The sequence below is a fragment of the Phoxinus phoxinus genome, assembly GCF_949152265.1.
Source record: "Phoxinus phoxinus genome assembly, chromosome: 10".
NCBI lineage: Eukaryota > Metazoa > Chordata > Actinopteri > Cypriniformes > Leuciscidae > Phoxinus > Phoxinus phoxinus.
Window position 1 is genome coordinate 26,921,899 of NC_136885.1, and position 144,179 is coordinate 27,066,077.

General features: G+C 38.2%; 7 protein-coding genes and 1 long non-coding RNA gene across 15 annotated transcripts in view; 4 read left to right on the forward strand and 4 right to left on the reverse strand.

Annotated features, from left to right (window-relative positions):
* The first annotated feature begins 9,465 nt into the window (after positions 1–9,465).
* col6a4a (collagen, type VI, alpha 4a) lies at positions 9,466–42,461 on the forward strand. 3 transcript variants are annotated; one of them, XM_079624648.1, is made up of 42 exons: positions 9,466–9,528; positions 13,559–13,659; positions 14,392–14,982; positions 20,973–21,527; positions 22,672–23,289; positions 23,860–24,417; positions 25,475–26,032; positions 26,633–27,208; positions 27,317–27,895; positions 28,289–28,638; positions 28,871–28,949; positions 29,121–29,266; positions 29,570–29,662; positions 29,756–29,809; positions 30,512–30,583; positions 30,689–30,715; positions 31,037–31,081; positions 31,284–31,337; positions 31,456–31,518; positions 31,910–31,975; positions 32,214–32,267; positions 32,358–32,393; positions 32,469–32,531; positions 32,649–32,711; positions 32,823–32,885; positions 34,628–34,690; positions 34,878–34,928; positions 35,138–35,173; positions 35,290–35,352; positions 35,435–35,497; positions 35,571–35,606; positions 36,072–36,108; positions 36,211–36,222; positions 36,335–36,828; positions 37,129–37,225; positions 38,142–38,810; positions 39,204–39,312; positions 39,899–40,044; positions 40,206–40,376; positions 41,096–41,127; positions 41,677–41,724; positions 41,850–42,306. In XM_079624648.1, the coding sequence occupies exons 2-41, from the start codon at positions 13,581–13,583 to the stop codon at positions 41,686–41,688; spliced, it is 7,533 nt and encodes a 2,510-aa protein (XP_079480774.1). In that variant the 5' UTR covers positions 9,466–9,528; positions 13,559–13,580; the 3' UTR covers positions 41,689–41,724; positions 41,850–42,306. The 3 variants fall into 3 exon arrangements, with proteins under 3 accessions (XP_079480774.1, XP_079480772.1, XP_079480773.1); XM_079624646.1 differs by lacking the exon at positions 41,096–41,127 and having other exon boundaries at positions 41,850–42,461; XM_079624647.1 differs by lacking the exons at positions 36,211–36,222; positions 41,096–41,127 and having other exon boundaries at positions 41,850–42,461.
* On the reverse strand, positions 42,457–54,655 carry pik3r4 (phosphoinositide-3-kinase, regulatory subunit 4). Its single transcript, XM_079624649.1, has 21 exons — positions 54,436–54,655; positions 53,252–54,012; positions 53,020–53,153; positions 51,797–52,406; positions 50,997–51,131; positions 50,601–50,823; positions 50,352–50,524; positions 50,113–50,258; positions 49,571–49,774; positions 49,107–49,308; positions 48,966–48,986; positions 47,467–47,687; positions 46,934–47,156; positions 45,606–45,771; positions 45,345–45,509; positions 44,978–45,189; positions 44,610–44,741; positions 43,995–44,095; positions 43,812–43,900; positions 43,246–43,366; positions 42,457–43,158 (listed from the first exon to the last, which is right to left on the reverse strand). Exons 2-21 carry the CDS (start codon positions 53,967–53,969, stop codon positions 42,988–42,990), a joined length of 4,167 nt encoding a protein of 1,388 aa, XP_079480775.1. The 5' UTR covers positions 53,970–54,012; positions 54,436–54,655; the 3' UTR covers positions 42,457–42,987.
* An 82-nt stretch (positions 54,656–54,737) lies between these two features.
* decr1 (2,4-dienoyl CoA reductase 1, mitochondrial) lies at positions 54,738–61,983 on the forward strand. The gene is made up of 10 exons (XM_079624650.1): positions 54,738–54,983; positions 55,389–55,585; positions 55,977–56,034; positions 56,129–56,215; positions 56,299–56,446; positions 58,827–58,926; positions 60,453–60,525; positions 60,746–60,892; positions 61,201–61,263; positions 61,361–61,983. Exons 1-10 carry the CDS (start codon positions 54,912–54,914, stop codon positions 61,418–61,420), a joined length of 1,005 nt encoding a protein of 334 aa, XP_079480776.1. The 5' UTR covers positions 54,738–54,911; the 3' UTR covers positions 61,421–61,983.
* A 1,114-nt stretch (positions 61,984–63,097) lies between these two features.
* Positions 63,098–82,596, reverse strand: calb1 (calbindin 1). Of its 4 annotated transcripts, none has more exons than XM_079626267.1 (12): positions 82,442–82,596; positions 81,816–82,063; positions 81,461–81,537; positions 73,540–73,614; positions 72,885–72,965; positions 72,231–72,287; positions 67,265–67,342; positions 67,126–67,181; positions 66,978–67,017; positions 66,842–66,895; positions 65,573–65,644; positions 63,098–64,208 (listed from the first exon to the last, which is right to left on the reverse strand). In XM_079626267.1, the coding sequence occupies exons 2-12, from the start codon at positions 81,892–81,894 to the stop codon at positions 64,095–64,097; spliced, it is 783 nt and encodes a 260-aa protein (XP_079482393.1). In that variant the 5' UTR covers positions 81,895–82,063; positions 82,442–82,596; the 3' UTR covers positions 63,098–64,094. The 4 variants fall into 4 exon arrangements, with proteins under 4 accessions (XP_079482393.1, XP_079482394.1, XP_079482395.1 ...); XM_079626268.1 differs by having other exon boundaries at positions 81,816–82,142; positions 82,442–82,556; XM_079626269.1 differs by lacking the exon at positions 81,816–82,063 and adding an exon at positions 73,776–73,915 and having other exon boundaries at positions 63,448–64,208; positions 82,442–82,574.
* A 19,397-nt stretch (positions 82,597–101,993) lies between these two features.
* pnp4b (purine nucleoside phosphorylase 4b) lies at positions 101,994–119,029 on the reverse strand. The gene is made up of 8 exons (XM_079626492.1): positions 118,983–119,029; positions 117,398–117,477; positions 114,239–114,297; positions 113,264–113,436; positions 109,777–109,880; positions 104,233–104,408; positions 103,921–104,111; positions 101,994–102,750 (listed from the first exon to the last, which is right to left on the reverse strand). The coding sequence occupies exons 3-8, from the start codon at positions 114,259–114,261 to the stop codon at positions 102,503–102,505; spliced, it is 915 nt and encodes a 304-aa protein (XP_079482618.1). The 5' UTR covers positions 114,262–114,297; positions 117,398–117,477; positions 118,983–119,029; the 3' UTR covers positions 101,994–102,502.
* LOC307005947 lies at positions 118,820–130,918 on the forward strand. Its single transcript, XR_013799365.1, has 4 exons — positions 118,820–119,039; positions 119,970–120,116; positions 129,781–129,887; positions 130,057–130,918. It is a non-coding gene; the product is annotated as an uncharacterized lncRNA (long non-coding RNA).
* A 4,135-nt stretch (positions 130,919–135,053) lies between these two features.
* Positions 135,054–139,630, reverse strand: tdp2a (tyrosyl-DNA phosphodiesterase 2a). 3 transcript variants are annotated; one of them, XM_079626258.1, is made up of 8 exons: positions 139,512–139,630; positions 139,324–139,434; positions 138,793–138,885; positions 137,875–138,528; positions 136,520–136,611; positions 136,330–136,448; positions 135,986–136,156; positions 135,054–135,885 (listed from the first exon to the last, which is right to left on the reverse strand). In XM_079626258.1, the coding sequence occupies exons 3-8, from the start codon at positions 138,816–138,818 to the stop codon at positions 135,595–135,597; spliced, it is 1,353 nt and encodes a 450-aa protein (XP_079482384.1). In that variant the 5' UTR covers positions 138,819–138,885; positions 139,324–139,434; positions 139,512–139,630; the 3' UTR covers positions 135,054–135,594. The 3 variants fall into 3 exon arrangements, with proteins under 3 accessions (XP_079482384.1, XP_079482385.1, XP_079482383.1); XM_079626259.1 differs by having other exon boundaries at positions 138,793–138,914; positions 139,512–139,609; XM_079626257.1 differs by having other exon boundaries at positions 138,793–138,944; positions 139,512–139,604.
* A 3,330-nt stretch (positions 139,631–142,960) lies between these two features.
* kiaa0319 (KIAA0319) overlaps positions 142,961–144,179 on the forward strand; it is a 12,086-nt gene continuing 10,867 nt past the window's right edge. The window contains exons 1-3 of the mRNA XM_079626068.1: positions 142,961–143,210; positions 143,559–143,660; positions 144,106–144,179. The exon at positions 144,106–144,179 is cut by the window's right edge and continues 636 nt beyond it. Of these exons, the coding sequence (XP_079482194.1) occupies positions 143,612–143,660; positions 144,106–144,179 (123 nt within the window). The 5' untranslated portion in view covers positions 142,961–143,210; positions 143,559–143,611. The remainder of the gene's footprint in view (positions 143,211–143,558; positions 143,661–144,105) is intronic.

Consider the following 144,179-nt stretch of genomic DNA (forward strand, 5'->3'; position numbering starts at 1 on the left):
TATAACATAAATATATTACTATTGCACAGAGTGTACTTCAAGTAGGCCTAATAATAATACTAATTTATTAAAATGGTGTCAATGTCTACAACCCACCAAAATAAAAGTTAGGTCTAACTCAAAGACATTCTGAAAGAAATTGCACAGTAAAATGTACTGTAAAATAATAATAATAATGAAATCTATTAAAACTTATTTTAAAAAGGAATATCACACAAATTTTCATACATGTTTTAATTTAAACCGTAAACTTGCCAAAACAATAACACCATTTTCATTTAAAAACACCATTTCTAAAAGTAAATTTGTATTTGTGCCTATAATGTTTTTATTATTATTATTATTGACAGCTGATAAAAACCTGTGCTTTAGGGACCATATTCATATAACATCTAAGGCTAAATTAACTGTTAAGTTAAATGGTGATTAACACTAAACAGTAGAAAATCAGTCTCCTCAGCTGTAAATGTCATTAGCTGTTAAAGTCTTGTGTTGCTTATAATAAATTGACATGTTGATAACACTTAGTCTCATAATGCTCTCAATTACATGTCGTTGCATAGGCTACTGTATGCATTAGTGAGTGTGGTGGTGCTTATGGGGTGATGAGACGGGTTAGTATGAGGCGGGTTAGGCGGGGAGTCACAGTATACTCACTACAAAAAACTAGACTACACCACTGCGCCTCGGTGTCTCCCCCGGAACGAAGATCTACAGGAAGTGTCTAGGGACAGGGAAGTCTGGGCATCTCTGCTTAGACTGCTGCCCCCGCGACCCGGCCCTGGATAAGTGGAAGAAGATGGATGAATGAATGATGCCTCCAGCTCCAAACAAAATGTAATCTGGACGAAAATGTTTTTGAACAAAAATGCCATGCTTTATGGTAGCGTTAGGCCTACACTATCGTTATCCATAGGCTATATTATTTTTAAGTTTACAAAATAATATTGTGTTATAACTCTCCAAATAAGTCTGCAATGATGTGAGATTTAGACCCAGTTTACACCTGGTTTTACTGTGTTCACCTGTGAGCACATCCTCTAACATAAACAAACTCATCAGACGCTGTGTACTTTTAACCTAAGCTTGAAGGTGCAGTTGGCCATAAAATGTAATGGACTTGTAAACCCTGACCCCTAGTGTTACAAAAATGTTAATTAACTCTGTCTGGACTTGATACTCCTCCCTCCATGAGCCTTTCATGATTTTATGAGAAAGAAGAAAAAAAAACAAGGAAAAGACTGTTTGACTTTATTGCTTTGGGCCAAAAAAAAAAAAAAAAGGAAACTATTAACATAACCAAAATACTTTGCCAGATTGCCTAACACTAACACGTAAAAATGAATATCTTTTGATTTTCGAATAGCCAATTGCTGATTGAAGTGAAGTGTCGGATATTTTTTGTTCCGTTTTGTTTTTCTTTTGAAGGGCACAGTATAACATCCACTGCAGATGGACTCACTTATCACCTGATGTCCATTTCAGATAAGACATAAGTTGACCATTAGAGCTGGACATTAAAGTCTATGTGCAGACAGTAAAAAAGTGTCTGTCCTAAGCTAAGACTGTAAACATCTCACTGAGAAAAATGGTTTGCATAAATGTTTCCTCTGACTTAGACATAACAATGATTTGACATGTTTTAAATGTCAAAACATTCAGATTTTTTTTTGAAGAAAAAAAAAAAGTTGCTCGCTTTACATAAAGATGAAATTGAATTGCTTTTCACAATCCATTGTGCATTTGGTACAAATATGCTGTTTTGGTCTGTGTATCATTAAAAATGGCCGCAATACAAAAAGCTATATTTAACTGTGTGAGAAACATCAAGTTGCCGGAATTTGTTTGCACCACATAAATCACAGCTTCAAATCACTTTGGCAACCCGCTGGGTGACTTTCTCAGTAAAAACAGAAAGATAGGAATGAGTGACTGAGACAGGGAGGATTATCTCCAGTCAGTGTTTCCCCTAATCTAACAGTTTACAGCACCATATGGTCGACATCTTGGATCATTTCTGGGTGGCCTTTAAGTATGTTAGAAATACACATCATTCATTTAACAAGAGTGAAAATCAGTTAAAAAAAGTGGACACCTAAGAGGCCCAATGAAAAAAAAGTAATTTATTTCTGATTAAAAAAAAAGAATCCTGAAAGAAATCAGTACTTTTTTTTAGTAAGGATGCATTAAATTGATCAAAAGGGACAGAAATTACTTTTACATTGTTGAAAAAAAAAAAAAAAAAAAAAAAAAAATATATATATATATATATATATATATATATACTTATATATATACTTATACAGTATATTATACATATTTAAAATTACATAAACATAATTCATCTAATTTTAAAATATATTATTTAAAAAAAAAAGTATCATGGCTTCCACAAAAATAATAAACAGCACAACTCTTTTCAACATTGATAATTATAAGAAGTGCTGAGCACCAAATCAGCATTATCTTGATTTTTGCTTAAAATTCAGCTGGTAATGCACGATAAATTACATTTTAACTTACATTTTTGGCCTTATCCCTTCTTTCATCTGTACTTTTTATACTTTTTCTGTTGTTTTTGGCCAGATTGTAAATATGTTCTGTGGTACCTATTAATCTGTTTGTTCTAAACCTATTTGTCTGACCCTTTTTTGGAATAATGATTTTGATTTCAGTTTTGTTGCTTAGTTTGGACCAAGTTTATATTGTGGTTATAAGGTTATATTTAACTTTATAACCAAATAATTATTCTTTAAATGAGAAGAATAAAGGCATAAAACATTATAAACAACATAAAAACCATTCCATGTAGAAACACTTTGTTTTTTAAAATAAAAAGCCTGTTCATTTCCCTTTTGATAGAGGTCCATGTCAAGACAGAGCACAGAAAACATCCAACCCTCTGTAGACTATGAGGAATACAAAAATAAATAATGTAAACATGTTTTCTTATGTCACAACTCTGGCTCACTAAACTGTGAAAGCAACAAGAAACCACAAGTTCAGGTTAAAAACTCTAAACACAACACAACATTTCATCGGACTAACTGATGTCCCAAAACAAAAGCCAAGATCAACAGTTGCTGAGAACATTCAATGCTAAAAGAATAGCTCCTTTTAAAGAAGTACCGTCTTTATGACTTTGAATGAGATTAACTGTCTAAGTTGAGTTTCAAGACTTGAGTATTTTTAGAAAGAGAGGAAGGTTTCGAGATTCTGATGTTCTGACTTCAGACTGAAAACATTTAAGTCTTTAGTCTATTCGCTGTAAACTGGAAATGTAAATGAAGAGACGTTTCATGCCTTTTTCAGTGTTTATCCCATGGGCTGTAAACAAAGGAAACGCATTTCCACATACCGGTAATTGATGTAATTAAGCAAACCGTATCAAAGGATCTTTGGGTATTATCATCTTGTCATCAAAGCAATGTTCTCGTTTAGCTTTAGCCAAGGGTTTTGTTTCAGAAACATATCAAGGAAATATCCCTTAAAGGATTAGTTCACTTTTAAAGTGAAAATTCTGTCATCATATACTCACCCTTAAGTTGTTTCAAACCTGTATGAATTTCTTTCCTCTGCTGAACACAAAGGAAGATATTTAGAAGAATGTCAGTAACCAAACAGTTTTTGGTTCCCATTGACTTCCATAGTAGGAAAAAAATATACTATGGAAGTCAATGGGAACCAAAAACTGTCTGGTTACTGACATTCTTCTAAATATCTTCCTTTGTGTTCAGCAGAGGAAAGAAATTCATACAGGTTTGAAACAACTTAAGGGTGAGTATATGATGACAGAATTTTCATTTTAAAAGTGAACTAATCCTTTAAAGTAATATTTTATTTTATTTAGACTAAAAAGATAAGCCACCTGTTAAAGCAACACACAGTCTTAATTAATGCATGTGTACAGAGAATATGGAATATTATGTTGACTTTTTAAAATTTGTTAAAAGGATAGTTCATCCAGAAATGTAAGTTCATGTCATTCCTCACGTCATTTCAAATCTATCCTCTGTGGAGCATTAAATTACATATTTCAAGAAATGATTTTGAGTGCAAAACAAAACTCAAATGGTGAGGGTGAGGGCCAGATGGTGCATTAACAAAATTCTGAAGAATCACAGCTAGACGCTGGCGCAGTGATCCATCCCTCACTGTATTTTTTGGCTATGCAGGGATGTTATTATACAAAGGAGTCACAGTTTCATTGTGAGAAAAGTCAATAAATGAAACAAGACTCAGTTGGCATCCGAAGAGCCCAAGAGTGATGGAACATAGTTACAGTAACCAGCAACAAGTTTCAACTGAAGAGGCATTCATTTCAATATCTCCCTTGCCTCCTGGGGGGTGTTCCAGAAACCATACAATATAAAATTGTGCGAAAAGTAATTCTAAGTACTGTAAACTAACCATGGAACCGGAGCAGGTTATGTTCAGAGAATAAGTTGGGAAAAATATACTAAAATTGATTTGAAATACATTTATTTTACACTAAATTTAATTACTGTTCATTCAGTTCACTGGTTCACTTGCTACTGGCCTCACGTGTAGACCTAAATTTAAGTCCCAGACATCTTATATCCAGACAAACATTACTTGGATATAAGAGATTATAATGACTTACCCCGGTATCAACTCCGAAACTTCCAAATTCTGGATCTCTGGCCAGAAATCGTATTTTCGCAGAGAAATCCACATGGCAAAAGCAGACAACATCTGTGATTTCCAAATAAATCGCTCAGCTGGGCCGTATTTGTCACAAGTTTACATTGTTAAAACATGACCAGCTTTGAAGAAGAAAGCCCTCTGTAGTATCTTATGCTAAGGAACAGTGCGGAAATGGTTATTGCTAATGTACTATCCACCGTGCTGTAACAGTACAGTAAATAACAGCACAATCTAGGCCAAGGATGTTGGAAAGGAGTGTTATCCTTCAGCTACCAAGTAACTTTTGGCAACAGACTCTATAAGGGGAGAAGTGCACATGCCAGACTTTGAATGATTAACGTTCTGGTTCTCCAATAAGACCCATGTGGAGTATTAAGTCATTCAGTTGGCTTGAAGATAATAAATGGTGGGCTAAAGCCAAAAGGACAAACAAGAAATTCAATGTACTGAGACCAACTTTGTGTGGGTTAAGGACTTTGCAATTTGATAAGGGAGTTCAAGAGTAAATTTCCAGGAACTGCAGCAAGAAGTGGTTGTGAAAGAAAGCAGACCATTAATAACAATGAACAATGAACAATGCAGAGCACTGCATTGCTTTTCATCCCAGAGGAAAATTTTACTGCTCAAAGCTTGATTTTCTATAGCTCAGGAGACAAATTTGAGATTCTCATCTAAGCCTTATTTTAATCTCTATTTTGTCTAAAATGTTTCTCATATGTTTCTCCTAAAATTCACTAGGAGCAATAGGTGAGACAGAGGAAAATTTTACTTGCCAGAGCTTGCTTTTAGGAGACAAATTTGAGATTCTCATCTAAGCCTCACTTTAATCTCTATTTTGTCTAAAATGTTTTTGGCAGTTAAACTTTGATACATCTGAAATGTTGAAATTGTAATTTCTTTGCTCTCAAGTTACCAATAAATTACTGTTTTTATTTTACAATGTGTTTTGTGTGGTTAATAAAATAATTTTACTGAATTATATGCAGTGAAATATTTCAAATCATTTATAGAAAATAATATAAAAGAAGAGGGTCTTTGCAGCCTAAAATAAAATATTTACAATTAATTTATTCATACAGTAATACATTATATTTAAAAAATCATGTGGATTAATCATATGATATGAAACAACCAAGACAGTGATCCAAGTCTGAGAATTCAATGAGCACTTGTGGAAATCTCTTCCTTTGCTCTATCTGAGTTTAGCATGAGATGCATGAATTGAAGCTGGGATGAGAGTATATTGAGTTCATGGAGAGAGCTCTCTGATTTCTCTGTCTGAGATCACAAAGAGACACAGAAGTTGAGAAACTCTGAGCATTATATTAGAGCTTGTTGAGATCTCTTCTGAAACTTAAAAGGAGACTAAATTGAGATTTAGTGCATCTTATTGCTCCAGAGAAAAGCCTGAGACACAGGAGAAATAAACCTTTGTCTCAGTTTGGTGTCATATGGATCTCAAAGTTGTCTAGGAGCAATAAATGAAACATTTTGGAGATCTCTTTTCAAATTTTCTTTTCCTCTGGGATAATATTTCATTATCATGACATCTTATTAATTCTGGCCCTTTACAGCCTTGTAAGGCATCATGCCAGATAGAGAAACTCCTCTCTGGAAGACACAAGTAATTAAATTTGAGTGATGTGTTTATGAGATGTATGGCAGGGAACTGGTAAAGCGTGATATTAAACACTTGTCGAGCAAATCATTATTTTTGATGGCAGTAACTAAAGTGACATTTACTGCTAAATCAGAAACATACTTCTAGGATCTTGTTCCTTCCACCTCTGTGTGAGAGCTACAGTACAATTCCCATTTTATGAAACTAGAGGAAATCCGCTGACAGACATTTGGATCTATTTTAAAACTGCTACAGCCATAAAGTAATAAATTATAAAGTCTTCACAATGGTTAAGATCTGGCATAAAGGAAACCAGAGCTGTACCTCAAAAACAATCCAGTCAGACAGTCTTTTTTGTCAATGAGATCATGTCTGTTTTGAACTGTTGAATGAACTGTTCTGTATTCTGATGAGGTGCATCTTGCACTGTTTTTGTGTCTGTCCCTTTTAAATGCAAATGAGCTGGAACAGCAATACAGATTACAGACAGGTGATTTGGGGCAATAATTCAAATCAAGACTGCACCAGAAAGCTGCATGGTAAGTAGCCTGCCAAATCTAACTAAACTATTATAAGGATGATACATCTATAAAAAAAACTAACATGCACATAAAAATATGCATAATATCTGTCTTGATGGCATCAATCAGAAATAATGTTGTTAGTTTGGTATAATATGAACATATTTTTTGAAAATGTTATGTTTTTCTTGGCGGCCCAATCTACCTTAACCCACTGAGGTAAAATGGGCTACATGGTTTCAGCTAAAATGGGCCATCATCTGTGTCGATCACAAACACACGTGTGTGTGTGTGTGTGTGTGTGTGTGTGTGTGTGTGTGTGCGCGCGCGCGCGTGTGTGCGTGTGTGTGTGTGTGTGTGTGTCTCACCATGACCCCACACACAATGACCCCCTCAACAGTAATAATGGTAGTAGATATTTTATTTACAGTGAGTGAGTATGGCAAACAAGAAGGAAGCGAGAGGAGAGGAGAGAGGGAGAAGGAAAGAGAGAGTAAGTGAGAGGAGGAGGAATGAGAGAGGAGACAAGCAGAGGAGAAAGGAAGTGTGGTGAAGAGAACGGTATCTGTGACGATGGTTTAATTTGCAAAGACTGTGTTTGAAAAATGTTTTCATCACACACACACACACACACACACACACACACACACACACACACACACACACACACACACACACACACACACACACACACGTTATCAATTTTGAATGTGAATTTTTTGTAATTTGCACATTTCGTTCTAAATGAACACACACACACACACACACACACACACACACACACACACACACACACACACACACACACACACACACACACACACACACACACTGATGCTGTTCCAAAAACTTTTTTAATTGCACATTTTAATATGTGGGTTTGCACCCAAAATGTGTGTTTTTTTAATGGCACATGAATATGTTTGTTTAATGCACTTTAAATGTTATGTGGCTGTATAAGCAATTGTGTTTTAAAATTAAAATTGATGATAAATTACTATTTCCCTTTGGAGTTTGACTGGCCCATTTTACCTGAAACTGCTCATGCAAAAAAAGTTGGCACAGCTGATGTTTCAAGAACTGTAGGGCCTAAATAATTATATTTTATTAAATAATTTCAACACAAAATGATAAAAAACAGTCATTATTAATCATAAAAATGCATTGAAAGGGCATATATGGTATTGTATTATTGTCCCAAACGATTTACCGAAAAGTGGCCCAATTTAACTGATATCACCCTACCAATCAGCAGATGTAACAATTAGCTGCATTTGTCTACAAAACTTGCTCCCATGAAGATACAGCTAAAGCAGATCACATTCTATACTTTCATTATGACAGAAGAAAAATCCAAGAATTTGGCAGAGGCAACATGAGCAAAATTTCAACAGGAACCCTGCAAGTTTTAAAGAATTTCACAAGAACTTACATGAATATAGAGCATGTGAGAAATCACTGCTTGTTCTGCTAATGTTTAATCCAAAAAAGTTTCCAAAATCGGCTGTCTGAAACAGTATGCTGGTATGGTATGTTAATAAGATGTCTGTTCTTCAGGATGTCTGAGTTAAGGCGGGTATGCAATTTCTTTCTTTTTTTTCTTTCTTTTTTTTTGCGTTTTGGGTTTTTAGCTTATTTAACTTCAACTGCTCATGCAGTCAAATTCAGATGTGCCCAAAATTGTCAATGATGGCTATAAAAAGGTAGCTTTTACACAATATTTACAATTCTATAAGTTTTAACATTATGAGTAGGCCATAGGCGCTGACCCTCTCTGACTTCTTTCAGGGGGATCCAAGAACCATTTTTTTTTTTTTTTTATCCAGTCACACAAGTCTTTGACTCTCCAAGATAACTTCCAGAGCTGGGTTTGGGAGTTGATTAAAGACATGGTGAAGGTCCATGTGTGGCTGTCTGTGATTATTCCCGAGATATATGGCTTAAGTTGGGGAGTGTGAGAGATGAAGACTGTGTGCTCATGTAACTAAAATGTGGTCCCTAGTGACAAGTCCATTCATTATTGTGTCACCAGATATTATTATTTATTCCATCCTCCTTATACATCTGTGTGATTTACATTGTGGTAGCATGTTACATGCAAGACAAGATTTCAAGATGCCACAGGAGCATTATACAAACAATGATCGTAAGTATTCTTAATAGGTCGCTGTTAAAGTTTCCCATTGCAAACTCAAATGCAGCTGGATCGGAGCAATGGCACAGTACAGAATGGTAAAACTTCTCTAATACATGGATTACAAGGTAGCCTACTCCAATTCTGATGTCATGGGGTCTATAATGAATGTTGATGGGCTAATTCAATATAATCTTACATCATTAAATAATATTGTTTGTAAGGTAAAATTACAAATGTATTTTAATATTTATTTTATTGTTTGGTCAGTTGGATTTTCACAGCTCATAAAATGAAATGTAAACATTAAAAGGTGTTAACTGTTGTAATGTTCTGCTCTGAGCCCTATAGAAACGAATTAAAAACGTTGATGCATGGGATATTTGAAAGTTTGTATTTGAAGTTTGAAAATATTATTACACTTGAAACATGTTTTAGAACTTCAACTCAGTGTAGAAATGAACTAATGCATGAAAAAATGAAGATATGGCGGGGGGAAGGCGGTTCACTGAGGAGTGGTCGCACACATAAATGTACAGATGTGCTCGTGCAGGATTGTTGTCTCGTGCTCCGACAGATGCACAGTGAGTACACGCGATTTATTCTTGTATGTAGAGGCATTAAGCTAGCTTACATCATTGTGTTGTTTAAAAACAGTTTTTAATAAGAGTTGCGGTGTTGTGTGGTGTGTGGAGAAGGCTAAGAAATGCGAGAGTTTAAGGAAACTCGTTGGAAACGTGTTCAGGTTATATCAGTGTGAAGCTCTCTCTGTTGGCATTTGTTTTTATTTAAAATTATGTTTAAATATGTGGCAATGTTTCTTTTTCGGGAGTTAGGGTTATATAGCTACTCGTATAATAAAAATTGCAATCTTTTCGGCAGTTAGGCTAAATACTTCTTTGTAAAGGTTATGACCCATAACCAGTTTTTATAACCCTTGTCCGTTTTTTGAGGGGTCTTCAAATATGATTTATGACGTGAAAGGCAGCAGACAAGGAAAAATAGTTTTTAAAAAATGGGAAATGGTAGAAATATAGCTACTATAGCCTAATGTAGGCTAATGAAACATTTGCGTTCAATTAACGTCTACGGCGCTAACTAATAAAACTAACAAATGTTGTGATGAATTGGGGAAAATACTACTGGAAACGGTTTAGCTCTGTTGAATGTGGTTAATAAAATTTAAATCACACACACACACACACACACACACACACACACACACACACACACACACACACACACACACACACACACACACACATTATATGTAACATATTGTTCTGTAAGTCCTCAATGTCCTCATCTTTTTCTCCATGAATATAATGTATTTGCTTGTTCAGGAATGCTCTAAGATATTCCATTAGGAATTTCCTTCAGTCTTGAAAGATTGCAGTGCCGCCAATCAGATAGGGGCCTGGTCTGATTTGGAAATGAGGGGGAAATGAAATGTTGTTGCAACAGTTACTGAGGCAAACGACCGAAGCTCCTCGCATATGAAATATATTCTTCATTTGTTAGGCTTGTTATTCTGAGTGGTGACTAGAATGATCCTAATGAGTGTTCAGAGGGCCTTCTAAGGTGTCTGTTAGTTAGTTAGGCCTATTTAATTTGGTGTATGTAGGCCAAAAAAAATTACCTATTTTAGAACTCAACAGAATTGCACATCTGCATATTTAGTTAGAGATGATCATATCCATATGCTCTATTCTGTCATCATGCTTGATCATAAAAAACACACAAAAAACACAGCACCATGGATTGTTTATATGTAACATATGTGGCTGTTACATGCACATGGGTCATTAGTAATTTGAAGAGAGCATCAAAGCCATATGTTTACTATATAAGATGTGTTGTGCATTGCCACATGTCTGTCAGTAATTGAACGTTTGCCTTTGGGGAATACAATCCTGGCCGATGTCCAGATTGCACCATTACCAAGGTTGAATCAGAGTCAGATGTGCATGGAGTTGGCAAGTTTGGTTTTGACATACATTTTTCTTTGTATTCTCGTGTGCCTTCATCCATATTGTTTATATTATACAGCTGTAGCGTATTGGCATAATATTCCTGTCTCTCCCTTACTTGTGTGCCTGCCAATGTTTATTTTCCTTGTTCCAGTGGTGGCATGCATAGTGGTTTTTGATGTCTGATCTAGTGGCATCTCCAAAATCAATTTAGGACTTAAAATCAATCAATAAATAATACATAATAACATCATGATGAGGGACTTTCTATAAACAGTCCTTTCCAAAAAAAATAAAAAATTATAATCTCAAAAAGCCATCTATGGTTTCAGTTGCTCAGATTAGTGAAATATTGTAATGGGATGATCAACAGAGTATTTTATCCATTTGAATTGTTGTCTTTAGAATATTTGTGTCGAACATGCCATGACTTCTGAGATCACACGGCAGGAAACAAGCTTGAAATAAACGTGCACTCAAAGATTTGCCTCAATGAAGGGACCTACATGGCCTTTGGCTTTGGTTTTCTCAATTTGTCAACTCTCTCTTCACAGTTTAATTACTTCCATGTGAACATAATTTGATCCCCCTTTCCTGTTAAAACATATGGGCCTCACAAAAGGTTTTTCACTCAATATATTGCTTAAGGGTTTAAAACTCCATATTGAAACTTAAGTTTGGATAATATTTGTTTTTATTTCCAAATCTTCTTATCAAAACTGTTGACTTGGTATAAAACACCCATAAAAAAATTACATTTTATTTTGATCACTGTGCCGTACTCCGTCATGAGCTAGGGTGTGGGTTAGTGTGGTTACAACAGTTTGTAGTGAATTCCAGCAACTCAAAGTCAAAATGATAAAAGAAGAATTTGGAATCTGAACATGCTGCAGACCTTATTTTGCAGATTTTATTACAATAAAAGTAAAATAAGTATGTTTGTATCTAAGTTAAGTAAGTTATTAAAATAATTAAGATAAAATTGCTTTGTGACAAAAAAAACCTTTTTGCTTTTATAAAAAAAAAAAAAAAAAAAAAAAAAAAAAAAAACGAAATCTGTCGGAAGTGTTCTTAAATCTTCCTCTTCTTTGGAGCTAAGTCTTTCAAGAACAGCAGACCACATAAAAGCAACTGCACCATAAATGAATTAAACAGGCAGTGTGATGCTGAAAGATTACTGAAAGAAGTTGTTTGGCAGGCAAACAAACAAACAACCAAACAACTAAATAAAAAACATATAGTACCTCCAGTTTCACCGACAAGGCTTAAGCCTAGTCCCAATGCATGTTTTATCTGAAAGCAACTTGCACTTACAGATCTTAAAATATGTCAGTGCCTGCCATTGTTTTGACATTCAAAACAATGGACAAGATCCACGCCACCACCCACCAGTAATGTTTTTATATAGACACATTTATAAAAGCTACTTAAATGTCCTAACTAAACTAAAGCCTAATCCTGGCTTAATCTAAGCCCTGTCTGTGAAACCAGGCCCTTAATACATAAAATTTTAATCTTTCTTAATCTTAATGCTCCACGTGCCCCTGTTGTCTACTCCTGGTATAGGAAGTAATAACGTTGGAAAACACAAGATATGAAAAATAGTCAAGGGCTGTATTTGGAAATACTGGAGGAAATTCTTAATGAAAGAGTTCTGTTAAAGAATTTAGTAATAAAGCAAGTTGCCTTTGTTAGAGTGACTGGAACTGATATGGGCACCATGTGTCTCTCATGTGTGTGTTGGAGAAAAGAAGCAGAATACAGATTAGATGTGATTTTTTTGCTTAACACAATAAGACAAAATCTTAGCTATTGAAATCGTTACATTCCCCGGCTATGGGAAGTCTGACATTTATGTGGTTGTTGGGTCTTTATAGGTTTGAGGTTGTGTTCTTCATGCCATGAAATTATTGGTATTCCTTTCTTCTTACCACATGAAAGAGATTGGCTCTTGGGCTATGAGAGCTTGATGGTCTAGACAGGCCCTTAGTTGACCTTAAATTTCACAGCTGGTTATTGTGTGGAACATGCTCTATGCTGTCAGTCCAACACAAACATTTCTTAACAGGAAGAAAGAAACACATTTGTTTACCTATAGATCATTTATATTTTGACGTTGTTATGTTTTCCATTCCTTTGGGTAGCAGACAAACTGACAGACATTTTATTTCAGCAAAATGGTTATGCTTTTCTTCATTTTGACATTTTTATCTGAATATCTCCATTTGTGCCATTTATTCAATCAGAAGAATTAGTGAGTAGTGGATCTAATTTTTTGACACTGTAGTGATCTGGGAACTTATTATCTCATAGAATTTATTATTTGATTTCTTTAATGATTCCATTAATAAAATGACATTTTGAAGATTTCTAATCTATAATTGAATATCATTATTTACTGTAATAATACATAGCCTACTGTTGCTATTGCTCCTTGTTTTAAAGTATGTATTTTAAGGAATAGTTTTATCTTTCTGCTGTATTTCTCTGACTGATTCTGTGTTTCTTCAATTAGATTCACATTTGTTTTGTTCATTTGTTTCTTCAGGGGACTCCTTGCACAAGTTAGGGGTCATCAGGTATTACTGAATTTACTGGAATTATCATGCTAAATTTATATCTTTTTTTTCCTTTTTCTGTTAAGGCTTTCGGGACGCGCTTAGACAATGGGGAAGACATTGACATTTCTTTCTGTTTTGTTCATTACATCATGTATCCTACACAATAGCACTGCACAGGAAACAGGTAAACACTTTCCACAAAAATGCATGCTATGATTTACAGAACTATATGAGGCAAACTATGTTGTTATAATTAAAATATATAACAAAAAGGCTTGTTTATGGCTATTATTGTTCTTTAAAAAAGGAATAATTTTTCTAAGACTTCTTAAGGAGTACAAAATAATTTTAGTCACTTTTTGGATAGACTGTTATGGCCAAAAGCCCACATGCTAGATACTAATTCTGCATGTTTTGTGCTTTAGTGTTTTTTACCCGTTAGAGAATCATTTATGTAATCATTTGTGATTATTTTTATCATATTTATTCTACAGTTCAAGTTCGGGGTCAGTAATATTTTTCTTTTTGGATGAAACTAATTATTTTATTCAGCAAGGCTGCAATTTCATGGCAATTAATTTATTAAAAGTGACAGTAAATTATTTCAACAGTTTTACGAAACAAATTCTATTCGGAATAAATGCTGTTCTTTGCTGATCAAAAAATGGTTCCCATATATTAAGCAGCACAACTGTTTTTAACATTGATAATATATAATATTTAAATGGCAATAATAGAATAACATAATATTACTGTATTTACAGCATTCTTGATCAAATAAATGCAGTCTTGGTGAGCATAAACTTCTTTCAAAAGCATTAAAATCTTCCTGACCCCCAGAATTACATTTTTGTCGTTTATGACCATTATATATGTCTAGATTGTCATGTGTTGTCTATTGTACTCTCATTGATAGGATGCCTGGATGACAAACCGGCTTATGACATTGTATTCCTCGTGGATAGTTCTAGCAGCATCGCTACTCGAGACTTCCGGGAGATTAAGACGTTCATGCACACTTTTGTGGATGGTTTGGATATTGACACTAAAAATGTACAAGTTGGCCTTGTTCAATTCAACACCGATCCCCACAAAGAGTTTCTGCTGGGGGACTATGCAAACAAAGCAGAGCTGATTAAGAAAATAGATAACATTCCATACCGAACAGGAGGCACGTTTATGGGAAAAGCCATGAATTTCCTTAAGGACAGTTATTTCACGAGTGCAGGTGGAAGCCGTATCAATGAAAAAGTGCCTCAGATTGTTGTGGTGATCACAGATGGAGACTCAGCCGATGATATAAATGTACCTGCCGGAGATCTGCGACAGAAGGGTATTATCATCTTTGCTATTGCTGTTGGTGCCACCAATACGACTGAATTGAAGGCAATCGCCAACAGCCCACCTGAGCGTTTTGTGGTTAATATCGACAATTACCGAGCACTGCAAGGACTGACGACCACCATGAAAGAGACGGTCTGTATCTTGATGAGGGATCAGGGGAAAGGTAAGTCAAGTTTTGAAGCTCTGTTCGTAAAAGTCAACAAGCCTGTTTACACCTGATATCTAAATTTGTCTGGTGGTGGTGGAGTCATGTAAAATCCTTGTATCAATTATATCATATTATAGTATTTATTAATATTTAAAATTTCAGTCATTTTGTTTATAAATGTTTTATTCGTTTTTTTTTATATTCCTAAATAGCTTTAAATTTAAATTTTGGTTTTAGTAACTTCAGTATTTCAAACCTAATATGCCTCTTTTTACAAGATGTAATCTTAGGTGTCCCTTGGGTGCGGCACCATTCGGGACCATTCACCTGTTTTTTAAAATTTGAACTTCCTTTAACTTCAGCGCTACATTTTTAGAACGCCGTTTCCTGCATTAAATGCTGTAAAACATGCGAGACGCAAGCGCAAACACGTTCATCTAGCGCGTTTCCATAAAAAAGCAATAAAAAAGTAGTGCAGTGAAATGGAATGATTCTGTGATCGTCAATACAGCCATTCACGTAGCTTAGACATTCCTAATATTATGACGATGCATCATTTTGCATCTAAGTTTACATCAAGCATGCCGATGAACCATGCTCAGTACTTAAAGAGGCCAAAAATAAACTTAGATTTAAAAAAATAATAATAACGGTAGATGATTGATAGGTGAGTGGCTTTTCCATGTTTTATGCACTAGACTAGACAGACTTGTTTGACTTTGTGCTCACGTCCCATGTCTGCAGCATCTTGTGCTCAGCTACTGTTCGGACGCTCTTGCTTACTGCTCCGCGCTTTGCTCTATCGCTTTTATATTTTTTTATATTTTATCTTCTTTTATCAACTAATTTTAACCTCAGCAAATCAGCACAGTGCTCAAACGCTTGGATTACTACAAAAAAGCTGAATTATTTTATTCGACCAGCCTCCCACTGAAAGCTTACATTCCGGGGAAGAGAAAACACAACTGCATAAGGATAAGAGAAAATGCCTCTTCTGGAATCTACTTGCTGCACTAACTGCCACAGACTTTTGCAAAGGATTGCAGTTCTTGAAACAAAGTTATTTGCGGGACCACCAAACCAGACGGAACACACAACAGAGCTCCGTCATGGACGCCCTCAGCATACAGCAGGTGAGCCCCATGAATCTACTGCTCCTCAACAGGCTATACTGAGTGTAGAGAAACAAGCCGATCGACTTACAAATCGATGGCACACACAGGGAGCGAGACCCAAAGGCACCCGAGACATCAGATTGTCACGAGTATCACATATTGCCGCAATAGCATCCTCTACCCCAGATACGGCTCTGACAAGGATTGCAAACACTGGTCTCCTACCACCGCCTATACATCTTGAGAACAGATTTGAAGTATTAATGAATGTAAATGAGGAATCTCCAAACGTGATCGAACACAGACTGGATAAGCCAGTAGCTAACACTGATGCTAACTTGCGCTCAAGGTCGAGCAGACAGCGGCACAGAGCTCAGAGCGCAGCCGAGCACACGACTCTGATAGTGGGTGATTCAATTATCCGACACACTAGTAGCAGAGATACAACTACGTGCTGCCTTCCACAAGCAACAACTTCTGATGTAAACAGGGAACTTGAGAACATTCTGATGAAACATAAGACTGCAAATCGACTCATCATTCATGTGGGGAAAAATGATATTCATAAAGAGCAGTCAGAACTCCTTAAGAAGGATTTCAATGAACTTCTTGAAACACTTAAAAGACTGAAAGTACAAACATTCATCAGTGGACCACTCCCAGCAAGAGGAACAAACAGGTTTTCACGGTTGCTTGGGCTTAATACATGGCTCCAAAAAACCTGCAATATAAAAGGAGTGAACTTCATTGACAACTTCAATCTTTTCTGGAGTCAGAGGCAACTGTTCCAACAGGACGGCCTCCACCCAAACAAACTTGGTTCAAGAGTGCTAAAGGACAATATCTACTTCTCCCTCAATCATCCTTCTGCAGTGTGTGCCAATCCACTCAACCTGAATGGCACACACACACCTGGACACAGTATGAATGACCACAGGACTTCACTCCAGCACCTGAATGGACATGCGGTTGACACGTCACACAAGGACAATGATAACACCACTCAGCCACAACAACTTCTGCTCACGGACACAATCTCAGCTGAGCCCTGCCCACAGACAGACTGTGACATACTAGAACTGCTCCAAGATTCAACACCCAAGGACGACTTCCTGGAAAACAGCCAGGGAAACCAGGACAGCATATTACAGCCTCCGATAACACCAGAACAACAACAGCCCCTCTCACCAGACACGCTATCTCTATCTCCAGCATCTCCACTTCTGGGCTTCTCAGAGAAAATGGAAAAACTGGTCTTTGCTGGAACCAAACTATCACACTCTTTTGCGAGCCCCCAGATATCAACCAAAAAACGGCAGGCCCCAAAACCACCAAAGCCAGCTGGCCCCGCTCGCCCTCCCCCCCCTCCTGCAAGAGTTCTTCGGGCTCTGCCACAACGACAGGGCTCACACCCTCCTCCTTCTGCTCGAGGTGAACTAAAAACAACTGATACCAGCTCTCATTGATATGTGTCGGGTCCCCGCTATGATAACAGTAACTTTCTCAAATGTTTACAGAACAAGCGGGAACCCTGTGTGCCTGTATCTTTCTCTATTGCTGTTCGATTACATGATAGAAAGTCTAAGGCCTTCAAAAGCCGTACAGCAAACCCATCTAATCTGGTGCCTATTACACGCCAAACTAAGACTGCTGTGCGGACAAAAAGTAAGACTGTTAAGTTAGCACTCTTAAACATCTGCTCACTTAAAAATAAATCACTTCTAGTCAATGACTTAATAACCACATACAACCTGGATTTTATGTTTCTAAATGAAACTTGGCTAGAAGACAACTGCAGTGCAACTGTCCTCAATGAAACATCCCCTCCTAACTTTACTTTTATGAGTGTCTGCAGAGCGGGTAGGAGAGGTGGGGGAGTAGCTGCTCTTTTTAAAGATGTCTATCCATGTAAGCAAATATCATTTGGTAATTACCCGTCTTTTGAATATCTGGGTATTGTGTTAAAAGGTGCTCCACGCATTTTACTTATAATTGTTTACAGGCCTCCAAAATACTCTTCAGCCTTTGCTGAGGATTTTACAGAACTGTTATCAACCATTTCCTCAGAGTTTGACTGTTTTGCTATTGCCGGAGATTTCAACATCCACATAGACAATGCAGAAAACAATATGGCAAAATAAATCAAAACTGTTTTAAAAACTTTTGATCTGACTCAGCATGTACATGGACCGACACACAATCGTGGACACACTCTAGATTTACTTATCAGTAAGGGTCTAAACATTTCATCGATTGTTATTAAGGATGTAGCACTGTCTGATCATTTCTGTATTTTCTTTGATATATTGATCTCTCCTGCCATTGAAGCTAGATCTGTGTCTGTCAAGAAGAGATGCTTAAATGAGAACACTAGTGTACTATTTATGAAGGCTATATCTTTAACACCAAGCATATCTGCTGACTCTGTTGATTTTCTCCTTGATTCTTTTAACTCAAAAGTTAAAAGTGTAATTGATGATATTGCTCCTGTGAAGGTCAGGAAGAGTGGTAGACAAAAGGCACCCTGGAGAAACTCAACAGCAGTGCAAAATATGAAAAGACAATGCAGAAAAGCAGAGCGCATGTGGCGGAAGACAAAACTTGTAGTCCATTATAACATCTACAAAGACACCATCCATGCTTTCAATATGGAACTAGGCAAAGCTAGACAGACTTTCTTCTCAAATATTATTAACAGCAACTTAAACAACACACGCACTCTTTTTGCTACTGTAGAGAGATTAACAAACCCCCCGAGCCAGATTCCCAGTGAAATGCTCTCAGACAGCAAGTGCAGTGAGTTTGCTTCTTTCTTCTCTGAGAAAATCAATAATATCAGAAAGGTGATCAGCACATCCTTGAGTTGCACTGGGGTCAGACAGATCAGACCACAACCTGAGAAAGTAGTTACTATGTCTGATTTCAAAGAAATTGATGGCAAAATTTTGGAAGAAACCGTACAGCACCTTAAAACATCAACCTGCGCCCTTGACGCTCTTCCCACATCTTTCTTCAAAAGTGTGTTAAACAGCTTAGAAGCAGATCTCCTAGAAGTGGTAAATGCCTCACTTCTCTCTGGAAGTTTTCCAAACTCCCTGAAAACTGCAGTTGTCAAACCCCTCCTAAAAAAGAGTAATCTTGATAAGACTATATTAAGCAATTATAGACCGATCTCAAATCTTCCTTTCATTGGCAAGATCATTGAAAAAGTTGTTTTCAATCAGCTGAACAAATTCTTAAGCTCAAATGGATACTTTGACAATTTTCAATCTGGTTTCCGATCGCATCACAGCACAGAGACAGCGCTCATAAAGATAATTAACGATATTCGCTTAAATACTGATACAGGCAAAATATCAGTGCTGGTACTACTCGACCTCAGTGCTGCATTTGACACTGTTGATCACAACATACTTCTTGACAGGCTGGAAAACTGGGTGGGTCTTTCTGGGATAGTCCTAAAATGGTTCAGGTCATACTTAGAAGCGAGAGGTTATTATGTGAGTATAGGAGACCATAAGTCTGAGTGGACATCCATGACATGCGGAGTTCCTCAAGGCTCAATTCTTGCGCCACTCCTATTCAACCTGTACATGCTTCCAATGAGCCAAATAATGAGAAAGAACCAAATCTCTTACCACAGCTATGCAGACGACACACAGATCTACTTAGCCCTATCGCCTAACGATTACAGCCCCATTGACTCCCTGTTCCAATGCATTGATGAAGTCAACAGCTGGATGTGCCAAAACTTTCTTCAGTTAAACAAAGACAAAACTGAAGTCATTGCGTTTGGAAACAAAGATGAAGTTCTCAAGGTGAATGCATACCTCCACTCTAGAGGTCAAACAACTAAAAATCAAGTCAGGAATCTTGGTGTGTCTCTAGAGTCAGACCTTAGCTTCAGTAGTCATGTCAAAGCAATAACTAAATCAGCATACTATCATCTAAAAAATATTGCAAGAATTAGATGCTTTGTTTCCAGTCAAGACTTAGAGAAAATTGTGCATGCTTTCATCACCAGCAGGGTGGATTATTGTAATGGACTCCTCACTGGCCTTCCCAAAAAGACCATAAGACAGTTGCAGCTCGTACAGAACGCTGCCGCCAGGATCCTGAGCAGAACCAGAAAATATGAACATATCACACCAGTCCTCAGGTCTTTACACTGGCTTCCAGTCACATTTAGGATTGATTTTAAAGTATTATTACTGGTATATAAATCATTTAATGGCCTAGGACCTCAATACATTGCAGATATGCTCACTGAATATAAACCCAACAGATCACTGAGATCATTAGGATCACATCAACTAGAAATACCAAGGGTTCACTCAAAGCAAGGAGAGTCCGCTTTTAGCTATTATGCCAGCCGCAGCTGGAACCAGCTTCCAGAAGAGATCAGGTGTGCTCCTGCAGTAGTCACATTCAAATCCAGACTCAAAACACATCTGTTTAGCTTTGCATTTACTGAATGAGCACTGTGCCGCTGTTCGTCCGACTGTTTGCACTGTATTTTATTTTATTTTATTTTTTACTCTAAACTGTTTTAATTATTCTTATTTCTTTTGATTATTTTAATTTCTTCTATGTAAAGCACTTTGAATTACCATTGTGTATGAAATGTGCTATATAAATAAACTTGCCTTGCCTTGCCTTGCCTTGTGCATGACACAAAGTTGTGTCACACAAATGTGTCTCGTGTTTTAAAAAGCATTCTGTGTGAATGGCCCCTTATTGACTTTTATCTTATCCCTTAGGAAATGATCACTGCTGATGATGGTTGATTTGTAATAATTTACTGTGTAATATATTTAATATTCAGGTATTTACTGTATATGTGCAAATACATAAAATAATTGTCAATTCATCATTGTGTGTCTGTTTCAGCTCTTGCCCCAAAGTTTGCTGATGTGTTTGTTCTGGTGGATAGTTCGGCCCAGGCGAAGACACAGGAGATAAGAGAACTTCTAACCCAACTGGCTGTGCAGCTCAATGTGGGCGATGCATCTTATAAGATCGCTCTGGCTCAGTTTGGCGAGAACGTTGTCAAAGAGTTTCTGTTCAATGACTACCAAGCCAGGAAAGAAGCCATAGAGTACATAAATAAATTTGAGCCCAGGCCTAACGGAGAGCGAAAAATAGGAAAAGCCATAGATTATGTTCACACTCACTTTCTTAACACTGCGTCCGGCAGCAGAATTGCTAAAGGCAACAAGCAGTATCTGCTGGTGCTGAGAACAGGGAACTCAAACGACTCCGCTGTGAGGGCCATACAAACCATGAAGAATGGGGATGTGACCGTTATTGATATCAGATTGAAAGCAAATTTACACTACCTGTCACCTGCTCTACCGACTTTCCAGATTGACCAGAATATTCTTGCTGTTGCTTCAGACATCACAAAAAGGATTCAGGAAAAAGAAACGTTCAATGTTACAGGAGGTTAGTTTGCCTTTATTTGAACTATATGTATTATAGGTTCTTAAAGGTGCATTAAGTAAGTTTGTCATAAGAAATATTGACACATAAGAATATATATATATTTTTTGTATTATCAGTGACATAGAAGCTGTTTTAGTCTACATAAGGTGGGTCCCCTCATGTTAAGATCATGACAAGCCATGTTTTGCAGTTCAATCCGATAATAAACACACATCAAACTTCTGTATTTTCCAGAAAACGTTAAAGGGATAGTTCACCCAAAAATGAAAATTATGTCATCATTTACTCTCCCTCTTGTTCCAAACCTGTATGAATATCTTTCTTCTGCTGAACACAAAATATATTTAGAAAAATATGGATAAAAAAAACAGTTGAGGGGCCCCATTGACTTCCATAGTACGGAGGGAAAAATAGGCCCATCAACTGTTTGGTTATTGACATTCTTCAAAATATATTATTTTGTGTTCAGCAGAAGACAGAAACTCATACAGGTTTGGAACAACGTGAGGGTGAGTACAAAGTTATAATTGTTGGGTAAACTATTCCTTTAACTTATGTTGCATATACCTGTCAATCTGTGGTAACACTCCAGAGCTGATGGCTGCATCCACAGTCGCATACTTCCCTACTATGTAGTAGGTGAAAAACAGTACTGTATGTGACAAGAGAATGTCCAAATTCACAGTATTCATAAAAGAGTTGGCAAAAAGTACCCGGATGACTTACTGCTTCCAGCGAGATTCTGAAATGTGCATATGATGGACACTTTACTATCCCACGAGGCCACGGAAGAGTATTTGTGAATGGCAGTGAAGTTACGTAACTGACGCTGGGAGGTCACATGATAATGACAACATGGCGGATGTAGTACAGATTTTAAGTACCTACTCGAGAGTATGCGATTTTGGACGCAGCCAGAGAAAAGTAATTGAAATCCAATAGTAGCTTATTTTCTTAAACTGAAAACCTTGTTTACCGAAAACAGTGCAGTGTACACAGAATTACACAGCATTATTAAGAATACTATGGTATTCTCAACATAGCCTTAAAACGTCTCTGACATTTTTTCATTACTGTTAAATTTTACCACAATATTTTTCCACCATTTCACATATATTAATGCATTGTTATTGTCTTCGAACAGACTGCAGATCAGCCCAAGTGGCGGATATTGTGTTTATTGTGGATGAATCGGGTAGTATCAAAAGAAGCAACTTTGAACTGATGAAACGCTTCCTCCACCGCACAATTAGCGGTCTAGAGATGAACCCTGACAGTGTGAGGGTGGGATTGATACTTTACAACGACAGACCCAGTGCTGAATTCTACTTGGACACATTTGTAAACAAGAATGATGTTCTGAACTATATTAAAATCATACCATACAGAGGTGGAGGAACCGCGACTGGTGCGGCCCTGAAGTTTGCCAAGGACAATCTGTTCACTAAGAACAGGGGCAGCAGGAAAGCTCTTGGTGTGAAGCAGATTGCTGTCGTCGTCACTGATGGCGAGTCACAAGACGATGTCACCGCCACAGCTGTTGAGCTGAGGCGCTCAGGAGTCACTGTTTATGCCCTCGGGGTGAAGAATGCTAGTGTGGACGAGCTCAAAAAAATCGCCTCCTACCCTGAAAGGCAGTTTGTGTTCAATGTGGAAAGTTTTCAGATGCTTAGTTCGCTGGAGAAAAGCCTCAGAAAGAGCCTTTGTAAGGTTGTGGTCAATCGAGGTTTTGACAAGAACAATAGATTCCTCCTAAAACAAGGTAAACATACGTAAGTAAGTGTGTGATAATGAGTTAAATGTGTAATGAGTTAAAAGTTCTTCATGCATGTTACTCTTTAACTTCATACATTGCTGAAGCATGACATACCAATGTGTTTGTTTGATGTAAGTGGTTGATGAATTAGTTAAGATGATTAGTTAAGGTCAGCATGAAATGAAAATTCACACTATGCAATATCATTTTCCAAATCTGTGTTATCCGTCTTATTTTGAATGATTCATCCATGCATATATTAAAAACGAGTATTTACCTCATATTTTTTAATAAAAATGTCATAACTTGATTTTCCAATGAAGCGCCAGACTTCTCTCTGGTAATGTATGCCAGACTTCTTTAAATTTTGTGTATTTTGCAACCGTTTTATGGAATGATTAGGGGAGACTATATTGTTTGTAAGATTGTATTATTATTTTTAATATTACAATACACTTAACTTTATAGAACTTGTGCTGAATGTTATGCTTTAGTTTAAAAATTAATTTTGTATGCTGCAAAAGCCTTTTGCTTTCACCTACTTATAATTCCATGTAATTTAATCCTCACTTTTAGGATGTGTGAACACAGAGGAAGCAGACATTTATTTCTTGTTGGACAACTCTGGCAGCACTCGTGCCGACTTCGAAGATGTGAAGAAATTTATCCTAGGCTCTCTGCAATTATTCAACATTGGACCAAATCGAGTTCGCGTGGGAGTTGCTAAAGTCGACCGTGATCCGACTCTACAATTCAGCCTGACAGAGCACAAAAACAGAGCCTCTTTAGAAGCAGCTGTGATGAACATCATTCGACCCAATGGAGGCGCAGAGACAGGCAAAGCACTAACTTTTGTAGCCGATCTCTTTAATCAGGCTAAAGAGTCCCGTCCGGCTAAGGTGCAGGAGATTCTCATTGTCATAACTGATAAGGAATCCCAAGATGACGTGAGTGAACCAGCGGCAGAGCTGAGGACTCAAGGTGTTTCAGTTTATGCCATTGGAGTTAAGGATGCCAACCAGGATGAGCTCTTGAAGATGACGACTGATGAAACTAAGAAGTTCTATGTGAGCAACTATGATGCCCTGAATGCCCTCAAGGGCGAACTTGTCACAGATATTTGCTCACAAGAGGGTAAGACTAACCAGTCATAGATATACTGCAAATGTATCTATTTGTGACTGGTTTAAAACAAGCTAAATTTTGACAAACATTAAAAGATTAATTAAAGATACACTACCTTTCAAAAGTTTGAGGTCTTTTTAAAAAGAAATAAATTATTTTATTCAACAAGGATGCATTAAATTGATTAAAAGTGACAGTAAAGATATTTGCAAATGTTACAACTCAACCCGAGCTGTTGAGTCCGTAGCCATTTTCAAGAAAATGCTGAAGATGCATATTTTTCAACACTTGATCCATTTATACTAACACTTTCTTTTCACTTCTCTTCTATTCTATATCTTTTATATATATATATATATACTGCGTTAGACTAAACTGGGAAGGGTCATATCACTTGCATATTGTTGTCCTATTGTTAGTTGTACTGCTTCTATTGTCTCCCCTTCTCCTCATTTGTAAGTCCCTTTGGATAAAAGCACCTGCTAAATGATTAAATGTAAATGTACAAAAGATTTTTTACAAAATTTCTATTTCAAATAATGCTGTTCTTTTTTTGAACAGAAGAATTCAGAGGAAAAAGTCGTAATTAAATGGTTTCGGTATAAACAATAATAAGTTCCATGATTATAATGATTTCTGAAGGACCATGTGACAGTGACACTAAATACTAAAATAGAGTAATGATGCTGAAAATTAAGCTTTTAATTTGCCATCACAGGGATAAATTACATTTTAAAATATATTAAAATAAAATTAGAAATTAGTTTTAAATTAGAAAATGTATTTTAAATTGCAATTATATTTCAGAATGATATTATTTTCGCAGTATTTTTTATCAAATAAATGCAGCCAATTACTGTAAAAACATTTTTAAATCCTACCGACCTCAACATTTTGAATAGTAGCGTATATTCTTTGACAACCAGTCTTATCTCATACAATTTCTATTCTCAATTATTATTATTATTATTCTAAGTATGTTATACGGTATATATTTACTGGGAAGTAAGATGAAAAAACTGGTGAAGTAAATAATTTTTTCTTTTTTCTTTTCTATTTTCTTTAGCCTGCAAGAACAAGGTGGCCGATATCATGTTTTTGATTGATGGTTCTACTAGCATTCACCGCCAAGATTTTACATCAATGAAGACTTTTATTACCAAAGTTGTAAATGGTACTGTCATCGGAGAAGATAATGTGCACATTGGTGTGGTCCAGTTTAGCAGTAAACCACAGGACCAATTTGCCCTGAATAGGTTCTATAACAACGATGAAGTAGAGGAAGCGATTAACAACATTACACAGTTAGAAGGGAACACATACACAGGAGAAGCACTCAAGTTTATTTCAAAGTATTTTGATGCACCCAATGGCGGTCGGCCTGATGTCCCACAGTTCCTCATAGTTATCACAGATGGGGCCGCTCATGATGCTGTCGCCTTACCTGCCAAGGCCATCAGAGATAAGGGTGTCACCATCTTCTCAATAGGTGTGGGCAGCATAAACGCCACACAGTTGTGGGAAATCAGTGGAACTCAAGATAAAGTGTACGTGGAGAGGGATTTTGATGCACTTCAGTCCATTGAGAAAAACCTCCAATTCAAGCTCTGCAGCCCTGACACAGGTGAATCATAAAATGTTACTGTATGCCACATTTACCGCACATCCCTGTTGAAAAAAAAGTTTTGTATGCTGTTTATTCAGGGTTTGGTCAAATTTAGAATTGCTCTCTCTCATTACATGAGTTGGAATGTGCATTCCACAGGAAGTTGAATTAGAATTAGAATTTGAATGGAATTGAGAGGAAGTGGAAATTGCTGATTTAAATTACAAGAAATGCAACAGGTAATATAATTTTGGGAAATTAAGGGTTTTCACATTGTTGAATTGAAAGTTTATCAAACGTACATGTTTGTATATAAATTAAGTTTTAAACTTTCATACAAGATTTTGCCAATCCAATATTCAAAGTTTATCTTGATGAACCTTCCTTTTCTAGTTGAAAATTATATATTTATTTTAATTATATGAATTCTACTTCCTTAAATTCATATTTGAATTGCAGTTCTTCATCGCATTAGTTACCCGTTTTCACTCAAATTTAACCAATTTGGTTGACTAAAACATTTTGCTGTTGAACAACAAAGCTATGACCAGCATCAAGCAAGCACTAGAATAAACCAACTTGGACCAGATTACATGATTTTTTCCCTAATTTTTCCAGTAGGTTGTCAGAGCGCACAGTTGGCAGATGTGATCTTCTTGGTGCAGTGCACCAGACGGATTCGTTTTCAAGATTTTGAAAACATTAAAAACTTTTTAATTTCCGTGGTGAACAGCACACAGATTGGGGACAGTCTAGTTCGCATTGGCGTTATTGTCTACTCCGACACTCCTAATCAATTCTCTTTAAACCAGCACATGAGTAAACGTCAGGTACTGGAAGCTATAACATCCATTCAGTCCCCACCTGGAAACGGATACACAGCAAAAGCTCTTGGATACTCGCTCGCTTACTTCAATGAAGCAAATGGTGGGCGCCAGAAACGAGGCATCCCTCAGATGCTATTCGTGATCACGGACGGTGATGCTAGAGACCGGGAAGACCTACGTGCACGGGCTGATGAGTTAACAGCCAAACATATAAATGTGTATGGAATTGGAGTGGCCAGAGCTCAAGATAGTGAGCTGGAGATGATTACCAAGAACAAAAACAACGTTTTCCGTGTTAATAATTACCTGGCCCTTCAAGATCTGCAGAAGAACATCTCAGGTGTCATCTGCAATGCAACCAAACCAGGTGAAAGCTTTTTCTTCAGACCTTAAGAACGTGAATGACTTGGTCAGATCTCAGATTTATCTACATGATCAGTATTGGCTCATCTCATTTGATTGTTCTGTCTTGCAGAATGCCAGAACGTGGTCGCTGACCTGGTGTTTCTGATTGATGGATCTGAAAGCATCAATGAGGAGTCATGGGTGACTATGATTGGTTTCTTGCTAAATGTTGTGGACAAGCTCCGTATTACTCCAGAACTTTTCAGAATCGGTGTAGCCCAGTTCAGCAACTTATATCAGAAAGAGTTCTACTTGAATGAGTATAAAGATGCAGATGAGCTGAAATCAGCAATTCGACAAATCACGCAAATTAAAGAAGGGACATGCATTGGAAAAGCTCTGGGTAACGTTGTGGAATTCTTCGAGGAAAGCAAAGGAAGTCGCATACAGAATGGCGTTCCACAGAATCTCGTACTCATCACTGATGGCGTTTCATCAGACAGAGTGAACGAAGCAGCCGATAATCTCCGACGCCTGCGCATTAATGTTTTTGTGATTGGAATTGGGGCTGTCTCAATGCAACAGCTCAGTTATATTGCCGGGTCACCGGATAGGTTATTCAAAGTGCAGAACTTCAACTACCTTAATCTGACAACAGCAACATTTGTTGATACCCTTTGTATTCCTGGACCTGTACCCCAACAAGCAAGTGAGTAGAGGTCCCAGTGTTTCTATGTGTGATATTAAATTGATAATCTGGAATATACCTTGAAGAGAAATACCTAACTAGGAATGCACAGTATATTTGTCCCATACTGGTTATATGTTATGCAGGTTATATGTTATGCATGTTTGTGTGTTCAATTTTTACTTTTAGATTACCTTTGCTATTATCTTTGCTATTTGCTATATACTTGTAGCATTTAGAATGATTGATTCAAGTTTTTTAGGTTTTATTTATGATTAAAGTAGACAAAACAGGATACAACTTTATTATCAGCCATTTATAAGCCATGGCATGAAAATTATTATTGGTTTATGAACTTTTGATTAGCATTCAACTTATCCTTATCACACATGAATTCCATTTCTCTTTGTTTAGGTTGTACTGTTGACATTGGCATCGGATTTGATAACTCCCGCACCGGTTCAAGTTCTCCCTCAATCTTTAGAGACCAGAAAAAGCTGCAGGCCTACCTGCCTGAGATCATCCGTTACATTTCAGTTGTGCACAACTTGTGCTGTATCACCCAACCAACCCTCAATAACAACGTAGGCTTCCGATTGGTTGATGCTGGTGGAAAGAAGCTGGATGATTTTTCTTTCGAAGAGTACAATGAAGCTGTGGTACAAAAAGTGATGACACTGCAGACTTCCCAATCTCTCAAATTTAACACCCAGCTTCTACGCTCTTTTGAGGAGAAGTTCAGAGCTTCCAATTCTTATGTAAAGGTGAGAACAGCAGTAACCAAACCAACTATATCTAATTGAACAGGTTGTAATAATTACATAAGGATATATCGGGAATTGAAAGTGTTACGCCGTTGATTGACATTATGATAGATAGATAGATGGACAGACAGACAGACCACTATAAACCAGCTTGAACCAACAAGGATATTCATATTCAAAAAGTTGGAATTTTCTTCAAGGAAGAAAGTTTTTCTTTGATTTCTCTTCTTAGGTGCTGATCATCTTTACAGATGGGTTGGATGAGTCTGCTGAGGATCTTCTGCTTGCCGTCAAGAACCTCAAGACAAGCGGTACAGTGACTAAACAACCTTTGATTTCTTTGGAAACTCTTTGCACAATAACTTTTCAACAAAAACAAATTCATACTGTGCAGTTACAGTTTGTTAAACTTTTCCAGAAGAGCCTGGTTCAAATCAAAGGCTAATTATGTATGCTGAAAATTCCCTTTGTTACATACACAGGTGTAAAAGCACTGCTGACTGTGGCGCTGGATGGATTTAAAAACACTGTTGACCTGCAGAGACTGGAGTTTGGTCGAGGAATGCGCTACAAGCAGCTTCTCTCTATTGGCATGCAGAATGTGGCCAATGTCATGCAGAAGGAAATTGTAAGTCAATTTAAATGCCATATTTTTACTGCTATGGGAAATTCTTTGGCCTTATTTGTTACATGAAATATACAGTATTGAAGGACATTAGCTGCCTTATGGTTTGCCTTAGAGATCAAAACAATGGTTTGACTGCTGAGTAAATAAATGGCTTCCTGTGGGTGGGAGTGTGAGGCTCTTTAAGAAGAAAGGGAAACAGCTGTGAGTTTTAGAAGAGTGCTGAAGAAAGATGTCAGGATGTCAAGTGCCTTCTTTAACATGTCAACAGTCACAGTTTCTCTCTTACTTTCTTACAATTCGCAGGACACAGTTGTCTCAAGGGAGTGCTGCAACGTGTTGTGTAAATGCACTGGTCACGAGGGACCACGTGGAAATCAGGGCCGTCCAGGGTTGAAGGTGATTAGCTGAAGATCTATTACTGAAGATTTACTGAACAATATTTGAAAATGGAGATAAGTGTTTAATTTGTCTTACTGTACTGCTGATCAGGGGTCACGTGGACCGAATGGGCTTCCTGGTTACCCTGGAGAAGAAGGAGGGCCTGTAAGTTCTTCAATTTTTTATTGACTTTCATGAGACAAAGAAAGATACTTTCCAATGCCCTTTGAACTGTTGCTGGTGTTTGTGTCTATAAAGTGGTGTTACACTCACTGTATAAAAAAAGTTGCTGCCTTGAATTTTTAAATAAAATCAGCTTGGATGTTTATGTCATTTCAACTTAAATTACAATAAACTGACTTGATAAAAAAAAAATGAGTTGAATCTTGTATAACTTATAAAAAAGTTAAATTGCCCTATTTATTTTGATGAGTTAAAGCAATTTAAAACATATGTTGTCATAACATACTGATGTTATAAGTTTCAAATAAATGCTGTTCTTTTGAACTTTCTATTCATCGAAGAATCATATATATATATATATATATATTTTTTTTTTAACTCATTGTTTCCACAAAAATATTAACTGTTTGATTGATTATAAGAAATGTTTCTTGAGCACCAATCAGCATATTATAATTATTTCTGAAGGATCATGTAACACTGAAGACTGGAGTAATGATCCAGAAAATTCAGCTTTGTCACAGAAATAAATGACATTTTAAAATATATTCAAATGTAGTGTATTTGTGAGAAGTTCTATACATTTAGTGCAAACTTATTTTTTAAAGACAAAATAACTTAGTGCACCTAAACAAAAAAAACGGATATCCTATGACTTTCATGTGCAATGTATATGTGTTTCAGGGTGAAAGAGGAATTCATGGTTTGAATGGAACTCGAGGACATCAGGGATGCATTGGAAGAAGAGGCGTAAAGGTAACAATGCAATGTGTTCTCTTATTGAGACCTTTTTTTATTGTAAATGTGACTTTTTTTTGCTGAAACAATGCAACATTTATCTTTTGCTGTTAATTTCTTCAGGGTGGCAGAGGCTACAGAGGCGACAATGTGAGTACTTTCATAAGGCTATGGACACTGAGGTTTGCATAAACATTTAACCGTTAAGGGGGAGAGCGAGATAACTTGAAGATAGCTATAGACATCATTAAGTGTCTACCTAATTATTACCAGATAGCAGTTATTACCCAGCATCTGTGTTTTTATTACTGTCTTTGATTGTCATCTGGAAAAGGTTTGTTTTAGCCTGTGGTTTTTTTGAGGTTGTGTTCCGGTCTCCTTTCTTATTTGCATCCATCGTCTTGTTAATGTAAGTTATGTAACCGCTGTTTTCTTAATAATGACTTGAGTTTCTTTAATCTTCTTACTCAGGGAGATGAGGGAGAAGATGGTTTAAATGGCGTAGATGGTGAACAGGTAAGAAAGTTATGGTGCACTTCTAACATCCAGTGAGTAATCGAAGGTCAATACATATATATAATGCGAACTAAAATAAAAATAAGTATTGTGGCGGCAAGCACATCTCACATTTTGTTTGGAAAGTGTTGATATCTACTTTTGCCGTTATTTTTACAATGTGGAAGTGATGCACTTTTGTCTCATTGTTTGTATTTCTCAGGGTGTAACTGGAGCAGCGGGAAGCGCAGGAGAGCGAGGAGATTCAGGAAACCCAGTAAAATCTGTTACACATATTCTTCTCTAAATGTCTCAACCATGATCCAGTCTCTCTCAAGTGCTCGAATTTCATTGATTCATTCATATGTATTATCTTCATTGTGCGCAAACCACAGGGTCCAAGAGGTATCAGAGGAAGCCCTGGAACCCCAGGACAACGAGGCCTGAGAGGAGATCCGGTTAGTAGGCTTTACCTGCACATACAAATCTTAATAGATTACTCATTCAGGTGACAATACACTGTTCATACTGTCTGTAAAGAATTCATTAAAATGCTGATTTTTCATTTTTATTGATTTCAAATGCAAATCATTCAGTTCAGGTCAGATTGTTCAAATCTGTTTCAAGTATGCATAATTCAGAATCGTTTGCAGCTAACATTCTTTTTTGTTACCAAATTTGACAAAGAATGTCTTTAGTGTCTTAAAGCAAAATAGTGAATCGTGGGACATTGTTGATGGGAAATAACAGCCAGGTGTAAGATCAGCCACTGATTAATTTTATACAGCAGATGTTCCAGTAGAGTTTGGCTGAATTTTGACCCCTGTTAATCCATTTTATTATAATCAGGGAAGTTCAGGATTGGACAACAACGTCCGTGGTCCTAAAGGTGACATCGGTGGTCCTGGCATACAGGTATGGGATATTATTTACTTTCAGTACAAACTGACACTTAACAGTAACATCTTCAGATTTTTAAGTTTACATGTCTAGGAGTATTAATAGCTGCAACCTGATAAACAGGCATCACTGAACAAAGACCTGACTAATTCAGTGAAGTTGAAGTTGTATTTTACTGTATCCCTGTTGACTATTTTTGTTATCAATTATATCTATTCCATTGTTCTGGTTAATGGAACAACTCTTTTAACAGGGTGAAGCAGGTCCAGATGGTCTTCCAGGCCAAATTGGTGATAATGGCAGACCAGTAAGTTAATATGTTATTATGATACATAAGACAGAAGCATTAACTTAAGAATCCTGTTTTCTATGTTGATATTTGTATCTTTATTTTCAGGGTCCTGGTAGCAGAAGAGGCTCAGCGGGTGTTCCGGTACAGTACTGTAAAAATAACAATTAAACAACTTCAGAAGTGATACCAATTGACTTGGTGTGCTTGTGCGTTTAGGGGCTCAGAGGGCCTCCAGGAGAAGCAGGACAACAAGGACTCCCTGGGGCCTCAGGTCCACTGGTAATGTACTAATTATCCTATTTTTAAATCTATCAATAACTACTGTACCATTTATTTCCTCAGCTATCTTTTTTAGCTTGTGCCACCTATAATTTGAGTCTTTCTGTCTCTGTTCAGGGTGCTTTCGGTCCACCTGGTCCGGTAGGGCAGAAAGGTTTTTTAGGTCTACCTGGACCTCAGGTACATGTTGAAATAGAATGAATTGACCACTTTGTTTGGTTATTATTGGCATTAATATCTAATAAACCACATCTGGCCATCAATGGTATGTTGTTGGTTTCTTTTACACAGGGATCTCCTGGCTCTCCAGGAAGGCCAGGAATTAAAGGAAGCATTGGCTCCAGGGGACAGAAGGTGAGTGACCTCTTTTAAAACCTCTTCATTTTTCAAGTTAACAATTCAGTCGGCCCCCAGTGACTTCTCTAAGGTTTAGGCTGCATATCCCTTCTGGGTGGGCACCTAGTCTTTTATGCAGCTTTTTACTAATGTACTTTTATATATCGGACCAACTATTTATTTTTCTTACTTTTTATATATATATATATATATATATATATATATATATATATATATATATATAAAATAAGAAAAATAAATAGTTGGTAATAATTTTTTTTCTTTTTTTTTCTCTTGTGTGTGTAGTCCGAGCCAGTGTTTTTTCTGTGTTTTAACTTGAAAAATAATTTACAATAAAGTATATATATATATATTATATATATATATATATATATATATATATACAAAAAATCTTCATTTATAAATCTCTGCTTTTTTAAAGGGATAATTCAGCCAAAAAAACTAAAATTCTCTCATCATTTATCACCCTTATGCCATCCCTGTTGTGACTTTCTTCTTCAGATAAACACAAACGAAGATTTTTATGAAATTAATCCTTGTCTTGAGTCCATATAATGCCATTGAATGCGTGCCATTCGGCCTGAAAAATTCCTGATCGCTGTGTAGGATTTTTCAGGCATCAACCTAGTGGCATCCATTCACTTGAATTATATGGACTCACAGAGATGGATTATTTTCTTTGAAATCTTTATCTAAACAAAGAATATCATAAGGACAATTCCCATCGCACAGCCACAGACAAATGGCAACAAACAAGTTGGCCGTTGGATGTAGAATTTAATGAAAAATAACTGTCATGTTCATACTGCCCCAACAGACACCAACAAACACTGATTGAACATGTTCACTCGGTTGAAAACAAGCCCGACCAACGCTGACAGGGGTAACACACTGATCCTACAAAACAGGGCAGGGGTGAGCTGGGAGTCGCCAGTCAATGGCGTCATATCCGCTTTACCCTCAGTTTCCGCTCGTACTGCGCAGAGTCCTGGACAAATGCGGAAGTTGTAGTTGTAGCGTCTATCAAGCAACAAACGTTAGCTTGTTTCGTGCAGTCGTTATGGAACACAATTATTCTTTACCGATTGTAGCTGGTTCTTGTCGACAAAGACAAGTCCCATAAACGTAAACGTCAACGTACGTGATATATTCCAAATGTAGCATTTGGTAATAGTTATGTTTATGTAAGTAAAGTATTATTGCTTTAGGTTTGTGTTTAGTTTATTAACATTGTTTATCACGTCTGGTGTTTATGGCCATGTAAATAAATATAGCATGTGTTATACATAAAGATGAATCAGTCTTTTGGCAAATGATGTGTATGTTCGAATGTACTTTTACAACAATTGTTTAGAACACGTAAAACTGCGCAGGGTTATCACAACAATGAATTCGACATATACAGTAACATCTATGATAACCAATTTAGTATTAAACCTTACTTTTCCCTTCGGTTAATTCATTTTAATGAAATAAAAGCATGTCATTAAACGCAACATTTATAAAAATAGAACTTTACTTCATCCATGAACATGTTTTTTCACGTGGAGTTGAAAACGACAGTTCCCATCATTCCACGCTCCTTCACATCGTCATCAAGCTACACTGTTGTTGTTGTTGTTTGGAATGTAGCGCCCTCTAGCCGCAGAAAATTGTGCACGTTGTACCTTTAAGAGATTTTTATTTTTGAGTAAATTTACTTTAATGCTAAACCTGCGCATCATGCTTTTGCCTCACAGGGCCAGCCAGGTGATCCTGGAAATAAGGGATCTTTCGGACCTCCAGGCCCCAGAGGACTTCCGGTTACTTTTTTTTCTTACTTTTTTAAAAAGCTACAAAAATTCTGCAATGTCAGGCCTGATCCATCATCATTCAATAAAGCCATTTTGTTCTTAAATTTAACAATTCAACAGTTTGTCTAATAGTCTGTTTTTTTGCCGTTAGACACAAATGAACCAACTGATCGCGGCTTTTATTTATTACCAACAGGGAAAAGATGGTGCAGATGGCTATGGATTCCCCGGACTCAAAGGACAGAAGGTTTATATAGAATTATACTGCAATAATTTGCTCTCAAAAAGCACATTTGGGCTATGTATAATCATAATCATATAAAAAACATATAATCTTTGAGTTTTTAGACATAGCCCTTTTGAAACTTATTTAGCCATTTATCGGGTGAAGAAAGCTGCATAAAGTGCACATGTATTTATGTTTTTTTATTTATTTATTTGTTACTTTTCTTTTAGGGAGATTCTGGTTTCCCGGGTTATCCTGGACTTCAGGTGACTTCACATCCATAACTTGCCAGTGGAGTAACTATAATGCGGTTGGTTCATAAATGAATGTCTAAATTTTGTAACTATTAGTGAGTGAACAATGTTTCTTCTTTGAAAATCAGGGCGAACGGGGCTTTAATGGAGTAAATGGAGGTGGTGGTCCTAAAGGCAACAGGGGAAGAGGGGTATGTAATAACATTTTACAAGCTTTATTTTCTTACTCATTCTGTGAACCTTAAGCAGACTTAATTGGATGTCTGATAACAGGGCAATGCTGGCAGGGCAGGAACACCTGGAGATCCTGGCAGCGAGGGGGTGACTGGACACAGGGTATGGAAATATTATTTGCATCATATGATCATGGGAATTTGAAGTGATACACAATGTCTTCTTCTTCACATAGGGCCCAAAAGGACCACAAGGAGCCAGACAGATGTCTGTAAGTTTCTGGTTTTCTCTACTACTGCTGTATTTAACATGTACAATAATTTATATATACTTGAACCTGGAAAGAAATTGTAGGATTTTGAAAATAACACTTTAGTTCACACAATGTGCCAAAAATCCAAACATTTAAACGATTATAAAACATACAAAATATAATAATATAATTTAAAATATTAATTTAAAGTAACTGTTTTCTATTTTAATATATATAGATGTGATGTCAAAGTTGAATTTTTGGACTCTTAAGTAACATATATTATTATTATTATCAGTGTTGAGAAGAGTTGTGCTGCTTAATAAAAAAAATCTTTGATGAATAGAATTCTGTTCCTTTTGACGAATTAATTTTTTTTATTCTTTAAAAAAAACGGTAGTATTTTTGAACGGTGATATTTTTATTTGTTGTCTAAATGCAAAGCATGTTTTTAAATATTTATAAATAAAATATCTTTTGTAGGACTGTCAACTGATCTCATATGTTCGAGACAACTGTTGTAAGAAATATTTACGATTCATTTTTCTTTTCTTAAAATAGATAATAAGAGCATTATGATGATGATAATGACATTTTTATGTTTTTTTATTTTATTTTACAGTGTGCTGCAAAAGTAGGTAACATTTTATGTCATAAAGGACACTGAAATGAGAAGCAAAACATTTTTTTTTACTTTATTTAATGTCCATTATTAAAAATGACTTTTCTCTCCCATATGTCTCTAGATAACATAAAATGCCCTGCCTACCCCACCGATCTTGTGATTGGCATTGACATGTCTGACGATGTGACTCCTCAAGGCTTTGAACGCATGCGTTCTGTAGTCCTGAGACTCTTGGACAAAATCAATGTTGCAGAGAGCAGCTGCCCGACGGGGGCTCGGGTGGCTGTGGTCTCTTACAGTTCCTACACCAAATACATGATCCGCTTCAACGACTATCACCGCAAGAAGCAGCTTATTGATGCAGTGAATAACATCGCCCTGGAACGCACTTCAAACCGGCGTAACATAGGCGCTGCCATGCGGTTTGTGGGGAGGAACGTCCTGAAGCGTGTGCGAAAGGGTGTCCTGATGAGGAAAGTAGCAATCTTCCTCTCCGCCGGAGAATCTCAGGATTCAACCTCCCTCACCACGGCCATTCTAGAGTACAAAGCCCTGAACATTAAGCTCGGGGTCATCGGACTGAGGAATGTCCCTTCTATTAGAAAAGCTTTTCAGGTAAAGTTACATACACTTTACGTTTTAATCATTTGAAGGCATAGTTAATGCAAAACAATACATTCTGTGATCATTTACTCCCCCTCATGTCTTTACAAACCCTTTTACCTGCTTTCTTCTGTGGTACAAAATGAAATTTTAAAGTCACTCCTTTCTCTTACTTACTTACCACAGCAGAAGTTAAGTTGTTCACTTAAATATACTTTCAAAGTAAAAACTTTTGAGTGAACTGTCCTGAACTGAACTGTGAACTGGTCTTGTGTAGACCAACTCATTTGTGGGATGTTTTGTTGTATGCAGGCAGATGAAACCCAGAGTTTTATCTTCACTGTGCTGGGTAGATTGCAAGAACAGGACACTACTCTCAGTAAGATCCAGAGTTGTGTTATCTGCTTTGGTAAGCACCAGTTATTTCTCTCCATCCGACATATTCTAATATGCTAATTTGTTTTGCAATCCAATGTTCAAATCTAATCAATTCGAATCTATGTGTAGTCTGCATTATGACTGATTTTTAGTTGAAAAAATGTAAGAAGAAATTAATATTGTCCCCGTTATATGCACCCCAACACCCCCCCCCCCCCCCCAATTCATTTTAATGGAAATTTGAAGTGTGTGTGTGTGTGTGTGTGTGTGTGTGTGTGTGTGTGTGTGTGTGTGTGTGTTCCGCATTGTGGATGTTTTATAGTCTCATGCCTTCATTTGTGCATGTGTGTGTTCTGGATTGTGATGGACTTATATTATTTTTGTTGATGAATAAAAAATAATTCCTAATTTTTCCCCCTTTCCCATTCACTCATTATGGGGGTCAAATTGACCCGCGAGGGAAAGATACTATTTTTATTACAACCAGAAAAACCGAAACCAGTAATTTTTTGTGCATTCCAATTTCAAGTGTGAACGTTTTCAGCAAGCTCTTACACAACTCTTTTGTAAAAAAATGTTTTACAGTAAACTCATTTCAGGTCAAAATGACCTGAGGAGATGAGTTGGGTTAAATTAAACGGAGTGCAAATTGAAACTTAAGTCTCAGATGTATCTCCTGAGTGTACAATGTATGAACTGTGTTCAGATTTGCAAAGATTTCAACATTTCTCATCAAATTAATGTGTGAATAAAGTTATGAGTACTGCTCTCTTAAAGGTAGGTGAAAGCATTAAATGAATCAAAAATATTTAATGAATGAAAGTTCAAGGAATGAAGTGTGTAGAACTTTATGAATGATGGGTGTGTTTAAATTCTGCAGAACATCCTATGGAGGTCTATGGCCGCAGTTTCTTTGTGGTCATATCTACACTCTTTTCTCTTCTAAGATCCCTGCAGACCAGCTAGAGAATGTGATGGCACCAACCTGGCTTCTGCTCCTCAGGAGTTGGACATGGACTTGGCGGTGATTGTGGACGGCTCTCGTAGCATCCTGGCCGACGAGTACGAGGGTGTGAAGGAGGTGCTCGGCGGGGTGCTGGATCAGATTGTTGTGAGCAGTCGACCCAACGGGGTTGACACTCATGCAAGAGTGGCCGTCTACCAGCAGAGCTCCACGTACAGTGAAGCCGAGTCTGCTGTGAAAGTCATATTTGGCTTCCAACAGTTCTCTGATCGTGATATAATGAAGAGAAGCATCTACCAGGAACTAAAGCAAACCGGAGGCTCTTCCAGACTCGCCCTCGCGATGGAATACGCCGTAACGCAGGGCATCCTCGCGGCTCCAAAGGGTCGCAAGAACAAGATGGTGCTGGCCATCATAGGGGAAGAGATGGCATCTCAGGACAGAGCAAAGCTGGACTTAATCTCCAGGGTGGCGAAGTGCGAGGGTGTTGTTCTCTTCACCTTGACGGTGGGTGACCACATCAGCAGTACTCAGGGGGAAGAGCTTGCCAGCTATCCCTTAGAGCAGCACATCATTCACCTGGGCCACTTGAAACACGGAGAGCAGGAGTACACACAGCGCTTCATGAGGACGTTCTTCCACATTCTGAGCAGTAAGTGTTTAACATCATTCAATACAGATTTGAGGGCCTAAGCTTTGCAATAGTTCACCCAATCAAAACTGCTCACCCTCATGTCGCTCAGAAATCACAAAAAAACACCATAAAAGCCATTGAGACTGTGCACTATATTCCACCTCTTCTGAAGCCGTTAAATAGATTTATGTGAGAAACAAATTATATGATATACATATAATACTTTTTGTCCTTTTTTGAGGCTTGACATTCCATTTGGAGCTTTTTCTGTTCCAAAACATGACATCATACATTTTTGAGCAACAGGAGGGAGTACACGATGACAACATTCTTGCTTTTGGGTGAACTGTCCCTTTAAGGATGACTATGCATACACTTGTGTGTGTTAATATAGTTTCTTTGTGAATGCAGAGAATGTGAACTCCTACCCTCATCCATCACTGCAGAGTCAGTGTAGTAGTTTTCAACAAGGTTCTGGTCAGCGTTTGGACTACGAGGCTGCAGAGAGACCTGTATATAGGTATCACATGACAAACCCTGCTCTATCATCATCTAATGTGAAACATCTGTTTGTTTGAAATCATGGCAGTAACATTGAGCACTAACCTCTGTATTTATTTATTTACATATAAAAGAGGCTGGTGCTGGTGCAGGTTAATAAAATAATAAATACTTTATTTATTTATTTACAATTTATTTATATTATGTAATTTACACAAGATTTTAATAAGATGTGGCTTAATAATTAAACCTGCAATACATGTATCTATATATTTATTCATGTAAATTCTAATATATATTATTTACACAAATAAATAATAAATAAATGTATTTATTTCACATTTATTTTATTAACATGGATCTTAATATATATATATATATTAAGATCCATGTTAATAAAATACATGTGAAATAAATAAATATATTTATTACTTATTATTTATTTATAATGATAATAGAAAGATTATTACATGCTGTAGAAAAAAGGCAGGTGCCTGTTCAATAAGATAAAGATTTTTGTGTTAAAATATTTTGTGCAAAAATTGGCTCAACTGTTTGTGAATATCCATTATGTGCTCAGTGTCAAAACAAAAGCTATTTCCTAGGATTCCTTTGCCATCCGCTGTATACCCAAATGTGGTGGTGGAAGAGGAAAGGGAGGAAGAAGACACTGCACAGAAGGAGACTGAGGACCAGCATACATCAGGCCGTGGAGACTCATTAGTCGAGTCTCCGATTGACCGCACAGACAGTATGTTCTTACTGTACAAATCTCTGCTCACATCACCGTGCCTCTAGTGCTTAAACCAACTTTACTGCAAACTTAGGCAGTTTTATTTAAAAGCTACTTATTTAAATGATTTTCCAGCATCATTGTCATGGCTTACTAGTAAATAAGCGTTTTGCTTTCAGGTCTCTGTCACCTGAACAGTGACAGAGGAACCGTCTGTGGGGAATATATGCAGCAGTGGTATTATAAAGAAGCAGTTGATGCATGTTTACCCTTCTGGTACGGGGGCTGTGACGGTAACCGTAACCGTTTTAGTTCAGAAAAGGAATGCCTGCAGACCTGCGGCAAACAAAGTAAGTAACTGCACTGACAGTGTTGGGGAAAGCTAACTTGAAAAGGAATGCGTAGGCTTCCTAAAAAAGTAACTAATTACATTGACTCTTATTGAAAAGTAATGTGTTACATTACTTTTGCGTTAATTGTTTCTCACCTGAGCTGGGCTTGCTTGCTTGTTTAGTTTTTTTCAATAACAAAAAAACAAAAGTTATATTTCTGGCAAATGTAAAGGCCCTTTCTTTCACACCAAAAGTGAAATGCTAATTCACGCTTGTACAGTAGAGGGCGCAGCTCAATCAAACCTTTCAGTTGCGCTGCCATTCTGGATTCCAGAAGACGCAGTTGAAGAAAGTTGAACACTCTTATTTACTGTAGGCTACTTCAGCAATAAAAAATAAAATGAAACAGAAATGTGATGTTTAACTAAAGTAATTTTGCTTATTAGATGGTTTAATTGGATCATCGAAGGTCTGCAGCAAAGACATTGGTTAATAAAGTGAGATTAAATACATAAAGTAGGCTATATTTGTATTATTTAACATTTAATTATTGCAGGTTTGCGTAATATTCAGCGTTTGCATTTCATTTCGAGGAGTACCGAATCTGTTTTTTGTGCATGTGGTACGAGTAAATACCTGCTCACATTTAGTTTAGAACTATAATAACCATCATGTTCACTCTGCGCACACAATGCTTGCACTTTACTCCTGATTTTTCTCAACATGACTCTCATGAGGTGTCAGTCAACAAATGCGAAAACAAACATGGGTAACTTGCATTATTTACTTGAAAAAGTTGCTCAGATATTTTGTTGTAAATTTTAAAGAAATGCATTACTTTACTAGTTACTTGAATCTGATTAGATTACTTGCATTTCTTGTAATGCATTACACTGTGCACTGGTTCATAAATCTTTGTAAACTGTCAATCATTTTTAGTTTAAGCTGGTCTGCCAGCCTAGCCAAACTGTCCTTTAGCTATTATAGTCGTGCTTCTCTTTCAGCCTAAATAGCTGAAAAGTTGCCCCAAACCTCTCTAAAACTAGCCAACATAGCAGTCTGATGAGTCTGAGAAACCAACTAAGACCAGCAAACCAGTTTAGGGTAGTACATTTCAGAAGGGTAGTCCAACCCAAGTCAAACTCCATTACCGGTAGTTGCTTTTGTATAACAAGACGTGTAAACAGATTCCATTTTGTGTCACTATAGTGACACTGAAATTACAAACTGAACATTTAAGAAATTACCGATCATACGAGGTACTTCATCAATATAAAACAAATGCTGAAACATTTGAATTTATTTATTCCATCTCCAGATCCTGGACTAATCCTGCAGGCAAAAGAGGAAACCGCATTATTTGATGGTGAGAAATGAGCAACCTCTGTAATTGCTTGTCTGTCTTTTGCTGATTCTTTAAAAAAATATATATATCTGTAAAGCCAGTAAAAGGATTCTGCATCAACTCTTTCCTGATGTTTCCACTCACAGATGCGTGCCTCATGAAACAGGATGTGGGGCCCTGCAGTGACTATGCTTTAAGCTGGTACTATGACATCCAGCAGAATGAATGTATACACTTCTGGTTTGGAGGATGTGGAGGAAACAAAAACAACTTTGAAACGCAGAAGGAGTGTGAAGCCCTTTGTCTAAGGGACATTTAACCTGGATGACTTTCCAAATGACACTTTACATTTGAACAAATGTTCACCATCGCATTTAGCTTCTTCTTTTTTTTAAAGCTAAACATTTTTTTTATTTTTTATATATACAATATTTTTACTACAAAAAAAGCAAAAAATTACCTACCGGCATCCAACACAAAAGCAAATTAGCACTTTTTTTTCCATCATACTTTTATAAAGTTATACATTATCAGCTAAGTCTGGATATCAATGTACATGAAGGTTGTTAGTGAAGAAGTTCTGTGACACCACCAGTAATGTGGAATAAAAAAAAATTATACTAAATAAAACACAAATTTGTTGAAGTGCATTTTTTTATCTTTAAAAATTATGAAAAACTGCTCGCAACCCATTTTACATCTGTACCTTTTCGTATGTTTGAGTGAAACCAGGTTTTCCAAAATAAAAAAAGTAGGGTTGGATTTGATTTTATTCAGTGGGAATCCATGAGTCAACTTCGATTTTTCATGTTCACTTTAAACAAGGCTAAATATGCCATGCTACAAAGTTTTTCAGCAAAAACACCAAGCAAATACACATTTCTCGTCACATTTATTCAGTAATATTACACAGTGATTACAATGGAAGTTTCATTCCATGTCTTGCATTCAGGCCTTGAAAGAAAACTAGGTGTTTACATAGCTGTGTAACTATTGTGTGAAATACTGCAAATACTTTTTAGCTATACCATGTCCTGTTTTCTACAGTGTGGCCTTATTGTATGGCCTTGATATCAGCATGAAGCAGTTGCACAAAAGAATAAAACACAAAGAAAACTGTTCACACACAAACTGCAGGCGTACACTGTTTTATATAGTTAATATTAAAGTGGATTTGATCCTAAATGACTGAATTATATTAATTGGCATTATATTTAAATTTACATTGCACTTGATTGGACGTCCATACAAACAATGTTGTCCCATCTTGGCACAGTGTGTCTCTCACTTCCAGACTTTGACAATGCCATCTCTAGAGGAGGTGACTATAAAGCCCTGGGTGGTCTGGAACGTCGCAATATCAGTAATGATGTCGTGGTGGCCCACGGGTAGGGATTCTGGGCCACGGCGAGGCGTGTCCTCGGTGGATCCGCTCTTCTGCTTACTGTGGATCTCCTGGTGAGGTTGAAGGGAGGCAGAAGTGAAGATCAGATAAATAGAAGCATGCAGAAACCAAAAATCTGATGGAAATGAGCTTCAGACCTGTACTACTTCTGTTCCTTCTATGATCTTGCGATTGTAGAACACAGAAGGGCAGTGAAGAGAGTCATTAGCACCGCCAGCGACGATGTATGACCTCTCAGGGTAGGCCAAATCCCAAAACCTGTAGATGTCATTTAGAACACACTCAAATTCATATATTTTGACATGAAACTTTTTCAATATTTACAAATTCAATATTTGTCCATATGCCTGCAGAACTTTGGGATGTCAAACATTTAACTGTATCCGAAAGGCAGCTGTTTATGTATGAAGATACCATTGGAAACAAATTTAACTGAGATTTTGGAAATATTTAATGACAATATGGAGGAAGTAATGTCTGGAGTTGAAATTGAAAGAAATTGCCAGTTTTTAATTGATTTTCTTTACTTTTATCAATCATAGATGGCCAAAAATACATAAAAACCAGCATTTTACACCCTTGAAGGGCACTTCAAGAACGGGATGCCATTTGTAGGGACGTTCCAAAGGAAAGTCTTCTGAATCCCTTTTTCCAATATCTTTTAAACAAATCAACAGTGATTAGCTTAACTAATTAGGCACACCTGATTCTCATGTCCGATCCAGCTGTAAGTAGGAGAGGGTTGCCATCGGCAGGGCTGCAGTATATCCCATGTACACTGTGAGGAGAGGGCTGTGGAGGACAACAGAATGATAACAGCTGTTAACTTGGATGAATTTACTCATTATTTTTGTTTGGTGATGGAGAAGTGACAACATGCAACAACCTGCATCTCTGAAAGTGGAGGTGCAGAGCTCGCCCACAGGGTAAACTTCCTGTCTCCAGTCTCCATATCCCACATGGACACCTCATTGTTACCTTGGACAGCTGAAGAGAATGAGGAAAATCTTTATGAACATACTATATTATATATTTATAATCTATATAGATACAGTACATACTGCATACACACACATGCTACCATTTAAAAAGTTTGGGATAAGATATATATATATTTAGTTAAATAAAGTTTAGTTAGTTTGTTATTTTAGTTAAAAAAAAAGATTAAAAAAATGTCTTTCTTTTGAACCTTCCATTTGTCAAAGAATCTTGAATAAAAAAAATCAGTTTTCACAAACATATTAAGCAGCACAACTGTTTTCAACATTGATCATAATAATAAGAAAAAATGTTTCTTGAGCAATAAAAAAAAAGCAGCATATTAGGATTTTTTTCTGAAGGATCACTGAAGTAATCGCTGCTGAAAATTCAGCTTTGCCATCACAGGAATAAATTAAGTTTTAAAATGTATAAAAAAAGAAAACTGGTATTTTAAATTGTAATAATATTTCAGAATATTACAGTTTTTACTGTATTTTCAATTATCAAGTAAACTTTTCACCTGCAATGACAGAGGACTGGTAGAGTGGATGCATCAACAGGCGTCTGATTCGAGCTCGGGCTGGGTGGGAGTGGCTGGAAATCGGTAACTGAAACCGCATATCCCAGCATGCCATTGTGCCATTACTTGTGCCTATGTAAGTAGGACATAAAATAAATCCAAGCTTGACCGAGCAAACCTAGTTTATCCAATGCTTTCATAGTCTAGGAATTTCCTGAATTGGGATTACGTTCTTCTGTAATTGGGGTTTTTATCAGTGTACAATGTATTGTATAAAGTGCTATATAAATAAAAGTGACTTGACTTAATGATGTTTCTGTACAAGCATCACTAAACATCATCTACTGTAAGCTATGCAGCTATCTTACCCACACACAGCCAACACTGGTGCATGTCCACAGCAAAGGAAGTGATGAGACCCAGGCGCAGGTCATGGCGGAGAGTCCAAGCGTTGCTGTTGCTGCGGAGGTCCCATCCCACCAAAAAGCCGTTCACAGTGGCGTAGGCCAGAACCGTCTGCGCCCCCGAGTTAAAGTGATGTACGTCCACCACACAGCCCTCATCCTTTGGATCCAGGAACCTGAAAGAGACTCAGCGGCTCACTGATCTGACTGCATGAGTGACACTGACCAGAGTGTGATGGTCTTGATTTACTTGTATGTGGCAGCACACAAAGTCAGAAAGTGGAATGGGAGTAAATAGAGTGGAGTAAGTATTTATATGACCTGCACACACCTGGTCTGACAGGGCTGGACTTTGGGTGATTTGGGTGGCTTGTTTGCCTCAACTGCAAGAAGCTGGATGGAACCATTATCTGATGCGACAGCAAGGTAATGCGACCCCTGACAAAAGGTCAGTGTTTTTACATGTCCTCCAATCCGAGAATATGTCAGCACAGACCTGAAACAATCACATTTTCAGGTTACAGTAAAACAACCACCTTGAAAATGCATAGATCCAAAAGAGTCAAAATACTGACATTAAGATATTATATACCTTGTGGTGGTCGTCTTGCCCTCCATTTTCTGGCTGTCCCAGATCTTTACAGTTCCATCATTGGAGCATGTCGCAAAGATGGAGTGCTCGTCGGACACTCGGATTCGGTTCACAGCAGATTTGTGCTCGTGAAGATGGGCCACTAGAAGACCTTTTGGATGCCACCCTGCAATGCAACAGCTACAGTTACCAAAGTGGAAAAAGTCGAAAAACTTCAACTTCATGTGTGTGTGGCCTGGTAAACCCCACATTATGGGGACAAAATGTCCCCACAAAGATTTTTTTTTTTCTAAAATGAAATTACTTAACTTAAGGAGCTTTGCATTTTAAATATAAACAAAAAATAAGAAGAGGTCTACAAAAAGGTCAGCTGCAGCTACTAGGGGTGTAACGGTACATGTATTCGTACCGGACCGTTTCGGTACAGGACTTTCGGTACGGTTCACATGTGCACCGAATGCAATCTTTCACGGAAATTAGGCTAGTTTTGTGTGCGGAACATGCGTCAATTCCGAGTTTCCACACAAACATATTAAGTGTCGGAAGTCTCCGCGTTGCACTGATTAAATCTGATTAATCGTTTTTGTGATTCAAATACATGTAAAATATTACCATAACATCTGTCTTCCTGTGTGCGGAAATTTGTTTATGTTGCTGTGACAACGAAACGCGTGCATGCGCGCCTGTGTTAAGAGCGCTTGCTGCTCCATGCGCGCTGATGTGCTCATCTGTTGACATTTCCAAATGCCTTTCAGTTGCTTAAAAAAGCGGGCTTTCCACACAAACAAACGTACATGTGTCATTAGTATGAGAGAGAAAAAATGGGATTTTAACTCTCGGGTCGGGCTCGGACATAAATATCTTTATGCCTGTCGGGCTTGGGTCGGGTTCGGTTACTGCTGTCTAAAATCTACTGCCTAAAATTCGGCCCGATCACCATAGCTAGCGTCATGGCCAATATTGGTTTAAGAGTATTTTATTTAGTGGAGAAGTTTGCAGCAGTATTTGCTGACTGATTTTATTTCTTATTCTTTTTTTATTTTATATATTTTTTATTAATTATATTTTATTAAAAAGTGTTTAAAAAAAGTGTAAACAAATTGTTAAAAAAAGTTTATAGTAAACAACCAGCAGTTTAATGTTTTGCATTTCTTTCCCTTACTGTACCGAAAATGAACCGAACCGTGACTTTAAAACCGAGGTACGTACCGAACCGTGATTTTTGCGTACCGTTACACCCCTAGCAGCTACTGATTTCAGTACGAGATCTAGCAAGCCAAGGCTAGACAGCTGCATGATAAAGTAGGGTGGAGATGAGACTGCTTTACCTGGCAGCGGAGGCCTGCTCTCCCACTCCGCGCTCTCCATCATCTGTTTGGCCATGCGCTCTGCGTTGCATTGCTCTCTTTTCTGCTGCACCAGCTGTTGCAGCTCAGCCTTGCACGTAGTGATGCGCCGCTGGTACGTAGACACTCCGGTTACGGACTGTACCACTTGAATGCTAGGAAGCACTGTGGTTTTCCTGGGCTGCACAGATCCGGCCTCAGGCACCTACGGTTGAAGAGCAATGGGGAGAGGTTTAAGATAAAGATTTTTGCTCTTTATCACCACTATTAAGGAACAACATGCTAGTGTATTTATTCTAGAAAAAATCCAGGACATTCCTGCATGTTTGAGTAAACATGATGGAAAATATCAGGTGACTGATATGATTGAAAGGCTTTACAGACTATAGAGTTGGAACACGGACAAATGCACACTAAGATAGGTGTTGATGAAGAAAGGATGATAGAAAAGGGAGAGAGGGCAGAGAAAGAGAAGAGGGGAGGGACGATAGCACACTGTCGGCTCAGCGGTCGACCTGGGCTGAGGATGGAACATGAGGGAGGTTAAGAGTCTGTGAGGAACTCTCAGATCGCAGGCGCTCTCCGGCAAGAGTTCCACTGGGTTCCCCACCACCGCTCGGAACTAGAACATTAGGTACCGTCGAGGGAGTCGCCGTGGAGCTGGGAGGGTCCAGAGAACCAAACATGCTCTTCCACTCTTCGTTCAAGTTGGAGTCCTGTTTCGTATGCTTGCGCGCTGTCACGAGAGAAACAAAATTAACCTGTTTTAAATGTGGTTCTGATTAATTATGCATTTCTGGTTTCTAAAACACACTGTGCTGCTCAGTTACCGTTAACATGCATACTGACACGTGAAAAAGAAATCAGGCAATGGATTTAGTGAGCGCAAAGACGCAGTACTTAACAATAAAGTAATTTAATATTAGTTCAAGAAGTGAATATTATCATAGAACAGAAGCAAACAATCAAATTTTACTTCCCAAATACACTTGAACTGAAGGGGACTACACGGTATGTTGAGATCATTAACTCGCAGCAAATAAATCAGCAATATTTCAAACCACATATAACTTCTCTTATAGCTGCAGTTTTACAAACCCAGCTTCAGTCAATTTGTTTTCTTCGCACTAGATAAAAAAATCTCAATATAATATTTCTCAACTTTGAAAGCCCAAGTTTGATTTTTTTATTAAACTAAGCATAAATAGGTATTTATCCAAAAATATAGAACTGTTTTATAATATAGAACCCTCGCAAAAGCGATCATCATATTTGGGGGTCATCGGCATCAAAAAAAAATCTGCAATAATATTCCACAGCTAATAGGGAATCTATGAGAATAAATATTTACATACACTATCATTCAAAAGTTTAGTCAAAAAGTTTTTTAAAAGTCTCTTATGCTCACCAAAGCTGCATTTATTTGATCAAAAATACAGTAAAACATGTAATATTGTGAAATATGCTTATTTAAAATAACAATTTTCTTTTTTTAAATATATTTTAAAATGTAATTTATTCCTGTAATGACAAATATTAATGATCAGTAGCTATTAATCCAGTCTTTAGTGCCAAATGATCCTTCAGAAATCATTCTAATATGCTGATTTGGTGCTCAGTAAACATTTATGACATAATAAATGTCTTTACTGTTACTTTTGATTAATGCATTCTTGCTGAATAAAATAATAGATTTCTTTAGAAAAACCTAAAGTTTTAAATGGTAGTGTATACTGGGAAATCTGTGACTATTTATGATTAAATTAATTCAGTCACCAGCAGCCATACACTTTGACAGTACACTCCCATGGGGTTGTAACAAACTGACTGCAACAAAAAGCATCATTAGCCCAAATGTGCTAGAGTGCACAACAAAGTGTATCTATCCACATCATATCTGCAAGTTATCAAGAATTCTCTGATCTAGCCACACAAAGCCTAGTCAAAGTGTTAGTCAAAGTGAGTGATTATAACTTCAAACAGAGATTAGCTGTTTGAGACCTAAACAATATACCAGAGGCAGAAGGGATGAAGTCTGTAAACAAACGAAAAAATATAATGCATTAATTTTTAATGGAGAACTAACGACATGAGAAGCGTATATATCTTCAATTGAAGTAGCAGTAAAAATGACCGCAGAAAGTGTGTCACCCACCTCTCTTGTCTTCAGATTCTTGCTTTGGCTTGATCAGGTCCACCTGTCGGCCAGTGATGCCCAGTGTACGGAGATCAATGACTCCACTGAGGGCTCCATCACTCAGGTGGCTCTGGTCTATGATGTTGGCTTTGGCCTTGTTGGACTTGAGCATGAAGTCTTTCAGAGCCAAGAGCTTGTCCTCCTCAGCCTCCGTCATTCCCTGAAAGAAATCACATAATAACTGCTCAACTTGATTTATACAAGTGTAACATGGGGAAGACTTATTGTTCCTAAAACGTCATTACTCAGAGATAGTGTTAGGGTCAGGGATATGGTTATTTCATAGAAATGTAGTTCTAACTATTATTTATTCATTAAAAAACAAATCACAAATAAATCCTAACTACAGTAGCAACCTTATACATTTATGTAAATAAATAAATAATTAAAAACTAGAATAGAACCTAATTTCTTTTCCTAACCTGTGAGAGCAGTTTCTTAAGGAGCTGTGCAATTGCAGGATCCTCAGGAATGGGGCATTCTGGGATGAAGCCATTGCGCTTTTTTTGGCGGAGTAACAGGTGTCTGAAGAGGCTTCCGATGTCTTTGGAACGCAGTGCGTAGTCAAAGATGGAGCGACTTACAGGCTCTTTCAGCACACTGAGCAACACAATCTCTTTATCAATCTGTCCAAAAGGCAGAAAAATTGTTTAACCAAAATTTAAATTCTGTCATTTACTCACCCTCATCCAAATCTGTATGACCTCATTTCTTCCGTGAAACAAAAAAGGTGAATTGTTTAAGAATCTTCAGGCCATAACAACTTACATTTTGGTCTGTTTGTCCGTCATATTAACTATTTTTATGATAGTCCTCAATTACTTCTATCACTGTATATTAAAAGAATGGTCATCAGATTAATTTAAAACTCACCTTTTGTGTTTAGCGTAAAAAAGAAGTGTAGCAAATAAGTCACAACTAATACGATACACTAGATCCGAAGCCCGCACTAATGTAACCTCACCTGTATAATCGGCTGAGTGATAAAGGGGTTGAGATGGGGCATAAGTTTGCAGTAGACATCAGCAATGTTTAAGTGCTGAGCGACAACAGTGATGAAACCCACGGCTCCATAGCGGATCCACAGATTGGGATGACACAAGAAAGGAGCTGTGGGATAGTAATATTTCAAATAATAAATTATATACAATAATTACGAAGCACATTATACAATGGACTATGAATTAAGAGAGTTTTTCTGACCAATATCACTGACGAACTCGTAGATGTGAGGTTTCTGCAGTAGCCCCAGCTGACACATGCAAGTGAGAGCGTTGAGGGCTTTATAAATGACGAACTCCTCAGCGTCACTCAGGCCTTGCTGCAGAAGAGGTTTCAGGATGGAGGAACTCTGCCAGCCCACATATGCTGCTACACCTGCAGAGAGGAGGAGATTTGGTTACCATGTTGCGAGAGACTGCCTTCATATGAAGCAACTGTGGCGGCAACTTTCCTACTATGCTGTCAAAGAAAGCTCCACGGAGGTGCCAGTCATTCTTGTCGTTGAGGAAGGTGATCATGTGGGAGAGGAGGACATCGTTGGCTTTCTGTCTGCCGAAGAACACGCAGAGGCGCGTGATGCCGTTCTCCATCAACGTCTGTTTGACGATGTTCTCAGGGTCGCTCAGTAAAGTCACCACCTTCTGCTGAACCATCTCATGCAAGGCCTGCAGCTCTTTGGACAATAGATGGATCATATCCACAGCGTTTTAATGATAGCATAAAAATCTTTTCATGCAAACTGTTTATTAATTGAGTCCATAAAGTGCGATCTATATAGACAATATCAATTAACGTTGTTTCAAAACTACCATAAAAGTGAGCTTTAAATGAAGGACAAACATTTACCTGAATCATAGTTTTCATTGGGGTGAAGAGTTTCTTCTGTGTCCTCTCCATTGGGGTCTTGTTCAGAACTCAAATTATTCTCCTGCACCAGCTCCAGAAAACGCAGTGCTGTCTCAGCCAAATGTGCTATGTTCTCTAGAAATATAATATAATAATATAACATACACTACTGTTCAATAGTTTAGAAAGAAGTCTCTTATGCTCACCAAGGCTGCATTTATTTGATCAAAAACACAGTAAAACATTAATATTGTGAAATATAAATTCATATTTCTATTTTACTATATATTTTTTCTATTTTCATATATTTTGAAATGTAATTTATTCCTGAGATGGCTAAACTAAATTTGCAGCAGCCATTACTCCAGCCTTTAGTGTCACATGATCCTTCAGACATCATTATAATAGTACATTGTGTTTCAGAATTCTTTGATGAATAGAAAGTTAAAAAGAAAAGCATTTATTTGAAATATAATTTTTTGTAACATTGTAAGTCTTTTACTGTTACTTTTGTTAAATTTAATGCATCCTTGCAGAATAAAAGTGTCAATTTCTTAAAAAAATAAACCCCAAACTTTTGAACATTAATATAATGTAATACAATATTTAAGTCAATATGAAACCTCTTTCATAATCCACTGCACTTCCGTAACCTTAAGTATTTCCAATTTAAATGTTTGGGGTTTTTTCTCCATTTAAAACCCAGAAACTAAATGGATTGTGAAAACTATTTACAGTTACACATTTAAAAGGCAGACAATTTAGACAATTTTCTCCAGAGATTTCTAGCACTTGAGTACCTGCATAAGCAAGTCTGACAATCGTTGCTTCATCTTGGGCCAAGTGGGCAATCCCAGGTAAAATGTATTCTGGGTAGATATTAACATCATTGCGAGGAACCTCCTTGACCAGCGCCAGCACTTTAGTCAGAGTGCGAACGGCCTCAGCCCTGACGCGCGGCATCGAGTCATTGCAGAAATGCAGCAAGTATGGTGTGATCCTGTCCAGCAGAATCTCCACATTTAGCCGGCCAGCCAGATGAAGGATCAGTTCCAGGGCTGCCAGTTTGGAGTCGCAAAAGCGCAGCGTCTGCAGACAGGATGTGATCACTGACACCAGCACCACCAGCCCTTGCTCCTTGGATGAACTAAGCTCCTGAGATGCCTTCTCCTGCTTTTCAGCCTTCCCAGTCTGCCCGCCACTGCACAGGTTATTGAGGATGTTCTCCAGGTTCTTACGGATCACCAACACCCTTTCGTCGGCAGACTGGAAGGTCTCCTTGGCAAACTGGGCCATGTAGGGCTGAAGGAAGGTGTAGAAGATTTCTGGGAAAGCTTTGCCTCGCTGCAGCTTCAGGTATTCTTCAGCCGTCAGGCGCTTCTCCGGTTCTCGCTGCACCATTTGTGCCACCTGCATAAAGTGGATGAAATTATTTAGAGTACGTAATATCAAATTAAGAGTACTGACTAGTATCATATTATTTATGAATTATTGTAGAGTCAGTAAGATTTTGTTTGATAAAAATAACACTTTATTCAGAAAGATTGCATTAAATTAATCAAAAGTGACAGTAAAGACTATTTCAAATAAATTCTGTCCATCAAAGAATCCTGGGGGGGGAAAAATGATCATGGTTTCCACAAAAATATTAAACATTGATAATAATAAGAAATGTTCTTAAGCACCAAATCAGAATATTAGATTGATTTCTGAAGGATCTTGTGACACTGATGACTGGAGTAATAATGCTGAAAATTCAGCTTAACCATCACAGGAATAAATTGCATTTTAGAATAAATTTAAATAGAAAACAGTAATTTTAAGTTGCAATAATGTTTCACAGTATTACTCTTTTACTGTACTTTTGATCAAATAAATGCAGCCTTGGTGAGCATAAATGCCGTATTTCAAAAACGTTTAAAAATAGCAGCTCCAAAATGGTAGTGTATAAGATTGTAGAACCTAAAGGGAAAATGTGAAACAACACACAGTATCTAAAATCTCAAATGAATAGAAATGTTACCAGTTCTCTAATACTGTGATCCTCAATTTTCATCAGCACTTGTTCAGTCTGGAAATGTCCTTTACGGTAAGCCAGCAGTTGTGAGAGGTCGAAGAGCGGGACGCCCTCTGTAAACAATTCTGCAATCACACAACCTAACAAAAGAAAAGGAAACAAGAAAGGTCTTTGAAAAATATTTCATATATTATACTGCACCTGCTTTAAGCAAACAGAAAAAATATATAATGGATACCAGCTGAGAAGATGTCCATGGGTTGCTTGAGTTCTCCCCTGGTCCGTTGGCTATTGCTGGAGAGATCCACAAGCGGTGTTGTCTGGTCACTTTCGGTGGCAAACATACTGCCATCCACGAATCTCTCCGGCGCAATGTAGCACGTTCTCCTCCTGGACGTGTCGAAGAAGTAGTTGAAATCTGCAGGGTTGTCTTCAGGCAAGTATGTGGGTTTAAAACTAGCAAAGTCTGTGAGAAGCACCCAGTTCCAGCTTGTCACCATAACATTCTCTGTTTTAATGTCACCATGACGTACACCAGATTTATGGGCCTGGTCCACGGCATTGAGGAGCTGGAAGGCAATCCACTTCTTCTCCACGTTGTTGAGAAACGGCCGTGTACTGATACGGTCATACAAGTTATCCCGAACATACTGGCGAAATAGTATGGCTGCTTTCTCAGTAAGTGTGGCTTTTTGAAAAGGCAGACAGTTCTGACAGGAGTGCAGTCTGATTTTCAGCTCCTCCAGTTCTTGCTTGTAGCTGGTCAGGGGCAGAGAGGGGTCCTGGATTGCAAAGACCTTAACCACAACCAATCCTTCTCTATGTTTCGCCCGGGCCACTTTGAAAAAACGCGTACTGCCCAGACTTTTGTCATATTCATAATCATGGATATCAGAGAAATAACTGTCCACTGAAAGTATCTGCGATGGTGCAATTCCAGCCAGCTGGTTCCCCATCTCACTGGATCAGAGATGGTTGGCCCAAAAGACAAATCTATACCTATTATAGATAGATAAGTTAGATAGATAGATAGATAGATAGATAGATAGATAGATAGATAGATAGATAGATAGATACTGTAGATAGATAGATAGTTCTGCAGTTTATTACAAAAATCTACTTTCTCTTAAAATGATTACTAATAAATATCTGTAACTAGAGTAAATAAATACATGAAAAGTTTTGTCATAAATTCAGTATAATCTTCAAATCCAGTATACAGTCTTTTCACATCATAGTGTCATGGGATATGAAATGCTGCATCATATCTGTTAGCAATACTAGCTAGAAAAATAACTCGAATATTTACATTATTGTCATTTTCTATCCATATAAACTACCAGTTATAACGTAATATGTCACATGCGTGTGCGCATATAGTGTTTGTTTACAGCACTGATGTAAAAATAAACGGTTGTTTACCTGATTGTTTGAGCCCCTGCGCGCTGTCAACTAACCGACTGGTTAACTAGAGTTATTTTCTTCCACCTTACACAAAATGACATTCTACATTTTAAAAAGCTAAAAAGAACAATACTAACAGAAATGTCAAATAATACAAACGATACTTTATGCAGATATTTACAAAAAAGAGCCGCTTCGTTTGTTATGTCTCAGGAGTGAACTAGAGGTGTGCGTCTCCAATGGCTGATCTGAGATCTGATCGTCAGCTCATTAGCGACACGCTATTGGATGAAAAGACTGTCTCGACTGATCTCAGATCTGCCGGCAAACCGGAAACCGGAAGATATCATTCAGGATTCTCGGACTTTAGTTGTGGAGTCATTTCAATGCGTCAGAGGCATTAATGAGTCTGACTTCACTAGTTTATTTGTATGCTTTTGACTTTGTTGCAACACGTATTCTCCCTCTAAAAAATTGTTTTTCCTTTTGACGTTATGGCGCTGCTCAGAGGACTGGCCTTGTCAAATAGAGTTTTAACTCCAAACAAGTGTTTCACACCAGCACGAGTAAGAATTTTATTTAGTTGTGCATGCAATAAAGTGTAATTTAGTTTAAAAATCTCATAAGCTGCAGCCAAGACAAAGTCATTTTTATCTGGAACTTTTAGTTTTATAAAATCTAAGTTTTTAAATTGCATTTTAGGGAATTCTATTTTAAATAGCTTGAGCAGTAAAATTAACTCGTTTAATTGTTATAATGTACACTGAATGTAAAAATCATGCCTTTCATGATTAAGGCTACATGACGTTGCATGAATTATAATGTATATTTCCTTAAATGCATAGCTTAAGCAGTAAGTACTTTATACTTTCATTGTCCTTATGACCTTTCACCCAGTTTTTATATATATGTATAGTAGCTGCTATTCATGTCTGAATAAATAAAATGACCATCTTTGCATCCTTTAACAGTTGTTTGGAAATGGGACAAACACTTTATACCAGAGCGGTCCTCAAGCTAGATTCTTCCCACCTTCTGAAGGTGTTATGCTTCTCCCAGGAACTTTCAAAAACAAAGTGGCCTTTATCACTGGAGGAGGAACGGGACTTGGAAAAGCCATGACCACTGCTCTGTCTTCACTAGGAGCAGAATGCGTGATAGCCAGCAGGTTAGTTATCCCTCTCACAAGATCATCAAAAAAGTATTAAGCAGCACAACTGTTTCCAACATTGATAATAGTAAGAAATGTTTCTTGAGCAGCACATTAGAATGATTTCTGAAGGATCATGTGACAATGCAGACTGGAGTAATGCCTGCTGAACAATCAGCTTTGCCATTACATGAATAAATTACATCTTAAAATATATTACAACAGAAACCAGTTATTTTAAATTGTAATAATATTTCTCACGATCACTGTTTTTACTGTCATTTTGTCTTCTAGTTCCTAAATAATTGTTGACACACCCTGCAAGCAAAGCCAAAAGCTTAAATCATGTTGAATTTGAGTGATTATTCATGTTAAAATAGTCGTGTTAAGTCTCCTGTTGTCACTCCAGAAATCTTGATGTTTTGAAGAAAACAGCAGAGGAAATCTCACAACAGACAAAAAACAAGGTACCTCTCTCACATTTAAGCAAACATTGCCATGTTTTTGGTGAGGAACTTGTTTTCATCCTCCTAGAATTGGATAAATGTGTTTATGTTTCAGGTCCATGCCGTCCAGTGTAATGTTAGAGACCCTGCTTCAGTGGAGGCTGCTGTTGACCAGCTTGTCAATGATGTCGGCCTGCCTGATGTAGGTTTAGGTCTCCATCTTAACTGCGGTGATACAATAGATTCCACACAAAACTCCTGATGCGTTGGGATTCTGTTTGCCAGGTGGTGATAAACAATGCAGCTGGAAACTTCATCTCTCCTTCAGAGAAGCTGTCTCCCAATGCCTGGAGAACCATCACTGACATAGTGTTGAACGGCACTGCCTATGTCACGCTAGACATCGGGAAACGCCTCATCAAAGCTGAGAAAGGTGATTATTATTTTTATAGAGATGTAGCAAAAAGTAGTTGTAGGGTAATTCAACTCTTAATCATGATAAAAAGATCTGCTTATATTTAGTATGCCAGTGGTTCCCAACCCTGGTCCTGTAGTACACCAAGCACCGCACATTTTTGATATATCTCTTATCTGATACATCTAAGGTTCACATCTAAATCTTCACTGACGAGGTTTTGATTAGGGTCCGTTTGTTTAAGGGGCCGTTTACACATCAATGTGGAAAATGTTTCAATTCAATTAACCGTACCCTAGAATGAGTAGTTCTGGGGGAACTCCAGTGCTGTGTTTGAAATTGCTCCCTATACCCTCATTCACTATTCCCTACATTTGTCCACTAATATAGTCCACTTGAAGGAGTGAATGAAAACGAGTGAGTGAATTCGGACACTGAGTGTGTCGGAATGGATGCTGCTTTTGTATATTTTGTGCTTGCTGTTTAATAATCATTGGAAACTTGGGAAATTGGCAGCTCCATTAGTAATGAAAAGATTTATCTTGAACTCTGTAATGTAAACTAGCATGTTTAAACCTTTATTAAACCATTTCATAATTAAAAAGGAATTTATACCTGTACACACATTGTACCAGTGGTTTGGGAAAATGAATGTACCGGTATAGATGATTCATCTGCGGGCGCCATCTTCTGGCGAGGCGTGGGAATTTATTCTGAACGAGCCTCACAGTGCATTATGGGTGTTCTCAGCCATTGAGTGTCAGTTGTACACTCGTTATTGCGGTGCATTATGTGATTGAATGAGTGCACTCGATAATGTCCACTATGGTTTCAGACACCACTACAAATGGCTGTTCCCTCAAATAGTGTCCTATTTAAGGGTATAGGGGGCGATTTCGGACATAGCCCATGACCAGGGTTGGGAACCACTGTATGCAATGGTGTTTCAAACAGTAGAGTGGTGCTTGATTCCCAGGGAGTGAGTGAACTGATTAAAATGTGTACCTGAAATCTCTTTGGATAAATGCTTCTGCCAAATGTATAAATGTTACTGTGTTACTGGCTAGCTAGCTGGAGGTGGTTGATTTGGAGTGCATAACCACTAGAGGGCAGTAACTGCAAATAAATCCTACATATTGCTCAAATCACTGATAATCTGTACTATTTATTATCATGTGATAATTGACAGCATGTCACAGATTATGTCAATAGAAATAAATAGAGAACCCAGAACATTTGTTCATTAAAGTAAAGACATTTATAACATTTAAAAATATTTATATTTCAAATTTAATGTTTTTTTTTTTTTAATAAGGATCAAATGACACTTGTGTAATAGCTGCTGAAAATTCAGTTTTGCCATCACGGGGATAAACTGCATTTTAAAATATAAAACAGTTATTTTTATTTTGTAATATATTGTAATATTTCACAATATAGCTATTGTATTGAACGCTGCACTGTATTTGTTACTGTCATTTTTATTATGCAGCCTTGGTAAGCATAAGACACTTCTTTTAAAAGTATTACAAAATCTTACCGAACACAAACCTTTTATTGTTCTGTAAGTTACATTGTGGCCAATTCTTTTATAGTGTGAGGAATTGAATTGTGGAAAACTTTACAGCATAAAAAACGTTGTTTGTGTTTGTGACTAACTAAGTTGTCCAGATGATCCACGTTTGTCTTCTGCCCGTTGTCTTGATGTTTCTGCAGTAATGAGGTTGCCTGTGGCTTCTTCGCACGTCCCGTGAACAATGCTTTTTGGAACGTGGCATAACAAAAAGTTGTCCAAATGTGGGATTTGTTTTGCTAATCAAGCTTGTTTTTGTAATGGGCTAATTTATGTGCATTCATGCCGTTTTCTGCTCTCTTTGTTTTCCGTGAAGATAACAGCTTCTGGCTGTGACCAGTAAGCTGCAGCATAATTACTCATGTGTAAATTAAGACATCATTAGTCTTTATGTAGCGCATTTACTATATTTTGCAATGATAAGACCCAAGTGTGTGTGTGTGTGGGTAAGATGACAACTAGCAAGATAATATATAATTGCCTCAGTCATATTTGTATTTGTTGAATGAGCTGCTCAGATTCAGATATCCAGCCTCTCACCTGATTATTTTGACACCTTTCTGCTTCCTCGAACATGGTGATTACAGACTGTTCAATTACTCCATTAACTCCAAGTGCAAAGATATTATGTTGCTGATAACAAGTCTGACCTTCAAGACTCAGTGCGTTGTATTTTCATGTTGATTTGAAACAAAGATTAGATTCCTGATGCACATTGAACTATTTATAAACTGTTAATACTTTATTATCATCAGGTGATCTGCAGCCTATATATTGATCTCATTTAAAGCACCAGAAACTGATCATCTTGTTTAATTTCTAAAGGTGCTGCTTTTCTGGCCATCACCACAGTCTACGCTGAGAGTGGCTCAGGATTTGTTGTGCCAAGTGCTGCGGCTAAAGCTGGAGTGGAGAAGCTGTGCACGTATGTACTCCGTTACACTACAGACACGGTTTTTGGTCCTTCACCTCCTGGCAGGCCTTTGAGAATCAGGTCCTCCTGTCAAATACCTTTTTAATATATTCCTGAAAGGCTGCATATGTTATCATAATGAAGGTGCAGTGGCTGTGTTTCATTTACATTTTAATTGTAAGATGGGGATCTTGATTATATCCCCTTAAGGAGTGTTAAATATGCTGGAAATACAGTAGAGAGAGGGGAACAGCACACTATCTATCTGATGATTTAGACCAGTAGCTTATTAATAATATCATCTCTGCTTAAATATTTAGTTCAATGACAGGATTTACTTTATATAAAACCTTTTTTTTTTTACTTTTTTTGAAGAGTGGAATTAGGAGCTCAATTAAAACAAGCTTATCTTATTATCAGGATGATGCTCCAAACAGTATAAGCACCATGACATTTATTTATATATCATGCTTTTATAAATTGGTTTATATCATGAGTGATGAATAGAGATAATCTTGATTCCATAAGAATTTTGTATGAATCAATTGCCTTGCTTTTAATAAAATAACAAAAATCAGTACAAGTGATCAGAACAACGACGAGTGAAAGAAAAATAATTACGATTCTTTAAAAAAAATTACGATTTATTTCTTTGCATTTGGTATGATTAGTGAGTATATACTATTACACTCTTAATATAATCTTATATATATATTTACAAAAATTATATATTTCTTAAATATTGTATTATTATTGTTATTAATTTTAGGTCTTATTCAATATTTCTAAGATTGAGAAATTCTGAAAATAAAATAATGAATGTGTAGTGGTTTCAGACACTACAGTCATTGTATACATGATTTAGACCTCACAAATATATCTGTTGCTTAATATGGAAAGTGGACACAGTTACTGATTGAAATTTTGATTGATTTTGTGTTGTATACATTCTTTACATGAGATCACCAGAGCCGTAACAGCCCTTTGATTGCATTTTCCTTGGCTTGACTGAGCCACCATGTTTGCTAGTGCTTACACTAGTGCTGTGTGATAAACCTAATGGAAAAAGGTCAGTCTCCGGGAGATAATTACACTAGAAGCACTAGTGGCCAATGCCATGTCTGATAGATGTCCAGATATCCCCAAAAAGTGGGAAAAATCTCAAATAAATCAGATAAGTATGCACAATAAATCAGCCACCATATCGGTATTGGCCGATATATGTTCATTTTTTTATGTTATTGTTAAAGGCCCTTTAAGAACATTTGGGCGATATATTAAAGACAAGAAATATTGAAATCACTGCAAAAAAAGAAAATACAGTTCAGTGCAACATGTGCAGCGCAAATCTGTAATATAAGCTACATAAAATTATAATGAGAACATTATTTCGGATCTATTCGGATTTAGATTTATTGTCCAATATATCGGTTATCGCCTTCCACATATAAAGAATTATCGGTGTCGGACAAAATTTTCATATCGGTGCATCCCTAAAATCAGAGCATATGTAAAAGGCTGATTGTCTCTACCGACAGGTCTCTGGCTGCTGAGTGGGGCAGATACGGCATGAGATTCAACGTTATTCAACCAGGACCAATCAAAACCAAGGTAGTGTGCATGTTTTTAATTGGTTCTTCTCTGAAAATGTTGTCTTCCATCCCTTGGTGTGTTCAGAGAAGTAGCAATGTCCATTTGTGAATGAATCATGCTTTCTAGTCAGATCTTTTTAAAGAAAACCAGTCTGAATGATTTGTTCACAAATCAGACTGAGTCAGTAAAGCTTTAGTTTTCCAAATATTATAATAACTCTCCCAGTATCTTTCTGAAGGGTGCATTTAGCAGACTGGATCCCACCGGCCAGTTTGAGAAGTCGTTGATCGAGAAGATACCCGTGGGTCGTCTGGGCACTCCTGGAGAGATCGCCAACCTTGCCACCTACCTCTGCAGCGACTACGCCAGCTGGGTATCAGGAGCGGTGAGTTCGATGACCTTGCGTGAAAAGTGCTTCGCCTCTCTGGGCAAGAGCTCACCTAGAGTCTTCCCCACAGGGCGTCTCCATTTACAGCCAAACGGAGACAAGGACACAACCTACACCTCTCTTTCCCTCTGTGATGAGTAGCAGAGGGAAATTTGTAAAGAATTAGGGGGGGTGGAGTAGTGCTCCAGAGATCAATATGAAATTATATAGTCTACTTATAAAGTTGAGGAGCCCTGACAGGAAAGCTAATATGTTTTTCACAGTGAAAGACAAATGTCCAGCTTTAACAGCGCCTCTGTCCTTAGATCATTCGAATGGATGGTGGTGAATATGTCTCCATGGCTGGCGAGTTCAATAGTCTGAAGGAGGTGATTGTTTTTTTTTTAACTCAATCAATCAGATATTTACAATGTGGAGTTTTCATTACTTTATTTATTATGTGTTTACCTTGATTTTATTTGCCAGGTCACAAAGGAGCAATGGGCCATGATGGAATCAATGATCAGAAGCACAAAGGGATCGTAAACCTCTAAAACCACAGTAATTCAGCACTAATGACAGTCCTAATCTCAATCTCCCATTGTAACACAGAGGATCAATTGAAATATGGGTTTTAGACTGTATACATTTAGACTTAAGTTGTCTTGGCACATACAAATATCCATTCTGTGACACATTTATCACCTTGAGGGCTGTAAGGAATTGTTGTTTGGAGTATTAGAGCCATATTGAATTAAAAATATGTGCACGTTTTGACATTTAAGTTTGGCCTGTCTGCCATTTCTGCCTTAAAAATCCATTGTAACAATGGCATTTACGTTCTGTTGGCTGTTAACATGTAGGTTACATATTTAGCCTGCATGCTGCCCCAGTGCCCTTGGATAGGCTCCAGCATCCCTGCGACTTATACAGAATATTAGCGGTTTGAAGAATAGAAGTGTGGATGGATGGATAAAGCCCACAAAGATTCCTACAAATATCATGTTTAAAAGAATGCATAAAGTTAACAAAAGTTTTAAAATCTTACAACAACTTTCAACTGCCTTATGATGTATGACTAAGTACAAATTAAAGTTTGGTGTACATTACCTTGTTTCATGCATTGGAATTATTTTAGTCAAAAATAGAATGAATTCTGCATTCTGCACAAACTGATACTTTTTTGTCAGTATTTATTGAATAGAAAGTTAAAAAAGATCATTTAAAATATAAATATTTTGAAACAATGTAATTGCATTTACTGTCTCTTTAATGCATCCTTGCTAAATTAAAATGAATAATTTCTTTAAAGAAATTTTTAAAAGGTTTATTTAATAAATTATGTAATATATGTATTTTATAAATATTATTATACATTTTAATACATAAATGTTTATTGTGTAATTTAATATATTTGGATTTAATTAATTTATATTTAAATTTTAGTCCTCAATCCCCAGGGCTTAGATTAAGCTAGGATTAAGCCTTAGTTCAATTAGGGCATTTAAGTAGCTTTTATAAACATGCCTTAGAAAAAAAAAACATTATTGCATCTCGAGACAAAACAATGGAACTGACCTATTTTAACATATGTCAATGAAAGTTGCTTTCAGTAAAAACAGCTCAAACATGCAGTTTAGTCTAAGACTAGCTTAAACCTTGTCTGTGAAACCGGGGGTATATGTCCTCGAAGTCGTCAGTGCTAAATATCAGTTAGCCTCAATGTGGCACTTTCAGGGCAGCCTAAATCACTACTGGCAGGGTGATAGTATAGCTCATAAATTGGCTTTTTAAATTCTGGTATCAAAAAAATGTTCCGGCTACAGCGCTGGAAAGAGAAAGGCATTTCTCCCGAATGCGATTCATCCTTGGTGTTCCAGTCCAAAGGTGTTTAATCGAAAATTCCAAGCATCTTGAGATAGATATGAGAAAATATGTAAATCCAATGTTTTCAATATGCGGCTATCCTAGATGATTTAGTTCAGTCAAAGTTCCAACTAAACAAAGGTTTAGATTCTGAGTGTTTCTGTTTGTTCACAATGACAGAAGTTTTATGTCTTGCAGTGTCCGCTTTGGGAAGGTCAACTATTCAATTATAAGATAAGATCATGATCTGTTTAAACTATAAATGGAGAGGGGAACTCTACTGAGAATTGTTTTGTGCTTTTGCCAGAACTCCCCAACGCCAGCTTTATTTTCATGTACTGTTTCAAACCAGGCATTAAATTTTAGTATGATTTTATTTACTGAAAAAACTAACATTTGCATGTTATGAATAGTTAGGACCAAACCACACAATGAGCTTCTTGAGATCTTTTTACTCATATTGATCCAAACCTAACTTCCTTTCTACTGCGGGACACAAAAGAAAATATATAGAAGAATGTTTGAACTGTTTTTGTCCATACGATGAAAGTGAATGGGGTCCAAACAACATTGAACCCCATTGACTTCCATTGTATGGGGAAAAACTTTTCTACAGAAGAAAGGCATACAGGTGAGGGCTTTTATTACTTCAATATTAAGCTGATTTAAAGGGACTGAGGGATGTATGACACAACTGGATACAAGTAGTCATTCAATAAGTTTAATATCTTCTTACACAGTGTCTGTGGTGTTCAGCATAGAGGAGCATGTCATTCTTTACAGTGCAAAATCTAACATTAAAGACAGGTCTGGGGCGATGCATTACGTTCGGCATGTGCTTGCAGTCAAAAATACCCCACTAGCAGGGCCTGCCATCAGCTACAGTATAAACATGCATCGCAAAAGTATATTTTGTAGCCTTTTTGAGTTTTACATAGATCCAACCAACAGGGCATGTTTCATCAGCATTCCTTGAGGACATTATTGCTTTTGTCTATGATAGTGTTAGATAAATCAATACTTATTATATTTGCAGAATAGGTATTGGTGAATATTTTGGATTTTAAAACCATGATGGGGAATTTGGTAGCTTTTTGGGTTTCCTCGTGTTGAGGGAAATGTAGCGTTCATCTATGCAGTGCAGGTTGTATTGTACGTGTGTCATTGTTAAAAAATCTGTACATTTAGAAACAGTATAGAAACAACAAATTGAAAAGTATGTGCCACTGGTTTGCCTGTCTATGTGAAATCCATGTTCAAAATGAAAGAACGTAAGAAGGTTCTAGCTACATTACGCATCACAGGTGAGCTGGGGACGGGGTTGTGAGATGGTGCGAGTACAGATGTGAGGAGATCACATCTCCTCTGCGCACAACACCAGCGCCAACTCTGTTCTGTAGAGCTTGCCTCCGTCAGACAGAGCCATGATGGCGCTCTTGTACGTCGGGATTTTGTTGACTTCTAGAACCTGTCAAGAGATCAGAAGAGTATGTTCAGTGATTTTATTGTCTGTCAACGTGGCATTAGACATATTCAGTTTTCATGAGTCTGAGAGGCTTTGTTCAGACATGCAGACATTTTTTTGAAAACCCAAACCAAAACACATAAATATATAATTATATTTGATATAATTAAAAAGGGGGAGGGGGGGGGGGGTACATTTGAAAAATATTGTAAATTAATTAACTTAAAAATTAAAAAGCAGATTGCCAAACTTTACAACATTTCTGCGCTGAAGACTGGCTTGATGGCTAATAACAATTCAGCTTTGCCATCAGAGGAATAAATTAAATTTTTAAATGTATTAATCTAGAAAATCTTTTTTAATATCTGTAATATTTCAATAATATTTCTGTTTTTACTGTATTTTTAATCAAATAATTGCCAAATGAAAAGACTTTCAAAAACATAAAAATGTCTTAATGACACCAAACTTCTGAACGGTATTGTAAATATGTAATTTAAAAGTATATTCCATGTTCAGACTATTGGCAGCAAATGCATTTAAAAATTAGTTTATGAGTTATTCACTTGAAATAGAAAGGGGGCAAGAAAAAGTAGTAGTAGACTGGAAAATTTTTCATTTTTTTCAGTTATAGCTTTGAGGTCATCTATTATGCTATATGCTAGTTGACAATATTCACCTTTAAAATGTAGTCTTTCTCTTCCAGGAAAATGGACAAAAAATACTGATGACACTCTGCACTATACAGATTTTATCAAATTAGATGCTCTCTAGAATGAAAATTCCTCACCCCCATGACATGTCCACCTGCAACCAACTACTAAATCGCTAACCGCGGGTCACAGTGACGTAAATAAAGCATGTTGGCTATTAAAAAAAAACCTACTGGCTATTTATTTAAACTTCCTGTTTTAACAGAAAATACATTGGCACGGGAAAGAAAAGCGAGCTTCATGGCATCTTCAAACCTTGCGGAATGCTTTGCCCCATAGACATCCATCCAGTGCATTTCTATATGTCCTATGAAATGTTTGTTTGTCTGTTTATTTTTTACAACCTGAGAGACTGAAATAATTTTCTTAGAGCTGAATTTATACTGAACCCAAACTATTCCTTTTTTTAAATTGCTAGTTGTGCATCACAGTAGTTTTCTCCCTTACATAATGTAAAGTTTCTCTGTCCTGCTCTAAAGTGAAGAATTTGTATGCAACCCACGTGCAGCTGCAGAAGATTAGATTTCTGACTAGTATTATCATTTATGAGTCTGCTTGAAGAAATTTGTTTGTGCCCATCATGAGCCAGAATACATCAACAGATCTCAGAAAATGAAAGCAAACCTCAGATTAGCCTGGTTTTTAGATGCGTACCTTGTGGTTTTTCTCACAAAGGTCTTTGAGGAGGGCGTCAAGCTCATTTTCGTCCATGTAACCGTTCCTGTCCTGCGAGAGGCAGCAAGCATAGTGAACATTAACAAGCACAGATGTGTGACAGCCACTGAGGAAACTCAGCGTCATGCCACTTAACCATCATTTCCTGTATTCTCTATTCAGACATTAGGGATGCCTCATGACATGTTCTCTGGGGAGAGATTGGAAATCAGGGCATTAAGGATTGGTTTTGCACACAGAGTCAATGCAATGACATGCTGGGTCTTGGGGTGCACATTTGGTGCTCTGAAGAAATAATAGCCAGAGAAAGTGGGCCAGTAACTTCCTTTAGAGGGCTTGTAACATTTAAACGTCCTCCTGAAAAAGGTACTAATATGTAATGGCTTTGGTTTAAAGGAAAAGTTCACCCCCATTTTTTTAAAAACTTTTCATTCACTTTTTTATTCAGTCTTTCCAAAATCGTTTTTTAAAATATTATATATTTCTTAATTTTTTTAAACACAAAACTATAAGAATATATACATAATATCAAATGATTGGAATATAGTGCTTATGGATTTTCATTAAAAGTGTGCGTGTGTGTACACATATAACATATTGTGATAATGTCTAATTGTATTTTATAAGTCAGTCAAATAAGTCCATGTATCTCCATCATTTTCATAATGTGTCCTTTAATCATCTCTTAATGTGCTGATGAAAGAACAAGCTGGCCTGTTGCATTGTACCAGCGCAAACAGTGTGTGGCCAAGTCACATGTCTGCAGACCAGCAGTCGGTGTGTCTGTAATGAAATGCCTCAGAGCTTTGAGCATATGCTGCCTCTAATGCCACTTCATTGCACAGTATTTTCTAATAGCCCAAAAATGGGTATGTGTGCATTTGAGCCAGTCTATGGGAGTTCGCAACCTGAACCTGCCAATCAATAAAGATCAAGGGTGCTGTCATCAGCAGTGAGGAATTTGCCCTATTCAGGGACACAGTAATACATTACAATTGAGCCAGGGCCAAAAGCTTCAATGGTGTTGGAGGCGCTATCCAGAAAGAGCACTGTCTTTGCATACTAATGGCTGCTTTCCTCACGCCTTGTACAATAGAAGACACTCTGGCTGATCTATGCATGCTTGGTAATGCAAAAAAATCAACCAGTATTACGTTTAGGCTTGAGTTATTTTAAGGCGGCCAGGCACAGAGTATTTTGACGATTACATCATTTAAAGTGAATGACTGATCAATGCAAGAGACTTACCTGATCATATAACTCAAAAATCTTGTTGAACTCTTTTCTGGCCATTTTTACCCCCTGAAGAAAAGATTTGTACAGTTTTAGGTGGGTAATGGGTAAATCCAGAGCATTTATGGGTTAATTACTAATGCAGATTTACCTGAAATTTTAATAGAAAGTTTTCATGGTCTGGTAACAGCCTGTATGAAAAAAAAGAGAGAGAGAGAGACACCATATTTCCAAAAAATGTTATAGCCAAGTTAATAGCAAATTATCATTATTCATAAGAAATTTGCAAGCTCACTAACCGTGCCATTTCTGACAGACATAGTTTCCCATCTTTATTTGAATCAAAAATTTTCAGCTGTAAAAAAAAAACAAAAAAATATATTTATTCCCTCTAAATACATATGTAGGCCTATTTGTTGAGCTCTGTGGTTCACTTACGGTAGTCAGTGTGTACTCCTCAAGTTTCTTCTCATCATATGGTTTTTTAGCCCTCTGCAGCAGATCTTTCAAAAAGTTCTGAAAAACATTAGATTGGATTATTTATATAAGTTTGGTGTCAGTAAATATTTTTTTCTTTATGAAATTGTATTCAGCAAGTAAGCATTAAATTGATCAAAAGTGACAGTAAACACATTTATAATGTTACAAAATATTTTTTGTTTCAAATGCATGTTCTTTTGAACTAATTTACAATTCACAAGCTTTACTGTCAATTCACAAGCTTTGCTGCATAAACAAATGCAGCCTTGAAAATAAGAGACTTTTCCCATTCATTTTCTTTGTGGGGGAATTGATTTTGTTAACCAAAGATATATGCTTTTGTTGAAACCATAACCCTGCAATTTTTCAACTTTCCCATTTTCAAAACGCTCATGTTCAGCAGCAGAACTCCTGGTAGTGGTTAAATACACAGTCTTGTAGTTGGTTTGGTATATTTCATGTCTTATAGACCTTTTGTAGCCCCGCCCCTTTTGAGCCCTGCGCTTGTTGTCTTTTGTCTTCCGGTTTGTATTTCCACAGCATGAACTGCCCGTTTTAAAATCTTCCGGGTCTACTGACATATGTTAAAGGAACACTCCAACTTTTTGGGACTTTAGCCTATTCACCTTATCCCCCAGAGTTAGATAAGTCCATACATACCTTTTTCATCTCCGTGCGTGCTATAAGTCTGTTTGACGCACCCACCGCTAGCCTAGCTTAGCACAAAGACTGGATGTGAATGGTTGCAGCTAGCATACTAATCCAAATAAGTGACAAAATAAAACAAACATTTTCCTATTTACATGTTGTGATTTGTATAGTCACAGAGTGTACAAAAAACAAAGTCACATGAGACACAGACATATTTTAACCGTATAAATACTGGGAACTATATTCTCTGAAGGCGAAGCACTGCTACTTGGGCGGAGTGATAACCGCAGCACCTGAGACGCGCCGTTTTTTCTTCTGTCAACAAAACCAACGTGACTACGTGAGCTCTAGCTCCGCTCAAGTTAGACGACAGAGCGCGTTCGAGGCAACAATACTAACATTACAGGGGATACATGGAGCCCGTAAACAACTGCAATAGTAGTTACCACCCTATTCAGATAATAGTGTCACTAACGTTACATTAGATCTAAGTTAGCTAATGACAGTGTTACAGTAACGTTAGGCTAAACATTTAAAAATATAACGGAACACTTACCGCAGCCGCTCCACTTTGTCCTGTATGTGATATCGATGGGATGACCGTATCCTTCAGCACACGTTTCATGGTCCTTGTGACAAATTCCATTTTTTGAAAATAGTCGTCCTCAGTGAAATGTACCGAGCAAACATAATGTCCCTTGATAATCTCATTAGGTGTGTTTTGATCAATATCCAGAGCAAGTAGCCATTTCTTCATCCGGTCAGCGTTTTTAGTTGGAATTCTATGAAACATCATGGTATTACCTGGTATCCCTGTTTATTGTCACAGCTCTTTACAATACAGCGAAAATCCATGATTGTAAACTACGCTTTTACTATTTATAAATTGCTGACTCTGTAACCCAAACTCTGAACGAACTCTCTGCTCCTCACCACGGCGCGTCTCATGTGCTGCGGTTATCACTCCGCCCAAGTAGCAGTGCTTCGCCTTCAGAGAATATAGTTCCCAGTATTTATACGGTTAAAATATGTCTGTGTCTCATGTGACTTTGTTTTTTGTACACTATGTGACTATACAAATCACAACATGTAAATAGGAAAATGTTTGTTTTATTTTGTCACTTATTTGGATTAGTATGCTAGCTGCAACCATTCACATCCAGTCTTTGTGCTAAGCTAGGCTAGCGGTGGGTGCGTCAAACAGACTTATAGCACGCACGGAGATGAAAAAGGTATGTATGGACTTATCTAACTCTGGGGGATACGGGGAATAGGCTAAAGTCCCAAAAAGTCGGAGTGTTCCTTTAAGACATCTGCTTTAAACATAGCAATGCTCATGTTAACTCTACAATAAGTAAATCCATTTAACCAGCTAATTACTCTTCGACAGCGATGCCATAGAAATATATAGAGCGACCTCAAAGACTGAAGTTCAAAGACAATATTCTAAAGATGGCTGGCTGCGCACTTGTTTCTCTGGCGCATAAGGTCTAACTCTTGAACAGACTTTAAAAAAAATATATAGGGAAAAATTAATGGAACAAATTATTTGTAACCAAGTCTTCTGAAAAAAGTCCACTGTTGCACTACTATGGAATAACCAATTTTGACCAACCAGCATTAAGGGCTAGAACTATCCATTTTATGTTTTGTATAGTGGTGCTGTCTCCAAAATGCAACATTCATATTTCACAGAGCTATCAGCATTTCCTCTTCCTGCCGGAGGTCCATTAGTGGGTCCAGAAGCGGTCCAGTGTTAACAGATTGCACTCATCAAAATCACGGACTAAATCTGGCAGATGTTCAAAGAAACCATTCCCCATTTTAATTTAAATGCCAAAATCCTCAGTGCTTGCTTTAAACAAGCCCCTTTGAGGGTTGCATATGGTTATTAATGTTGATCTGGAAATTAAATCTTTCAATGTTCCGTTTGTTGTTGTACCCTCCAGTCCACATGCTGGAGAAAGACCTAGATTGACTTCTTAAGAGGGAAACTCCAATGTGGGTAATCCCAAATTGCTATGATTGACCTCATGAATCTGTCTCTTACATTTTAAGAAGGTACAAGTTGCCTTCTGAGATGATTTGCATCCTAAGGTCAGTTATATGTTGTTTATAGGTTTACACTTTAAAAGGTTGTGCTAACTGATATGAGACAAGATTGTGAAGAGATACTAGGCTGGAATTGTACTTTGCTGGTCAGCAAGTTTGTGTGCCAAGTGTCATAATGCTTAACTATCTCCCAAACCTAAAATATACAGTGAGGAAAATAAGTATTTGAACACCCTGCTATTTTGCAAGTTCTCCCACTTGGAAATCATGGAGGGGTCTGAAATTGTCATCGTAGGTGCATGTCCACTGTGAGAGACATAATCTAAAAAAAAAAATCCAGAAATCACAATATATGATTTTTTAACTATTTATTTGTATGATACAGCTGCAAATAAGTATTTGAACACCTGTCTATCAGCTAGAATTCTGACCCTCAAAGACCTGTTGGTCTGCCTTTAAAATGTCCACCTCCACTCCATTTATTATCCTAAATTAGATGCACCTATTTGAGGTCTTTAGCTGCATAAAGACACCTGTCCACCCCATACAATCAGTAAGAATCCAACTACTAACATGGCCAAGACCAAAGAGCTGTCCAAAGACACTAGAGACAAAATTGTACACCTCCACAAGGCTGGAAAGGGTTACTGGGAAATTGCCAAGCAGCTTGGTGAAAAAAGGTCCACTGTTGGAGCAATCATTAGAAAATGGAAGAAGCTAAACATGACTGTCAATCTCCCTCGGACTGGGGCTCCATGCAAGATCTCACCTCGTGGGGTCTCAATGATCCTAAGAAGGTGAGAAATCAGCCCAGAACTACACGGGAGGAGCTGGTCAATGACCTGAAAAGAGCTGGGACCACCGTTTCCAAGGTTACTGTTGGTAATACACTAAGACGTCATGGTTTGAAATCATGCATGGCACGGAAGGTTCCCCTGCTTAAACCAGCACATGTCAAGGCCCGTCTTAAGTTTGCCAATGACCATTTGGATGATCCAGAGGAGTCATGGGAGAAAGTCATGTGGTCAGATGAGACCAAAATAGAACTTTTTGGTCATAATTCCACTAACCGTGTTTGGAGGAAGAAGAATGATGAGTACCATCCCAAGAACACCATCCCTACTGTGAAGCATGGGGGTGGTAGCATCATGCTTTGGGGGTGTTTTTCTGCACATGGGACAGGGCGACTGCACTGTATTAAGGAGAGGATGACCGTGGCCATGTATTGCGAGATTTTGGGGAACAACCTCCTTCCCTCAGTTAGAGCATTGAAGATGGGTCGAGGCTAGGTCTTCCAACATGACAATGACCCGAAGCACACAGCCAGGATAACTAAGGAGTGGCTCTGTAAGAAGCATATCAAGGTTCTGGCGTGGCCTAGCCAGTCTCCAGACCTAAACCCAATAGAGAATCTTTGGAAGGAGCTCAAACTCCGTGTTTCTCAGCGACAGCCCAGAAACCTGACTGATCTAGAGTAGATGTGTGTGGAGGAGTGAGCCAAAATCCCTCCTGCAGTGTGTGCAAACCTGGTGAAAAACTACAGGAAACGATGGCCAATTGTAATTGCAAACAAAGGCTACTGTACCAAATATTAACATTGATTTTCTCAGGTGTTCAAATACTTATTTGCAGCTGTATCATACAAATAAATAGTTAAATCATACATTGTGATTTCTGGATTTTTTTCTTTTAGATTATGTCTCTCACAGTGGACATGCAAAATAGCAGGGTGTTCAAATACTGTACTTATTTTCCTCACTGTAATAACCCTCATTTCCATGTTTGAGATCCCAAGGCCAGTTTACTAGCCCAAATAACAAACTTTTAAGCAGCTGGTTGATATTTTTTTTGATATGTTAATGAATAGCTGCAATACATTTTACTTATTGTGACCGCAGTACACTCCTGCTTATTTGGATTTGTTGTATTGTGTTTTTCTACAATGTGTTTTTGCTCAGACAGAACCAGAAATGTTACTACTGGATAGCATTCTTTTTGGTCAAATAGAGGGTTAAAGCTGTAAGGGTGTCCTGGTTAGGTCAGAGGAACATATTTTAGAGGGAAAATAATAGTTTCAAGATTACTAGTATTAAATAGCACTGGGGTCTTCACACACAATGAGCATAAAAAGTCCATCTCAGCTGAACATGTTAAATGTATCAACAGAGATGGTTGCTCACTGAGCAAATATCATTAGAGTGATTAAAAGTTTGCTTCTCACCTTAAGTTCATCAGCTTCTATGTATCCACTGTGATCAGCATCATAATTTCTCCAGGCCTGGAAGAGAAATTAATAACATGGATGTATTATAGAAATCCGCAGCTTCAGTGTTTGCATTTAAATTGGAACTTTTTTTAAAGACACAACATTTACACTACCGTTCAAAAGTTTGGGGTCAGTAAGATTTTGTAATATATTTGAAAGAAGCCTCTTATATGCTAACCAAAGCTTATAATATAGTAAAAAAAAAAAAAACGTAATATTGTGAAAATGTCACGCTTGGTTGCAGAGTCGCACGAATACAAGGAAAAACAAAAACGTTCTTTTAGAAACTACAAAAGAACACGTACCGTAGGAGATAACTTAAAAAAAAAGAAGAAAAAAAGAGCATTTTTATAGAAATATTTTGTAGCATTATATATAAATGTATTTACTGTCACTTTTGATCAATTGAATGCATCCTTGCTGAATAAAAATATGAATTCCTTTAAAAAAGCCTTACTGACGCCAAACTTTTGAATGGTCGTGTAGTTTACCTAAATATATTGCTCTGTATATTTTTAAAAAGCACTAATTGTACTTCAAGACATGCAATGGTATTATCTATTCTATAGTCAGCACAGGTTGTTTAAATTGTGTACATTTTAGAATCACCTCCATAAACTCTGCACACGACTTCAGCTGTTGTCTGAAAAATAGCAAGAAGTTTTCCTCTGTGGGAAGTATTTGAACCAGCTGTGAAAGACGTAAAGAAAAAGTTCATTTTTGCACTGATTAATGTAACGTGCATTAATTCCTAGGGAAAGACTAAGTTGACAGTGTCATCTATGAAGGGAAAGGAATGTCAGTTTATGAAGTGCCAAAGGCTGCTGGATCTGAGGATATCTGATCGGAGATAACCTCTCCAGAGAGCCGCTGACAGCTGCTGATTGCTGTAAATCCACACGCTTTCACCGTTTTGAACAGGTTACAGATTTGACAATCTGAACAAACAATTCTGTTTTTACAATTGATGTTTTGATGGTCAAATGTGGCTCACAGTACTTGGATGAAAGCATAATATAAACGAACAAACATTTTTGTTCTCCGGTAAATCAACAGAGAGTAATGTTAAGCTCATGTAGTTTACTGCAATGTCAACATGACAAACCTTTCCCATTTTTTTTGGAGCCTAAACATCACAGTCTGTGTCTGCCAAACAATATTGCTGGCGCCAGACATTTAAACAGTCAAAAAATCTCATTAAATAATTCACATTTAAAAAAGTATATTATTGTAATACCATAGCATACGTTTTTCGTTTCCTTACCTCAATGATACCTATTTTCCCATCAGCATTTTGCTCATATTTCTCTATAAAGGCCTTCATTTTGTCTGTTAGTTCCTGGAAAGAAAATGACAATTCAACAAACAGGCATCCTAAAGAATAATTTCTGTAACTTTCATGCATTCTAACAAAAACTACAGTTTGCTGCAGACTTCAGTGGTTACAATCCATTTCTTCTGCCTTCTAAAAGCCATTGATGTGTAAGAACAAATACACACAGACAGATGGGATGTGCTGCTATCTTCAGCCCTCATTGCACAATGCTGATTGTGTTTTCATACTGATTTTGATACAGACGAGCGGAGTTCTCGTTCCTCAAAAAAGCCTGGCCATCTTGGCAAAGGATGGAGAGCGGTGACTGTGCAAAAAATCAGTAAAATAATGTGAAACACTTCAGTTCATTCACATGATGAGGTAACGGTTTTGATGAAAGTTAGGCCCCGCAGACTCCAGTTTGTTCCATCCTTATGATATGCCAATAAAATGCAATTTTCTAAACTTTTGCCTATTTACCAAGAGTTATATGTCTTACTACAGATTCAGTGAGAATCAATAGGGTGGCTGAGACAAATGAAAGCATATCCTCAAGCAGGCATTTCTGAAAGGGCATTGCACTGTTGTACTGCAGACTTTTAAATTAAGTGTATACTAAAATAAAATGTTCCTGCATTAGATTAGATATGTGATGTAGGTCTTTTAAGAAAATACATACATTACTTAAATAAATTTGTGTGTACAATAGTGGCCAAAACTGATGTCCATCCAAAGAAAATTGACATCTTCAACCCTTATTTAAATATTATTTGTTTGATTTTGTAAGAATATTGCGTAGTTGTGCTTGGAGTCAGTTTTATTTGTGTTAATTCAACGACACATGACAAATTCTGTGATCATTTCTGACCAGGCTGTCAAAGAAGAAATTATGAACACATGCAAAAATGAGAGAATCAACTAGGCCTAAATATTAATTAATAACTGATTATGTTGTTGTAAATGTCAATTTGTATAGTAAAATTAAACCTGTTGTTGTTGTTAATAAATTTGTCAGAGAAATACCTTTATCAAGTTTATACTTGTATTCTTCCCTCATAAGTATATTGTTTTAATTCAAATTGTTAAAATGTATTTTAAAAAATTGAAGTTTATTTGCTTCTATTAAAGTGTGAAATATCTATCTGCCATTTTTTTATTGCTATTTGTCAGAAAATATGGCAACTTTTTAATGACATTACACTGGTGACCCATACTGTTGAATATAAACATTAGAATAACTGTTTATAGATCACTGCTCATTTATTGGTTTATACAGTAATGCAGTTTGTCACTATACGAGCATTAAAGGTACACAGTGTAGTTTTAAAAGTATTTTATTAGCTAAAATCAATGTCTTTATTCATAAATCTCTCAATGGTGTACAATTACCTCTCCCAATGATCCGACTTATCCTCATATGCAAAGAATTTCTTATATTTATTTACATTGGACAGGTAACTCCACGGAGGCTTCCATGTCGTTCCTCCATCTTGAAAAACTACAATAGCAGAGAGGGACAAAAAGCACTAGGCTACCTCAACACGTTTCCACAACGCGTTTTCGTTCAGAGCCAGCGTCACGACAAGGAGAGAGGCGTAATGTGTGTCACTGCCCCGATAAATTTGAAAGGCTGCACTGCACGGTACTTCATAATTCAGGATCATACTTATGCCGAGCCACAGGAGAAATGCCAAAATTTAATTTAAAAGGAAACGTGAACGGCGAATTCAAAAACCGAGGGTAAAAAACGGGATAGCTTTACCCAGTTGGAAAGAGCTAATGAAGGAGAAAGACTCCAAGCGCATCCGCGCCGCATCGAGATAAAAACATCTTAACTTTTCAGAATGCCGCAAGCGCACCATTGGTCACGTGACAAGAACCAACCAATCAGCTTCCTCACCTTTTATGTTTACGTTGCAACCTCAGCAGAAAAATGGAGGAGCAGCTCATCATTGCGGTCCAGGGATTTCCTGAACTTTATGACTTGTCAAGCTCTCATTATTTATCCTTGCTGTAACCGAGAGCGCAATTGATGGTTGCTTAGCAACGACAGACGCCTCCGGAGCGCAACCGCCATAGTTCTTTGGAAAAAGAAGAACGGGGCGCGCCTAGCGTTTTCTACGCGTTTTTAGGCGCGATATGTGAACAGGCCCTAATTCATTATATAGGCAGCATAACAGTAGAACATGTAACGTATAGTTAAACTCGACGAAGGGCTTTTGTTGTCATAGCTTCTTGGTACATAACGGCTACCGTACTTGCAACACGCATTTGAAAAAGCTAGGAGCTAGAGAGCACTATTCATTTGAATGCAAAATACAATTTCACCGCTAGATGGGAGAAATTCCTACACAGTGTACCTTTAATCTTATTACTTATATCAATGCTTTTGTCAGGATCCTTTCTTGCTCTTTACCCATAAGCCTAACATTTCTGAACTGGTGATGGTCTCTATAATGGCTACCATCATGATTAATGAAGGTAGACTTGTGAAACTCTCTTCTATATTTAATACGCAGAGGATTCCATGTGATTGGTGGAAAAGGCCCATTGATTAATTGCACACCCATCCTGAAATCCTTGTGCTCTCTGGTTTCATTCTGGAGAAGTGATCTACATGTTCATCCAAACATTTCTGCTTCAGCTGATATGACAGTGAGGACAGTGAGGGATGAAATTAAAACATCATTTAAAGAAATTGAAGAAAAATGAAAATGAAACAGTTTAGGTCGAGTTGTCCTCTTTCAGATTATGATAAACAGAGTGAGTTTGCAATTTTAGTAATGATTAGTAGTAATAGTGGAGTAAATTTAACCTAGGGCCTGACATAAACCACTGCATCTGACATAGACTGCATCTGCTCTTTTTATTTGCATTAAACAAGAATGAAAAAAAAAGAATTTGACACAATATTTTATTTATTATAATATAGCAAGTGTAACAGTTAAATCGTTACATAAGGTGTGTGAATTATATTTGAGTAAACTAAAAAAAATCAACTCGAGTGGTCTGGACAAGCAGTGTCATATTGAGAAATGTTGTTGATTTGTTCTGTGTTTGTCAGCTCCCAGCATGCATTTATGCATAAATAATGCCGTTAGTGATCAAGTATTGTTTTGCTGCTTGCTGTCTTTATGCTGCTGTTGTTAATGTTGTTTTTGTTCATCAGTGTTAGTTATTTGTTTGGTGAGGTCATTTTTTTACTCATTTGATGTTTGCAATTATTGAATTATAGTTTGTGTGTTGACTTGAGGTCCATGTGAGTAAATTCATAAATTCATTTTTAGTAGGCCTTATTCAAAGAGTTTTAGGCGAGCAGACCTGAAGTAACGTGGGCACATGTATAAGATTAAATGACACCTGAACACATGCATTGTCTAGAAATCTGAATAAAATTAAATTGTTATGCAGACAGAGGCCCATGAGGGACATTTAGGGAGCACAGAAGCAGAGCACAATATCATTAGAGGTGTGAAATGACCCAGTGGCTGCTTTTCCTCAGTCCTGTCACAGTCCATCACCTCCTCTTTACGCCTAATAGAGCCGTAACTCAACGACATGGAATCTCAATAAAGCAAAGCCACTGGAAGCCACTTCAGGGACAACATGGAGGACAAGAAAATCACTGTTTTATACAATGTCAGACCAACTGCACACCTGTAAGTATATTTGAATTCTCCAATTACAAAATACAGATGGTGGGATTGCTGAAACTCAGTGCTGGTAACCTGAAGGTTGCAGGTTTGCACAACAAAGTGTCATACTGTAATATACTGGTGGTTCATAATGTAACTACATCATCAGGTTCAGCCTTTTTCACCATTCATGGCCATTTCAAAGGTGTTTTCTGGTGAATTTTGCTGCAAGCAAAATGTATTGGTAATATTTTATATTAATATTTTCTTTAGTAATATTTTTTGTTATTTATATTAGTGTATTAGTTATATTAGTTTCATTTTCGTTTTATATAAGCACTATTTTATTATATTATTTTATTTTATATGGTAGATAAAGACTGTGCGCATTCTTCTTTTCAAAAAGTATTCTTTCAATCAACATTATCAATAAGTTTCAAATTATTTCAAATATTTTAAGCCAAAATATTATTTGGCTTAAAGTCCCCTGTGGTAAAAATCAAGTTATTAATGTTGTTTATATCGAGCACAGTGTCAGTTCAGACAGGCCACAGGCATAGGCTGCGATCAGCTGACGCGGTCAGCTGTCAAATCGCTCCAACCACTACTATTTTTTTTCAAAGGAAAAACGTTTGAATATGTAATTTTGGTGATCAAAGATCACTTTTAAAGCTACTATATGTAATCTTTTTTCTCTGCTAGGGGTCGCTAACCTCTTACAATAACAAAGGCGTAGGTTTATGACGCAGTGACGAGCTGAATGATGGGACTTGCTGTCAAGCTGATAGATCTAATAATGTTAATGGATGAGTGAAAACATTCATGTTTTTTTAACATTACAGTGGTATGAAGCAGGTCCTCGGGTTAACAACCGTCGGGTTAACATTTTTAATTAAAAAATTACACGATATAACTGGAATCACTTTCAGAATTATTTTTTCCCAGCTGATCGATAAAAACAATGACAGCCAATCAGAAGCCACCAGACTTTAAAGGGTAGAGCATTTAAAGCGGCAGACGACATAACGCTGGTGTGGACACCAATATAGTTATCATTAGTTACATTTATTGTTCTTGGTGTGAACGGACATTTATACTTTATAATTCGATCCCATAAGAAGAGACCCTTGAGATCTTTAGTATAGTACTTAACCCGGCTTGCTTTGGGTGAATTCTCCATTTAGTGAGTGTAGTTTAACTGCTAAATTGCAACATACTCTGACCTTCATGATGGAAGAACTGGAAACTTCACATTTATTATTATGACATTCATTACAGTCATTCAGTTACCGAGTATTCAGCATCTATTCAGTCATTCTTGGCCCTTATGTTGTTTACTTCGCAATTTTAGCATGTGCATTTTCCAGACAAGAACAAACCATCATTCGTATTCGTATACCAGTAATGAGTTTCATCCAAGGTCATTCCACTACATCAAGTCTGCACGCAGTTCCCTCCAATGAGGCTTTGGCTCTTTCATCTTTGTTTTCTACACACTGCATTGCTGTTCTTTATAGATAACAGCATAACCAGCAGATTGCAACTACAGAAGTATTGTAAAACAAACGCAAATGAGGATTTATCCTCTATGAAGCAAATGAGGGGAGGAGCCTGCAGCAGATGTGCATGGACACAGATGGGGAGACAGACTGACTCTAACGTGCTGACTGAGACAAACTGGGACAAAGTCTCTGTCCTCTATCAGAGCTTTTAACAGGTCTGATAACAAGCCACTCCATCATATGATACAGCAAAGGAATTCACCATCATTTATTATAAATGCTAGACTGGAGACAATGTGTATGCCACTAAAATTGCAATATCTTCTATAAAAAGGTCATATGGTTCATTTTGATGAACGGAAATGGGATCCATTTAGATGGATTGTGACCATGACCAACACCTCACCACCCTCATGCATAGACAGATATTATCTTGCTGGGTTGCAGTGGTGCCTGAAGTTACTTTTCAATGGCAATAAAGTTATTACTTTTATTATCTTGTTATTGTGTTTATTATCTATAATAAATTTCATTCATTCTTTCATCTTTTCCTTTCAGTTGTATACTTATGTTTAATATACAATATGCATTTATTTTAAAGGGGTGGTTGATTATGATTTCACTTTTCTAACTTTAGTTAGTGTAATTTTGCTGTTTGAGCATAAACAACATTAAAGTTACAATGCTTAAAGTTCAAAGCAAAGGAAGATATTTGCTTTTAAAGAAATCGTTTTTTAAGGACTACAACAAACGCCTGGTAGGGACTACACGACATTCATCCAGGGTTATAGACATCACCAACCCTAGAAGTTACATAAATCCCTCCCCCAAGAATGGCAGAATATGCTAATCAATGACTAGAAGATAACTACACATAAGCTATCCTAAATTCATCAACTAACCATTCAGAAATGTCCTGTTGCATTCTACATGTTGCCACTTCTTCTTGAGTCTCTCCATTATTGTCTGACTCTGCGGTTTGAACATAAACATTGACATTTTCAGTGCATGTCTGTGTGAGGTAAAAGGACATGAGCTCTTGAAGCTCCGCCCCCTGTGCTTAGAGCAGCAACTCATTTGCATTTAAAGGGACAGACACAAAAACAGTGTGTTTTTGCTCACCCTCAAAAAGTGACCATTTTAACGTGCTTTATAACAATATCTGAGGGGTATTTTGAGCTAAAACTTCACATACACACACTGGGGACATCAAAGACTTATTTTACATCTTGTGAAAACGGCATTATACCACCCCTTTAAAAAGGCATTTTATTATATATTATACTTATATATTATACTATTACACATTATTATTATCAGAGAACCTAAATTACAGAGACCCGAGATGGGTCCGCCAGGTTGGATGGTCCAAAATTTCAACCCGCTTCACAGGCAAACAGTACATACCACCAATTTTACACACTAAGCATATTTTATGTAAAGCTGTGTTTTTTTCAAATTCTGAAACTGTATATGCTCTCCACAATTTTTTATTTCCTGGAAAAAAATAGCTTTTTCAAACAACTTCTGGGCTGTTAGTCTAATTTACATGACGTTTTCCTATGTATCATCATATTCTAAAAAAGTTGTAAAAATATTTTTTTCAAAGTAGTTTAAAGACACAAGCTAGTAAAATATTTGGGTGTGGCCCATATTTACTTCTTGACATATATCTTCTAAATTCCTAGTCCAACATTCATAAAACTGGACTATCCAACAACACCAGGATAATGCATGTGAATTATTTTCTACTTATGGCCATAGGGGGAGATACAACTAAAAAACAGCTGTCTGCAAAGGTTTTATGGAGGTAAATTAATGACAAATGTCTTTGAAACAAACAAAAAAAGCCTATTGAATTGCACTAATAAAAAAATAAAATAAAAAAGCATTGCATTAACAGTGCTTGCATTTGAATGCATTGTATTTTCATGGCTTGCATTTTGGGGGGAAGAAATTCAACATTGTATTTTAAGCATTGTACAGCAAGTAACTGCAGAAATAGCAGTAGAGTAACCATGCATTTCCATCTGCTGTTAGTCGGCCATACGCTAACTACCTTGTGCTTTAGTCAAGGAAGTTATCAATCTATTATCAATCTGATATCTGCTTGCACATCAAACAAAATCAAGAGCCATCAAGAGCAATCCTATTTAAGCATATTAATGTGTGTGTGTGTGTGTGTGTGTGTGTGTGTGTGTGTGTGTGTGTGTGTGTGTGTGTGTGTGTGTGTGTGTGTGTGTGTGTGTGTGTGTGTGTGTGTGTGTGTGTGTGTGTGTGTGCGTGTGTGTGTACACGCATACACACATTATTGTATATAGGAAAATGTGAGGACGCATTACATTTAATCATTTTCCAATGTCAGGGGATATTATATTTGAAGAAGAAGAAGAAAATAAAGCTATGCAAAATACAATGAAGAAATCTTTTTTTTTTTTTTTACATAGGACCCTTATTTAAAGATTTGTCAATTTTTGTCTATATTTCATAATTTCCTCCAGAAATAATTTTTTGGCTTGGACACCAATAATTGATGCTGGCAGCTAGCTGTATTTATAGTAATAATAATCATAGTCATTAATTACTAAGTGTCATTTATTATTGTTACGGTTGTTGTTGTTGTTATTATTATTATATTGTGTTATCAACCCTTCTTGGTATGTGTCACATAAATCCCTGCCTTCTAGCTGATATCACTATGCAGCTGTAGATTTAAAAAACAGTTTGACTTACCAGTCCTGCTTGTTTCCGTGCTTGTTGAAGTTCTTTAATAAAATTCTGCAACTCCTTCCCCTCGATATATCCATTACCTGAGAGCATTTACACCCCAAATCAATGACACAACACAGTTTCAATTCAGATGAGCTTTCATCAGTCTGCCAAAAAGTATATTTCAAAACTATCTGAAATGACTAACGGTATACCCCACAGCTTAATGCATGTCAGATAGGTAAGATAAATTAGACAAATAATTATAACCAAACTTTTGGAAACCAGTTGCAAAGCAGGTGGCAAGAATAATCCCATTTTTTTTCTTCCCCAAAAATCTTTCAGTTCATAAAATCCACAAAATAAGGAAATAAATTACCATCGTTGTCATAATGATGGAATATATCCAGGAACTGAGAGGCTGAGATCTCTACTCCTTGCAGGTACGCGTTTGCCATGTTCTCTCCGTGTATCAGGCGCTGATGCTGTGAGACCGATGCTATGAGAATGGCTCTCTGATGTCTCCAGTATTTAAGTGAAGTTCCTCCCTCCCCTCCCCTCGGATGATGGCAAACGCCCAGCGCACCTCTGTCTCCGCACACCGCAGGTAGCGCGCATAGTGCTGAGCTACACAGATGTGAGACGCATTTCAATCAGGACTTCTTTCTGGCGCGGATGTCACAGACTCTAAAAGAGCACACTGACACTAACACAATTCAAAATAGGAACTGTGGAGCATCTGGGTACAAAATAAATAAATAAAATAAAATATCACAATCTGACATGCATGAACTTGTGCTATTCGCTTACTCTGAGTCTCGACTAGCCTAATTTTGCGAGGGTAAAGGTATTTTAGGCCTATTTTCTCCAAACATTTATTAGTTTTAACAATGTTTTCTAACGTAGGATATATTCAGGTTACAGAGCGCGTATACATACGTCCAAACAAACAGGCCAACGGGTTTACCCAAAAATGAAAATTCTGTAATTAATTAGGCTACTCACCCTTATGTCGTTCAAACCCTTTCGTTCATCTTCGTCAGAACTCAAATTAAGTAACATTAACTAATGGTGCGTTCAACTCATGTCGAAAAGTTCGTATTTACGAGTTCCGCGCGCATGCATGAACGACACCACAAAGTCGTAAATAGGCTACGCATGGGAAGCAAAAATACAGCTAGGTTCTTAAAGGGGTGGTTAAGTATGATTTAACTTGTTTTCTAACTTTAGTTAGTGTGTAATGTTGCTGTTTGAGCATAAACAACAGCTGCAAAGTTAAAACACTCAAAGCAAAGGAAGATATTTGCTTTTAAAGAAAAGGACTACAACAAACAGCTGGTAGGGACTACACGATGCCTCCCGGGTTAGTGACATCACCAACCGTAAAATGTAGCTACATAAACCCCGCCCCCGAGAACACGCAGTCCATGTTGAGAAGAGGAAAAGTTGTTATAAGAGTATATTTGTGTCAAGAGTACATTTGTGAGTCAGCTCAAACCTTAGGATCCATCTTTTCACATGCAATAGAAAGTCACTCTGTGTGCATCTCACAACAGTTCACGAGTGATTTATAGATTACCATGACAGAATATGCTAATTGAAGATAGTTAACTCCACATCAGCAACATAAATTCATCAACTAAATTCAGAGATGTCCTGTTGCATTCTACATGTTGTCACCCCTTCTTGAGTCTCTCCATCTTTGTCTGACTCCGAATGCAGAACAGTTTCTGTCATTTTAGTGTGTCCTCATGAGGTAGGCCTAATCATAGCTGCTTACACACACACACACACACACACACACACACACACACACACACACACACACACACACACACACACACACGCACACACACGCACGCACACACACACACACACACACACACACACACGCACGCACGCACGCACGCAAGCACGCACGCACGCACGCAAGCACGCACGCACGCACGCACGCACACACACACACACACACACACACACACACACACACACACACACGAGCTCTTGAAACCCCGCCCTCTGCAGCATCTCATTTGCATTTAAAGGGCCAGACACAAAACGGTGCGTTTTTGCAAACCTTCAAAAAGTGACTTTAACTTTGTATTTTTGTGCTAAAACTGCACACACACGCTCTGGGGACATCAGAGATTTATTTTACATCTTGTGAAAATGGCATTTTACACTAGTTCTAGAAAATGAACAACAAAGAAATGTGAATCAGGTGTGCTTTGTTTTTAATGAATTTATGAAACCACTGCAAACTTAATTAGCCTATATACCTATACCTACATTGTTATATTATTATGCCATCATATTATGTCCATGCGATCAGCTTAATGCACTGTAAATAGAAAAGCCTGACAATATCACTGCTAAATACCCAACCCGTATTCCGCCACGTTTCTCACTGACACACGCCCCCAACTCGTATCGGGCTTAAAGAAAATCCCAAGCTTCCCACTAGTATTTATGACATTGTGGTGGCGTTCATGTGCATTCAACACGTAAATCTTTAGGAGTTGACTTGAACGCACCATTGAACCCTAACCATTTAAGTAGCCTAGGCCTACTTACCGGTGTTGCACGATTTATGTTGTAGTCAGTTGCGGGCAATACTACGATAAAGTTCAGTGTAGGTATAGATAAATATTTCAGTATAGGCTTAACGTTTTGTGGTTTATTTAAAAAAATCCTTTTAGATGACGTTTAACTCAAATAACAATATGAGTTGGCACAAATTTTGACAGATTGCACCCTGACTTTTACATTTTACATTTAATAATTTGGCAAATGTTTAACAGTGCTTCAAAAATGATGGAATTCCTCAAATCTGTCCCCTGAAAGTCAATGTATAATTCTTCTCACACTAATTCATCCTTGTATCCTCTGCCAGTTGGGTCCTTTGAGGATGAAGCTTGCAATTGTATTCCAGAAATCAAGGTGTATAAAGAAAAGTGATCTTAGGTGGAAAAACGAGTCTAGATTTTAGTTAATAATAATACTAATTTGTTACATTTATTTACGTTTACGCCTACATTCCCCTCCATCCTCCCCACCACCACCAGGATGGTCCCTTCCCATAACTCCCAGGGGGTCGGTTGCGCCCCTCTCTTCATTTTCAGGGAAATGCAGAGTCCGGACCCTCGGATTACAAGCTACGGACTGGGCCTACACCAAAGAACTTTAGATCATAATACTTTTATTATGCTGGGCTGTTAATAAATGCATACTTACTGTACGTTATTTTGCCTCCCGAGTCTTTCTGGTAGAACTACTTTATGTTGGATATTTTATAGAGTACATGTTTTGGTCAAAGATAAACTTGCAATGTGATTGCAGTTCAGTCACATGGCTTTTACAATTGCTTGGCCTTCACAATTCAGTAGCTTTGTGTATGTGCTTTGTGTATGAATTATTCTTAGTGCTGAACTTATTGAATTGATTTTCCTTTTGCCTCTGTGCATTATCCCCTTGTTCGGTTGTCTTGTTGGTTTTCTCATATTTACAGAGCATTAATTTGTAAAAATGAGCAATGACCCATGAGCTAATTGCTCTCCATATGTTAATTACTGAGGCTCTGCCCAGACAAATGACGGTTGGGTCTCTGGTCCTCTGTAATGGTATCCTGCCTGGCAGGTAGGCAGGCACAGACAGATAGAAAGACAATTCACCATCGTCACCACACACACACCTTCTCTAGTAGTCTGGCAGAGAGAGTGACATAAGCTTAAATTAGACTACATGGTGTTAATGATGAATCCATGTGTTATCACAAAACTGGTGTTTCCTACTACATCCTTATAGCTCTCAGAACATTAGTGGTTCACAACACAGAACCAGTGAGTTAATACAGACTTATGATCAACCTGTTGTGACTTTTAGGCAATGACTAACACAATGTCTCCGTGCCTCTAGAGAAAGAGAAGCAGGACAGTGTGACATATGTTTGTGCTGTTGGTCACTAATTGCTCTATATAGACACACAGATGGGTTGGCTGGCAGTTGTAGTGTGAGCCCAGGCCATTATGAAACACTCCTGCAGAGTATTGTTGTGAGGAGCTTACATCACACCTTAGCAAGTAAACAGTGACACCTGCACATGAAAACAACTCATCTACACCTCAGATGCTGAGAGATATGCCATATGATACCAATAAGAGTTGGAAACTTCTTTTCATGACAGTTAAAGGTCCCATGACATGAAATTTTCACTTTTTGAGGTTTTTTAACATTAATATGAGTTCCCCTAGCCTGTGTATGGTCCCCAAATTTCTAGAAATTTCAATCGGTGTAAATCGAGCTTTTGCTATCTTTCTCTGTCTTTGAAAAAGTGGAAGCTCAATCGGGCTGATCTTGAATCTCCTCCGTATGACGTCATACGGAGGAAATGTTACCTCCCCTTTCTCTGCTCTGCCCACCCAGAGAATATTTCCCGCATGAGAAAATGAGCTAGGAAGCAGGAACGCGTGCGCGCGATTTTAGTTTGTCCACGGGAGATATCATGGCTTTTGAGCAAGTGAAGCATAATAATTGCTCAATAATTGGATGTACAAATGAACACCGAAGCCTTTTTTTAGTTCCTTCCTCCAAGCTCCAGAAGAACCAGTGGATTCATTTCATTTTCTCTGGAAATGCGCCGACACAACTCCCCAAAGTTTTGCATGTCTGCGGCAAACATTTCACCGACGACTGTTTCCTCAACTTGGGTCATAGAGGTGGCTTCGACGAACGTCTGAAAATAAATCGATCGAGCTTAAGCAACACTTTCTGATGTGTAATTGTTCAAGTTCAGACAGGTAATCTTTCTCTCAAATCGTTCAATACAGCTGTTTATGCCTCAGTAAGTCAAGCCAGTGACTAAAATATAAACTTCACATCGTTTCTTTTAGTAGGATGAAAATAATCGTATTTAAATTGTGAATAAATTATATACAGAAAGCGATCAAAGAACAATCTTTGTAGGAATCGCGCGCACGCGTTCCTATACTTCCTAGCTCATTTTCTCATGGACACAGCGCGATCGAGTTTATCTGGACACTAGCCAAACTCGTTATGAAATCAATGACGCACGTTACACTGCACATGAAGCTCTTACTGTATTTACATAATCGTGTTTGCATTGGGGAAAGCAGAGCGAGTGCAGAAACTGCGTTGCCATGATAAGTTCTCTTACGTAGAGTTCTCTCGTACTGCGTCGAAGAACGCTACGGGAAAGATATTTCTTTGTCGAGATTGAAGCCTAAAATTAATCCTTAATTTTGTAATAATGTAAAACGCTTTTCTGAAGCATACAACCTAGGCGGAGCAATACAGCTCACCCATTGGCTGCTCTGCCAGAAAAGCACAGCCTATGCGAGGCCAGGACGCTGACCAATGAGGGCGCTTCGCGCCCTTCTGCGTCACCTCCCGCCCAAACAGGCGTGGCCTAGGCCTATAAATACGAGCATAGCTGTCTAACACGCCGATTTTCTTAAATTCAACGAAGCTGCACGCATCGCTGGATTGATTCGAGCCGCCACAGCCGTTTGGAACAAGCACCTCAGCAGGACGAGCCCTTACCTGAAGCCGCTGGTCATCGCCGCCTTCAGCCGCCGTTCCCTGCTGCGCTTCTCCGGCGTGGAATATCCTTTCAGTTTTGTGTGTGTTTTGTGTGTGTGTTCGCCTACCGCGGCACACATTTTTTCCTCACAAAAGAGCAACGAGTGTCTTTTTAAAGATGTCTCGCGTTTCCTGCGGCTCCTGCCGAGCCGCGCTCATCGACGGGGACCACCACGAACTGTGTGTTTCCTGCTTGGGCGAGGAACATGCAGCTCTCGCTCTCGGTGATGGCGGCTGCCATCACTGCGACATGATGCCAATCGCGACTCTGCGGACTCGCCTTGCATCTTTCGCCGAGACTGCTCAACCGCCCCCTGTAGCGCCGCGCCGTAAGAAGCGCCGCGCTCAGCGGGTCCCGGAACCTCCCTCCACGAGGAGCTCGCCGCCGCCACCGCCGCTAGCTCCTCTCAACGTGTCGCTTGAGTCGCTCACCGACGGACAACAGCCGCAGCACGCCGCTTTGTCCGTTATGGAGGACGACCAGCAAGCCGTATCAGAGGGGGATGACGATTGCTGTTCGCTTCTCGCTTCGGAGAGCGAGGGATGGGCGAGCTCTGTGGACCTCCCCTCCCCCGCCGTTCCGGAACGTCGAGGAGGGAAGATCAGCATCGAAGCAGAGCTGATGCGTCTGCTCACACAGGCCGTATCGAGCCTCGGCCTCGAGTGGTCGACGCCCGAACAACCTGCACTCAACCGGCTGGATGGCCGCTTCCTCGCTGGAGACCGCGCTGCGCCCCCCTCCAGACACGCACCCTTTCTTCCTGAGCTTCACGAAGAGGTAGCGAAATCGTGGAAGGCGCCATTTTCAGCCAGAGTACGTACTTCTGCCTCGCCAGCATTCTCCGTAGTGGACGGTGCTCGCGACAGAGGCTACCACGCTCTCCCTCCGGTCGAGGAGGCTGTAGCGACTCACCTTTGCCCACCCTCTGCTGGACGGCGGGCTAAGGGAGTCCTACCATCTAAAGCTTGCCGCACTTCGTCAGCTCTGAACGGCCGCGTGTATTCCGCCGCCGGACAAGCTGCATCGGCGCTGCACACCATGGCGGTGCTCCAAATCCACCAGGCTAACCTCCTCTGCAAGCTAGACGAGGAAGGCCCGGGCGCGATCAGTGTTCCGGACTTACGTAGCGCCACAGACCTCGCTCTTCGCGCTACAAAGTCCGCCGCACACGCCATCGGCAGGATTATGGCCTCAGCTACTGTTTCCGAGAGACATTTGTGGCTGACTCTCTCCGAAATGGCGGAGTCGGAGCGCTCTGCGTTCCTCGACGCTCCCATTTCACCGACTGGCCTCTTCGGATCCTCCGTGAAGGACTTCGCGGACCGATTCGCCGAGGTACAGAAGACTTCGCAGGCCATGAGACATTTTCTGCCAAAGCGCTCCAGTTCCGCAACAGGCCGCCCTAAACAGCCGCCTGCCCGAACTCAGCAGCGCCCCGCGCCCGCCGCACCGGCCCAGCAGCAACAGGCCCGAGAGAGACCACGGTCTCGCTCCGCCGGACGCCGCCCGCCACCGCGTGGTCCTCGGCCCAAGATCTCACTCAAGCCCGAGGCCTCGGCGCCATCCTAGCCCTGCTAGGAAAACGACGGTGTTCGGGTCCCGCTGCGGCCGGACTTCCACCAAAGGTTTTCGCTTGTACAGCCCTAAGTTCCGTGTTTGTACCAGTGTATTTAGCAGCCAACAAACCGGCCGTAAAGCCCGTTTGCCTGCACACAAACGCCGTTTTCACGGCGACCCAGATAAATCTAAAAAAGAGTTTAATTTCTGGTGTTCCGGCCAAGGCCGATGGTGTAATGTGTGTAACTGCAATGCCCACCCAGTGCCCATTCATTCACACAAGCACAGCCCCATTCAACACAGGGTTTGCACACATAAAATCGGCTCATGCCGGTTGTGCTTTACATGTAGTGAGCGTGCCCACTATCCAGTGCCCACAACCACTACACACTGCACGTTCCGCGGTTTCTGTAAAAACGAAACTAACGAACGGTCAGTCAGTACACAAACACAGTGTCCCCGGTGTTATAAATGTGCCCGCCACCAAGCGCCCACGTTTATTCACAAACATAACGAGCCCCGTAGGGCTCGCCCCGCGTGCTCTCTCTCAACTCAGAGAACAGAGCGCGCGCGGGACGCATACTGTGTTAAACATGTCCCCCGCCTCAGACGCCACGGCGTCCATGTTACAGCACACGGTTGCTCTCGTGTCGCCGCCATTTCGCGACCAGGGCCCAGATTACATTCAACCCCTAGTCACACGTGCACATGCATGGGAAAGACTTCCCGGGGTCTCAGAATGGGTGCTAGAGACTATAAAAAGAGGCTATTCGCTACAGTTTCATCGACGCCCTCCCCGTTTCACGGGAAAAGTCGAAACCACGGTAAAAACAGAAGTAGCACATCTACTTCGAGCCGAAATAGCGAAGCTATTGAGCAAAGGGGCCATAGAGCCTTTATCTCAAGCTCAGAGCGAAGGGGGTCTGTACAGCAGATATTTCCTGGTACCGAAGAAAGACGGGGGTCTCAGACCCATTTTAGATCTAAGGCGTCTGAACAAAACGCTAACAAAGCGGAAGTTCAGAATGCTCACGACCAGAAAAATCCTCGCGCAAATTCGCCGAGGAGACTGGTTTATGGCAATAGATCTGAAAGACGCGTATTTTCACATACAAATTGCGTCACGTCACAGGCGATTTTTGAGATTCGCCTTCGAGGGCCGGGCATATCAGTACACAGTCCTGCCATTCGGCCTATCCCTAGCACCTCGTACATTTACAGTGTGCATGGACGCGGCGCTGGCACCCCTGAGACTCCGAGGCGTTCGAATTCTGAACTATTTGGACGATTGGCTGATTCTAGCTCAATCTCCGTCAGAACTCGCTCACCACAAGACACTAATACTCGATCACCTCGAGTGCTTAGGTCTGAGAGTCAATTGGGAGAAAAGTTCACTGTTTCCCAGTCAAAGGATCTCCTTTTTAGGACTGGATCTGAACTCACTGTCTATGACAGCACGCCTGTCATCACAGCGCAGGCGAAATACCCTGCAAATGGCGAAATCCTTCCGCAGCGGCCACATAGTGCCGCTCAGGAGATTTCAGAAAATGCTGGGCCTCATGGCCTCAGCCTCTACAGTGCTGCAGTTGGGCCTGCTGCGCATGCGCCCACTACAGTTCTGGTTGAGAACGCGCGTACCGCGCCGAGCATGGTTACACGGTCGTTATCGCCTCAAGGTCACTCAGGAATGCATTTCAGCCCTGACACCATGGAGAGCGTCAGACTGGTACCGGTCAGGTGTAAGTCTGGGGACTTCCTCGAGCCTGAAGGTGGTGTCCACGGACGCGTCCACCTCAGGCTGGGGAGCACTGCTCGACGGCAGACCGCTCTTTGGCCAATGGGCAGAGCGAGCCAAACTACCGCACATAAACTGCCTGGAAATGATGGCGGTGGACTTTGCGCTGAGGCGTTTCTGTCCCCGGATAAAAGGACACCACGTCCTGGTCCGCTCGGACAACGTGTCGGTAGTAGCCTACATAAACCACCAGGGTGGCCTGAGGTCCCGAAACCTATTCAGGTTAGCGGAACGCATACTGGTGTGGGCCCAGCACAACCTGCGCTCGTTAAGAGCAACACACGTGCCAGGCCACTTGAACGTAGGCCCGGACAGACTCTCACGGAACAATGTTCCTACGGGAGAGTGGTCCCTACACACACAGACAGTGCGTCTGCTGTGGAAAAGGTTCGGCAGAGCGGAAATAGACCTGTTTGCAAACCAGGAGAACGCTCACTGCCCAGAATTCTTTTCGAAGAGCGCGAACGCGCTGGCCAGAGTCTGGCCCCGCCGTCCGCTCTATGCCTTTCCTCCTGTCTCACTCCTGCCTCAAGTGCTGGAGCGTATCAAGGAGAGCGGATGCTCGGTACTACTGGTTGCTCCATACTGGACGAATCAGACCTGGTTCCCAGCTTTGATGCTGTGACACCTCTATATCTAAGAGAAGTACACATACTTTAGTTCACAAATGTGAAGGAGGATAAAATACGGTAAAATAAGTATGGGTATGATTTAATTGGGGTCAGGCCTCTAGTTCTCTATCTTTTGTATGTAAGACTCTTATGTTTGGTGCAGAAACATCCTGTAGTTGGCAAAATGGACTTTTATTTTGACAGGAGAGCTCCTTGCAGGAAGGAAGGCCTTGTTTAGAGAAAAAGCCAAGCCAGAGGGGAAGGAGAGACATGTGAGGTGAACCTGTTTGAACCAGGCAGACTAGTATGGATAGCTTTCTCCATTGAAATGGTTCATGGATTTATAACCCATTGAGGTTCAAAGGAAGACTTGGGTTTTTTGCTATTTTCATCACTTTTGGAGGATTATTACCATTTTTTCTGGACATTTTTGATTCACTTTTTTGGGCTCAAGGATTAAGGATTCACGCACAAGGACAATACATGGACTATTTGATCAAGGACTATTGGATAAGTGTTCATTTCTCTGATTTGACTATTGAGTTATCAATATACTTTGTTGGTCAACCTGTTTAGGCCTATCTTTGTCTGATTTCAAGTAATGACTCAGTTTTTTCATTATTCATTCATGCTCTGTGAGTGTCCTGAACTTTAAGTAACTGCTGGTTTATTTGAGTTGCAAGCCAAGTTTGTTACAGATGGTGGCCCGTACGGGGAACTCATGTGAATGGTGGTGTTGAAATTAATTGATTTTACTGTGTTATTTGAGTTGTTATCTATCATTTTGGTCAAACAGTGTTGGATACTTACAATGGAAACTGTTAAATCTAATTCAGAGGCAGAGTTAATTCCAGTAGATGATGTGGGTGTGTCAGAGTCCCTTCCTTTCAATCCTGCTCCACCTGGAAATAAATACAGGAATCCTGGATCCATAGGAGAAATAAGCTCACTGTTAGGTGAAATGTATATTGACAGCCAAGCTGAAGAGAGTGATGATGAGGCCCAAACCGGTGATGAGGTTTTAAAACCGGTAAGAAATGAGATTGAAAGAACAGATTTAGGAATATCAAACCTCTCTCAATCAGTCCAAGAATTACATGCTGAAATTAACACATTGAAAGATGGTCTTCGAGCATCCAGTGAGAGTGCAGTAAATCGTGAAGCTGTATTCAGAGATGTGGTGAATCAACGGTTCGATGACATTGAAAATTTCATGCATAGATCTTTGGTTAAGTTAGAGAATGGAGTTATAGACTGTCTTCAAAGAAGGGATGAGAAGTGGCGAAAGGAAATTGACCGTATCAGGAAAACCAGCACTCCAATGACCCGTTTTTCCTTTGGGGCTGCCACTTCAGACAGTGAGAGAATGCATTCAACTATACCAACTACTTCCTACCCTAAACCCCCAATTCATTTAGAATTCCCCAGTTTTGGAGAAACCAGAGAAACCAGTGATGTAGTGGAGTTTGTGGAGCGATGTGAAAATTTTTTGACACTTAGACACTTGTCTGACATTGAACTTGTAGCCACCCTAAATGCTGTTCTCTCTGGACCTGCCAGGAGTTGGTGGCTGGCAGAAAGAAACCAGATCCATAACTGGGACGAGTTTAAAAGAGCCTTCCTGGGAGCATTCCTTCCCACTGACTATCTCACTGAGGTAGAGGAACAACTTAAAGCTATGATCCAAGGTCCCGATCAATGCATTAGAGATTTTGCTTATGACTATAGAGCACTATGCTTAAAGTGGAAGACTGACCTTCCTGAGGAAGAAGTGGTGAGAAGAATCCTAAATAACTGTAACCCTTCTCTGGCAGGAAGCCTAAGGGGTGCTGTCCATACAGTGGAGCAATTGGTCAAGGTTGGGTCATTGGTGGAAAGAGACCTCAATTCCAAAAGAGACTATTGGGCCAAAATAAATCAGATGAAAGCCAATGAAAAAGGGAAGAAGAATCCAACAGCCCGTCAGGTCAATGTCTCTAAACCCCTGTCTGGACCAACTCAACATCTAGCTTTAGTGCAGGCTACCACCCCTCCGTTGCTTCGAGCAGTTTTGGGTATTCGGGGCAAGCAAGTGGAAGCTATCCTAGACACTGGCTCCACATTCACTTTAATGCAGAGACAGCTGTGGGAAGTGTTGGCTAAGCCAGGTGAGCCACTGAGGAAACACTTCAACAGGACTTTCATGCTAGCTGATGGGAAGGCCCAAACCTCAGAAGGCCGAGTCCATATTACCTACGAGTGGCATGGAATGAGGTGGACAGTTGACACTTATGTGATGGCAGACCAACAGCTTGCTTTTCCCCTTATATTAGGCCTGGATTTTTTGCGTCAAACTGGAGTACGTTTACATGTGGGAGAACATAGTTATGAACTGTGTATCAATGGACGGATGACTGTGTTTCCTTTTCTCTGCCAGCCCCTTGGGGAACAATTATGGAGCCAGCAGGAGGAACAGGTTATCAATGTATTTATGGCACTGCCCCTTGAGTCTGGAGTACATGAGTCAGTAACTGTTGTGGAATCTTCATTGAAGGATGATCTGATTCAGGGGTATCCTCAGGTAATACAACAGCTGCTGCATGCATGGCCTTCGGTCTGTTCCAACAAGTTGGGGAGGACAAACCTAACCACCCACCAGATCATAACCACAGATGACCTCCCAGTTAGGTGCAAGGCCTATCGAGTATCACCCTTAAAGAAGGATATAATTCTGGAAGAGATTGGAAAGATGCTCCAGGACGGCATCATTGAACCCTCGCAATCTCCTTGGGCATCCCCAGTGGTACTTGTGCCTAAACCTGATCAAAGCTTACGGTTCTGTGTTGATTATAGGCGTTTAAATGCTAAAACGCCTCAAGATGCTTATCCTATGCCCCTCATCCATGATATTCTAGAATCCATGCATGGAGCAAAATATTTCAGCACGCTGGATTTGAAATCAGGGTACTGGCAGGTGGAGATGGAGAAGAGTAGCCAGGAAAAGACTGCTTTCATCACCCCCTTTGGCTTATACCAATTTTTGACAATGCCGTTTGGTCTGAAAAATGCAGGAGCTTCTTTCCAACGTCTCATGGAGAGGGTATTAGAGGGGTTGAGAGGCAGCATCTGTTTTGTATACATCGATGATATTATTGTATACTCTCCATCTAAACAGCAGCATCTTCAGGATCTTGAAGCGGTCTTTTGTAGACTCCAAAAGGCCAACTTGACCCTGAATCTGAAGAAATGCCATTTTCTCAAGACTGAGCTAAAATTCTTGGGCCATGTAGTCTCAGGAAAAGGGGTGGAAGTGGATCCGGAAAAGACAGCTGCAATTTCCAACTATCCCATACCTCATGATCTTCTTTCCTTGCAGAGGTTCTTAGGCCTGATGGGATGGTACCACAAGTTCATTTCTCATTTTGCTGAGCTTGCTGCCCCCTTGTATCATTTGCAGCGAAAAAACGTTTCGTGGGCTTGGACCAAAGAATGTCAGCAGAGTGTGGAGAGTCTGAAAGTAGCCCTGCAACAAGCCCCTGTGCTGGCCCAGCCAAATTTTCTTCATCCATTTCAAGTACAAACCGATGCCAGTGCCATCGGACTTGGAGCAGTACTCACGCAAAGGTTTGATAATGAAGAATTTGTTATCGCTTATGCCTCAAGAAGTCTAAGGGGAGCAGAACTAAACTATTCAACCTCGGAAAAAGAGTGCCTAGCTGTTGTATGGGCAGTGGAAAAATGGCACCACTACCTGGAGGGGGTACCCTTTGTGGTATACACTGACCATGCAGCATTGTCGTGGGCCTTTAATGCGCCAAAGACAACATCCAGACTAACCAGATGGATACTGAGGCTACAACGATTCCAATTCCAAGTTCAGTACAGAAAAGGTAGGATGAACGTGGTACCTGATGCTCTGTCTAGGTCCATTCAAGATCAAGCAATTGTGGCTGCATGTGTAGCAAAGAGGACTTTCTCGTGGAACTTTGAGTTGCCATCCTCTCTGGCTGAGATAGAAGAAGCTCAAGACCGAGACGAGCAGGTAAAGGAATTGATGGGTAAAGTAGAAGTGAAGAATGAACAAAGTGATCGGATAAGATGGGATATCCAACAGGGCGTGTTATACAGAGTTATACCTTACGCTGGTGGTGCCAAATACCAGCTGGTGGTGCCAAAGTCCCTTGTCCTCACTTTCATCGACTACTTTCACAACAATCCTTTAGGAGCTCATCTCGGCAAGATGAAGACCCTTTTGAAAATCTTGGAGGTGGCATGGTGGCCCGAAGTCAGAAAGAATGTGTGGCAACATGTTAAAGAGTGTATTGTGTGTCAGCAGTACAAGCCTTCCAATTCAAAACCTTTGGGCTTCCTACAATCAACTGAGGTGAACGAGCCTGGTCATATGCTTGGCGTTGACCTTATGGGACCATTCCCTAAAAGTAAGAAGGGAAATGTCTTTCTTTTTGTGGTGGTGGACTACTTTACTAAATGGGTTGAGCTTTTCCCATTGAGAGACAGTAAGACACCACGCATCTGTCAAATCTTGAAGGACGATATCTTCAATAGGTGGGGGGTCCCGAAGTACATCCTTTCAGATCGAGGCCCACAATTCCTAAGCCAGCTCCTGGTTGATTTGTGCAGAAACTGGGGAGTAACTCAAAAATTAACTACCAGTTACCACCCACAGACCAACCTCACTGAGAGAGTTAACAGGAACTTGAAAACCATGATGGCTTCTTATGTGGGAGAGAACCACAGAGAGTGGGACATGTGGCTTACAGAGTTTCGATTTGCAATAAATAATGCCAAACATGAAACTACCAATAGGACTCCTGCGGAGCTCACTCTGGGAAGACAACTTCAAGGACCTCTTGAGAGACTGGTTCACTATTCGCCAAACCCCTCTCAATCGTCATACTCCATAATAGAAAGACAGCATCAACTCGCTGAAGAAGTCAAACAATCAATGAGGAAGGCACAACTTAGACAAGCCAGGTACTACAATACTCACCGGAGGGAAGCACAATTTCATGTGGGAGACCTGGTCTGGGTGAGAGCCCATCCTGTTTCTAAAGCTTCTGATTATTTCTCCTCTAAATTAGCCCCACGATGGTCAGGGCCAGCGAGGGTGACGACGAAGCTTGGCCCAGTGAATTACAGAGTCAGATGGATTCATCCAACTGACAAAGAAGAGACAGTGAATGTTGTTAATTTAAAACCTTTCTGGGGAAGCCTCCCTCAGTAGCCGCTGTCAGGGGGGGGGGACTCTGTGACACCTCTATATCTAAGAGAAGTACACATACTTTAGTTCACAAATGTGAAGGAGGATAAAATACGGTAAAATAAGTATGGGTATGATTTAATTGGGGTCAGGCCTCTAGTTCTCTATCTTTTGTATGTAAGACTCTTATGTTTGGTGCAGAAACATCCTGTAGTTGGCAAAATGGACTTTTATTTTGACAGGAGAGCTCCTTGCAGGAAGGAAGGCCTTGTTTAGAGAAAAAGCCAAGCCAGAGGGGAAGGAGAGACATGTGAGGTGAACCTGTTTGAACCAGGCAGACTAGTATGGATAGCTTTCTCCATTGAAATGGTTCATGGATTTATAACCCATTGAGGTTCAAAGGAAGACTTGGGTTTTTTGCTATTTTCATCACTTTTGGAGGATTATTACCATTTTTTCTGGACATTTTTGATTCACTTTTTTGGGCTCAAGGATTAAGGATTCACGCACAAGGACAATACATGGACTATTTGATCAAGGACTATTGGATAAGTGTTCATTTCTCTGATTTGACTATTGAGTTATCAATATACTTTGTTGGTCAACCTGTTTAGGCCTATCTTTGTCTGATTTCAAGTAATGACTCAGTTTTTTCATTATTCATTCATGCTCTGTGAGTGTCCTGAACTTTAAGTAACTGCTGGTTTATTTGAGTTGCAAGCCAAGTTTGTTACAATGCGACTAAAAAGTACTGCCCCGTGGCCGATTCCAGTGAGGAGAGACCTCCTCTCACAGGCCAAGGGCGCGATCCTGCATCCTCACCCCGAGCTTTGGTCCCTACACGTATGGGCCATAAACGGGTACCCGCTAACCTCCCAAGAGGAGTGTTAGACACGATCGAGCAAGCTAGGGCTCCGTCTACTAGACGGCTCTACGCTTCCAAATGGTCGGTGTTCTCTGGATGGTATTCAGATCAAGGTCTGTCACCACTTCAGTGTGGAGAACCGGAGATTCTCTCCTTCTTGCAAGAGCTATTGGATAAGGGAAGAACCCCATCCACGCTCAAAGTCTATGTGGCTGCCATATCAGCGTTCGTTAATCCAACGCTTGGCCGTTCACTAGGCAGGAACGACCTGGTGGTCCGTTTCCTTAGAGGCGCCAGGAGGTTAAACCCCCCAAGGCCCCCCTCAGTCCCCGTTTGGGACCTTTCTACAGTGTTGAACGCTATGAAAGGGGCCCCTTTCGAGCCTATTCACTCAGCTGACATGAAACACCTGTCTTTCAAGACCGTGTTTCTTTTGGCTCTCGCTTCAGTGAAGCGTGTGGGAGACTTGCAAGCGCTCTCAGTGAGAGCTTCTTGTATGGAGTTCGGGCCAAACGACTCTGTAGTCGTATTGAAACCGAAGCATGGGTACGTGCCTAAGTCCCTCAACACACCGTTCAGGGCTCAGGTCATCTCCCTGTCGGCTCTGCCGGCTTCAGAGGACGGAAATAGCCCCCTTTGCCCGGTCAGGGCATTAAGAGCTTATGTGTCCCGCTCCGCTGTTTTTCGACAGACGGAGCAGCTCTTTGTTTCGTTCAGCGGACGCTCCAAGGGGCGAGCCGCGACGAAACAGAGTCTGTCTCGATGGGTAGTGGACGCCATTGCGCTAGCCTACGCATCTAGAGGTTTGGAATGCCCTTTGGGCATCAGAGCACATTCCACGAGAGGCATGGCCTCTTCATGGGCTTGGTATAGCGGAATCTCGTTACAAGATATCTGTATGGCGGCAGGCTGGGCCTCCCCGTCTACATTTATTAGGTTCTATAACCTAGAGGTTCCTGCGTTGCAGGCTAAACTGCTCTCGGTCTAGAAGACTGTGTATTAGTGTCCTGCCCCGCGCTGCGGCCCAGGTCACTTCAAGGTTAATATGTATAAGTGTTTCTGCCCCGCGATGCGGCCCAGGTCACTTCAATGTTTAATGTGTATAAGTGTCCCTGCCCCGCGCTGCGGCCCAGGTCACTTCAATGTTTAAGCATCACTCACTGACAATGTGTCCCATGAGCATGCTATTACCCCTCATATATATCTATATTACATATATATGCTATTATGCCTTAAGAGGCACTACTATAAAGGGATGATGCTAATTTAGCCGCTCTCCCTATACTTCTTGGGGTAGGCAGTTGTATACCAGGGCGCGCGCGCCCTTAGGTGTCTGTGTCGGTCCAAGAGCACGCACGGCGTTTTACATGGGGTTCCCGCAGCGTTCTTCGACGCAGTACGAGAGAACTCTACGTAAGAGAACGTACTCGGTTACTAACGTAACCTCGGTTCTCTCTAGAAGAGGGAACGAGTACTGCGTCTCATGGCCGTGCGTGTCCGCGCTGCGTCGCTTCATTGACGAAAATCGGCGTGTTAGACAGCTATGCTCGTATTTATAGGCCTAGGCCACGCCTGTTTGGGCGGGAGGTGACGCAGAAGGGCGCGAAGCGCCCTCATTGGTCAGCGTCCTGGCCTCGCATAGGCTGTGCTTTTCTGGCAGAGCAGCCAATGGGTGAGCTGTATTGCTCCGCCTAGGTTGTATGCTTCAGAAAAGCGTTTTACATTATTACAAAATTAAGGATTAATTTTAGGCTTCAATCTCGACAAAGAAATATCTTTCCCGTAGCGTTCTTCGACGCAGTACTCGTTCCCTCTTCTAGAGAGAACCGAGGTTACGTTAGTAACCGAGTACGATCTTCATTCTCGCGATCAACAGACTCATCTGCTTGCCCAATGCTCATCACGGCAACATTTTCTGTGATGGGAATAGATCTAAATACTTTAAAAACTTCTGACGATTTGTTAATCTCGATAGCTGTAATAGTAAAAACGTATAATAACTGTAGTAAAATTATTCGAGAGAGTTTCACATGTAATAAGTAGCTATTTCATATGCAAGCATGTCAGCCAATCACAGCAGTGGCCGGTTACACCGAAGTCTCACACAGACACGCCCCTTCAAACAGAGCGTTCAAATCAGAGGCTAAAACTGGGCTAGGAAAAATGCCTTTTGTTTCTAAATTATGACTATTTTTTATCTAAAAAACATACTAACATTATAAGGGCAACCCAGGAAACATTATAAAATAATATAATAACCCCATGTCATGGGACCTTTAAGCTAAAAGCTATAAATCTGAAAGATTCGGAAAGAGTCTGAAAGTTGCGGTTGGTGTGTAAATGTAGGTTTTATGTTATTTCTAGCGAGAAATTACTATTGTAGTAATTAAATATTCGCTTAGTTTTCACCAAAGCTTTCTCTATTTTGCGGTAGATCATTAAACCGTTACTTTGGCTCAGAAGTCTGTCTGAAATCAGTTTCTTGAGGTACCTTCGTGCGCAAACGCTGCCTTCAAAGTCATTGGCTGATAGGGTTGCAACTTGCGAGGCAACAATTCAGCTGCCTAAAGTTTTCGGAAGCAGCCCTTTTCTCTTCTCTGATGATGTGTTTACTGGCGCGAGGGTGGGACAACCTGTCAATCACATGAGATCACAGCAATAGCAAACAACTATGATCAAACAATCCAATCAATTGCCAATGGACAAAATCAAGTCCTGCCCAACATTTTTTCTTGTCCAAGAAGCCTGTTTCACACTGCACCACTTCGGCAATAAGAAAACAGTAAAAACGGTTTCCAAGATGCCACAGCATGCAGCCTATAGTTGTTAAAAAAAAATCTCAGATTTAAATTCCTGAAGAAATGCAATAACCTTTCACAGGTAAGAATGTGTTGGTTTGTGTTTTTATATTAACTCAATATTACAGTGATTTAAATATGGTAACTTTTTAAAATAGTGTTATCTAATGCCTTTGTCTTGTTTTGTGTTAATAGTTTACTGTAGCCTTTTCAACACAGTTTTGTTGTTCGTATACTTTTTATAATTGGTGTAGAAACTCTCCTCACTAAAAGATGCCTCAGTGTATGTTATTCATGGAAGAACAATTTATCCATTAAGCAGATCACTGTTGAGCAACCAGTGGGAAAAGGGAACCATGTTGTGTTTTATTTTTGTTTGTCTTGATCACTCATATGCCTATTTTAAATTACATTCCTTACTTGCTATAATTTGACGTTGTTTTTTCCAAATATAAATGTCTTCATTGAAATCATTGTGATGTGAAAAATGCTTACATTACTATTTTTCAATCATTTGTATCTCTCTCACAAAAGAATTCAGCTTTGCTGGCAAATTAATTGCCAGCTATTTTAAAGAAGTCCGATTACAGCCGGTCTTAAAGTACTTTTTTGTCCCTCAGATAGCAGCAAATTGCCTACTGCGCTATCAAATCTGTGACAGGTGTATCAGCAACCACACAGACATTTTGTCCTGGGTATTTTGGAACACCTTCTAACCATGATGACATTTGGGAAGAAGTAGCAGGTCTGGATTTCTCTGATTATTCCACAATAAGCAGTTTCATCCTTGCTAATGTACAGTATGTGTGAGGCTGTGAGCTTAAATGGTCGAAGTTCAGCCTTATGTTTAGTGAGAGATTTAACATTCTGAAAAGAGTTTTAGATCCGTCTTTCTAGCAGAACTTTCAAACACCCAAAGATTGTTAAGAGGGGACCAATATTTCATGCTGACTCCAAAAAAACTGGAATGCAAATTTTGGGCCCAGTGAACTTTTGGTTTCTGCACTTGACATTTAAGGAAAATCAAAGAAGGTTGTGCCCGCAACATCAACACAAGTCAAAACTCCTGATAAAGAAAAAATCAATTTTATTGATAAGAATACTCATTATAAGATGGGGCTAATTAGAAGAATGACTTTTTGACCCTGAAAGTTGCATCTTAGACGAGCAAAAATGAAAGTAAATTATATGAGTTATTTAAAATAGTTTGCCCCAAGAAACAGCTCATCTACACTTCAGATGTTGAGATACATATGATAGGAAACTCAAATTCACCAGTGTTTGTTAAAATGGTCACTATGCTCTCAAAAGACTAACCAAATAGATAATGCACTGATTTATCATTTCAATTTGCTAATCTGAACATTTTAGTCATTAATATTTAGATTGATTAATTTTTGATTAACATTAGGCGTATGTCAAAATAGATCAGCAAAATCACTTTGTATGATTTTTTTTTAAAGTTTGGTTCATATTGTTTTGAAAACAAATTAATCTTTGTCCGTAGGCTCACAATAATAGAAAACTCAATGATGCAATAAATGGCTATGCGAAAATGCTATATACATAATTAAGTTGTAAACACTTATGAAAACTTTTAGATGATTTCCTGCTTACAGTCTATTTTGTATTCAGTTTAACACTTTCAGTGTTGATCTTAATGTTCGATAGAAATTATGCCATTTAACTGTCACTCTGACATGAGTCATTTTGATGTCAGGAATTCTTACATTTACCTTCCTCTGAACATTTACAATGACAAGAAAACCTCAGATATTCTGAAGGACTATAGAAAATTATTAATTATCCACAGTATCATGGATTTAAATGTGTGTCAAAGGAGGTAGATGCTTTTTTTACTTGCATGTAGTCTACCAGCAGGGGATATTGAGAAAACCAGCTAAATACTGATCAACCAGTGTGTGGTGTGACACTGTGTAACAATTATTTGAAATATTGGTCCATAAATCCCACTGTGTATTAAGTTTGTAGTTCCAAGTAAGTTTGTCAATCTTATCACATGTACAATATATCAAGAGCTATTTGTTGCTGTGGTTTTACACTGTAAGAAAAAAATCTGCGAATCTCTAAAACACGTAATTCAAAATATATGGGTAAGACACCTGTTAAAAATTCAATACAGAAAATTCCTTTTTATTAAAGGGTCACTTACTGTAGGTTTGGAATTGGAACAACTCTATGATGAGTAATTGATGACAGAATTGACATTTTTGGGTGAACTAACCCCTTAACGCAGAACATTGACAGCGTTTATATGGACTTTTTTTAACGTGATTAAGAACCGTACCTTGTGAAACAGGATGTAGATTATGGCTTATAAACATGGTTTGAAACATGTTCCCATTGAGATGTCAAACATTTCATTTCAACTATATGCAGGTTTATTTACATTTTTTTTGTATTTTCATATTGAAAAGTCAGGAAAGTCCAAGACAAGACAACAATCACAACTGGAGATCAAATACATCCTCTCCAAAAGCACAGTGAGGTCTCACATTGATTTTTTTTTTTTTTTAACAACCAGATAAATAAAGGCTAAATATAACATAGAGCCTTTAGATCTATTGTATCCAATCACATGACTTCCACAGCGCCCATGATTGAACTGGTTTGATTGACCCTAGACGGTATTTGAGAAGATGCAGTTGTTGTTGTTGATGGTCTCCACTTGGTGAGAGCGAGCGATGAAGGTCATGAGCATGTTCTGGAGCATCTCAGCTCTCATCTTGCTGATATGCAGCACCTCCTCATGATTCACTTTCTCCTCACGACTGTAGTCAAGAGAAACCTTGTTGGTGATGAGTGATAGGCCAAGGACCCGCAGTCCGCAGTGCTTGGCTACCGTCACCTCAGGAACTGTGCTCATGCCTGTCAGGGCAGCAGGAAGAAAAGAGAAAGAGAGAGAGACTCTTAATTAAATGTCTGTTGTGGCGCAGTAGGTGATTCATTAATAAAGCAGACCAGGTCTGGGTCTCACGTAACACTTAATAAGGACCATTGGGGTCCTGATGTATACACAGGAGGGAGGACGCACACAGGAACCAGTTGTTGACCGGTCTAGCCAGAGGATCCTATTTAGCACATACCCCTGACTGCGGCCGTTTGGTAATCGGAGTCCAATTATCTAAGACATCATTCAACTCATCAGAGGACCAGGAGTAAGTATAGTTTATGCCAATCATATGGACAAGAGAGTTATTCATATCACTGATTAACATAATCACTTTGATTGAAGTGGGCTACTTTGGCCCTTTGGGTGGGCCTAATTTCCATCAGTTAATATGGCAGGTCTGCTAATATGGCACATCATTATTAACGAGCTATAATTTTCCTGAAGCACCAATTGAAGGAGAGGCACTACACACAAAAGAAAACAGCAAGTTAAACCACTCAAACTCCTCAGAGAGAGGAAACCTGATGCAGCATATGTATTATTTATAAACTATTATCCTCTTTATATACTAGTATTTATTAATTTTGAATTAGCTTTCACTTTTATATTATCTGTTTTCAGTAAGTTTTAGTGATTTCTGTTACTTTTGTTAATTTTCATTAGTGTTTAGTTCTAATAAAATATTCTAGAACTAGTGAGCATTTTTATTAGTTTCTATAAATTTATTTTTTATATTATATTTATTTGAATATAGGTCATATATTCAAATAAATATATTTTATTTATTTTAGTCATTTTAGTACTTCAACTTTTTTATTTCAGTTAGTTGCCAAAGCAAAACAAATATTTTATTTTAAGTTTAAGATTATCAAAAATTTTACTTTTTACTATTAATTTTACAATAACAACCCTGCTAAACATTGCAGCTTTTTCTGGCCAAGGACCTTACTGAAAGTGGGTCAGTGCATTTACTTCTATTATTATCTATTGTATCAAGTAATAACTTATAGCAAGTAATAACTTATTGCAACTATATGCTTTTCACTATATCAACTATATCCTATGTTTTTGACAACTTGAGTTGTGCATTTTCCCTGCGGCAGTTCTTGCCAGTTTCCCCCCTTGTGTATTGTGACTGTCCATACCAACAGAGTCGCTCCCCAAGATGTGCAGCATGCGTGCCTCTGCGATGGTCTCAAAGTTGGGTCCACTAACCATACAGTAGACCCCCTCACGCACAAAATTAGAGTAGCCCAGCTCAGCAGTGATGTCCAAAACTAACTTCCTCAAGTCTTTGCTGTAAGCATCAGACATACAAGGAAACCGGATCCCAAATCTGAGGAAGACAAGAAAGAACATGCACCATCTTTTTCATAAAATGGGAAACAATTCTGTAAAATAATATCTCTCACTCTTTCACACTTTATTCTGCCTTTTTCTCTGCCTTATCTCCGTACCGTTCATCATTGGGTCCACACAGTGGGTGCTGTCCAGCAAACCCCGGCAAGTTAATATGGTCCTTAATGACCATAATGTCTCCCACTTTGAAATCCTGACAAAGACCTCCAGAGGCGTTTGTTACGATAATGGTCTCCACACCCATCAGCTTGAAGATCCGCACGGGGAACGTGACCTGGAAAAATTCCCCAGAAAACACAAGCTGTTATACAGCAGGATCTCTCTGACATATTATTTTCACGTTTAAATGAATGATACTTAGGCCTGGTTTAACAGAGGATTAGGTCTTAATTCAATTAGGACATTTAAGTACATTTACATTACATTTGAATTTATGCATTTGGCAGACGCTTTTATCCAAAGCGACTTACATTGCATTATCCTATACATTTATACATAGGTATGTGCAATCCCCTGGGATCGAACCCACAACCTTGCGTTGTTAACGCAATGCCTTACCACTGAGCTACAGGAAAGCATAGTAGCTTTTATAAACGTGCTTTAGAAAAAAAAAAAACGTTATTGGCATGTTTCTTGAGACAAAACAATTGACTGCATTCTTAAAATATGTCAGTGCAAGTTGCTTCAGTTAAAACAACTCAAATGCATTTTAGTCCAGGACTAGCCTTAAGCCTTGTCTGTGAAACCGAGGGTGGGCCTATGTTGGCCCTACAATGGCCCCTTCAGGTCCTGACGTTTTTAATGGAATAAAAATATCATGTGGCAGGTGCGTCTTCTCAAAATTTGGATAAGAAAATAACTGACAGTACAGAAATAAAGCAAAAAAAAAAAAAAGATGAATATTTATTTATATTTTAATATATTTATATGTAATGAAGTTTAAATTTATTTGATAAAATGTATAGGCTATTGAAAAAAAAAAAGCCTCCTTTCATTTCAGAAGACCACGTGGTTACCCACAGTGCCGCCTACTAACCATAGTTTTAGGCAGGTATTAAATAAGCTTTAGTAATTCTAAATGGGATAAATATAGGAGTGTAGAGCAGGGAGCCATTAAGGGAGGTGTCAGTGTGAGCAGGAGATGAATAATGAACTTGCGGGCTTAGTACAGCACAGCTCAAGAGGGATGTCACAGTCTGTCAACCTGCTCTCCAGCTGACGAACCAGGGTGGACGTGTGGGGTTTCCGCGAGCAACACGGCCATTACAGATACACAGGCGGGTCGCCGAGCTGGACCAGAAAATACGCCTCAGTTTGGTACCCTTTAAATCAAAGATGACTTCTTTGTGGAACTTAAACTCTCAGAGATCAAATCGCTTCATATTTGAGTCTTTAACTCTCCTGAGAGAATTGGTCTAGGTGCTGCATTATAGGTTACCCGTCACCCGCCGTTTGATTAATGCGCACTATTACAGAGTAATGAGAATATGTCTATAAGAGAATATTGTATGTCTTGGCACGGTATCAATAATTGCCATTTACTTCAATTTCAGGGAATTCACTGAGATTGCACTCGATGATTGCGTCAAAGGCTATTTTTTGCACTCGCTGTCTGTGTCCTTTTAGCAACGGATTCACTGAAGTAATATGCAAATTAGATCATTTGAATATTATATTTCTATATTATATGAATAAATATTTATGTTATGTATAATAAGTCTGCGTGTAAATAAATACGTGCATGAAACATTGATTATTTTATGATTTTGCCTGTATAGTTTCTTAAAACGTCTGTTATAACAGTCAAATACAATTACAAAACAATTCAGCCAAGTAACAAGACGAACACTGCTGCAACAATATTACAGTAATATTAATACAGCGAGAGTCTGTGTTATGAGAGACATGCCGGTTCAGTTTGCTGTTGAGTGAACTGACATATAAAGCATAAATATTAGGAAACATCAGATGGCTAAAACTGCTCAATGACACTTATATTACGAGGCCACACAATAATGACCCATCAACTCTCTTTATTTCTTAACAACAGAACGCAAAAGTAAGGTAGTGGAATGAAAAAAAACCCAGTACAGTCTAGAGATGCGTACAGTTTAGACAAGCCCTCTAAATGCATCTGTACACCATAAAGCTGCTTTACTTGCTGCAGAGAAACAGAGGTCAGAGAAGGGCTAACTAATCTCGACTGTCCAATTACCCTCCAAAGCACAGCTCTCCACAACAATGAGATCACTTAAAGAAGCCATAATAACTGTTTGTGTTACCAAGGGCAAACATGAAAGCAAGTTTGCATCATAAACTGTAATGGAAATGAGTTGGGTCCAATTTTAGGATACAGTGAGTTGGCACCGATTTGCACAGTGACTCACAGACATGAGTCAGCTAAAGCAAAATGAACAGTGAACTGAAGGTACAAAACCAGCTGTCACAGTTTGACAAAAGATGTAATAACCAGATTGGTTGAGCTTCTAAATGAATAAAAAAAAATAAAGACTAAACATTGCGAAGCGAAGATGACACTGACAACACACTGACAGAGCAGGTTACTTTTGATATGAAACAAAGTCTCAGCTTTCAAATTCTCTTTTATTACAAAATTCAAACAAATGTGGCATGACAGATCGCTGTATCTGTGTTCCTCTTTATTTCTAGTTATAGCACCAAATAAACATGAATGAACATCAGAAGGTACGCTGAAAGATACAGTACAGTTTATTGTGAACAGTATGTCACGTAAAGCCAATCAATGACCATTTTACATATTAGTTATCTAGAAAAAAAGAAAGAGCATTTTGCTAAATATATGCACTATATTACGTTTATTATTTTACTCTTATATCGTTAAAAAATATTAGGCTATAACATTATTATAAAAAGCGCATTATATTAATTGTATAAGAATGAGTTGTTGATTTTTAAAGGGCACCTATTATGGAATTTTGAAATTTACCTTTCATGTAGTGTGTAACATAGATCTAAGTGAACAAAAACATCCTGCAAAGTTTGAAATATGAAAGTGCACCGTATATAAAGTTATTGTCTTTCAAAAGTGAGAGTCGACTCTGAGTCATTTTTATGAATCGTTAGAAGACCGAAGCTTTTTCTCTGACTAGATGACGTCAACTTGTCAAGTTATTTGAATACGATACGCCCACTTATTGCGCTCCAAGGCCAGCAGGGAAACATCATGGCGACGAGACGCTGTGTTCTGAAGTGCGACTCTCAAAAGCAAACTTTTTTCATCTGCCCAAGGAGGAGCATTTGAAGACTAAGTGCCTACAATTCACTACACCACAGAAGTATAGTCCGAGCCTTGTGGTTTGTTCGCGTCATTTTGAAGACGATTGCTTTACCAACTTAAATGCAATCAAACTTGGATTCGCGAGCCGGCTGATATTGAAGGAAGGTTCAGTTCCAAGTGTATTTGCATCAGCTTCCTCCTCCGTATCACAACCTGTAAGTGTTATTAATAATTTTTGCTTTTATATTTTATGTAGCATGCTTAATAATTATTTTGTTTGTTGTGTAAGCACCGTTTAGCTTCTAGGTCTTCAATGACAATTGTATTGAGATATGTGAAGTGTTTGTCGTTGTTTTCGGAGTTGTCTAAAGAATAGAGTAATAACTGTAACGTAACTGCATTTTTTTTTTTTTGTAAAAACGTTATGTTTATGCATCGGGCTAACGCAAACAAAGACTGATTGTGCTTTTACAATATGAACTCTGGGCTATGCTCGCTAACATAACATTAAATTATTTATCTTATTTTTCGTTTTTTACTACAAACTATAAAGCAGTGGACTATAATCATTATTATAATACAATTTAATTGATAAAAGCATCATTGTACTCCGTGTTAAAAATAAGTATTATCTCTGTAAACACTGCTGGGTCATCTGACCAATCAACGCAGATTAGCCTCGGGCAAAGGAGGGGTTTGAAAAACGAGTCGTTAAACGAATCATTTGGGAGTCGGTGAGCAAATCAGGTAAAAATAAATGCATATTAAACGAAAACAAAAGTGTTTTTTGTCATTGCATGCATGTAAAACTGTTGTTGGGGACTCCCTAAACAACATTAGGAACATTTTAAATGTCATAATAGGTGCCCTTTAACCTTTAATAATAATACCACAGCAGACAGGTTTCCCTGTATGTTTACAGCATTAGTTAAGAGAGATTTGATTCCTTGAGAAAAATGTATAGGCCCTAATCTTACTGATATTTAGCCAAATGAATCAATACTGAATCAAGATCAGAATCGGATCGCAAGCTTATGAATCGAATCACCCCCCACCACCCCATCCGTAATTCTCACTCCAGGCTAAACTGAAAAGTTGGCAGCCCTGCCTTACAATACATAATTAGATTCCCAATGCCATGGCAGGTTCTTCCGCTCAATCCTTGTCATTTTTTTAATAGAAGCAGTAAATGAAAAAAAATATGTACCCAACGCCTCGCCCAAATGTTAGGACGGTGCGCTGGTAATGTCATGGGTGAAAATGTCATCATAAAATACTATAACAGGGATATTTGCCTCACATTTTTTTTTAACATCTGCCTGATTTGATCTGACATACGCGAATTGTTTTCCTGCATCCTATTTAGGACAGATATGCAAATTGGGCTGCAGTGTATGTTGATGTGCCACAGCCATTAAGACATTAAATAAAAAATAGTGTTGTGAAAAGCTTGAGTTTGATAATACAGGGGGACTGATGGATTTAATGCCCCAGCCTCATATTAAGAGTAAAAAGCTTTTGGCTGGCTGTAGAGGGCATGGTGGCCATGACAACTGATTGTAATGCATTGTGTCATGCTGTCAGGGCTGCAATTACAGTGACAGTCCCACTCCAGGGCAAGAGGTTGCAGATTCCTTGGTAAATTAGTAAAAAGTGGCTCTCTGGCCCCATGTGCAACAGATAATTTATTCCCCTGCAGACTTTGATGGAGAGAAAGCCAAGAGCTCACACAAATCATGCTGCTTGGTTCAACTCCGGGGTGAATTAACATTTGAAAACGTATAAATTAACAAGGACTTTTAACCGATGTGAACATTTATTCATGATTAATATCATATTTTTCATAGTCCCTTTTTAGATCCTTTTTAAAGGAACAAAACTGTTTTCCTGTTCACAAAGGACTATGAGAGCAAGCTGAATATTGTCAATGAACTGCTTTGATACGAGAGTGACAGGAGCAGAGAGCAGTTTGTTTCTCCTCCACACCTGCTTTCTCAGCATTCAGCCTCGGTATTCATGCATCTCCTGGTTGGGACAGATAAAGTTAATGACCCATACTGGAGGCAACAGCTCCTCTCCGTTTTAACAAATAGCAGCCGTTTACAATGAGTTTACTTGTCCTTGAGGTGATGCTAAAAGGAACCAAGGCCACTGCTTGAAACGCACACCACAATACTTTACACGACATTGATGCCACAGAGTTAATAAAAACGGGATTTGTGATATAGCTTTTACTTTAAGTAAAGAAACCACTGTGCGTATAAGTATTATAAATGGATACACCTAAGAACCATATCGAAATGCAAGTTGAAGTTAAATCAGTTAAGTTAATGCCTTTGGTAGCACCTGCAATAGAGGCATCAAACTGTGTATTTGAGCTCACCTTGCACAATGAGTAACCCTCGTACAGATGAAACCTTCCTTGCATGAAGACACAGGACTCGCCTTTGATTTGACCAAACACCAGGCACCCTTCATGACCAGGAACTATGCATAAAGAGACAAACATATCAGTGAAAAACATGCTTACTCTTTTTTTTTTTGGTATAATATAATGTATATACCATATTCATATTTTTATTTTAGGGGTCCAAGCACTGAAGGTGCTGGAACCCTGTTATTTGTACTGATTTTCTTCTTCCTCTTCCTCCTCAACATCATCATCATCATCTTGTTCCTGCCCTAAAAGTTGAAAATTTGTACATTTTATTTTATATATATGTATATATATATATATATATTGCATATTGCATATACATATTGCAGTTCAACCCACTGTTTTGCATCATTTAGAATGTGATCATATCCAAATATACCAACTTGAGGAGATAATATCATGAGAGCAATGTTTTTGGAGGTAAAGGATAATCTATACAAAACCATTTAGGGCCAGATTTACTAACCAGGGTAAATTAACGCATCCATGGCAAGCGCAAAATGGGTTAAGAAATGCTTTTTTGGGTGTTAAATAATGTCTCAAATAGACTACTGCAAACCTGACCATGATTTATTCAAATACTCTCCTCCCATAAACTTTGCAACTGAAAGGGAAACTCCTAAATAAACATGAAATAAGGTCTGCAGGTCTGCATTACTGCAGGTCTTTAGTAAATCATGTAAGTAGTTTTTGTTTAATGCCAAGTTTGGCATAGTAAAATTGGTCCTTAGTCTGTAAATATTTCCCTGTGAAAAATAAATAAATATTACTCTACCACAGTGTGATATATGAAGCATCTTAATGATACAAATGCAGTGTATTGGGCTCTAAAGCTGTCTCTCCCCAATAAAGAACATCCCGCTGTAAAGAATTTACTCTTTGCTCTCTCCCTAATATATTATGTCTACCTAAGGGGTTATTCATCTAATGCAAAACCTCTCTGTAATGTGCAAATAAAAGGTCATATGCTGCCATTGATAACAGATGTCATCTAATCCTTTTCTATAATATGGCGTTACCTGACTAATGACTGTCCCCAAGTCTAAGAGATCCTGCTGGCTTGGCTGTATTTAGTAAGTTCATTGATTTGCATTTGCATGTTCACGTTGCTCATTCAACAATCGTAAAAAAGTTAATACCTGCGGCTTAGGGATGACTGCTGATGTCGTCGAGAATGGCATTAGTGAGACTGATTGTGTATATAGTGTACGAACAGGTGGAGCAAACGTTGTTTTCTAACGTTATGAGCCAGTAGGAGGCTGCAGTTTGTTTGTGGCTTCAGGAACTTACTTTGACATGGGAACAGGCCGACTGAGCCGAGTGAATGTAAGCTTATGTAAATATAACCTTGAATTTTGGCCGATGGGATGTGTTTGGCCCTAAAGCCTGCAGCGTAATGAGGTTCTGCTGGAATAATAGCTCTGTTTTTCCAGGGGCCGATTCCTTTTCTTGCACGAGCATTGATGAATGGCTCTGAGAAAAAAACTCATTCAGAGAGGGGGCTTATTACACTCACCGTGAAATGTATTTCCTGCAACATTGTAAAAATGAATGAGCAAATGAACGTTTCAGTGCTTGCCGCCTGAGTTTTTTTTTAAATCAGATTGTCACAAATTGGAAAAACAGTGAGTGTAATGAGAACAGTTCTGAGATAAATTTAGTAATGCTTAAAAATGACTAATTATCGAAATTAGTTTTAATTAAAAATAAGTGACATATTCAAGATGAAGTACATATTTTGAAAGTTATACAGTGTATACGTATATATACATATGTATATATATACAAACACTGTATAACTTTCAAAATATATATTATTATTTTATATATTTTTAATTATATTAATCTGTCTATATATATATATATATATATATATATAATAAAAAAATATACAAAAAAATTATAATATGCACTTGAATGCAATATGAATTATAATTAAGTATAATCATATTAATATTATAATTGTATACTATAATCACTTCTTAAAATTCATCAAATCACATTTTTACTACCTGTAGCAGTTATGTGTGAGTATATTGTCTATTTTGTCCATATTTTGTCTGATTTTGACTGATTTGATTTTGATTTGACACTTGCTGATTTATATGAATGATGCAATGGGCAATGTGAAGAATTTATTATTTAAAAAATGAGCACAGAGCATCCATAGTTCATTCTCATTATTCAAACTGTCAGTCATTTCTCTGTTAGTCTCCATAAACCAGCGAATTTAAATTATGAAGTGGATTAGAGAAAGAATGACAACACAAATGGATTCTAAGACCCTTATTATACTTTCCCTTATTTACAAGGGCTCCTATTCTTCAGCCATCAGTCACACACACGCACACACACACACACACACACACACACACACAAACACACACACACACACACACACACACACACACACACACACACACACACACACACACACATTTCTTCTGTGGAAAATATCTAAAAGGGGTGTTTACTGTATGTAAAAATGTGAATTTTCTATTAATAAACACATTAATAAATACGCGACACAATGTTTTACCTTTACATCGACCTCATAAGTTAGATTGAATATTTGCAATTCAAGTTCTCAAACCGGTCTATTACTGTAATTGTTATTAAGAAAATCATGAATCGTGAAAAGCAAGTAATGCAAGCGAGGAAAATAAAACATATAGAATAGATATAAAATGTCTCAAATATTGCAATATATTGCTAAATTCTGAATGTGTCAATTTTAAAGCCAAGACAGAAATCTTTGATGCTAAGGTGTAGTGAAAATGTACATGAGAGAAGGCAGCAGATTGTGAATTTGTCATTTCATTTCTGCCTTTAATGGTTATGCACAAACACACACACACACACACACACACACACACACACACACACACACACACACACACACACACACACACACACACACACACACACACGCTACAGGTAGTGCAAATATCATTTGATGCATCTGAACACTTCCCAAGATTATTCACCTCACCATATTAATATTTAAACCTGTCAAAGATATCATAGTACGAACTCCCTGTGGCAGATATTAGGGGCTATTTTTGCTCCAGTCATAATATTTTATTCATAGGCAGTAGTTATTCATTTTGTAGCTCATATTACCAGGAGCTGGGCATAATTTGTTAACCATACAATACAATGAGGGACAGAATGAAATCCTTTGTGCCTTCAGATTCCCTCCAACAACTCCTGTATCTGTCTAGTGGCATTTTATAGACTCAACATGCTGACTGAAATGACCACACTATGTAAATTAACATAAGAACATCCACCGACTTCATCCTTTGCTTTATTACAGCATATGCCAACTAAAATGTATTGTGTAGCATTGCTATGAGGGTTGTTTCTTTCGAAAGAAAGAAAGGAGCAAGAAAGAAAGTTATGCTCTGATACACTTCCATGAATGCAGTACCTGTGCTCACTGGGAAATTGGGAATGTCCTCATAGTGGATGATCTGTTTATTTGAGACACTGTCTGCGAGAAGTCCCAGTCCAGAGCCGCACACGACAGCTATCTTTGGCCGGTGTCTCGTCCTGCTCAGCAGCCATTCTGTAGTCAGTTTGCAGTCTTCAAAGGAACAGCAGCTGAGTCGGGAGAAAGAGAGATACATTAGAACAGGTCACATTGATAACTGCTCAAATTGTGTCTGATAAGATACAAAGTGAAAATAAACAATCATCTGATTATCGGCCAATGCTTACAATGAGAAACATGATAATCTTTCGAAGATCATCAAGACATTTTTATGCAATATCAAAATCATATCATGATCAGATATCAATACACCATCTATATCTTTGACATTAAATTCCACCATAATGTAAGAACAATCAAACTTCACTGTAATAATTTTTCATCATTTTTATTACATCCCAAGATTTCCGGAGTCAGTTATGGAAATTAAATGGCATAGCACACAGGAAATTAACTCATATAAATGAAACCACAGAGACCCTCTTGAGTTGAAAATATGCTGGTAGAATATAAAGCTGGCGTATTGTGGTTAAAGCTGAATAGGTAAAAAGCTTAGTAGCAATCACAGTGAAAATGCTAACAGTGGACACATTTACAGTTTCTAAAAGCAATTTTGACAAGTCCTAAACGCAAATTTACAGCATGCAGTTGTCAAGGCTCTATCTCATTTGAAGATCATTCTGCATAGTCTCCATATTGTGACTCAGTTGTGTTTGGCAGGGCTGATATGGCCTTACTGATTTGATTAAATGCATAAATGATCTTACTCTAAGATAACAGCGGAATCCAAATTACATTATCAACTGACTATTTTAGTAAACAGAAAATGTAAATATGTTTCCATCAAATATGTTCCTTTACTCACTCTCTGGTATGTATAGTATACATCAATGACATAAAACTAAAATTTACCATGAGTTTTCCTTGGTGTGCATGATCTCAGTCACAAGTAGTCACAGGATTGACAGCACCTGGAAAAAGAGTGTACTTGTTCTATGAGAACAGATAAAAAAGAGATAGCCTAGAATAACCCCTCAAAGGACTATAAGGTCTCGTCTCATTGGCTGCATTAATGGTGAGCGGGAAATAATCCTTTCCAAGAAATTAAATGACCCTTTCCCCTGAGAAACTTTACTTTCAGACACTAAAATAAATGCAATTTACTCAAAATGCAGACAACCGTGAAGAAAGCTAGTGTAGAGACGATAATGCATTCTTTATCGTCTTTTATTTTAGATCTACTGGTAACTAAAAGTGGGTTGAGAACAATCACTTAGATTATGGGTCTTAAAGGGATAGTTCACCTAAAAATGTAATCCTGACTGTCATCATTTACTCAACCATCCAAATGAACCATCCATCCTGTATCTTTTCAAGAGGGAATGTTCTGACTTAAGGAAGCTTAAACAAATATTTTGTTCTGTACAAAGCTGCATTTTTACAGTGACATAAGCTCGAGAAAATAATCACTATGAAAACACATTGTCTACCCACACCAGTCTATGCGAGGTAGCGCGACTTAGACTATGGTAAATGCAAACACTTTCACATGTTTGTGCACTTTGCTGAGCTGTGTGATTATTACTGTATACATTATAGCTAAGAGCTTCGAGGTCCATTATAATTCTCTAAAGCCCTAATACTGTGGCTTGGAAATGGATTGGCAGACTCCGTGTTGGAAAGGTGCGACTCTAAATCTAAATACGCTGATACATTTACAGCACTGTCTGAAGCATAATTTTTACTCAGAGATATCGAGCTGAATCCAAAGATAGAAAACTTATTGTAATACAGAAAATAACCTAATCTGAACATTATATGAGAAACCACAATTAGGCAAAATATGTAACTTATTGTTTTTCACTAAATTGCATAAAATTGTGACTTTTATTATTGACTTATTTACGCATTTACCGTACATAATTTGTTGAATGAAACAAGCTTAGTATCAGGACTCTTTATTTTGTGCTAGGGGTCCAAGGTAGTTCCTGTCAATGAGTAACATAACCAGATGTTAAATTATGTAACAGATAGAGCTACATGATACCCACGCAAAGCAGACTGACCAACAGCGTCAGAAAACTGAATGGATTAATCATTCATTCTACTTTTACTGAGTTCAGATGGTTCAAAGATTTGTCAAGTGCATATTTCCAGCTGAAAAGGAACATAGGGAAACACAGATCATGACTATCTGCACACACACACATAGGCTAACTATTAACCGATCTGTTAACATAGGTCAACTCACTGTCAGCTCACTTAAAAACTCTTTATTTTTTGGCCATTTCACAAGTTTAAAGGGATAGTTCACCCAAAAATGAAAAATTTGTCATCATTTAATCACCTTCAAGTTGTTCTAAACCTGTATGAGATCCTTTGTTCTGTTGAACACAAAAGAAGATAATTGTAAAGAATGTTGGTAACCACTAGCCAGACAGTTGACAGTAGCCACTGACTTCCATAGTACTTTTTTCCTACTATGAAAGTCAATGGCTACTTTCAACTGTCTGGTTACCAACATTATTCAAAATATCTTCTTTTGTGTTCAACAGAAGACAGAAACTCATACATGTGTGGAACAATATGAAGGTGAGTAAATTATGACAAATGTTTCATTTTTGGGTGAACTATCCCTTTAAACTTGTGAAATGGCAAAAAAGACAGACAGACAGACAGACAGACAAATAGATTTGTCAAGTCAATACAATCAAAATCTGACATAATCTCCATCTGGACTGCTATTGGACAGGTGTTGTGTTTTGATCAGATTTCATTTGACGAGCCCTGCAGGGAGGACGGGTGAGACTGACCGTGACTGTTTGTCCAGACATAAAGTCTGCCAGCTGTCTCAACAACATACAGGTGCTGGCAGAGCTGTGGGGTCCCTTCAGTTAGCAAACAATCTTCCACCGACCCGTCAAAAGAGGGGAGAGGAAGCATGTGGTCAAGGTAAATTATCATTTTAGGAACTGGCAGTGCATGTTACGTATCGCATGTGTGTTTAATGGATGACTTGGCATCAACACTATCTCATGAAAGTGCGTAGCTATACCACAAATGTTATTTCTCGTGCCATTTATATGCCAAAAATGTTTTTTGCGTGCATATGCGATGCACTGAAAACCCTTGGTTAGGATTAGGGGTGGGGAGTGTGTGCGTATTACACGCCATAAAGTGCGTATCATATGCACGCGAATACTATTTTTGGCGTATAAATGACTCGAGAAATAACATTCGTGGACATTCGCACTTTCATGAGTTCACTCATCACAACATAGCTGGTTAGTTGATGCTGAGCAAGTGAATAACCTACCAGTTTAGATAAAGATGCAACAGTATAAAGACACTCAAACACTACAGACAGACCAACTAAAAGCCACATACACAAAATGATTTGATAAGATTTCAATAATGATGCCTATATATTACATCACACACTCTCCAGTACAATAAAATCCCTTTTGAAAATCACATAATTGCGAAACATATTTGCAGCCAGATTAAGAAAGTCAAGCAAACCCAGAAACTTACAAGAAAACTTACATTGAAACTTACTAACAAGAAACTTGCATTGATCGGGTGATGTAGAATGTATCATACCTTCATCATTGTTGTAGCAGAAGTATATTCAAAAAGGCTCCCTTCTGTATCATACCTATATCAATTCCATAATGCATCCAGACTGGTTTAATTTCACATAGCTTCACTAACATCAGCTCAACCTATAATTAATCATCTCACCTAACTTTATTGAGGTCAAAGGTTAATGATCCATCAAGTCTATATTCGCTGGATGGCCGTGACTGAAATGTCAAGCCTGAAACCTCTATACTCTCCTGACTGGTTTGCTCCACAAGCAATTTGTAACTTAAGATGACTAGACTAATAATGACATCACTTTACTAAGTGTCAATACCATTTTACTTTTGAATCAATATATGATCTTTGTGGAATTCCTCCTTCATTTCTCCTCTGTCAGAAAACATTGCTTATTTAACTGCGGGAAAAAAATTTGACTTGTTTCTCTTGGGGCAATTTAAATCAATAATATTTCTGCTTCTTACTCACATTGTTCATGGATCTTCTGCCAATAAAGCACTTCAGGGTCACATTGCAAAATCAGATATTGCATATCCAGGCCAAGATCTCTGAATAAAGAACAAATATTAGTAAAATATATTTTTCCTTTGTTGTCAACAGATTAATCATCATGGTCCCAATAGGTTTCTGTCCCAACGAACTTGACAAATCAGACTCAATTACATTTCAATGAAACAAACTGCTGATGCAATCAGGGAAGCACATATCCAGATCTATATCTCTGTGCGTCACATCAGCAATTTCTCAGCTGAGAGCTCAGGACTAATCATGTATTAATAATGATCTTACAACACAGCCATTGTGAAGCTGTTCATGATTCTGTCATTGTTTACTCGTTCCAAACTTGATTTTCTTACTTTCTTCTGTGGAATGCAAAAAGGGTTGTTTAGTCCTACTGTATGTAAAAATGTGAATTTGGGCATTTTCTATTAATAAACACATTAATAAATACATGACACCATGTTTTACCTTTACATCGACTTCATAAGTTAGATTGAAAGTAGCATATTTGTAATTGAAGTTCTCAAAACGGTCTTAATTGTTATTAAGAAAATCATGAATCTTGAAAAGCAAGTAATGCAAGCGAGTAAAAAACAACAACATATAGAATAGATATAAAATGTCTCAAATATTGCAATCTATTGCTAAATTCGGAATGTGTCAATTTTAAAGCCAGAACTGAAATCTTTGATGCCTAGATGTAGTGAAAATTTACATGAGAGAAGGCAGCAGATTGTGAATTTGTCATTTCATTTCTGCCTTTAATGGTTATGCTTATGCACACACACACACACACACACACACACACACACACACACACACACACACACACACACACACACACACAGAGAAATGTTTGGGAACAGCAACTCCAAACTTCAATCACTGATACAAATTTATACCACTCCAATGCTAGAAATGTCTTGTGTAATGTCACAGAACGGGTTTTACATTATCCCCAAAAATGCCTAATGTTCCTTGAATGGAATTTTCTTCTGGTAAATCAGCTGAGGAAACTGGGAAATTACTTTTTGACAAATCACATGTGAAACACCATTTTCTATTAATCTTTGAATACATTCAATTGTAAACGAAGGTAGGCCTATTACAATTCAGATATCATTCTCCATATGAATACAGCATCTCTGTCTGTCTGTGTGTCTGTGTGTGTGTGTGTGTGTCTGTGTCTGTGTGTGTGTGTGTGTGTGTGTGTGTGTGTGTGTGTGTGTGTGTGTGTGTGTGTGTGTGTGTGTGTGTGTGTGTGTGTGTGATACTAATTAGCCTGTTTACGTAGGCCTACATATTAGATAAATATAATGTGTCTCTCATTCCTCTCTGATGTTTCGTTAAGTAGGCCTAAGGTAAACGCGGGCACTGGCAGGGATTTGGTCCACTAAACATCGGGACACTGGAGTGGCCGCGACGCGAATGCCTGGTCGCGTAATGAAACGTCATCGGTATTTATCAACGGCTTTGCTGTATGCGTCAGAACGGTTATCAACATTTGTCGTGCTACTTTGTACGTTGTCCAAACTTTCTAAACGTAACTTACCATCAACAATTATGCGCTCATCCTCCAATTTCTGTTTTCTCCAGACTGACATTTCCGGTAAGTGAACGCTTGCTTTTTACGTTTCAGTGTTAGATTTTTTTTTGGAGAAAGAACGTTTCCTATGGTCGAAGCCCGTTTCAGTGTAGCCTACTGCACTGACAATGAGACCCTCTTAGAAATTCGTGCATTTTATTATACGATTTTTTTTTTTTTTTTTAAAGAGAGTTAATAAAATTTTCTCAAGAATGTTTGAGCGGTGAGTTGTGAAATTGAAGATGACACAATAACTTTCTCTGTGTTTGATAATCCATTTCCAAGGTCATTTGAGTGGTTGCCAGAGTGTTGCAAGTGAAAAAAAGTGAAAAGTTTACAAAAATCGCCAGTGAGAGCTTGAATTAGGCTACCTATAGAAGTTAAATAGTCATGAAATAAATAAAAATCACCTATATTCATCTAGGCCTATTTTCTAAATGCACGTTAGCATAGATCTTATTGTGAACAGTTATCTGTGCTTGTTTGATTATTTTTTTTAAATGTTCTGACCTTGTAATTTTTAATTAAATTATCATAAATGCCATGGACATGTTGGTGAAAACAACTTTTCTCTGGTGATGTATGCAGGACACTCACATTCATCTGCTGCACTTTTGAGTGCAACGCCCATATCTCAAATCCAAAATACAAATGATTCATAGAACAGTCACCCATGCACCCTACATTTTTTTTATCTATTTCCGTTACACTCAGATGTAGCCTACATCACAATAGTAAAATTGATCTGTCGCTACTTCTGACTTTAACAATTGCAAGCAATTTCTAGATATTTATAATATCACTCTTCAACTAAGAAAAAATAAAAGGTCAGAATATAATATGAAAGTAGTGTATCCCATACTGAGCTTACTTGCTGAAACCAGTAAGGGTTGGTATTTTCCCATATTAATCTTCACAGGAAGGGAAGTAATATAAAAATGTTGTTTTGAACAGTGTGATGATTTCCTCTGGGTTTTGGCGGATGCTGAAAAAGAGAGTCATTACTGTCGAGTAGCCACTGTTGGACATGTGAATGAGATCATTTCCCTTCTTCACACAAGGACATGGGTACTTCTCATGGCTAATCAGGCCCACCGACAGGTCAGTTCGTAAGGAGTCCAGTCAGTTACCCACCCTACACTGTATCAGGCTAGTACTTCAGAAAGTTAATTATATAGCAAAGTAAAGCATGCTTATTCATTATTCACCATGGGGGCTTAGCATGGTGAAAGGTCAAGAAAAGGAAAATGCTCTTTCTGTTAGTCCACTTAGCTCTTTGGAGATTGACAATGTTTGAAGAGTCATATTTTTACCTTTGAATAAACAGTACATAAGCACTTTGAAAATAAAAGTGAGAACATGCTTCTAGGCAGTTATTGAGCACTGCATGTTTTATCCAATCGATGCATCTCATTCTGAGCTCAACAGGAGGTTTAAAATAGTGAGTGAATCAATCACAGCTTAAAGACCAGGTGAGAATGGACCGATAAATAGATCTCTATGGAATCAGATCAGAAAACAGCCACCAGTTTTAATAGTCTTAATAGATGTTTTCCTGTCATTCTCTTAGTGGCAGATTATGACATGCCTCAGGCATGTTTGTGCCACAGTTGAGCATCACCTCTATCTTAAAGGTGAAAGAATGCTCATTGTGGAGATGACAGGGTTAGATTATGAGTGATGACATTTATCTGAGGATGTCATTGGTGGAATGACAGTTCAGTGATGGGAGAATAGATTATCAAGCCCTCTTCATCTCGCTCAGCCTGTTATCTGTCGCTGTCATGTCATGAGAACATGTACTTCCATAATCTCTCTTCAGGGATTCCTTACTATAATTTACCTCCCCTTGTCACAGATCTTTGCAGGGACATGTTTTTTCTCCCCTCTCAATGGCTCATATGGCTGTTAACCTAGAAAAAAACCCTGAGGCAACATATCAGCAATGATGTGCCCCTGATGTGACCATTATGAGATATGGCCAGGAAGATGTTCAGCTAGAATCATATCAGATGGTCAGATGTGTGTGAGAGGTTTCAAATGATGATAAAATGCCTCTTTTTTTCTGTCACTGGTCTGCTGGTGGAAAATAATATAAATAGATAATAAAGATAATGGCCTTGCAGTCCTATATTTCACAAAATGATGTCACAAACTCACCGGGGCTAGTTGGGAATTCGTCACATTTTATTAACACTTCAAATGATTTACGTATTAATTACAATAATTGTTGGACAAAATATAGTTTTATATTTTTTAATGTTACATTTAAATATAGTTGCTTTTTAATAATATTTTAGTTTCATAATTGTTTTACTGAGATTTTGCTGAAATTTTGATTCACCCCTAATTTTCTTAAAAAAGGCAATAACTATTAGCACAATAGAAGTGAATGGGACCCATTTTGGGAGGATTTAAAAGCAGAAACGGGAATCTTATGATTTGTAAAATTACTTGAATTCATTTTTCTGTTAAAACTTGTTTTTTTAAATCAAAAATAAACTCACACTGAGAAATATTCACTTTGGTAAAAAGTGTCAACTAACATTCGTCTCTCTTTTCTGACTGAAGCTAAATATTTTAATATTTTACTAGTACTAAACTGTGATTTAAGAAAATGTCTGATCCTCTGACAAACAAAAGCAAGTAGTTCTGGCCCTTTTCAAAAGGATGTCCCTGCAGGCAGCATGTTGTCTTTTTGTGCATTTGACCTGAGAGAAAGCGAGAAGCGTCAGTCCTCTCATGCCTGACAAGTGAAGAAAGGTTAATGGTTGTGTATTTCGGGAATGTGATTCATTCTGTTTCACCTTATCTGAATAAGAGCCCCACGTGGGTTTGCATATCTTTGAATTCATTAGAGCCCATTAGCGACAGAGCTTGTTACGGGCTGATCCATCGCTACATTCAGGACGCGGGAGCCTTTTGTTCCTCAAATGCCAAACACTTAAACAAGTGAGCACCGCCGTCACTCTTCTTCGGGCAAGGGTCAGGTTTCAAGCGAAAATAAAATGAGACAGAGGTCAGACAAGATCAGAAAGTGAAGAGGGCACTTTCAGGTGTCTGACAGATTTACTAAATGACTGGAGAATATAATTTGGTAAATAGGGGAATTAATTGAACGCCCATACTGCTTGTCATTGCTAGAATATTCCATAGTTGTTGTTTTTTTTTAGATTGTTGGAGGATGATAATTCAGGCTAGCTCATGAAACAAAGCATCCACAGTGAAATGGCCTCAATGTTTCCCTGCTCGAAAAGTTGTCAACTTTGAGTTTTTATGCATTGCCTGTATATTCCAGAAAGAAAAGGGGCTAAAATACATCTGTATTATAGTTATATAATTGAATATAGTTAATCAGTCATATAGAGAGTGCCATTTGTTTCTCCAAATATCAGTGTGATTACAAATGTGATAGTGATTTTATACAACATGCCGTTCAATAGACTAGAAGTTAATATTAAGTAACTAGACACAATATTGCCTGTTTTTGCTCTATTTCCATAAATAGTTCCAAAGAAAGCCATAGGACCGGTTTGTGTCTCTGAGCAACACATGGCGGTGTTTCGTTACTGAATGAACGAATAGTTTGAATGAATGATTCAATGACTCCCTCATTAAGACTTCCGGGAGACTTGGGATGTCTGTATTTCTATACTGAAATAATATCGGCATTATAATTATTGATTTTTCATTAGGCTATTTTTTTGGTGCCCCCTGAGCTCTTAGTGCCCTATACGCACAGTGCGTGGTGGGAGCGGCGGCGCTGGCCACATTGGACCAACAGTTCAGCTGCGGCAGTGCGGCACCATCTTGGCGGCACTCATTATTTCGGTGCATTGTGGGATTGAATGAGTGCACCGACGTCCGCTATGGTTTTGGACACCACTACAAATGGCTGTCCCCCTAAATAGTGCCCTGTTTAAGCGTATAGGGGGCAATTTCAGACAGCCAAATTTTTCGTTCCTGAATGAATCAGCCGTTTAAATTAATTGGTTTAAATCAATTACTCACTCATTAACAGTGACTTGCTGCCATCTACTGGTGGTTTTAATTTCACATTTAAAGTATCTTTTAATTTTTTTATTAATTTCAAATAACAATATTTAACATTTCATGTTTGTAAGAATTTGACACAAAAGATGATGCACATTTAGTGAGGTTAAAAATGGCGTTATAAAGGTAAAAATGCCCATAAAAGGTTAAAAAAAACTATATTTAAACTTATTGGAAAAGATCATTTCTGTTTCTGCTGTTAACTGACCACCGTACAGAATATGAAGAATTGAAAACTTTAGGAGTCAGCTGTCCACGGCCTAAACCTGCCAAGATACCAACACAATAAACACACAGCAAGAAATAGTCTAATTACTGTATACGAAAAAATATATAATTTTTTGTCAATATCACGCACACCCCTACCACTGTAAAAAAAAAAATGTTGGTTTAACTTAAAAAAGTTACCTTGTTGCCTTAAAATTTAGAGTTAGTTGTAATTAAAATTGAGTTAATACAATGAAGAAGAATGGTCTAATAAACAAACTCAAAATAGTATGTTATCTTCTTCACACATTAGTTATCAAAGTTGATTTGACAAAAGATAAAAAGTTGTGATAACAAATCATGAAAATATTTTTTTACAGTGTACCCTCGACAACTTTTTTCACAAAAAAAACAAACAAAATGGTTTTGGTTCAGATACAGTATCTGTAGTTAGGTCCCAAATTGTAAGACCACTAGTGTACATGCAATTAGCATTTTTCTAAATTAGTAATTTGTTAGATAAAATGTTAGTATTTTTATCATTATTTTCTTAAAAAATTTTTCATTATAAATTATATTATCAGCATACTTTCAAATGAAAAATCTTTTTTGCTTTTATAATTTTTTCCATTACAAATTATCAGCATAAAACTCTGTGTGAAACGTTGAAAATGAAATAAAAATTCATATTTCATATAATTTTTTGTGTTGTATCCATCTGTGCCTTTTATGATTTCATTATAAATCAGCAGAAACATTTTTTGTAAAATTTGAAATATTTTTAATTTAGATATTTAATATTATGCTTTTTTTGTGGCATTTTGCTTTAAACATTCTATGTTAGTTTGCTTGCTATATGAAACTAGCAGCTTACTAAGCTAGATCAACATTAGAATAACATACTGATCATATTCTAACATTTCATCATATTGAGCTATATAACATTGATTTGTTTTATGTACATTTGCTCACCTGTCTAATAAAGAATGTTCAAGAGCGGTGTCGCTGTCAAGTCCAAGTTTGTCACGGATGTGGAGCTCTCGGCGTCTCGAAAATGCCACACCGATATTGATCCTCATTTTAGCTATGGCAGTACGAGGGCATATTACCTCATGGCTATGGCAGTACGAGCGGAAACCGAGGAGAGCGCGGATATTGCCTCATTGACAGGCAACGTTTTTTTTCAGGGACGGCCCATTATTTAAAATTGGAATTTCTCTGAAATAAAAAATCTTTGGAGACTTTTGGGATATTGTAAGTACACAACTGCAGGAAATATATCACACTGTGCAAGTGATTTTTGGATATTTTATTACATAATTCTTACATATTGTACCTTTAAAGGCAGCAGCACTCAAACTTCGTATTTTGTGTGAAAACCTTCAATAAAAGCAAAAACATCTGACTGTCAGTAAAAGAGGAGGTCTTGCCACCTCTCTCTGGACTGCCCAAACGATAGATTAAGTTTACGAGGCTGTCAAACCTGTGATGGTGTGCAGTTTCCCCTTAGTTATACAGTGAGTGGTGGTGAGTTGTGCGTTTGGGAGTGCATTGTTATTCTCATCTCGGTGGTGTTTATACCCTTGTGTGATAATTTCATGCATGATCACACACACACACACATACATGCTCTGATGCTTGGCCATTCCTTACAAGCAGCTGCGGTGTGTACTGCCACATCTGCTATAGAAACAAATAGATAAGTTGTGTGAAAAAACAACATACTTTATTTTTCACATAATTACATGATTTTCATTATTTTTTCTCTCTCTGATATTATAACAAACGTGTTTGGTAGATCTGCACCATGAAGAACGAGTTAAGGGCATTAAATAAACGGAGATCAGCTGGTCATATAAAGAAAATGTTGATCCGCATGATATTCTTTCACCTTTCGTCCCATTACCTTTAAATCAATGGATTGTTTCATTGCTGATGGAAAATTCACAGATATTAAATTAACCCTTGATATAAAGGCTTAACCCAATGAAAGCAACTACCAGGAAAGCACATAAACCTGTCAATATTTGAACTTTATGACTTATTTATAAATCTCCTGTACATTTTGCCGACTGCCTCCCCAGCCTTGTTTTTCATGAGTTGCTCATTTCAGAGGCGAAATGGCCTTCACAGTGGTATCATCTTGCCCCATCATGCCAAGTCCTTTTTTTATAGGTCATTGGTTTTGTAATAATATAAATATGGGTTGTAAATCTTGTGAGATTATAACAGTTGTTTATCTGCTGCTATCTCTGAATTTATTACTTGCAGGCCCTAGAGCCAAATGAAAGCTGAAAACACAAAGAGTGAGGCAACGGAGGGTAAAAACCACTCTAATGATCTTCCTTTCAAGGCATCAGTTATGGCAACTAAGCTTTAGCTTTCAGTTGCACCTCTTTGTGCTTGGTGAATAACAGCAAGACAGTTAGTTATATTTCTTAATACAGAATGTGAAGTCAAGGAGTAACAGCTTCTCAGACACAGTGTAATGCTTCTTTTGAAAAGTTAGGAGTTGACATAAAAGTGATATATGTCTTGGATTTTATATCAATTATTGGTTAATAGCTATACACTGCCCAGCCAAAAAAAAAAAAAAAAGTCACTATTTGGATTTGCAAATGCTTAGGAGTCTATGATTTGATCATTATTGCAGTTTCTAGCATGTTATATGTTCGGCAACAGCTCTTTTAACCCTAGTTGATGGAGTGTGTAGCTTTTCATTTCTTAAAAAAAAACATGTAGGAAGACACATCATGGCCATATTCCAGGATGACAATGTCAAGATTCATCAGGCTCAAATTGTGAAAGAATGGTTGGGAGGGAAATGCATCTTTGGGATGTGCTGGAGGAGACTTGACAGAGTGCTTGACTCTTGCATTGTCAATACAAGATATTGACCAAAAATGTATTCACCTCTTGATAACATTTTGACATCCATAAAAAAAAAGCTGCCCGGGCAGTGTATGTGGAAGGAAAAAACATTTGTGTAATTAAAATAACCTAAATAAATATATATATTTCAACAAATACAGAAAATACAAATTTTAACCACTTAATTTTATTATAATTAACTTTTTTATTAATTTGTATTTATGTAGGTTATATATTAAATACTAATTATTATATATGTACATTTATATTTGATATATAAATAATTCAAATAAAGAGTTCTAGATTGCTTGAAATAAACTGTTTTTTTTATTTGTTTGTCAACATATTAAATTGTAATGTTGACCGGGAAATATATGTATATATATATATATATATATATATATATATATATATATATATATATACAGGTAGCCTTATATATACACATATATTATAATAAATTATGTAGTTAGTCCAGTTTAAATCAAATTTGTATGCATAAAATATCTGCCAGTCAACATCTACATATGAATTATGTTAGTTTTGTTTTCCTTTTCCATATGTCAGCACGCTTATTCTACAGATCGCCCCTGTAAACAGTCATTTCCAAAGGTCTGGTGTGTGATCATGCTGTGAATACAAATGTGCGCAGTATTGCGGTGATAACGAGAGGCCGGCTCCTGGGGGCACTTTGGTCACTCCAAACCTGCCAGTACTTTTGCTTTTCATTCGGTCCCCATTTCATCTGTAGGCCAGAAAGCTTTGTTCCCTAAAGCACAAGTGTCAGCAGACTGAACTTGGAGAAAATCTATTCCATTTCCTTTTAGCCCTGTCTGGACACAGAGCTCTTTATTTAGAAAGTGAATTTGGGCAAAGCACCAGTGTAGGAATTGGTGTTGACATTAAAAGGGTAACTAAACCCCTGGTCAGAGCCTGACTCCACCCACTGGCAATATTTGAAAAATGCTGGAAAAGTGGGCAGAGCCCAACGGACGAACCGAGGGCGGGGCTGAGCGGGTGATTGACAGACCCGCAGTGATTGACAGCTGCTGTCAGACTCGCTAAGATGGAGAGTGACGCAAGTAGCTTTGCAACAGAGCGGTCATTTGAAGTCGAGGACTTTTCTCACCTGAAGTGGAGGAATTGTCTGTGAACACAGAGCTAAAACCATATCAATTCGAGCCGCGAGCTCAAACTGCGGTGTCGCATCGCATTAACTCCCGCATCGCGATCGGCATCCGACGATGCTAGCGAAGCAGCCGCGCAAGAGAGAATGGGTCCAGTATCTGAGTGGATTATTATTACTATTGACCTACGTTAAGCATATTTTGCCGCTATGTGAAAAAAAATATATCCAGCAAAACGCGCCGGCGGTTGTGGAGTCCATGCAGGAAGAGCAGCGTTTGGCACACAAGTGCATGTAAACACTGGCGCTAATTTCCAAGTCTGGGGGAAAGTTATGCAGTCCAGCAGTGCTGTTGCAACCGGCAACACTACACCTATACCAGCCTAACCACTGTACTAAACACAGATAAAGCTGATGCTATAAATCTACACTATTCTAACTGATGCAATACTATGCTACTAACTAACTATGCTTCTAACAACACTAACAACTATGCTAAATAACTACCTAGGCTACACGAAATAATCTAAATAATATGCTATGCTAACTAGATGCTAAAATACGCTATCCTGATCGTTTTCAATACTCGTAATTTCAATTTCCAACTCCTGACTCGCTACAGTGGTTTTGACGGAAGCAGATGCTTTTATACCAGGGGCTGCCAGGGGCGTGGCAGAGTAGCGTCACAGAGTACCCTACGTCAGAGAGTACCCCTACTTCAGGAGATTCCGTTTAGCCTGAAGAGGGCAGCACTCAGACGTTTTTACACCATATATTTGAAAATTAAAACACTTTATACTCAAATGTTAAAAAAAGTACTCGAATCAATGAACAGCATTTATGAAGCTCCATTCTTACAGATCATTAACTAAAAAAAGTTGGTTTAGTGTTTAGTTACCCTTTAAATGCTGATAACAGAAAGTCACATCTTTTGAGAAAAATAGGAACAACCGGCTCAGGCTGATCCTCAGGGCGGACAACCAGAGATATATTTTATCCACACGCTCTTTCACCTATGGACTCAGTTAGGTGGCAGCTGTGTTGGGGAGTTATAGGGTTATAGTGATGTAAATCAATACACAGAGTCAAACTTAATGACTAGTCTCCTTCATAGTGATGAATTGTGTGTCTACATGGAAATCGATGAGGACGAACAAGTGCACTCAGGATAAAAGATATGCACACACACACACACGCATGCATGCACACCCTAACCACCGTGGGCTTTATTTGTTGTCTTTTCCTGGTGATAATGATTCATTACACTGGACACTGTTTGTTTGGCTCTGAGCCTTTTTTTGTGTTTCTGACCAATCAACAGCCAATATAAATAGTCACGGTTCATATGTGATGTCCTACATAGCCATAAAACTGACTAGTAGAGTTATACTTTGATGGTGCTTTAATGGCCTTTTAACTAAAGTGAAAATGAATTACACATCGTTGTAAAAAATTTTTTTAGGTATTTCATCAGAAAAAGAAAGCAAAAATACTGCAAAACTTGGTGAGTGGTTATCAGTCGGTACATATATATTTAACAAAATATGTGTATCGCACTGTAAAATAGTGATATAATATTTTATAGAATTTTATATATATATATATATAGCTATATAATTACATTCCCAGAGTTCTCATGGGTGTGTGTGTTTTTTAGTTATATTTTGTTTGCCAACTTTTGAACTTTAAGGCATCAAGTGGTTGTATATTTTACTGTATTATGATAGTTAACAGTAGTATTTAAAGTGTAACACCGTGTCCTAACCTAGACATGATGCCATAAGATTCCAGCAACAAGCAATTAGTCTGCGCACACTAGATGAGAAGAGCCAATGAGAAGAGCGTGCGGAGTCTCTCGGCAAAAGCACTGTACTCGCAACCAAATGGATGAATACATAATTAAATTCATAAATATTGTACCATTTTAACATTAAATGCAGAAATTTTGCAGAAATAGAAACTGTTTCTAAAATAGAATCATTGCATATTGCCGTCGTGGCTGGTTAGGCCAAAAACTCGTGCCGCGGTGTCGTGTCTGGTTAGGACACGGTGTTAAGCATATTTTTTTTTGTAGTTGAATAACTTAGCATTAACTATTTATATATATACACATGAACATTAAAACATTTAGTCAAATTAAGTAATTAGCAATGTCTGAAGCATTTTTTATAGCAACCGTACTAACGTTTTATTGTAAATACAATATTTTTGTGACATGCTATGGTTGAACAATTAGCCTACCTACACAGTCTCGTTGACTAATCACAGATTTTTTTCACATTTTCCATTCAGAAGGTCCAGAGGTTAGCAAAAGTATTCATAATCTGTGTTTTTCTTAAATCACCATCATTCTGCCATATAACTTAGCCTATTTTTCAGGGAGTCATCAAATAATCAAATCAGTGTTGTGTTTCCCTGAGGTTCCAATCAGACTCTGAGAGACGCTGGGGCGGGAAGGACAGATCCAGATGATGCTGATGATAATAACTGCATGATTTTTGACAAAAGGTTTCCCAGGAAAATGATGGAATGATTTGATTTTCATGCTGCATTTCTGCCTGGTACAACAACAAAAAAGCCCATAATAAATCCGCCCCTCTGGTGAATTATAATTGGTGAGCAATAATTTTGAGGGTTTTGTCTTTTGGGTAATCAAAATCAAACAGCTACTTGGAATAATAAGTGCAAATCTGAGCTAAAAAAGCAATTTTGTTTGTAACAATCAACTCTATTGTCATCATGCCCTCAAGTTGACTGAAGGGTGCATTTACTAATTTCCTCTAGAACAACAACAAAGAAATGGATGCCTGTCTGAAAGAGCATCAGACAATCACGAGCAGCATGGCAAAAGCAGCAGGGGAATGTTTTAAGCGACAACATCTACCAGCTGGAGAAGGTGTGTAAGCCATTCGCCAACCTTTTCTCCACAGGTCACCGCCATGTCAGACGCCACCGACGTGGTGTTCATGGCAACCGCAGCCTAGAAGAACAATAGGAGTGCCACAGAGCACAGTGGATTGCTTTCCAAAAATAGAAAAAACTGCCACTAGCCGATAATTGGGTGTTCAGTGTCATCCTTTCAAACCTTAGATCTCTCATCTTTCAACACGAGTATGGACTCATAGCCAAATACGCCATGAAGACAGAACGAGGGCTGGAGAGCCCTTTGGGTGTCATTGCAGAAGATCAAACTGGACAAAGGGACATGAAAATTAAATGAAGCAGTCCAAACTGATCCATCAGGTTTCAGAAGGTGAAACGTGTGTTTACTGTGTCCAGCACGTCAAATAATTGAGCTGCCACACTTCATCAAGAGCCTCTTTAATCACAGCCTGTTATTGGTAGCTACTAATGATACATGTCTTATTCACAGTCTCCTGGTACCAGGGTGGATAATGTTAGAAGAGGACTGTGAGATTATTGCGATGGTTGTGTTTGAAAATGGCTGTTCATTGGTGTATCATCAGCTGTTTGTGAGTGAGCACATGGTTAATTGTTTATGCCATCCCACAGGGAGAATGCCTCAAATTCATTCTTGATTATGGACAGAGGTGAGGGAATAATTGGAATTATAATACAATCATGTGTGGAACAACACAACTCTCAAATCAGCTGAAGACGCTCGTAAAAAGGACTCACGTTATCGCCGGCCTGAGGCAGTGGCACATTCAGTTTAATGTTGAAACTGACAAATTACTGACAGATTTTAATAGGTAAGTCTGTTGCGATTATTGTTATTATTGATTATTGGACCCGAATATACGCGAACAGGTAGGCTACCATTTCGTTTGGGCGAAATGTTTCCACACACAAATTTCGCAACAGGTTCAAGTTGGTCATGTAGATTGGTGGCCTAACAATCCATTGTGTTGTCAGTATGAAACTGCCACAGGACTATTTTTATTCCAATCAGCTTTATGTTAGTCAACACGGCGAATCCGTTAAACACATTGCAAAATCAGTGAAATCTTTCCTTGTGCGAAATTTACAATTGCGTGGATTCCTTCTGAAATAACTGTATTTTGATTGTGAAAATTTGCTGAAAGACGGTCAATGTTCTTAACACGGTAACGTTTTGCATGCATTAGCAATGCATTAATACCGGGCTTACTCAATTTCCATATTAGAATTAAGACCACCAACAGGGTGCCGAATCTCATAACCTGGTGAACTCTTTTCTCATATGCAAATGAATTTCATTTATATAATATGAGAATCCAGGAATAGCCATTCATTTAAGTAATTACATATACTGTAGTAGTCTGCATTTGTTGCCACCTGCTCTGGATTAGGCAGGCCACAATAAATCTGTATAGACCGGTGTAGCCTATACTAGCTCTGTCATAGTGAATTAAACTGTAATATAATACAGTTTGTTTACTTAAAGTAAAGTTGTTGCAAAGTAATGGAAAATTGGCACACAAATATGTGGAATATGAACATATTTTATTAGGTGTTTAACTTTATTGTGTGTGCTTTTGCAGTAAACTATTGTTAAAATTATGTTTTTGATTTTTATGTAAATAAAACGGTGACACCAAGCAGTGAATTTCTGGCAAACACAGTTGCCAGTGTTTATTTAATAGAATATGTTTGACTGTTTATGATTTTCTTTCAAATATCAAGGAAAGCAGATTAAAATGAGTCATTATGGTTGAATCTGTAGCATTGATATAAATGTGTGATGTTAATTAATCTGTTCTAAATAAATATCTTCCCCCTGATTTATCTTTTAAATCAGTGATCTGTCTATCTGTAAGCCTGTTCTTCATTTGCTCTGTATTATCTGCCTGCCTTGTGCATATCCTTATTGACAGCTCAGGCTTATCATGTCTGAAATATGTCCAGTGTACAGTGGAGGAAGCCTTCTAACGTAATTATTTCCTCTGCTAATCTGAGCATGCACAGGTGGGCTTTGGCCCGCCATGGCATCGGTTGATCTCCATGCTGTCAAGTCACTTGAATTGCCACCTGCTTTAATAGGGGGTGTGCAGGGCACCCAGCATGGGAGTCATTTGTCATATTTCAGTTTGAACGGTGAATTATGATCTTAAGGCCATCAGCATTTGCCTGATATAATTAGGGAACTTGCATGTGCATTATAGGATATCATCTTGTTTGTAAGAGGATGATGATGAATGAACTATTAGAGTATTTATCACAATAATAACATAGGCCACTATTGTTAGTTAGAATGTTTAACCAAAAGGGTCAAATGAAAGAAAGCTTTTACAGTATGTGTAAAATAAATAACGGGCAATCCTTTGAGATGAGATGCTATTGTCCTGTTTGTGCTGAACAACATTTGTTAACAAGGAAAATCATAAGTACAGCAGCTCCAGTTAGTATTATTGTGGGATGAAGGGCGGGACAGGATACTCCCATAATCCTATGTGATCTTAATCACTTTAATTAAACACTCAAAGTACTTCTAATGCTATTTAATTTCTAAAACTGTATGAATGATAAGGTTATAGCTGTCACCTGGAGCAATTCAGATGTCAAGTTTAGTATGTAACCTTAAAACAATGGATCCATAAGGGGCATTTTGGTTAAAATATGATGTGCTAATAAAGTCCTGGAATTGTAATGTCACACTAACATCAAAGAAACAAATAAAACAGCATGTTTCACTTTCTTAATTAGGTTTTTGGTGCTTTTTTATGATATTGATGCAGTAAAAAAAAACATAAAAAAACAACAACATAATATATATATATATAATTGAAGAAAACCAAACAGTTTTGAAAAAACACAAGGTTGTGTAAATTCTGACGGTTTTTATTTTTGAATTGCCCCTTTAAGGTAACAATTGGCACGCCATGTTCTCTGGTTACACGCTGTGTTTTGCAATAATGACACTTCACAAACTGTGACTTCTCTAAAAGTATTTGTAATATATTCACTGTCTTTGCAAGTGTTTTATAATAAATATATGCTGATATGTCCATTGATGTCAGACTCACTGTTATTTGCTATGACCCCTGCTGATGTGTCATTGAACTGGGAAAAAACTGCTGAAAAGGCCTTTATTTAAATGAACTCTGCACAACATGATGTGACAAAAAGGGGAAAAAAAACACTATTAAAGAAGCCACGGCTCTGATTCTGGATACTCAAGTCTCAAATGTTATTTCCAGTAACTACTTGATAACTCTACTGCAATCATAGATCATCACAGATGTTATATTTGATCTGGCTGGTAATAATCATGACCAAACATGTACAATAAGGTGATATATTTTGTTGTCTATTTTTATTGTTGTCTCTGTGTACTGGAAGCTTCTTCTGGCACCAAAACAAAGTGTGTGTGTGTGTGTGTGTGTGTGTGTGTGTGTGTGTGTGTGTGTGTGTGTGTGTGTGTGTGTGTGTGTGTGTGTGTGTGTGTGTGTGTGTGTGTGTGTGTGTGTGTGTGTGTGTGTGTGTGTGTAAACATACTTGGCAATAAAACTCTTTCTGATATATTATTCTGAGGGATTCTTGACTCTTTGTTATGAAACCTGATGTTCAGATAATATTTTATGAAAATGAATGATTTTCATGGCTACACACAAACTATTCACATACTCTTGGTTTGACCCAATTTAATAACAGCATAAAATATTCTAAAATGATTAATGTGAGTATATTTTTAGTTCGTTGTAGTAAAATGACTAAGGGTTTCCTATAACAGTGGGAGCTAATGATCTTTCACAACCTTCATGATGGTCTTTATTAAATAATGCCTTCTAGTTAGGCTGATGGAATACTTCAACATGTGATGAAATACTTTATGGAGATGATATGGCAATTAATTCTTCTTTTTATGTGATGTATTATGAAGGAAACAGATTAGCATGACAGAACATTGATCTATTTGCTGCGTTAAACATTTGATTAATGATATTGTCATTCATTTTAAAGGACATTTTTTTCCTTTAGCATAAAATTCGAACAAAGTTCTGTTTACTGATGTAAGTGTTCAATTATGTGATAGGTAATGCTGGTAGAATCTCTCTTAGACTCTCTAGTCTAGATAATAACAATGAGTGTTTAAGACAAACAGAAGCAGTGTAGAAGATTTGTGGCACATTATACAGTAGATTCCTAAATAGCTGTCCATGATGAGGACTGTCCTGGTAAATGGCTCTTTGTTAATCCCATTCCTGACACCATGCCAATGACAAAAAATAATTCTTGTTGTCAGCCTGCCACCTTTCTCTAACTGTACTGGCACATTTCAATTCTGTTTAGTTTAGGAGAGAGAATGTGCTGTAAATCATTTCTCCAAGTGAAAACAGGGCCATGTTTGCCAGTTCCTCACCAAAATAATATATTCCTATCCATCCATTTAAATATAATTACTCATGGTCATCCATGAGTAATTATAAAAGATTTATCCAGACTTTCAGCATATCCGTATTGAATCCAAATGCATAAACATAATCCGCATTTTATTTTGTACTGCTGTGTGCTTCCTATTCAAATGTGTCAATGATGCTTAATTATAATGAACTAAAAAATAGTTGCCATTCTGAAATCTGCAATTTTAAATGGAATATATAAAACATAAAACCATTAGAAGTATTCATATATGCTATGTAGTAACATTACTTACTCTGTTCCAAACCCAGAATATAATTAATTAATATATATATATATATATATATATATATATATAATCAAATTAATATATTCCGCTTTTTTGATATATGTGGTTGATGTTCTCAGTCACAGGCATATGAACCATAGGCTGTCCTTTGAGCTCCCTCTAGTGGAAAAATAAGGGGGAAAACTATATTCATAGGACATTTCATTAAAGTCAGGATGAAATTGTCATATGTGTTTTTAATGTTACACAATGTACTGCTTTACATTTTTATTTAAAATATTTGTTGTCCAAAACAATGGTTTGATTTTGTTTCATCACTGTTTTACGGTTTAAATTTGGTTTCAAACCCATTAATAGGCTGTTTATTGCCAGGTTCCATTGTGATATTTTGTCAGAAATGGTCAGTGTGAGTTCAATGAACTATATTATATTTTTTTCCCGTGCAATAACTGGACATTCATGTGGAGGCTTTTTTTTAAATAGCCTTACATTTTTTAATAGGCATGTGGTTACATAGAAACTGAGAAATATTCACTGAAACACTGGAGTAAGAAGTGTGACAACTAGCCTTTGTCCCCCTTATAGGTATAGTAGGTGTGTAAGTTAATCTACCAGCAGTTACCGTAATGATTGTCAAGTTTATCAATAATGATTTGTTTAAAAAGCTTATTACCCATTTAGTTTTATAATCATGTGCAGGCCATAAAAAAAGAATATCAGTCAGTAACACACTACTCTTCTGATGCCTCAAATGTGAAAGTACAAAGAATGCCCCAGTGATCACTGATGAAATAGTCACACTTCAGCTTCTCCAGACCAATCAGGGTCATGCTTTCTGGCCGTAGCTGGGCACCCTCTGCCGCCGGTCTGAGGAAAATTCGATCAAATCGCAGGCGTATAGAATTAGGGATTTCATTGTTCTCATTGATGGATGTGTCCCAGGTGTATCTGCTTTCCTCTGGTTTCCCTAGCATCTCCCACACATCAGAGATACTGTCCGGCATCCCGTTCAGCTTCTTAACCTGTCATAGCAAACACAGACAAACAAATTCACACGTCACATTTTGACAGAGTGGAATGTGAGTTTTGATTTAGAGCAAACATGTTTGTATCACACACAACCTCCCAATCCCTGAGGTTAGTATCTCCTCCAAATATAACTGAGTGGTCCTCTGGAGCCTCTTTCATCCATTTCCAGACTCTCCGCAGCTGATTCAGGCGTTCTTGAGAACCTGTCTTGCAGCTCTCCAGATGAGATGTCATAATGCACAGTGGATGGCCTAAAAAGCTCACCTAAACAAACATGCAAACACAAAAAGGGACGCTGAATGTTTTGAATGGTCTAAATTTACATTATGACTTTTATCATTATAAATATGGTCAACAGGGTTAAGAAAATGAACATATTCATAATCAGGCATATCAAAACAATAACTATCCAACGGCTAAATACCTTAAATACCTACATTTGCAACTAGCAGGTTCCTGCCCATCTCTGTGGTTGGGTACTTCACAATGCTGCTCTGGAGGAATTGTACTCTTTCCTTTCTGAGCAAAATGCCAGTGAAATAGCCCTCTTCACTGGCTGAAACACAAAATCATCTGATATTCATACCAGACATAGTATTTATTTAGAGTATGCAACCATTAACATACCTTGCAGAAACTGATAATCTGTCATAATGTTCTGTAAAACCTTCAAAGAAGGAGGAATCAGCTCTTGTAACAGTACAACATCTGCACGGTACCTGCATTAAAATCATAATTTAGTCTTTTTGTAAGTGGTTTTGTAATACATTAGATATTTTTTTAGTTAATTGAGACTGCTAAATGCTATAGAGAGCGTAACGCGTCATAATCTGAAGACCACGCCCACCGGGGGGGAAAACAATCCAACCGTCTCCATTGACTTTGCATTGCGAGGAGAGGCTGCCTCCTTGTCATTTCTTGCTTCTAAGTTCTAACTAAAGACAGAAAAATGCCTAAAAGCTGCTGTGTGACAAAGTGTACAGCAAACAAGCTAAGAAACACAGAAATACGTTTTTATAAGCTGTCGACCCCAAAAAACGAGTGTTTAAGGACTTAAAAGTGGATACAGGCTGGAACGAATAGTTAAATAGTGGGATCCTGACACTCAGTATGCACTAAAAATACAGTTACGTGTGCAGTAAGTTAAACATTTGGTCACTGGTGAGTCAAATATCCAAATGTCAGTTTTATATATTATATTTCTGTAAGATAAGCTATCCTGTGTTGCCGAAAGGTTCTCCTCCAGCGGGCGTACGTTAGTTCTCAGAGTAATGAGACACATTACGCTCTGTCTCAACTGCCTGATCCACTTTTAAGTCCTTAAACACGGGTCGACAGCTTATAAAAACGTATTTCTGTGTTTCTTAGCTTGTTTGCTGTACACCTTGTCACACAGCAGCTTTTAGGCATTTTTCTGTCTTTAGTTAGAAGCTAGAAATGACAAGGAGGCAGCCTCTCGCAATGCAAAGTCAATGGAGACGGTTGGATTGTTTTCCCCCTGGGTGTGGGCGTGGCCTAAATACGCTCTGTCTCTATATGATGTGTGCAAATTTATGTTAAAATAATATGCAAAGAAAACAATACAGTAAGAAACTAATTTGTAGATTCAAAAGATTGATCTGTTTCTTTGAGCATCTCTAATAGCATGCATGTAATATCAGCTCAACAAATGGTTTGAGTTTATGGCAGGACTATCCGTTTAACCTACGACAGACAGGAGAGTGTTCATGGAAACTGATTGTTGGAAAACAAAATTGAAATAAAATTTCTGCTTAGTGCCACCAGTAGAGCAGAAATAACACACTTTTACCTTTAAATGTGAATGATATTAAGTAACCTCAGAAACATTACTATGCACCCGTAAACTCTAAACCTGATCATTTAATCATCCTTATACATCTGTGCAAGAGAAATCTATAATGTTTGGCCTGAAGATGCATACTGAAAAAAAAAAAAATAATACAATTGTGAGTAACACTTACTTTCCTAAGACTGACAGCAGACCTTTGGACCGGTCAAAGACATTATCCGAATCCAGACCGTCTATATTCCAGGTTATGACTGTAAGATAGCTGTTCTTGGAGATGAATTGGTGTTTCTGCTGATCATCTGACTGATCTGTGAATGAATTCCCCCAGTACGCCTGTTTTAAGGGAAAACTAGAATGTTTTGTCTGGGTGGACTTGGATTCTGTTGATGGTGTGTGTTCACCCTGGGTCGGAGGGGTTTGTGTTGACTGCGTTTGGACAGATTGGAGTTGGGGTGACTCCGTCTGAGTTGACTGGTCACAGGTCGAGCGAGCTGATGTTTTCTGTGCACTTTGGGCTTTTTGTTTATGCGAGGAGAGAGCAGGAGAAGTTTCAGGTGAAATAGAAGGATTTCTTGTTTTGCGAGTATTCTTTTCTTGCTTTGATCCTGCAGACCTTTTTTCATGACGCTCAGGCGGGTGTTGTGAGGGTGGCGACAGCTCTTCAACAGCGACCTGAGTACAATCACAACTTGTTTTCGTTTGGCGTGCAGCACTGCGTCTCTTTTTATGCTTTTTATTCTTCCCAGTTTTCCCCTCAACTTTGGTGTCCACAAGACATGGAGCACTGTCATTACAGCCCACACGGGGCTCTCCTGAGCAGGTATCACTATATCAGAAGAAAATACAGAATGTCAAAAAGTCAATTGTGTTGTGTCTTATACATATTAATCAATTAAAAATAAAACAGCAGCATCTATCAAGACTAAAGCAGCTTTTAAATACATTTTGAAATTAGATCATCTAACTAAATGTTAAACAGTCTAACCAAAGCAAATAGTTTTGTATAAAGTATAGGCTAACTGACATTGATTAACTATAGAAAATACAAATGCTTTCAATTTGATAATACTGCATTTTGTAGGCTACTTACCTTGGTGAACAAGGTGGTTCATCCATTTTAACAGCGAGGATAGGTTTGTGCTTCTTGGAGCTTTCAGATTCTATTTCTGTTCAGGGTTTGGTACTGACAAAGAGTATGCAGTCAAGTTAAACCTGACATGAACAAGTTTATTCAGCCTATGCCTATGGAAAGCATGGTTAGCTCATTATTAGTCACAACATGCAATGTGTCAAAAATGCCGACAATATGAATATTTAATAGGCCTAGGCAACAGGTTTGGTAGCTTACCTACACTGTTCTGCTTAGTTAACACTGGGTGATTTATAATTTTGTAGGCTTAAATCTAAAATTGAACTGCTGTGTGTACGTGCTACTCCTTTATTTAACCAGTATTAGGCTATAGCCTATAACCTTTGGCGATAGGCTATTACCATAGCCTATAAACACGGAGCCTACTGTCCAACAGAGGATGAATTAGCCTTTAACTTAATAAACAAACGTTAACAGCTGCGAGATATAAGTCCCAATTACGAGAAAGCATAACATATATTTCATACTTACAGACAACAGAAGTTATTGTCTCCCAAGTCACGAGTAAATCATCACTCTCCTTTTTGCAGCAGCAGCAGTTAGTTTCGATTTCCCACACGTCAGAGTGAGGTTGGTCAAAAACTGAGCGGCAATAGCAACAAATTCAAATCTCAGAAGGTTTTTCTCGTACTTTATGGTATACATAGTTAAATACTTACAATAAGATATGAACATTGAATTAAAAACGCAGGGAAGCGTTTCAGGAGACGAGTTTTATTCTATGGTTTTATTTCAGCCAGCTGCGAAACCCCGCCCCTTTTTAGCTCTCTTTTCCAACATCCAAGCGGTGCCCATGTTCAACGCATAGATAGACAGTAACGTTTAATATGGGGTTATTATTGTTGCAATATTCCAAATAAATAGATTAATATTCACAAATAAATGTAAAGAGATTCACAAAAATGTATCGAATGCACAAATGAATAGATTAAGATCCACAAATAAATGTAAAGAGTTTCACAAAAAATTATAAAATTCACAAATAAATAAAATGAGATTTGCAAATAAATAAAATATTTACAAATGTTTTCTTATTTTACAAACACAACTCTTCCTGGCATTTATTTGTGAATCGGTTCCTGTGCATTTGTAAATCGCTGCACACATTTGTGAATCGGTTCCTGTGCATTTGTGAATCCCCTCACGCATTTAAGGCCCTGTCCCAAATGGCACACTCCGGACTTGTGGACTTCCTCAGAGTCCACACTTTGCTGACGTCATGTAGTGCAGACCTAAAGGGCCCTTGGTGCGAGTCCACGAGGGCGCATTGAGAGGTATTTTTGGGACAGACTCGATCGTCACGCCGGAAATAGGAAGACGGTCCGGTTGTTGTTTAAATATTATATTTCTACATTTATATATGACTCAGTAAAGCCCTGCCATTCGGTTCTATTTATTTAATGAATCATAATGCGATCGTAGCCTATTATTCAGCAAGCTATTTATGTTTATAAAATATAAATATATATTTATATTTATGTTTGAGATATCAACCACTGGTTGATGACCATAATGTTTGTATAAACTGTAGGTAATAACTGGTAAAATGTACACATAGGTCATAAAAACCCTAATGATATTTACACTTAAATATTTTCTTCTCATCCATGTTAACGTGAGCGAAAGCTCCTCCCATTCGTTGTCTGATTGGCCTTTCGCAAATTCGCAAGGATTCCTGGGTAGTTAAAGTGCGTGAAGCCTGCATCTATGCGGGCTTCGCGGAAGACCGCTTCAAGGGTACAAAGGGGGCGCTGCTGAGCACACTTCAGAGCGTTAACATGATGAATGGGACGGCCTACGGACTCGTAGACTCAGCGAGCACGCGCAATTTAAGTCCACGAGACCGTGGATTTTGAAACACTTCTAGCGCAGACGTGCAGAGAAATCCACAAATAGGTGGACTCCACCCACCGCCTACTCAAGCCAATCAGATAACGGCCACATCGAGCTGGCCAATCGTAGCACGTTATCGCTTCAACCAATCACGTTAGGCTTTACACTCGGGGCGGGAAGTGGGAACTGATTCTTGCATCAATGAAAGGAGCAGCACTGGAGCGCAGTAATAGCGCTGAACTGTGTGTGGTAAAAACACTCTGTCTTCAAAAGATTGTTGGAGTTTAAGGCCTCTTTATATTTCCATCAGGATACACTCAGGGAATTATGATAATCAGAGATCCCGCCGAGCATCATGAACAGTCTCTACACCGGCAAGAGGCGCGTCACAGCGCGTCAAAAGCAAATAGTGAATAGTCTGTTCACTGCTGCCGCTGCAGTTTAAATCATGTAAAACTAGCATGTTTGAAATGTTAACACACATTCCCTATGTGACGTCTGCTTAGCTTTATATGCATAATCGTGCTCTTAACGGCTCTGATCGTAGCCTGCTTATTGACTAGTGCTGGTTACTTAAATCATATTTCGTGATAGTGTACTGGACGCGTCATTGATAGTAAACGGATGCCCGCACTTCTGATGTAGCGGCTACTTCACGCAATTAGGACAAATGTTTTTGCACATTCGCTTTGCCCAGTGTAGATTGCCTCGCACAGGGTAGACACGATGCATGACATTATACGATTTTGCCTTTTAAAGCACAATCGCAGTGACAAATAGCAATAGGATATAAATAAATGTAATGTAGAATACCAAATATAAGCCCAAATGTATAAATACAAAAACATTTGTCCTAATTGCGTGAAGTAGCCGCTACATCAGAAGTGCGGGCATCCGTTTACTATCAATGACTGCCCCGCGTCCAGTACACTATCACGAAATATGATTTAAGTAACCAGCACTAGTCAATAAGCAGGCTACGATCAGAGCCGTTAAGAGCACGATTATGCATATAAAGCTAAGCAGACGTCACATAGGGAATGTGGGTTAACATTTCAAACATGCTAGTTTTACATGATTTAAACTGCAGCGGCAGCGGTGAACAGACAGTGCCTATTTGTGTCGCGCCTCTTGCCGGTGTAGAGACTGTTCATGATGCTCGGGATCTCTGATTATCATAATTCCCTGAGTGTATCCTGATGGAAATATAAAGAGGCCTTAAACTCCAACAATCTTTTGAAAACAGAGTGTTTTTACCACACACAGTTCAGCGCTATTACTGCGCTCCAGTGCTGCTCCTTTCATTGATGCAAGAATCAGTTCCCACTTCCCGCCCCGAGTGTAAAGCCTAACGTGATTGGTTGAAGCGATAACGTGCTACGATTGGCCAGCTCGATGTGGCCGTTATCTGATTGGCTTGAGTAGGCGGTGGGTGGAGTCCACCTATTTGTGGATTTCTCTGCACGTCTGCGCTAGAAGTGTTTCAAAATCCACAAATGCGTGAGGGGATTCACAAATGCACAGGAACCGATTCACAAATGTGTGCAGCGATTTACAAATGCACAGGAACCGATTCACAAATAAATGCCAGGAAGAGTTGTGTTTGTAAAATAAGAAAACATTTGTAAATATTTTATTTATTTGCAAATCTCATTTTATTTATTTGTGAATTTTATAATTTTTTGTGAAACTCTTTACATTTATTTGTGGATCTTAATCTATTCATTTGTGCATTCGATACATTTTTGTGAATCTCTTTACATTTATTTGTGAATATTAATCTATTTATTTGGAATATTGCAACAATAATAACCCCATAAATAACCCCATACACGTCCCTTTAAAGTTATTTGGTATGATATGTGGAATTGTTGGATAATTTGTAAGGTGTTTTTCAAAGAAATTAGTCTATAATAGTGATAATTGTTGGTTGTTGTTGTTTACTCTAACCACATGTTTTGGAGTGTGGTCAACATAATAATAATATATATTATAGCTATAGCTATTAATAATGATAATATAATTACGTTTTTTTTTTTTAAATAATACAATAATATAAAATTGTTGTTGTTGTTATTTCTGACCACGTTTTGAGGTGTGGTCGAGATTATATTAATATAGTATAATTGTTAATGCTAATACAATAACGTATTTTATCAAATAATATTTAAATAATATAATAACATATTTTTAAAAAAAAAACGTAAAAAAAACGTTCTACTTGGCATCAAGGGATGTGACGATGTGGTGTGGTGTGTTTCTGCAACATCACAGAGATCACGTCACGTGTCTCCCTCCGCCCTGCTCGTCTCTGTCTGCTCTGCCGACACTCCCTCCCGCAGAGACACATCAACATCTCTCTAGCAATATCATAATCAAACCTTCATCTCAGAATCACTGCCCCGATAGCAGGTCTTCATCCCAGCATCACTCCAGTATCCAGCGCAGGTTCGCTATGAAGCTACGGAAGCTGATTCTCGATGTCATGGAAACAGATGCTTGAATAAGAGCGTCACATCCCACGGGTACAGATACAACTCACAATAGCAGCGCACATTTTTGCTGTTGACTTTCTATTTAGTCCTATTGTTTTTAGTGGTTTGCTTGTTTTATGTAACAAATTGTGTTAATTTTGGTAAATAATAAAATATAACATTGCGGAGAATGCTAATGTATTTTAGTGTCTCATGACATTTCTCCAGAGATATCTAAGCCCCCAGGGCCGGTTGCTGTGAGGGATAGTACTAGTCAAATAAAAAAGACCATGCAACAAATGGCAAATTAGCCTACTATTCATTTATTAATGCTGCTGTAATGTTATTTTTGATCTGTCTGTTTGTGATAGCCTAGCGTGTTTTGTCTCCTCTTTATAGAAAGTTTGAAGAGGTAATGACGGTCAAGATCCATTGCTGTGAAAAGGCTCATCATGAACGTCTCACCAGTTCTCTCACTTGTGCTGCTCTTCTGTATCAGAGGCAAGTATATATTTCTGCATTACATGCATCACCACCAAGGCAAATCTGTACCATATGGCTTATGATATAGTGAGAGTATGGAGCTCACAGTCAAGGAGAATGATTAAAAAAGAAAAGATTTATGATTAAAATTTTTTTGTGTGATTTAACCAGGAAACCTAACTTGCTTCAGTCCAGTAAATGCAAATTAATTTATAAAGCTGCCATTTAAACATAATTTGAGGACATGAAAGACACTGAGAGAAAAACTAGGTGATAGCCTATGCACATAATTTTTTTCATAAATGTATATTTTAACTTCCTTCTTGCTTTTTCAGATTTGTTTTTTGGGAGATGCTGCAATACTCTGTAGGGGCGTGGCTGTGTAACGTCTTTTTGGACTAATCAAAAATGACAAACCTTAACATTTATTTCATCAGGCATTTGTTGTTTGTTTCTGATGCAGTATCGGGACAGTGCTGGCAGGCTGCAACCTACACGGAGAGCGTGGTGTCTCCGGATCTGAGGAGCAGCAGTATT

Coding starts and splice junctions, on each gene's coding strand:
- tdp2a (XM_079626258.1), bottom strand. CDS start 138,818: ATGGATGAACCACCTTGTTCACCAAG. Junction 136,157..136,329: donor GGAACCTGCTAGTTGCAAAT/GTAGGTATTTAA, acceptor ATGTTTGTTTAG/GTGAGCTTTTTAGGCCATCC. Junction 135,886..135,985: donor CTAACCTCAGGGATTGGGAG/GTTGTGTGTGAT, acceptor TTGCTATGACAG/GTTAAGAAGCTGAACGGGAT.
- col6a4a (XM_079624646.1), top strand. CDS start 13,581: ATGGGGAAGACATTGACATTTCTTTCTGTTTTGTTCATTACATCATGT. Junction 32,532..32,648: donor CTGGGGCCTCAGGTCCACTG/GTAATGTACTAA, acceptor GTCTCTGTTCAG/GGTGCTTTCGGTCCACCTGG. Junction 36,829..37,128: donor CTATTAGAAAAGCTTTTCAG/GTAAAGTTACAT, acceptor TGTTGTATGCAG/GCAGATGAAACCCAGAGTTT.
- pik3r4 (XM_079624649.1), bottom strand. CDS start 53,969: ATGGGGAACCAGCTGGCTGGAATTGCACCATCGCAGATACTTTCAGTG. Junction 44,096..44,609: donor CCAGTCCTCTGTCATTGCAG/GTGAAAAGTTTA, acceptor CATTCTCTTCAG/CTGTCCAAGGTAACAATGAG. Junction 43,367..43,811: donor GGATCGGACATGAGAATCAG/GTGTGCCTAATT, acceptor TGACATCTACAG/GTTTTGGGATTTGGCCTACC.
- pnp4b (XM_079626492.1), bottom strand. CDS start 114,261: ATGCACACCAAGGAAAACTCATG. Junction 113,437..114,238: donor CACACCAAGGAAAACTCATG/GTAAATTTTAGT, acceptor CTCCCGACTCAG/CTGCTGTTCCTTTGAAGACT. Junction 102,751..103,920: donor CTTGGGGAGCGACTCTGTTG/GTATGGACAGTC, acceptor CTGCCCTGACAG/GCATGAGCACAGTTCCTGAG.
- decr1 (XM_079624650.1), top strand. CDS start 54,912: ATGGCGCTGCTCAGAGGACTGGCCTTGTCAAATAGAGTTTTAACTCCA. Junction 58,927..60,452: donor GGAGTGGAGAAGCTGTGCAC/GTATGTACTCCG, acceptor CTCTACCGACAG/GTCTCTGGCTGCTGAGTGGG. Junction 60,893..61,200: donor CCAGCTGGGTATCAGGAGCG/GTGAGTTCGATG, acceptor CTCTGTCCTTAG/ATCATTCGAATGGATGGTGG.
- calb1 (XM_079626267.1), bottom strand. CDS start 81,894: ATGGCAAACGCGTACCTGCAAGGAGTAGAGATCTCAGCCTCTCAGTTC. Junction 67,018..67,125: donor TGTCTGTCAGAAATGGCACG/GTTAGTGAGCTT, acceptor TTTTTCATACAG/GCTGTTACCAGACCATGAAA. Junction 65,645..66,841: donor TTTTTGAGTTATATGATCAG/GTAAGTCTCTTG, acceptor TGCCTCTCGCAG/GACAGGAACGGTTACATGGA.